This window comes from Hakea prostrata, chromosome 5 (genome assembly GCF_041222555.1).
Source record: "Hakea prostrata isolate BN-2017 chromosome 5, UWA_Hpros_2, whole genome shotgun sequence".
In the NCBI taxonomy this organism is placed as follows: Eukaryota; Viridiplantae; Streptophyta; class Magnoliopsida; order Proteales; family Proteaceae; genus Hakea; species Hakea prostrata.
In genome coordinates this window covers 32,582,561-32,726,136 of record NC_142604.1, presented here as the reverse complement: position 1 = coordinate 32,726,136, position 143,576 = coordinate 32,582,561, and the positions used below count along the sequence as shown (strand labels likewise).

Genomic DNA, 143,576 nt, shown 5'->3' with positions numbered 1-143,576 from the left:
CACTGACAATATGTCAACGGATTATTTTTTGGTAACGTGCGAAACTTTAAAATGAATTAGCCGGACACGTGTTCGCTGAGCAGGCGAAAGATTACATTCAACGGCAAACGGTGAAAGGTAGATGTTATGAATAAACCATCCATCACCGATAATGTCAAACCGATCGACGGTCCAAACATGACTGAGGTTGAACTACAAACCATGTGGGAATCTAATCAAAGGTAGTAGTTACAAATAAACCATCCATCACCGACCGATTCATGTCAAACAGATCGACGGTCCAAACATGACATGAGGCTGAACTAAAAACCATGCGGGAAACTAATTATAGTTATTGATTCCAAAACACTCAACTGACCGTCCTAATAAGACCTAGTTAGTAAGGAAAGTCTATAAAAAGGATTAAACACAGACAAAAGATAAGACACTTTCATTCACTCAAATCCTGCAACTTCTCGCTTTCAAACGTTGGAAATCCTTGAGCTCACCCAAGCCCTGGAACAGACACTCTTCATCCTTACTGACTTGGTCGTCGAAGACGGTACGCCAATCTAACTGATCAACTCAATTTCTAATAGTTTTTTTCCAATGATCTTGCAGGTGAGCAAAGCTTGCATCAAATCGAACCAGATCTGAATCGTTTAGTGTAAATCGTGGTTTGCAACCTCGGCAAATTAAACACCAACATTTGGCACCGTCTATGGGAAAAGAGCAAAAAACCATGGCTCAATTGCCTGAACAACATGAAGAGATACCTGTGATTGAAGCTGCTGAAGCAAGTCAGAGAGAAACTCTGGGGGGAAAAATACGAAAAGGAAGATGAAGGAGGTGACATTGCCACCGCCAACGATGATGATGCTGACTAGCCAAAAGCACAGAGTTCTCAAAGAATGATTACCTCATCTTTTAGAGATTCAAAACCAACAGGAGATACAACCATGTCACAACCACGATTTGATCCACATCATATTATTTTCCAAATGGAGAACATGCAACGTAAGATCCTAGAAACTCAAGATCCGATGAGACCATATATTCGACAAAGTGGATTCCCTTAATCAATTGTAATTCTAGTATGGACATTACCGGTTAAATGTCGAACTCCTCTTTCCTGAGTAGAAGCAATTTTAAACCAGATTCCTCAGAAGCAAGAGTTGAAGCTATGAAATCCCGCAAAACCCTAATCCAAAAATCCATATTGTAAGTCCGAAAACTCGGAGTGCAGGAAGAAGGCAACTGTGAGCCATCTAAAGTGAAACCATTGGATTAGACTCTGAACCAATGAAAGTAGATCGAGATGATACTAAGTTAGGAGTTTGTTAGAATATAGAGAAGATTTAACTCGGACATTGGCGGACTTGGTAGATGGATCAAGAGTACAATGATGGCACAAGTAAAAGCTCCCGAAAAACAAGTAAGACCCTTCTATAACATAGAAAAGGACCCAAGAATGAGCTAGGGCTCTCAGAGCATCAATACCACTCCTGAAGCAAAAGTACCAGGGGTGGGTTGCCTGCCCTAGTCGCCCCAGACGATCCACCCCGCTTCAGGGTAAAAGGGTATTTTATGAAATTGATGTTTTGGAAGCCCTATTTAATGTATTTTTGTTATAAAATGTGTCATTATGTTCTAAAGCCATCAGAGAACGTCAGAACTTCTCAAGAGAACCCTCTCCAAGGTGAAGCAAGGTGTGGAATGTCCATCAAGGTTCCGATCGTTGTTACTCTTTCTAAAAGGTTAGTATTCATCTTTTTCGCTCTAGTACTCCTCTTTTGATTGTTTCTACCTACTGTAAAGACCTAGAATAAAGTTTATACTTGCTGTAATGACCTATCTCTTCTATTCTCCTTGCTCTAGAATGAATTTCCATTCACTCTAGCTCTTCTGTGAATCTCGCGGTAAGATTTTGTAGAAGACCTAATATAGGATCCATTAGGTTTTCATCCTTTTTGGTTTGATTGATCTCCTAACTATGTTAGACCATGATCTATTATGATTTCAGACCTATATCTCCTATCCTCTTTGCTCTAGAGTGAATCTTTCACTCTAGCTCTTCCATGAATCTTGTGTAGTAAGAATTTGGAAAAAACATAATATAGGATTCGATAGGTTTTCATTCTTTTTGCGATATTTAATCTTCAAAGTATGTTAGATAATGTCGTACCATGATTTCAGAATTTTTCTAATTAATTTCAAAGTAGGTTGGAACCCAAAAGAGAAGTTTCAAGTCAATTTGAGCACATGTTGTCCGTACACAGAAGCTTCTCAAACGACCCATACAAGAAACACCGCCAAGGTTTGGCAGATTTGTGGCTGGGTTGATTGCTCTGGTTGCCCCAAGCAACCCACCCACTGTCAAGTTGGTTGTTTGTTCCTCTTTTCAACACCATACCTCTAAGGTTTTTTTAACTTTGAACCACCATGTTTTTAGGACTTTTTGAGAAGCGTGAACTCTCCCTTTAACCTAATTACAAAGGTTATGAATCAATAGCAAGGTGAGGATGTTCACTTACACATAACCATAGTTACACTCTTGATTGTTATGGAACTTGAACATATGATTACATATTGTTGTTTTAGGGTTTAGGAATAATTACTATGACTATAATTTCAGAATATAGATGTTTAATGATGCTATTCATATATAATCAATATGTGACTATTTGGAATTGGAATGACTTCTGGCTTGAGAATGTGATGAGAATCATATTGTGATGCGAATGTAGGTTGTGTTTGTGAATTGGGGGATACCATTCGAGTGTTTTTCTCTTGGGACGTCAATAGAGGTTGTATGGGACACAATCTTATGATGCCCCTTGTCACTTTTCATAATCACTAGATGTCATAACTAGAAAGTCTAGTTGTGTTTGCTTAGAAACCCCATCATATCACACCCTATCGGCACAAGTATTGATGCCAAGTGACTCGCGGCAATAGTGTGGGGTGTGGGTTCTTAAGACCGGTAGACAACCCGTATTGTGGGAGCCATTCATTGGTAGGGTTGCATACTATAGACTTGGATTCATGGGCGCTCAAGACTAGTAGCCAACCCGTGAGAGGACATGAGAGCTTCCCGTCCATTATATGTGGATGACCAATAGGGTTAAGAGTCAGCATAGTCCAAACTTGTTGGTGCCATACGATACGATGACTTTAGTAGGGAAGGATATTGAACCATGATTGTGAGATGCATGAGGGAAAGTATCTGAATCTAGGTTGATATGACTAAGTAGTTGACTTGCACTGGGCTAGGTATAACCCTGACACACGCCAGTACTCATACCAATGGTGGTGAGAGAGTGGTGACCTAAACCCCAACCATGGTGATAGTTCGAGAGGGATGCCTTGACCCCTTACCCGAGATCTCAAGACCGATAACCAACCCATGAGAGATCAAAGTCACGATATACCTTCCCAGAGGAGGCTGGTGTTCCATCTTAATTGCATGTCTGCCATTAGAGACTAGCATCTGTTTGAGTATAGTTGCATTCTTGCATTTTGTCTCATATCATATTGCATCATATAATGTCTTGATTTGGTTTGTAATTTGTTATCTGTTTGTAAACTACTCGCTAAGTTCTTTTGAGCTCACTCTCCGAGGACAATATCGTTTTAGATTTTGCTGTAGATATAGATGTTACCGAGATCCAAGAATATGAGACATTGGTGATCGATCCATACATTGTACAAGGTTTTGGCAACTATGACGTTCACGTTAAAGAATGTTCGTGTCTCGACTGCGAGTACCAAGATTAGCTCAACTCATGAGTTGATCTATTCCGTTCGGGATACATAGATTTTTTTAATTTAAGAACTACTTTTACTTAAAGATACATATATAGTGTAACACTTAGGATAGTTTTTGTGAAATCCCACCTAACCTTACACATGGACACTCTATTTGTTTTGGTGAAGAAGTGACTTGATTGATGTTTGACCTTGAAGTTGGACCTTGAGTACAATGTTGATATCTTTGGAAGGTCCTAGGAAGTCAGGTTAGACCTCTCCCTTAGTGTAGATCCGAAGACCCGAAGTGAAGGAAGAAGACATTGTCGGCCATCTCAGTGGAAGACATGATGTTTGAATCAGAAACCATGGAGATTGATGATGGAGTTCCCTATTTGAAAACCTTGTTTGATTTGGAGAAGAAACCACATCTTGATGTTGAAGAGCTTGGTTGATGGACTTGAGGCCTAATTGGACATGATTTGGAAGGTCCCTCAATGCTAGGCAAGTCACTTGTTGAGTTGGGAGAAGCCCCATTGAAAATTTTGAGGTTTGGAGCTTGAAATCCCTGTTTTTGGGCTTGCTGTCAGCCTGGGTCGATGAGCCTGACAAACCCAGCTAAGAGACCCACAGGGTTAAAGCCAGTTTTGTAAAACTCTATTTTTTAGGGTTTTTGATAATCTATATATTAGAACTTCGTGGATTTCAGCCCCATTATGTTCCTAAACCTCTGGAGAATGTGGGAAGAAGCTCAGAACCACTTCGAAGCCAAGGAAGATCCCCAAGCATCCATTAGAGTTTCTTCGTTGAATCTTCTTTTACAATGTTAGTAATTAATCTATTTCTCTCTAGTTCTACTCTCTCTACTGTTTCTTCTAATTGTTTTGATTGTGAGGAAGGTATTACACTACTGTAATGGCCTAGTCTTTGATCATCATAGGCTTAGAGTGAATGGGGATTCACTCTATGTTTCCTTGAAACCATATGGTGAGTTTTCTATATTTTGATCTGGCATGAGACCATGAGTTACTCTCTCTTTGTTCTCTATCTACCTCTGTGATTGAGAGGAAGGTCTCATGCCATTGTTATGACTTTTCCTTGTATCCCCATATTTTTTGGGTGAATCCCTTTTCCCTCTATTACTTTGAGAAATTGCTATGGGTTGATTTCGAGGGGCAATTCTTGGGTAACCTTCAAGAATGGGTATCCATTTGAAGACCTTGATTTCTTTTTCATGTTAGACCCTTCCCAATGCTAATTCTTGATTTTGAAATACTGTTCTTTCTTTCCTAGAGTGACCCCTTTCTCTCTAGTCTCTCCGTGAAATCCACAGATCAATTTCGGTAAAAAACCCTAGTTTATGATTCGATTAAAATTCTATTCCAATGACCTTGTTTGATGCTTATACCTTCTTAGATAGTCTTAGTATGTTTCTGGGGAATTCCCCTTCGAAGTTTGAAGTAATCAGACTTCAAATGAAGAAGTTATGACCAATTTAGGGTTTTCTGTCCGTACAGAACATTGTGGGTCGATCAGCCTAATAGACCCAGCTGAGCGAACCATAGAGTCAGTGACACCAATTTTGCTCTGTTTTGCTTCCGTTTTGTCTCCAATTGTTAGGGTTTGTTCCTTATGTTCAATACATGTTTGTTTAAGCTTGTTTAGGTGATTTTGGTCTTGTTCTTTGATCTCTCACTTGAAGATTATAGATTCGGAATTCGATGTGAGTACGTTCACTCACAATATGCATATTAACATGTTTGATGTGTCATGATTCGAATGCATGACTTAGCTACTGTTGTTTTACTTTCTTAACATTGTATTACTTCTGTAATTACAGTAGCATGTTCATATTCTGATTCATTTACATATTGAATTGATTATTGAATGATGTGAATGTGATTTGGACTATGATGTGAATGCCTAGGTTGTAGTTGTGGAATGGGGAATGCCCTTTTGGCGTTTCTGTCTTTGGACACTAGTGGAGGTGGTATGGGATGCTTTCCCATGGTGCCCCTTAGCGCTTTCCTTAAATACTGGTTGACCTACCTAGGATTGGTCTAGAAGTGTTTGGCTAGGGAAACCCCTGTCATATCTAACCCTATCAGAAGGGGAATTGAGAACAAGTGACCTGTGGCAGCAATGGGGATTTGTGGGCACTCAAGACCGGTATCCAACCCATGAGAGGACATGAATCACATTATGGGGGCGATTCATTGGTAGGGTTGCAGTAGTAGACTTGGGCTCATGGGCGCTTAAGGCCGGTAACCAACCTGTGAGAGGACATGAGAGCTTCCCATTTACTATTTGTGGATGAACAATAGGGTTAAGAGTCTACGTAGCCGGGAAGGAGAGGGTGACTCTAGGGGGAAGGATACCGAAAATGATTGTGGGAAGCGAGGAATGGACGTATCTAAACCTAAGTAGATGTGACTCAGTAGATGACTTGCATTTGGCTAAGTTTAACCCTGAACACGCACTAATACTCATACCAATGGTGATGTGAGAGAGTGGTGACCTAAACCCCAACCATGGAATGTCCGGGAAGGATGTAGGACCTAATTACCAACGGAGAACCCAAGATACAGGGAAGGTTGAGGGATTGTGAATTGAGACCTATCCAAAGGAGTATGGTGCTATGACTTAAAGCGTGTCTGCCAATAGAGACTAGCTTATATAGAGTTAGAAGCATGCTTATATTCATTGTCTCATATCATTGCATTTATGTTTTCTATGGATTGTGTGAAGATGTTTATTGTGTGTGAACTACTTGCTAAGTTCTTTTGAGCTTACCCTTCGGGGGACATGTTTTTAGATGCTTTTGTAGGGAAGGAGCTAAACCGTGCTTCAGTATGAAGGACCTTTCCCTACATGGTGCATCTTCGGAATTCATTGGAGAAGGTCAGGACCAGTGGTGTGACCAGCACACAGGTTTGGACTACATTGACGGCTCCTATTGATGACAATCGGCATCATCTTATTTGCCGGCTTACTAGGTTTGGAGAAGGGTCTTACTAGGTTTTTTGGGACCTTCCACTTGTGTCATTATTGTACTCTTGATCCATCTACAAAATCCGTCAACATTCAAGTTAGTCCTTCTTCCATAATCTGACAAAGTTCCCAACTTAGCATCATCTTCATCTACTTCCATTAGTTCAAAGTCAAATCCAATGGTTTCAATTCGGATGGCCCACAGTTGCCTTCATCCTGCACTTCGTGTTTTTGGACCTACAATATGGATTTCCAGGTTATGGCTTTGAGGGATTTTATAGGTGTGCCCTAAAAGAAAACCCCATCCTAGATTTACCCAATTGTTTAATGACTTAGCTTTATATAAACACATACAAGGGTTAAGTAATAATAAGAAGGAACCCTAACATGCTCCAATTGGAGAGCTATGGACCCAAGACTTAAGTAAAGAAGGTAATTGAACCATGAGACAACAAAGGAAGGGAAGTGGACCAATACTAGGACCACATAAACCATATGGATAATAGCAAGACTAGCCAGTCTACACACCATTGACCACCTTAACAACCTGATCGATAGTAATGAATGTGAGGAACTTACAACACAATGGTCTTCTGATCTTATGATTTTATTCCGGAGCTTGGTGAGTTCTCCATATCTAGACTCGAGCCACAAAGTTTGGGCCCAACAATCGAACATGGGCAGCATTCAAAGTGCCAAGTTTCTTTCCCTTGATGAGACTGAGAACAGTTCCGATAGGCACAACCCACCTCCAATTTGGTCGTTACTGATTTCTGGGCTTTGGTTTCTCATCTGAATTCATATATATAATATTACATAGCAGCCAACAATAATCAATCATCAGTATGGCTTCAGAACATGACCCAATAATGGCCGTTCTCCAGCTTCAGTCTGAGCTATAGGATGAAGAAGGCGAAATCGACGATCGTAACGATGAGGAAGAAAAACTTCAACATCAGGCCTTCCACTCCTGATACTACTTGTCCAGGTTATCCATGTGCACCACGACCAGCAGCAACAACAATAATACTCGAACGGCTAGACTTGTCTCTGTTTTTCTGGTGGCGCAGGAATCACAGAAAAACCTGCCGCTCTAAACCCATCTCTGTTTTTCTTATGGTTGGATTACTCAAAAATGGAATTTGAAGGCAGTATTACCTCACAAGGGAACTTGTCGATCACCTCATGTTTATCATATTCGAAAGGTTGATTTTGCATTCTTGATCTGATTTACACGATGGCTTTTTTTTTATCAAGATTCTCACAGACAATGCCAAATGATGCATCCAAAAATCTGCTCAACCTTGAGATTCTTATGGAATGACTTGCAAAACAAAGTTAGACGTGGCTCGACCCTGGGGTCGAGAGGCCACCTCCGAAGGCTAAGTCAGTCGTTGGAACACCACAGAGCTCCGGCTAGTTGTAGAGCTTAATTGAGAGATAGAATGGAAGAAGAACTATTCAGTTACCTCTATTAGGCATAAAGGCTTTAGTTTATATAGGATTTACCTCCCTTCCTTGATCGTCGGATTAATCCTTGAGTCTTGTCAGTGACCGTATGATCTTAGGGTTTTATTTCCCTAATCCGTGTTATTCCACATTCCTTCCTCGGCACGATCGCCTATTCCTATTTTGATGGGATCATCTCTTACCATAGCGGTTGGGTCTTCCATAATGGTTAGGTTTCTTCATGCTCAAGTAACCTTTGGGTTAGCTACTCGCTCTGGTCCTGATAGGGACGAACCGATTGACCATGGTTCGACTCAACTGGTCTATTGTTATTATTTTTACTCATCAGTCATATATGATGAATAAAGAATGAGAACTATCTTAAGGAAGGAAAGGAAATGCACATAAATGTTTTATTACATCTTTTAATCAAAATGTAAAAGACTAACTCTATCCCTAAAAGGTATCTCATATCCCAATAAAGAAAAGAAATCCTAAGGCAACTACTAAGTTTCATATAAGCACTCCATGCACATACATGAACTATCATACGACTTGTAGACCTCCACAGCCGATACATCATAGGTTTCCATAGAAGTAGGGATCACTTGCTCAGCAAATTCGTCATAACCTACTTTATATCTAAAAATATTCCCCATAGGGGTGAGTGCCCAAGAACTCATATGCACACATGAGAATAAAGTGAGATGAAGAATGTAGTGCTGTCCTAGGATGCATACTAGTATGCTAACCATGCCAGTCTCTATCTAAGTAAACATCCATTAAGATCATCACCAATCTCCTTTGATAAGTCCATTCTCACATCGACCTCTCATGGCTTGATATTTTGTTTTGAGCGTCGCCAACCCCTTACAGCTCCTAACCATCTTTTAGGCGTCATGACCAAAAGTCCAAGGATAGGTCACTACCCTCTCACCAAAACCAAGGTAAAGGGGTAATAGGTTCATCATATCCATATCATGACCATTGGTCTGAGGCTGGTGGTGTTACAGAAATACCTAGCCATTCAGCAGTAATCTACTTGTCATGCTACTTGTTGTCACACCCCACTCAGCCGAATCTAGTCATGCCCGAATACTCGTGGGGGTGATATACTACATGATCTCAGTTCAATGACAAATCCATACAATCATATGATATAGTAAATCAAAGGACAAGAAAAGAAAAAATTAAATTGTGAAAATTACGAAGTCCATGAATAATCAAGATTACAACTGTCCATTAACTAATGTTGATCAAAATGAATATCAGAGTAAGGGAAATAATAGTTTTGCAGCGGAATTAAACTAATTAGTTCTCTATTGGAATCTAGCTCCATAGGAATAGTCCTGGCATGGACATGAAGCTCCATGAGAGTCCACTTCCTCTCCATTCGCTTCTTCATAATAATATGCTGGTGATAGATCCTCCAATTGAATGGATTTCTGATAACCTGCAATATAATCTAAAAGACACATGCATATAAAAGGAATGAATTCAACAGAACTCAGTGATGTCAACTCAACAGCATATCATGCATTCATCCGCAAATTCCCACACCACACATCTATGACTAACAATGATAATATGTATAATGATGATAATATAATTAATGAGTGAATATGATGTTATGCTCCTAACTCTATCATGAAGTCTCTATGGTAGACACGCATTAAGTTAGACACCAGTCTCCTTTGGACGGTCTCAGTCACCCTCCCTCAACAAGAGACGTCTATTGGGTTTTCTGCGGCTGTTGGGTAAAGTCACACCAATCCATGGCTGGAGATATAAGTCACCACTCTCTCACATCACCGTTTGGCATGAGATCTGGTGCGTGTCAAGGACAACCCTAGGCCCAATGCATAGTCATACGATCTCGTACTACATATGGTCCGGGTATCATTCCTCAACGGGAGGCATCTGTTGGTCCGATATCTTTATCCACCTAAAAATGGGATCCTCAACGGGAGGCATCTGTTGGATTCCATTTCTTAACCAATGATCATCCACATATAATGGACATGATGCTCTCCATGTCCTCTACTGAGTTGGTTATCGGTCTTGAGCGCCCATGAGCCCTTATCTATTATATGCAACCCTACCATTCCATGATGGCAATGGGCCTCTTTGGTGCTCACAAGACCCAGCCACTGACATCACGGGTTAACCAGTTTAAACACCCCTACCAGAAGAGTTGTAGTACTCCTAGGGTCATCTAGCCAAACACTTATAGACACCTAGCATTCATGAGCTTAGGTCTAAGTGCACATATACATAAGGGCACTAGGATAATGGGAGTATCCCACAACCCTAGTTGGTATATAAGTATAAGAGGACATGGTCCTAAAATTAATACCACACATTCACACCATTCTCATATACAACAATTTATGAAATTTGAAATAGAAACAAGTACAACATTCATTACCTTCCATTCATGCAAAGTCACACACAATTTAGAAGAGATTACAAGATATCAAAATATTGAAGATTTAAATAACTCATCATTCATACAAGACATGGTTGAGTATATTCCTCACCTTTCAAGCTTGTAATTCTCTCCAAATTCCAAAAGTAATCCACCAAAAAGAGAGTGCAAATTGACCTAAAATAACCCTAAAACAATTGAAACTTAATGAGCAATAGTCGGGATTTGTTCGGAATCAAATGGGCTAAGACACACACCCAAAACATAGGGCGCTGGCCAAGAACCCTAAATTCATCTCCAATTAGATCTCCGCTTGAAACGGAACTTTGGGATCTTCAATTTGACGGTAATAGGGTCCCCAAACTAACTTTCAAACACCCCAATTGGTTCTCAAACAAAACCCCCAAAATTGGCTCTCACGAATGTCAACGGGCGTCGCAGAAAGGTTCGAATCGGTTTCAAATGCAAAAGATTGCATGAACCAATTCTTATAAAGGTTGAGAAGCATGATGGGATGATAGGAAGCATTCAATGAATCCCAACAATGAAGAAAACCACAATCAATACAAGAGGTCATATCTTAATTGCATCCAAAAGGCAGATTACGAAGGTAATTGCGAATCCTTACCTTATCACACGATTTCCTTTCATTCTCACTCTTCAATACCATCCAATGAGTGAAGGAACTTCTAAATCACGAGCTCCCTTTCTCTCCCCCGTTCTCAGCCTCCTTTTAGCATAAAGAATGTGTTTTTGGGGTTAGAGAATCATAAAATAGGGTTTAAAACTAAAATCTCGAATCTGCCAGAAAATTGGGCAAGGGCGGTTGGTCCTGTAACAACCCCCGTATTTCTAACCCAGGATCCGTATTGCAAGTCAGAGAACCCGAAGGTCTAGCCAGGTGAATTTGTGGAGTGTCCAAATAGAAGTCCATGATCCATACCCTGAACCCATGGATCTGGATTATCTTGTTGAAGAGCCTGCCTTGCTTGGTAGTTGGACTTCAGGAAGGCAAGTGATGTATGAGATGTCCGGAATGAAGGTAAGACCTCCCCCCATGTCTTTATTAGGGTTAGGTTGTCCTTGGGCATCAACCCCCTGAGCAAAGCACCCTTGTATAGCAATATATTTGGGGGCAGTTGCTAGTGGCAGTTGATTAAACCAAGCGACCGCCTGGTCTTGATTTTGGGATTTTGCCCTATTTTGCCCCCTGACTCCTATAAATAGTAACCCTCGCCTATCTTATGAATATTATATTCGGGATTACCGTTTTTGGAAGTTAAACGGCTGTGGAGACGTGCTGGAAGCAATTCTGAAGTGCTGTTAGAGTCCCAAAAGGTTCTACTGTCATTCATAGTTGATCTGGTTGAGGTAAGTGATTCCCTGTTCACTCATGCTTCACCACTTGCTATGATAAAAGTAGATTAGTGTTTCTCTTTGGTTGTTCTTGATCCTTCTATTGCACTGCCTACCCTTTTGTTGATCTTGGTGAGATCAGACCCGAAAACGAACCCCTGCTTTCGTGAAAAGGGCTGATGTCACATCCCCCCAGCCGGTACCCTAACTGGCATACCCGAGAGTGTGATCCACAGCCCCGAAGATCAAGTATCGAGGAAATCATCCTCCCACATATACAATAACATAATCATAAACAAGAAACAATTAAGGTTTAAACATTATAAACAAAATATTTAACTTAAGAAAGAATAAATGATATAATCAGAGTGCGGAAAAGATACCAGATATCGGAAGATATCAAGATAAGTAAAGTGAGGCGGAAACTCACTTCACAAACATAGCGGAACGTAGAATGAAAGTTTAAAATGAAATACAACTGAAACCAATGTACTAATAAATAAACTAAGAATATGAGTCTTCAAGTTTATAGATGACGTCTTCATAAGTGTGGACTTCATCAATCCAACGGATTTGTTCTAACTCTACGATGCCTTCAAAGGTAGTACGCAGCTTGATCCGCCGAGGGATCATCAGAGTAAGCTTGATCGTTGCCAGCACCTTGCGTGAAATACGCTTCATCGGCTTGCGCGTCACTATACTGCTCGTCATTATATTCGGTACTTGCAGGATAATCTAACAAGAAAATGTACAAAAAGGCACGTTAATCCATAACATCATAGATAACATGTGGCAAAACATAACATGATGCAATGCAATATGGAACAGATAAAGTATGAATGCATCTAAACTCTATGTATGCTGGTCTCAATGGTAGACATGCTTTAAGTCATAGCACCGTACTTCTTTGGGAAGATCTCAATCACTCGGCTCCAATGAGGCGGTGGGTCTGGCATCCCTCAGGACAAACCATGGTAAGGGGTTAAGTCAACACACTCTCTCACAAGAATTTGGCATAAGTACCGGCGCATGTCAGGGAAAAGCCTAGCCCAATGCAAGTCATCTAGTCAGTTATATCATGTCAGATCCGGATACTTTCCCTATGGCACTGACCAACTCGGTTCCGTATCCTTCACACTAGAGTCAGTGTATCCTATGGCACCGACCAACTCGGACTACGGACTCATCAACCCTATTGGTTATCCACATATGGTAAACGGGAAGCTCTCATGTCCTCTCACGGGTTGGTTACCGGTCTTGAGCGCCCATGAGCCCAAGTCTAGCCATATGCAACCCTCCAATAAATGGTCCCCACAATATGATTCCCGTCCTCTCACGGGTTGGTTACCGGTCTTGAGCGCCCGTGAATCACATTCGCTACCACGGGTCGTTCGGTCTCAATACCCTTCCGAATCGGGTCTGATATAACAGGGGTCATCCTAGCCAAACACTGCTAGACAATCCTAGGTATGACATCCATTGATTCAGGAAAGCGTCGATGGGCATCTTCGGAGAACATCCCATACTATTCCCTCCGATGTCCAAGGACAGAAGCATCAAAAGGACACTCCCCAATCCCAAACCAAACTTAAGCAAACACATTCTCATATCAGTCATGACATACACAACCAACGAGTTCATCATATACAAGAGACCGTAAAAAGCAAAATCAGATTAAGCAGTAATAAGTAACTCATATAATATGAATAATGAAAAGGATAACATAAACAAGTGCTACTATTCTCACAGTAGGAGATCAGAATTAAAATACAATAACAGTATGTAAAATCATAGTTTCGCAAAGTAGAAACCAGAGAACAAGCAACCTATGTAGTTAAGGAATCAACTGTCCTTACCTGATTATCGAAGAATTTGATCCAAAAATCAAAGAGAGCAACTCCAAACTTAGCAAATAGACTCCTAACAATCATAGATACAACATTAGGAAAGATGCCTAAAAGATCAGAGAGAAAACGAATCAAATCGGGCGAAAAACGAAGCTACTGACTCCTTTGGTCGAGTGCTTGGTCGAGTGCCCCACTCGACCAAGGAGTCGACCAAGCAAGTCAAGACGGAATTGTACAGACTGCTTTGGCCATAACTTCCTCGTTTGAAGTCGGATTGATCCGAAATTCGAAGGGGAACTTCCTAAGGTATATTAGGATCATATAGTAAGATAAAAACATCAAGTCATGGGGAAGATTTGGGTTCTTGATCTAACCCAAGAAATTAGGGTTTCAACCTTATGGTTCCCATAAAAAGGTTGAGATCACAAAATGAAAGAAAAATAAATAATTGGCCAAAAGCAATAAGAAAATCATAGGAAAACTAATTTAGGTTAACAGAAACATTGCCCATGAGGTTTCCCTCGCATGGGAGGTTAACAAGAGATTCCAGAAGATCATACTAGGGTTAGGGTTTCAAGAAATTCTTCGGCTAGGGTTGAGATCATGATGATGATCATAGATCTCATAGAAACGAAGGAGATCACGAAGGGATGGTTGCAAGGATGCATCATCAACTCCCTGATCTCAATCAAGAACAAGATCAAGAAAGAAAATTTAATAATTCAGAAGGGATACTAACCTTGAATTGTAAGAACAGAGAAAAGAGGCTTCAGATCTGCAGAGGAATCTTCGAAATAACCAGAGTGAGTTTCGGAGAGGTGTTCTCACGTTCACAAAGTGTTTAGGAGGCAGCCGTAACAAAGAAATACGAAGTAGGGTTTAAATAAGAGTGAAAAACCCTAAAATTACAATTTCTCGGATTTCACCTTCCTTTGGTCGAGTGGCCCACTCGACCAGTCAGTCGACCAAGGCAGACAGTAAGGAATAATCAGGGATTTGGAGGATCAAATGGGCTTTAAACCTTATGGGCTTTTGCATACACATCAAGTAACATGTCAAGTGTGAAGAAATACCTTCAAACCAAGTCAGATAATACTCCAAGTCCTTCAACTAATCTAATCTTCAGACAACTGCAGCTTCCTTTCCAAATCTACACAGACATCCAAGTATGGAACTCCATCAACAACATCCATGGGTTCAGAGTCAAACACCATGTCTTCTATTGAGATGGCCCATAGTTGGCTTCTTTCTTTACTCCGGGTCTTCGGACCTAAAAACAACCGGGTTACCGGGTCAAGGTCAAGGTTAGGTTAGGGCTGGGTTTCACAGTTAGGGTTATACCTAGACCAATGCAAGTCATCTACTCAAAGTCAGATACCTCCCTTCCATGCACTAGATAGTCCATTCTGATATGATAGCCTCCCTTTTGTGCCTAGGCAATTCGTTCCAGTATCTCCCTCCCTAGAGTCACTGTCTCCCTCTCAGCTACATAGAATGTTAACCCTATTGGTCATCCACATATAATAAACGGGAAGCTCTCATGTCCTCTCACGGGTTAGTTACTGGTCTTGAGCACCCATGAGCCCAGGCTTATTATGTGCGATCCTACCAATGAATGGCCCCCACAATGTGATTGTGTCCTCTCATGGGTTGGTTACTGGTCTTGAGTGCCCACCAATCCCCATTGCTGTCACATCCACTAGCCGGTACCCTATCTGGTATACCTGAGTGTGTGATCCACAACCCCGAAGATCAAGTATCGATGAAATCATCCTCCCACATATGCAATAACATAATCATGAACAAAATATAATCAATGTCTAATAATATAAACAAGATATCCTAATAAGGAAAGAAATGACAATATAATCAGACTGCGGAATAATGATACCAACGGTGTATATAAAAAAAAAGGAGTAGAGTGAGGCGGAATCTCACTCCACAATTACAGCGGAATGTAGCTAATAAATCTAAAAAGAAACACAACTGTTCTCAAAGGAAAGTAAAGAAATGAAAGTCAAACTAAACTAAGAGTCTTCTATTTTATAACGGACGTCTTCATAGATATAGACTTCATCAATCCACTCCACATTAGGGCTAATCATGGTACGTGTCATGATCACACGAGGAATCAGCAATGTAATCTTCATTGTTGCCAACACCTTGCGTGTAGTACGCTTCTTCAGCTTGCGCTTCCTCATATTGCCCTTCATAGTATTCAGTATCTGTAGAATAGTCTAACACAAGAGATTGTACAAAAAGGAGTGCGTTCAAAAGAACTCAGCAAGGCAAGTTAATCCACAACAACATAAATAACATGATTGCAGAACATAGCATGATGCAATGCGATATGAAACGGACAATGAATGTATGAATCTAACTCTATGTATGCTGGTTTCTATAGGCAGACATGCTTTAAGTCATAGCACCATACTTCTTTAGGAAGGTCTCAATCACACAACGCCGTTTGGTAGTGGGTCCGGCATCCCTCAAGACAATCCATGGCTGGGGTATAAGTCACCGCTCTCTCACATCACCATTGGTCTAAGTATTGGCGCATGTCAAGGTAAAACCTAGCCCCATGCAAATCATCTACTTAGTCATATCAACTCAGATCCAGATACGTCCATTCCTCGCCCCTAGCGATCCTTTCCGGTATCCTTCACACTACAATCAGCATAGTCCTTGACTACGGACTCATCAACCCTACTAGTCACCACAAATAACATATGGGAAGCTCTCATGTCCCCTCACGGATTGGTTACCGGTCTTGAGTGCCCATGAGCCCTAGTCTACTATTTGCAACCCTACTAGTAAATGGCCTCGCACGAGTATCCACAATGTGATTCATGTCCTTCACGGATTGGTTACCGGTCTTGAGCGCCCATGAATCCCCATTGCTACCATGGGTCATTCGGTCTCAATACCCTTCCGAATCGGGTCTGATATAACAAGGGTATATCCTAGCCAAACACTGCTAGACATCCCTAGGTTTGACAACCAATGATTCGGGAAAGCGTTGATGGGCATCTACGGAGAACATCCCATACTATTCCCTCCGATGTCCAAGGACAGAAGTGTCAAAAGGACACTCCCCAATCCCAAACCAACTTAAGCAAACACATTCTCAGATCAGTCATGACATATACAACCAACAGTTCATCATATACAAGAGAATGTAAAAGCAAAATCAGATTAGGTAATAATAAGTAATTCATATAACATGAATAATGAAAAAGATAATATAAACAAGTGCTACTGTTCTCACAGTAAGAGATCAAAATTAAATTACAATAACAGTAAGTAATCTCATAGTTTCATAAGGTAGAAACCAGAGAACAAGCAATCTATGTAGTTAAGGAAATAACTGTCCTTACCGTGATTATCGAAAAAGATGATCCAAAGATCAAAGAGAGCAACTCCAAACTTAGCAAATAGACTCCTAACAATCATAGATACAACATTAGGGAAGATACCTAAAAGATCAGAGAGCAAACGAATCAAATCGGGCGAAAAACAAAGCTACTGACTCCTTTGGTCGAGTGCTTGGTAGATGCCTGATCGACCAAGCAAGTCAGACGGAATTGTACTGTTCGCTTTGGCCATAACTTCCTCGTTTGAAGTCGGAATGATCCGAAATTCGAAGGGGAACTTCCTAGGATGTATTAGAATCATATAGGAAGATAAAAACATCAAGTCATGGTTAAAATTTGGGTTCTTGATTTAACCCAAGAAATTAGGGTTTCAACCTTATGGTTCCCATAAAAAGGTTGAGATCACAGAATGAAAGGGAAATAAATGATTGCCAATTATATCAAGAAAATCATAGAAATTATAGTTTAGGTTACTAGAAATATTACCCATGAGGTTTCCCTCGCATGGGAGGTTAACAAGAGTTTCCAGAACTCAAGCAAGGGTTAGGGTTTCAAGAAATTCTTCGGCTAGGGTTGAGATCATGATGATGATCATAGATCTCAAAGAAACGAAGGAGATCACGAAGGGATGGTTGCAAGGATGCATCATCTACTTCCTGATCTCAATCAAGAACAAGATCAAGAAAAAAAAAATTAATAATTCAGAAGAGATACTAACCTTGAATTGTAAGAACAGAGAAGAGAGGCTTCAGATCTGCAGAGGAATCTTCGAAATCACCAGAGAGAGTTTCGGAGAGGTGTTCTCACATTCACAAAGTGTTTAGGAGGCAGCCGTAACAAAGAAATAAGAAGTAGGGTTTAAATAAGAGTGAAAAACCCTAAAATTACAATTTCTCGGATTTCACCTTCCTTTGGTCGAGTGCTTGGTCGAGTGGCCCACTCGACCAGTCAGTCGACCAAGGCATGACAGTAAGGAATAATCAGGGATTTGGAGGATCAAATGGGCTTTAAACCTTATGGGCTTTTGCATACACATCAAGTAACAAGTCAAGTGTGAAGAAATACCTTCAAACCAAGTCAGATAATACTCCAAGTCCTTCAACTAATCTCATCTTCAGACAACTGCAGCTTCCTTTCCAAATCTACACAGACATCCAAGTATGGAACTCCATCAACAACATTCATGGGTTCAGAGTCAAACACCATATCTTCTACTGAGATGGCCCATAGTTGGCTTCTTTCTTTACTCCGGGTCTTCGGACCTAAAAACAACCAGGTTACTGGGTCAAGGTCAGGGTTAGGTTAGGGCTGGGTTTCACAGCTGATCTAATCAAGAGGGAGGTTTCGGGATAACCAATTTGATGTCTTTGGTTGGGTTTAGTATCACCTGTGGTTATAGGAGTGTTAGATTTGAGATTCAGACTATGATCATTCAAAATTTGGATTGAAAACGGATGATCAGAAGCCTGAGTTTCGGATTTGAACTCTTTCTTTTTGGGGCGGTCACTAGTGGCGGTCGCTCAACTTAAGTGACCGGCCCGAGCGACCGGCTGTTTCCAGTGACCAAATGACTTTTGGTTTTGATCCGATTTGATTCATTCGACTTATACCTTATTGTAACCCTGTATATAGGTGTTCTCTGTTTTGAATAAAACTCTTATAATTATTTCTGGATTGCAAGTTAGAGGAATTCTGCATAATTATAGGTAAGGACATACAATCCTATCCTTATGTAATGACTTGAACATGCTAGTCTAGTGTCTATTATCACTATTTTTTCTTTTCATATACTATTGTAACCTTGTTTAGCATGTTGATCTTATGATATGCTTGCTGTTTGTACTGTTTTTAATTATACTTTGTGGATTATAAATGTGATATGTTGATTGTTGGTGCAACCTAGAGGGGGAGGTGATTAGGTTGTACCTAGTGGTTTATAACAATTTTTTTGGTTTGGTTGCAATTTCAAAATGGATTGACAGTTCAAGATGAAATCTAATGAAAATAGCAATCACAAACACATAATTTATAGTGGTTCGACTCTCCAAGTCTACGTCCACTCCTCTCTTAGCCTCAAGAGAGTGTTTCCACTAACGAATCTCTTTCAATACAATGGGTATAGAATCAAACCCTTACAATCTTCGTTGCGGGGCAAGAGTACCCTTTACAATCTTCGTTTATGGACAAGAGTATCCAATACAATGAATTCTAATCAACCTAGACTAGAATTAAAATAACCAATTCAAAATACGAAAAGTATTAGATATTACCTATCAAAGGAGAGTAACACTTTACCCTTTGAGTGCAAGTGATGCAATGAATGAATCAAGAATAACACGCATCAATATACTTCAGCGTTTTTCAATAACTCCAGGCTTTGCTTCAGTAAAAGCTTCAACTTTGGAATATCCCTCAAAGTTAACCGGAGTTTGGAGGACAGCAATAATGATAAAAAAAAACACCAAGAATTTGCTTTTTCACTTGTGAGTGAATATGTGCTTGATGGGGGGAGAAGGATGATTCTCAAATGGGGGTGGTTGGGCTTTTATAGACCTCAAGTTACTGCCCTCCCCATTTCCCCAATGGATATAAAATCTTTGCGAGATTTTGTTCCAGATGGACGTCCGTTTGCCCAGACGGTCATCCGTCTCAAAGGTATCCGTTACAAATAGCTGTAGAGGATATTCTCTTTAAACTAGCCGTTATAGTCAAATATGGGCCGTACGTACGTCCGTCTGACCTGGACTGGCTCAGACGGGCATCCGTCTGGCCTTCTGTTGTTTCTGAGAAACAGAGTTATCAAAACAGACGGACGTCCATCTGCTCAGACAGACATCCGTCTGAGCTCTGTTTTTCTAAACAGTTTTGGGCTGGGACATGGCTTGGATTTTTTGATCTTTTTGACAACCCTAAGCGTTGTACACCTTACTAACATGTCCTAGGTCACTCTAGTAACATGAATTACATATTATGGATGCATTTACATGTGTGTGTATGCAAAGGTGTCTTAAGCCCTGATTTAGCCTAAGTCTTGATCTTTGACTTGGTCTTTGACTTGATCTTAATCAGTGGTCTTGATACTCCTCTTGACTTTGGTTCTTTGTCTAAGATGGTTTGATCTTGAGCTTGACTCTCCGGTAATTTCTTTGAACAGGATATTTACATCGAGATTCTCTGTAGTGATGAGCTGGACAAAACATTTCTACATGGAAACATTAGTAGAGTGTTTGTCATCATCAAAACTGATTGGAGACTGATGTGGCAAATGCTGACATGGCATTTTCCAACAATCTCCCCCTTTTTGATGATGACAAACATGCAAGGGATAAAATGATATAAATCGTAAAGCATTACCATTTATGTACTTGGATGATTATATAATCATGAAGTGTGCTTATTACTCTTAGTAAGCATCATATAACCCATCATATGTATTTCCAATCTTCATTTTATGTAAACCAAAACTTTTAACTAAAAGGTTTTACGGCTATATTTCTCCCCCTTTGTTAGAAACAAAAAGGAGGAAAAAAGCATGGCATGCTCCCCCTACTTAGGAAGCTCCCCCTAAACAGGAGCTTCTCGCTATTATCACAGGCAAGAAAACAGGAGAGAATAAGAGAGAAGAGACATACATATTGTATTGCTGCAGAGAATATTAGAATTAAGGTAAAGGGAACAAACAAAATGAAACATAAGTGTCAGCAACATGTAATAGTTATAACAGCAACAATTGTTCAACCAAAGATTAGAAAACAGAAACATAAAACAAAAACATAAAAATGGCAATGAGTCAGCAGCATCACTGCCTTCCTCATCATCTGCACTCCAATCGTCATTCCCACTACCATTGCCACTGCCACTTTCCACTTCCTTCAATGTCGTTGTCTTCCTCATCGCCTTCCTTGTCACCTTCCTCATCTTCATCGTCGCCTTCGGCTTCGGCGACTCCTGATGACGGTAGAGGTGGAATCCAAAGGTGGGTCATCAGATGGTGTATCATGATTGATGAGCGATCATGCTATCACCAGTATTCAGTCGACGACTTATGGAGTCAAAGCGTGCATCGAAGTGTTGTTGCATGTTAGTGAGGCACGAATCAAGTGCTTGAAACCTTGAAGTAGTGGAGGAAGAGTAGGAAGATGGCTGTTGTGGCCCAGCTGAGGTGCCCTCTACATCCATGGGTTGAGAGGTGCTTTTTCGACGTGCTTGGGCAGCAGTTCGCTTGCGGGAGGGGACAATGCCTTTTGCGTCTATCCTGAAGGCAGGTGGAGTAGGGTCCTCATTTTTAAAGCTAACGTTGAAGTGCTTGAATATTTTGGTGAGGAGACTGCCATAAGATAGACATTTGTTCCCAGTCACAGCTGACTGAATCATGTAGGAGAGAATGGCATATGGGAGGCAGAGAGGAACATGATGAATGATGCAGTAGGTGACATATGTTTGAAAGGAAGTAATGTCAGAACGATGTCCCTTTTTAGGGATGACGTTCCGTTGAGTGATCTTGCTTACAACCTTAGCTTGTTCAGTGAACATCGTTTCTTGAATGTCCACGTGGTAGCGAGGAGGGGTTTCAGGTGGGAGAAGGCTTTGGTAAACTGTATCTATCTGAACATCCTCAGGAGGGGTATCTTTGTAGGTCCAAAAACGAAGAGCACCCTCCGTGGAGAGCTGACAAATTGGGTAAAAAGATGGGATAGTGAGAGTGATGTCTACTCCTTTGACATATGAGGTGACCTGTCAGATTTTCGTTGGTTCCCTCATGCCTAAGATTTGCATAGAAATGATTGACCAAGCGGCCATAGGTGATTTCCTCAGCATGAAGCATGGATTCCCAACCCATGGCTTCAAACATGTCCTTGATGGGAAACTTGGAGAAGGCATCAAGGTCAACAGTAACAGTGGAGCCTTGTTCTATGCTACAGGCAGGAACTCTAGGGTACATCCGTTGAGCCTTTGCATCGCGAAACCATTTGTCTAGCCTAGGTGGGCTCTCAGGAGGTGGGTTTCGGGAAGAGCGAGGAGGATGGGCTCTAGAGGCGGAGGCACCACTGCGGACGGACGGATGCTTGTGACGAGGCATGGGGTATCTGTTTAAACAAGATAGCAACAGGTATAAGCAAACACACTGCACAGAGAATGGGTGAAGTGTGATAAGAAATGCAAGAGGAGAATAAGATAAAATAAAAATCAGTAAGTAAAGGAGAAGGCAGAAAAAACAATGGAGCCCTAAGGGCGTGTAATCTTCATAGGGTTGAAGATTTTAGGTTGTTTGTACTCAAGTTGAGACTTCTTTTAACCAATAAGTATTCCATAGAATATGGTTTCAACAAGGAGCTCAGAGTATCGGAGTTAACACAAAAAAATACCTAGAGTTGGAAGATAAAAACCAAGAAAAAACAAGGGAAATTTGAAGGTTTGAGAATACCAAATCTGGGATTGAAAAAAAAATGTTATAAAGAGGAAGATAAGAGGGAAAAATGCATAAGAAAGGTCAATAAGACAGTGCAAGCATACTATGGAGTTTCAGTATGACAGCATGTGAATGACCCAACAAGAAGCAAAAAAAAATATCAACTCATGTGCCAACCATGATATTCTGATAAAAATCCAAACTTTCAGTGTATGTGATAGAGCAATCGTGAGAAAAAAATAGAAAGATTCATGGATTTGAAAACTTACCAACAGAGATGCACACAAGAGTGAAGTCGTGAGTTGCGCAAGAGAGAGAGAGAGATGGTGCTGCTGAAGGTTGTGTTGTATGCAGGGTGTTGGAGGGTTTAAGAAGGAAGGAGAGGGAGAGATATGGGGAGAAGGAAGGAGAAAAGTTAGGGATTTGAAACCGTTTGAAATCGTGGGGAGTGAATAGAGGAAGGAGAGAATTTAGGGATTTGAAAAATAGCGTCGTGGAGAGGTTTTTGGTATTTTAAAAAAGCAGACGGATGGACCAAACGGGCGTCTGTCTGTTGTACAAGTCTGTGTTTTGGTGAACACAGTGAGTGAGACGGAAATCCGGTTGGACTCTGGTAGTCGACGGACGACCGTCTGAGGTGTTGAACTACCCAGTATGTTGGGAAGTTGGAGTTGGAGTTTGAGATCGAATAGAGTGGATTATGCTATTCTGAGAGATCAATTAACCCAAATTCTCGTCGTAGTTCAACAAAGCGGTCTTCACTTAGGGGTTTTGTGAAAATATATGCTAATTGATGGTTTGTATCAATGAATTCAAGAATGACTTCATTCTTTTGGATACAATCCCTAAGAAAATGATGTCGAATGTCAATGTGCTTGGCTAGGGAGTGAAGCACAGGATTCTTGCTTAGATTGATGGCACTAGTGCTATCACACTTAATGGGACATTTGTGGAGTTGAATCTTGTAATCAAGCAAGGTTTGTTTCATCCAAATGACTTGTGCATAGCATTTTCCAGCTGCAATGTACTCTGCCTCTGTTGTCGATAGAGCAACACAGTTTTGTTTCTTGCTGAACCATGACACTAAGCAGGGTCCAAGTAGATGACATGTACCGCTTGTGCTTTTCCGATCAACATGACAACCAGCAAAGTCAGCATCCGAAAAACTTAACAGGTCAAAGCCTTGATTTTTGGGATACCAGAGTCCTAAGTTTGATGTGCCTTTCAAATATTTGAATATTCTTTTAACGGCACATGCATGGGACTGTTTAGGATTAGCCTGATATCTTGCACAAGCACAAACACTAAACATGATATCTGGTCTACTAGTTGTTAAGTATAAAAGACTCCCAATCATACCTCTATATTTGGTGGCATCAAAAAGTTTCCGATCCTCATCTTTTGATAATTTCAAAGATGTGCTCATGGGTGTTCCATTTTCCTTTTGAGAGGTAGCATCAAATTTCTTGAGGAGTTCTTTAATATACTTGGTTTGGCTGATAAAGATGCCATTGTCATTTTGTTTAATTTGTAGACCAAGAAAGAAAGATAATTCACACATCATGCTCATTTCAAACTCATTTTTCATGCAAGTACTAAACTCATGACACAAGGATTCATTTGTAGCACCAAATATGATATCAACTACAAATATTTGAACGATTATAATATCATTTTTCTTATCTTTTACAAATAGTGTGATGTCTACTTTACCCATTGAGAATTCCTTTTGGACTAGAAATTTACTTAGTCGTTCATACCAAGCACGTGGGGCTTGTTTGAGTCCATAGAGAGCTCTTTTTAATTTGAAGACATGATTTGGAAATACGGAGTCATCAAAACCCGGAGGTTGTGCAACATAGACTTCCTCCATAATGAATCCATTTAAGAATGCACTTTTCACATCCATTTGATACAGCTTGAAGTTCTTATGGCAAGCAAATGCTAATAACATCCGTATGGATTCTAGTCGGGCTACGGGTGCATAAGTCTCATCAAAATCAATGCCTTCTTGTTGATTATATCCTTGGGCAACTAGGCGTGCCTTATTTCTAATTACTTGACCATTTTCATCGAGTTTATTTCTAAATACCCATTTGGTACCTATGATGGTATGGTCTCGAGGTCTTGGGATGAGTTCCCAAACATCATTTCTTTCGAATTGATTTAACTCTTCTTGCATGGCCATAATTCAATAATTGTCAGTTAAGGCCTCTTTTGCATTCTTGGGTTCTATAGTTGACATGAATGCAGCATAGTTGCAGAAATTTTGGGTTCTAGATCTAGTTTGGATTCCTTGACCTAAGTTTCCTATGACTTGGTCAAGAGGATGATCTTTCCAAGGAACTACCTCCTTAGGTAATTCTTGAGAGTGAGTTTTATTTTCTTTTGGAATGGTTCGAGATTCCTCTAATGATTGGTTATCCACTTTTTCCCTAATGACCTGTTCAGTCATTCCATCATCTTCCTCATCAATTAGAGGTTTATATTTATCCTTAGGTGGAGAGACATCACATGTGACATTCATGGATTCTTCCACAACAAGGGTTCTTCGATTTAGTACTCTATATGCTCTACTGTTCTGAGAATATTCTAGGAAAATTCCCTCATCGACTTTTTCTTCAAATTTTCCTTTAGGATCTCTAGTGTTTAATATAGTGCACTTACAACCAAATATTTGAAAGTGATCAACCCTAGGGACTTTATTATGATAGAGTTCATATGGTGTCTTGTTTAGAAATTTTCTAATTATCACATGGTTTAAGACATAACAAGCGGTACTTGTGGCTTTTGCCTAAAGGTATTTGGGCATTGAGAATTCACTAAGCATGGTTCTAGCCATTTCTTGTTATTCTTTCTCTCTACTACTCCATTTGATTGGGTAGTTCTAGGAGCAGAAAAATTATGAGTTATGCCTTCTTTGTCACAGAATTGTCCAAAGTAGTTGTTGTTATCAAATTCTCTTCCATGGTCACTTTGGATGGTAGTTATAAGATATCCTTTATGATTTTGAATTTTCTTAACAAAAATACTGAATTCTTCAAAAGCATCATCTTTATGCTTTAGAAACAAAGTCCAAGTATACTTTGAGTAATCATCAACAATGACAAAGGTATAGTATTTTCCACCAAGGCTAGCTATGGAAATAGGTCCAAATAAGTCCATATGTAATAGTTCTAGTGGTCTACTAGTAAAGACTATATTTTTGGACTTATGAGATACTCTAGTTTGTTTTCCCTTTTGGCATGCATCACAAAAGTAGTTTTTGTCAAATTTCATTTTGGAAGATTTCTAACTAGATTTTTTTGATGCAATGATTTCAATTTGTTTTTTATTTATGTGACCTAGTTTTCTATGCCAAATTAGAGTTTCTTCAAGAGACATGAGACAAGTCATACTAAGAGATGATTCATTGAACACACAAGTGTAGATGTTGTCTCTCCTAATTCCTTTAATGATTGATTTTTCATTCACATCTTTCACATAGCAAGAAGAAACATCAAAGGTGACTTTATAACCTATACTACATAATTGACTTACACTAAACAAATTTTATGATAGTTTATCAACTAAATATACATTTGAGATAGATGTACCTCCAATATTAACTTGACCAATGCCAACAATCTTTCCTTTACTATTGTCTCCATAGGTGACGCATCCTCCATCATATGATCTAAGCTTTGTGAAGAGCTTTGGATTTGACGTCATATGTTTGGAACAACCACTATCAATGTACCATTCACTTCTTTGAGTATTCATTAAGCAAACCTACTGAGGAAAGGATAGATGTGCATTGGTCCCCACGTCTACATGGGTCCAAATTGGTTAGTTCTTATTGGTTCCATGTTGAACCAACTAGGTTGCTATCCTTTTGGTCTTTGAAATCTTGGATCACAAATGTCAAATGGTTCTTGGACTTGAGGTTTTTGTCTTCTTGGTCCATTGAAGTTTTGACTTCTTTGTCCATTTGTCTTGTTTGTATTTTTTAAGATGTTTTCACTTCTTCTAGGCACATGTGACATAAATGAAGGTTGAGGGATATGCTCATAGGGTGCAAAATAGGGATATGGCCAATTATAACCAAACATCATTTGGTTTTGGTTTGGCCAAGATTGATGATGTTGAATTTGGACATTTTGATAGTTTTTGAATTTTTGCTGCCTATGGTCATAGTTGTTTTGATTTCTACCATTTCTTCTTGAATAATTTTGATAATGATGATTTTGTCCATGATTATTCCTTTGTCCATTCTTCTGATTTTCATTTACTCTTTTTCTTTGAATGTAGTGATTTTTCTTTTCAATCTTTCCTCTAATTGTTTGAGGTTGAGTCTTGTTCCCACCTTGAATGTTTCCTTGAACATTTTTGGGTGTTGGTAAAGGATTCTTACTAGATGTTCCTTTTTCAAAACGAACTTCTTTCCCTTTTCTAGGAGTTTCAGTTTCATTATTGAATCCTAGTCCTTCTTTGTCTTTGGGATTCTTTTTGGGGTTACCTAGAAGACTATCTAAGTTCTTTTGACCATTTGTGAATTTCATAAGAGAGTTGTTTAAGTCTGTATTTTCTCGTTCTATTTTCTCAATATTTTCCCGTAATTCAATTACGGTTTATTGAGATAATGTACTTCTCCTAGAGGACCATCTAGATCTTCTTCCTCACTTGTGGATTTCATATTGTCATTATTTTCATTTTCTATTTTCTTGATGTATTCTCGTAAGTCACTTACTGTTACATTTAGAGATATTACTTCTTCTTCTAAGATTTTGTTTCTCTTTTCAATTTTCTTGCTGAACTTGTATAAAGTTTCAAAGCCACTAGCTAAGTCTTCTTCATCAATGTTATCTATATCATTTTCATCATGCGTAGAATCAAGACTATCATATATGGAACTTACCTCATGATCTTGTTCTTCAATTGAATTGGCCATCAAGGCTAAGTTGATCTTTTCTTCATCGGATTCTTCATTTTCTTCTTCATCATCACTTGTAGTGTAGATTACTTCAGCTTTGTACATCTTCTTTTTCCCTTTGGTAGGGCATTCATTTTTGAAATGTCATGGTTTTCTACACTCAAAACAAATGACATCTTGACTGTTAGTAGATGAAATTTTACCTTTTGATGAGCTTTTACCTTTGAATTCTTTTGACCCTTGTCCTTTGAATGGAAGCCTTTCTTTCCTTCCTTTTAGAAATTTTCTGAACTTTCTTGTGATAAGGGCAATATCACTGTTGGAGTCATTGTTTTCTTCATCGCTTTCATCATCTTTGATGGAACTTTTAAGAGCAATGGACTTCTTCTTTTGTTCTTTTGACTGGCTTTCTTCATACTTCTTGTCTTCTTCAAGTTCTGCCTCATGTGCAAGTAGAGATCCCATGAGCTCATCAAGTGTGATATGTTTTAGATTTCCCACTTCTTGAATTGCTGTTTTCTTGGGTCTCCAAGATGGTGGAAGTGCTCGTAGGATTCTTCTTGTCACATCTTCATTTGCAAATTCCTTGCCAAAGCTATGCAACTTATTTACAATGTTAGAAAATCTAGTAAACAAAGAAGTTATATCCTCATTATCTAACATTTTGAAATTTTCATATTGAAGCATATAGACATCCAAATTTATCATTTTTATTTGATTTGTTCTTTCATATGTAACTATTAATTTTTCATAAACTTCCTTTGCATTCTTGCAAGTACCACATCTATTGTATACTTTTTCACTCAAAGCACATTTAGGAACATTTTTGCCTTGTGATTTGCTTGGGATTTGATTTTATCAATTCCATCCCATTCAGTCCTTGGTTTTGGGACTTTGTTACCATTTTTATCAAGCTTGGTAATCTCATTGGGTCCATACACAATTATATCCCAAACATCTATATCAATAGCACATACAAAATCTTCAAAACTATTCTTCCAATAAGCAAACCCTTATCCATCAAAATATGGAGGTCTAGAGGTATTTAAAACCTTCGGGTCTTGAGGAGAATTGGTTAGATAATGATGCCATGATCTTTTACTTTTTTTTAGATTGATTTTCATCTCGATTTGAGCTCCCGCTCTGATACCAATTGTTGGTGCAACCTAGAGGGGGGTGATTAGGTTGTACCTAGTGGTTTATAACAATTTTTCGGTTTGGTTGCAATTTCAAAATGGATTGACAGTTCAAAATGAAATCTAATGAAAATAACAATCACAAACACATAATTTATAGTGGTTCGACTCTCCGAGTCTACGTCCACTCCTCTCTTAGCCTCAAGAGAGTGTTTCCACTAATGAATCTCTTTCAATACAATGGGTAGAGAATCAAACCCTTACAATCTTCATTAAGGGGCAAAAGTACCCTTTACAATCTTCGTTTACGGACAAGAGTATCCAATACAATGAATTCTAATCAACATACACTTGTGAGTGAATATGTGCTTGATGGGGGAGAAGGATGATTCTCAAATGGGGGTGGTTGGGCTTTTATAGACCTCAAGTTATTGCCCTCCCCATTTCCCCAACGGATATAAAATCTTTGCGAGATTTTGTTCCAGACGGACGTCCGTCTGCCCAATCGGTCATCCGTCTCAAAGGTATATGTTACAAACAGCTGTAGAGGATATTCTCTTTAAACTAGCCGTTATAGTCAAATCTGGGCCAGATGGACGTCCGTCTGGCCTGGACTAGCTCAAGAAGTGAACCTATGGACTTGGATGAGGTAGATGATGAACCGACCACTTTATTTGCTTTAAGAGTTGCGACAAAATCAATCTGAAAGGCCTAAAAAGGAGATTTTGGCATGCAGGGGAAAAAATGCAAGAGGACCCCCAATGCCAAGGTAAAGTATACCATTGAGTCAAACATGTTTGATGGATTCTACCTTCCGAAGCCTACCAAAAATTGCATTTGTATGAAGACCTTATAGGGTGGTTGGTCAAATTGACTGCCTACCCCTCCTAGATAAAGGTAATTTTGGGTTTTCAAGATTTATACCCCTATTTTACTGTTCTCTAGCCTCATAAATGAATTGTTTATGTTCTTTGGACGTTGAGAGCCTGGGAGAGGAGAAGAGCTCGGACTTTGGTGAAATTTTTGCACGTGTGATAGTGCTAAAGTGCGAATCACAATAAAAATCGCATGTTGAGGTAAGAAGACTTCTAAAAATCCTATCTACAACTATTATTTCATGGTATTTAAGATGGTTGAATGCAATAATGGTGCTGGTGGTGGTAGTTGGTATGAATTGATTAGTTGTTTAGGTTCCCCATTGTTTCACCCAATCTCTTTGAGTGATGTATTATGCTATCTTTTCTATTTGAGACCCATTCATCTTCTCATAAATGCCAGCGGGTGACACTCTGAGAACCAAATTGGGGCTTTTTTATTTGAGACTTGTTGGGATGTTTGCAAGGTGTTTATGGGACAATACTGTTGTTCCATTGAAGTCCCCAAAAGCCCCCGAAAAGATTGGATTTAAAAATGAGCTTGAAATTGAGCTTTTTGGTCACAGCTAGGGGGTGGTCAACCAGCCCTGGTGAGTTTGACATGCTGCCCCTATACGGGGGAGTGAGTTGAGTCTGATTAACGTGGTTTGGTCTCCAACTTAAACCTAATTTAATTTACATGTTTTTTAAGGTTCTTGTAGCTTGTTAGCATTCTTGAATTGTGGATTTCTTGGACTCTAGGAGATCATTCATGTCATTGACAGGTAAAAAATTCATTATCATTTGTTTGTTTGTTTGAATATAAATTTTAATTATTGTTATTGCAAATATATTATATATTCTTATGAATTGTATGTGAGACTTTGCACAAATAAAAGGTAATATGGTATTTTATGCTTATGTTATTATTCAATTCATTCAAATGATGATTGTGAATTTGATGTGTTAGAAAATTGGGTGGCAAGATATACATATACATATATATGATTTATTCTCTTAGTGCAATTTGATCGGGATCATAGTTAAGTAAATATTTTCCCAATTGAATCCTCTTCCAGCAAAGGTTTTGTAATAATAACTACTGTGACACCCAGCCCAAATCTAACCCGAAGACCCGATCTGTTTTGGGTGAAGTAGGGTTTCTTTAATGTTGACTTTGAAGTTTGACCGTGATTTCAGTTTTACTATCTTTCAAAATCTTAGGAAGCCATGTCAGACCTTTCCCTTAGAGTTGATCCAATGTCCAAAATGAGGAAGATGTCTTTGTGGGCCATCTCAGTAGAAGACATGGTGTTTGACCCAAAACCCATGGATACTGATGATGGTGTTTCCTTATGGAAACCTTATTTGATTTGGAGTTGAACTACTCATTGGAATGAAGAACTTGGTTGATGGACCTAAAGCCTAGTTGGACCTGGTTTAAAGACATTCCCTCCCTACTAGGTAAGTAGTATGATGTGTTGAAAGAAGCCCATCCAAAAATATTGAAGTTTGGCCCATTAAATCCTTTGTTTTGAATAAGCTATCCAGGCAGGGGCATTTTGGTAATTTTATGTTTTGAGGGTTTTTAAAAGCTTTATTTCTTTGAAGTTCGTTTTAAGCTATCCCATTATGTTTCTAAACCTCTTGATAGCGTGGGAAGGACCTTAGAACTTCCTCTTTGGCGACCAATCAACCAACAGGGTCAGTTTGGTCAGTTTGGTGAAATCCTAGTAATTCTTGAACTCTTTGTGCTATTTAAAAGGGGGAACTCCATGTTTTTCACTCTCAATCTGTTCTAAGCCTTGAGAGAACGTGGGAAAAGCCCTAGAACCTCTCCTTCGAAGCCTAGGAAGATCCTCAAGCATCTGTTTTGATTTCTTCATCGGTTTCTCCTCTAAAAGGTTGGTATGCAATTTGTTTCTTCTTTAATTCATTCTTTCTTCTCTACTTCTGATCTTTTGATTATGAGAAGGGTATTACACTATTGTAATGACCTCTTCTCTAATTCTTTTAGCCCTAGAGTGAATTGGGGGATTCACTCTATGTTCTTGAAGCCATATGGCGATGATTCTTGAATTGGACTCCACCAAAGATCTTGATGATACTTTCCCTGAATTTTCTACCTATCTTTATGATTGTGGGAAGGTCTCATACTTTTACCATGACCTTCCCTTGTGTCCTCATGATTGAGGAGTTGATCCCTGATATTCCTTGGACCATTGAAAGCCAGAAGGGAGAGATTTTGAGGGAAATTCTTGGGTAACCCTCATGAGAGGGTAACCAATTGGGACCCCTTTTATTTCTGTTAATTCATTGGACCCTCCCCAAAACCTTTCTTGATTGTAAATTCTTTGCCCTAAGGGTGAATCTTTATTCTCCTTAGTCTTTCCATGGGATACACAGATCCTTATTAGTAAATCCCTAATCGTATGATTATAATTTCTTTCCTTTCACTTTAATTGAGAACCTTATTTTCTCTCATTGGTAGACCTTTCCTAATGCCATTCTTGATTTTGAAATACTAATGAGATTTTCCTTTATCTATCTTGGGTTGTTTTTGTGTGAGTTAATTATGGGTAACTCTCATGAGAAGTAACCAACTCTTATGAGAGGTAACCATATCCGAAACCCTAATGTTCTTTTATCTGTTGGAAACTCCCCAAAACCCTTTTTTAGATTGTGCATTCTTTGTTTCTCTTTCCCTAGGGTGAATCTTGATTCTTCCTAGCCCTTTCATGAGAGCCATGTTTGATGAAACCCTAACCCCTTTATTATTGACCTATTGAGATTCATTTTCGGACTAAGATCTCCCCCATGTCTTCATTTGGGTTAGGTTGTACTTGGTCTTCAACCCCATGAGCAAAGCACCCTTGTATAGCAATATACATGGGGGCGGTTGCTAGTGGCGGTCGATTGAACCAAGCGACCGCCTAGAGCGACCGCCCGGTCTGTTTTCGGGGTTTTGCCCTATTTTGCCCCTGTTCGTTATAAATAGCACCCCTAGCCCTATTCACGAATGTTTATGTTCGGGATTGCTATTTTGGGCGATTAGGCGGCTGTGGAAACGTGCGGGATTCAGGTCTAAAGTGCTGTTAATGTTATGGAACCTTTTATCTTCTATTCTTGGTGATTCTGGTTAAGGTAATGAATCTCCATCTGCAATTCTCTTCTTTTTTACCTCTAATTGATATGAACCCATCCCCTTTTTGTTAGTGGTTACCCAATTGATTTGTTGTACTCCCTTTCCAATGTTCTTGATGAGATCCTGTCCAGAAACAAATCCCTGCATTTGTTAATGGATAGATCCAGTCAAGGGGAGAGTTTCTGGGTAATCCATTTATGATGATTGTTAGTTTTCCCTTCACCTATTGTCTTTAGGAGTGTTAGATTCGAGACTTAGGTCATGATCACTCAAAATCCGGATTGAAAATGGATGATCAGAAGCCTGAGTTTCGGATCTGAAACTCTCTGTTTTTGGGGCGGTCACTAGTGGCAGTCGCTCAACCTAAGCAACCGGCTCAAGCGACCAGCTGGTTTCCAGTGTCTGTGTAAGTTTGATTTTGGATTTGTTTTGACTCTTGACTCTTATATATTCTTGTAACCCTATGCCTAGGTGTTATCAGTTTCAAGTAAAAGTCTTATAATAGTTTCTGGAATTCAAGTTAGAGGAATTTTACATAATTACAGGTAAGGACATGCATTCTTATTTATATGCAATTACATATACATGATGATTCAGCTGTTCTATTTACTATTCTTTGATCATGTATCTTGTTGTAATTGTATAAAGCATGTGAATCTTATTGTATACTCGCTGTTTGTGGTGTTCATTGATGTACTTCATCTTTTATGATATTGCACAATTGTTCATGATATGATAAAGAGTGATGTAGTGTAGTTGTGATGGAAGGGGTATTCCTTTGGGATATCTTAGCTTGGGATATCAGAAGGCTGTGGAATGGGACACATGCCTGCTGATGTCTCCAGCACTATCATGATTACTTGATGACATACTTAGGAGAGTCTAGAATTGCATGGCTAGGTACTCCACATGCTATTACCCTTTCGGCAGGGGAATTGAAGCTGGGTGACCCGTGACAATGGTGACGTGACTATGTTTCATCCTACAGTGGTAACCAGTCCGTGCGGAGACTCAGTGGTCCACTATTGGTCATGTAATGGTAGGGTTGCATATGTTAGGGTTGGGCTCATGGACGTCCAAGGAACGGACCGGGTGTCGTGAGGAGTCATTAGAGCATCCGCCCCAATAATATGTGGATGACCATAGGGTTAAGGAGTGGAGTCCAACAACGATAGCCAGTCCGTGAGGGTTCTCACTCCTAGGTTGCGAAGGATACTGAACCAAGTTGGTTAGTGCCATAAGGGAAGTATCTGGACTCCATATAGTATGTTACCATTATGACTTGCATTGGATTAGAAACCCTGACATGCGCCAGTACTCATTGCCAATGGTTGTGGTGAGAGAGTGTTGACTTAACCCCCAGCCATGGTTTGAGAGTCAGGTGTGGACTTTCCCCTTTGCCCAGGATCCCTACAGAGGTAACCAGTCCTTGCCGGATCAGAGTGATGAGACTTTCCCAGAGGAGGGCTGGTGTATATCTTAAAGCATGTCAGCTGTTAGAGACTTGCATAGTTAGATCTTAGTAGCATTCATATTTCTACATACCATCCATATCATTTCATCTGTGCATTCGTGGATTGTATTGACATATATATGAGAATTGCTTGTTCCTTACTGAGTTCGTTAGAGCTCATTCCTTTCATTGTATGTATTAAATAAACTGTACAGATAGTTGCACAACGTTGGAAGTTGGAGATGATTCGTATGAAAGAGCCTTCTTGTATGAAGCTGATGTGGCACAGACAGTGGTACATGAACTTGCAGAGCATGAAGCCTCTTGAAGATGCTTGTGTGCACTTTTAGCACCATTGATGGCCGACAGAGGCAAATTGCCAGGATTGTTAGTATCGTAGGGAGAAAGATTGGAGGACATCTTTACTTGTTAATTTAGATAACCCGTTTTTAGATTTATAAAAGAAAACCTGAGAGAAGATTATTTAGTTATTTATTTTGCTTCCGCTGAACTCGATATTACATTTGATTCTTGATTCTTTCCTTTGATTATTTCTTGGATATTTATCGGAGTATTTGGACTCCTGTAACCTTTTTATTAATTATTGCACTATTCTTGCTCTTGATATTCTGTATTTGTATTTATTATTGTTGATAGACTAAAACCATGGATCCTGTGACGGTTCGCACCCACGGGTTGGAGGGAGGGAGGGAGGGAGAGAGAGGGAGGGAGAGAGGGAGAGAGAGAGAGAGAGAGAGAGAGAGAGAGAGAGAGAGAGAGAGAGAGAGAGAGAGAGAGAGAGAGAGAGAGAGAGAGAGAGAGAGAGAGAGAGAGAGCAGTTAGTCTACTTACTTCTAAGATCCGAAAGTCAACAAAGTTTTGCAAGATTCACCACAAGAATGGTTTTCTCTTCTCTAACAGTTGCTTTCTAACCTTGCAGCAATCCTTAGCTCCCTATTGCATTGAAATAATGCAACAAAAAAGAAAAAGAGAGAGAGTTTAGAAGGCTAAATAGAGTGCCGAGGGTTAAAGGGGTAATTTTGCCCATACAGCCCAACCATCCACTTGGCCAGTCAACCACTTCCTAGTACTTTTCAATACTTGGTTGCTTTGCTCTATCGATTGGTTCCAAACATTGGTACAAGCCTAGGGATCATTAAAAAGTCTCTTACCTTGCTCATTGGCATCTCCCAACTCTATCTTTCTTGAACTAGATATCCACCTGCCAAAATCCAGATTCTAGTTGGATCTTCTTCCGATTCCAAATAATGTAGGTGGTTCACCATCACCATCTTTACCTAGGTCCATGGGTTTTGGGGCTCAAATGGCCCATTGCTTCTTCCTACCGAATGCTCGGGTTCTCAGACCTGTGATTCAGATTTAGGGTTAGGACAATGGAGGTTATCACAGTTGGGGTTTATTTTGAAGCCCTGATTGATCTCTAACGTTAATCTAACTTAAACCATGTTACATTTAGGGTCTTTTGAGGTGTTCTAAACTATTCTTTGCATTCTTTGGAAAGATTACTGTTGTTGATCAGATGAGGGATTTAACCCCATGTGTACATGTATTTGAATCATATTTTCCCCATGATGACTATTTTACTGTTGTTATCATGTTTCTCCTAAATAATATACATGAATGGGTAGATTATGGATTACATGGAGTCACGATACATATTCATTATTGCCTTTGCTATTGAATCATATTAATACTATGATGTTGGGTATTGGGTTTATTTCGGTTAACATGGATACTGACCTAGGATTGTGGCATAGACCATTGCCCTCAAAACCTTAGAATGGTCATGTAGACTTTGTTGCGTATGTAGGATGTCTAGTTTCATTGGTTAGGAGTATACCCCTAACATGCTACGACCCTATGGGCATCGGAATTGAGGCCAAGTGAGTTGTGGCAATTATACTGGTTGGTGGGCACCCAAGACTGGTGAGACTCTATGAGGGGAACGAGAGCGTCTACCCTATTATATGTGGATAACCAATAGGGTTATGGGTGCGTATCCAATAGTCTGTAGCCATCCTGTGAGGATATGACATTCCCTAGACTTGGAAGGATACTAGACCAACAGTATGAGATGCATGAGGGAAGGTATCTGGACCTTGAGTAATATGTTGAAGTAGATGACATATGCATTGGACTAGGTATTTCCTTGACACGCACCAATTCTCACACTAATGGTCCTAGTGAGAGAGTGTGGCCCTAAACCCAAGCCACGGTCATTGATTAGACTACTATTGTGAAATCTCGTACCAACCCTAATCCGAAAATCTTTGTTGTAGGTTAGAAGACCCGAAGTCAAGGTAGAAGACAGCTGTGGACCCTCTTTGTTGAACCTATTGGTTCTGACCTTGAACTGATGGAGATTGATAGTGAAGATTCCATCTTGGAAACCTTGTGTAATTTTGGAAGAAGATGTAGTCTAAAAGATGATGGGCTTGAAAGATGGACCTTGAGTACAGTGTTGGCATCTCTGAAAGGTCCTATAGAGTTAGGTAGACTCTTTCTTAAGTTGGTTGAGAACCAAGGTAGTGGTTTTGGCATTTGGAAACCAAAATTCAGCAATTTTCAAATAGGGAACCTTTGGTTGATCCCATCGACCAAGACCATTGACCAAAGCGGCCTCCAGACAAAATTGTGTATTTTTGAAGTTTTAGGTTATGAAGTCCTATTTATATGTAACTTCAGACTAAACCTAAACACTTTGCCTCTTAGCTTTTGGAGAACGTGAGAAGAACCCTAGAGCCTCCTCTTCAAGCCCAAGGTTGATTCCAAGCATCCAAACAAAGTTCCTCCATTGATTCTTCTTCTACAAGGTTAGTATTCAATCCTATACTTCATTGATTTATTCTCTCTACTGTTTCCACTATTTGTTTTGATTGTAAGGAAGGTCTTACACTACTATAATGGCCTAGTCTCTGATCATCATAGTCTTAGAGTGAATTGCCATTCACTCTACTCTTTCCTTAGACAATAAGGAGTGTTATCTATGTTTTGATCTAGCATGAGACTATGATTTACTCTTACTGTAGTTATTTGATTCTAATCTATGTTAGAACTACTTTTAGGTTGTTTTCTATGCATGATCTACTATTTTCTAAAATGAATCCCATTCATTCTAGCCTTTCCGTGAGAATCCGCAGTTTAAGCCTATTAGGTGATTTATTGGATTTCTATTCCAATGGCTTTGTTTGATGTTTAGATCATCATAGATAGTCTCTATATGTTATTTTAGAATTTTCCTATCAATTTCAGAGTGTTCCGATGTGATTCGAACAGTTTCTGACCAAAGTTGGAAGTCATTGTCCGTACATAGTAGCTTTGGTCGATCCTCTTGGTCAATGCCATCAACCAAGACCATCGACCAAAGGTGTGCCTGACAACAACTTTTCTCCATTTTCTCTCCGTTTCGTCTCCGATCATTGGAGTTTGTTCCTTATACTCTATACATGTTTGTTTAGGGTTATTTTGGCGATTTTGGACTTACTCTCTGATTTCTTACTCGAAGATTACAAAGTTGAATATAAGGTGAGTACGTTCACTCACAATATGCACAAATACATGCTTTGATATATTAGGACTTATATGCATGTGTTAGCTACTGTAGATTTACTTCTTCTATAATGTTTTACTTCTATAATTACAATAGTCTACTCATGATATGATTTACCTACTGATTATGAATGATGTGATTGTGAGTTGGACTATATTGTGATGTTATGGAATCATGATGTGATGTGATTGCCTAGTTGTGATTGGGAAATGGGGAATGCCCATTTGGCGTTTTTGTCATTGGACATCAGTGGAGGTGGTATGAGACACTTTCCTATGATGCCCCTTGGCGCTTTCCCTAATTACTTGTTGACATCCCTAGGATATGGTCTAGATGAGTTTGGCTAGGGAAACCCTGTCATATCTGACCCTATCAGAAGGGGAATTGAGACCGAGTGACCCGTGGCAGCAATGGGAATTATCAAAAGACATGCATCAGAGTTGTGAGAGGACGTAATTCACATTGTGGGGATCATTCATTGGTAGGGTTGCACCTAATAAACTTGGGCATATGGACGCTCAAGACCGGTAACCAACCTGTGAGAAGACATGAGAGCTTCTCGTTTATTATATGTGGATGACCAATAGGGTAGAGAGTCTATGTAAGAGATGGTGACTCTAGGGAGGAAGATATTGGAATGGATTGCATACGCACGGAAGGGAGGCTATCATACTGGAATAGACTGTCTAGTGCACAGAAGGGAGATATCTGACTTCGAGAAGATGTCACTCAGTAGATGACTTGCATTGGGCTAGGTATTAACCCTGACACACGCTAGTACAAAGACCAATGGTGGTGAGCCATAGTGTTGATCTAAACCCCAGCCATGGAATGTCCAAGATGGATGCAGGACCAAATTACCATCGAAAACCCAAAAGACATGCAACAGAGCCATGAGGGAGAGTGATTTGAGACCTACCCAAAGGAGTATGGTGTTTTATCTTAATGCGTGTATACCAATAGAGGCCAACATACTTAGAAGCATACTTGTATACATTGTCTCAAATCATTGCATCTTGTTTGCTTTGAATTGCTTGTAGTTGTTTATTGTGAATTGAACTGCTTGTTGAGTTCTTTTGAGCTCACCCTTCGGGGGATATGTTTTTAGATGAATTTATAGGTATGGAAGAGATCTCGTGCGCCAGTACGAAGGACCCTTCCCTATATGGTACAGCTATGGATATCATTGGAGAAGATAATGACCTGTGGTACGACCAGTACACCAGTGTGGACCACACTGATGGGTCCTATTGATAGTAGCAAGCATCGTCTCGTTCGCCAGTGGGATTGTGAGTTAGGAGCTGATCCAAAGTTGCAGGAGCATAAACCCCAGGCGAAGAAGATGAAGATTGATGAAGAAGAAGAGCCGATGGAAGAGTAGAACAATTTTCTTTGTGTTCTTTGTTTATTCCAGATGTAAGAGCTTTAGACTTACTTTAGAGTTTTGATCTACCATTCTGCATTTGATCTATGGAGTTATTTCCACTATACTATATAGTTGATCTTTTGATTGGTATCATGTTATTCCGCACTTTGATTATATTCTGATATATTTCCAAGATTATCTCTTTAATCATTTCTCAATAAAGATTAAACATTGATGATGACAAACACTCTACTAATGATTCCATGTAGATGTGTTTTGTCCAGCTCACCACTACAGTGAATCTCGATGTAAAATAACCGAATCAAAGAATTACCGGAGAGTCAAGCTCAAGACTAACTCAAACCATCTTAGACAATGAACCAAAGTCAAGATGAATATCAAGACCGTTGCTTAAGATCAATCTGAAGATTAAGTCGAAGATCAAGTCGACAATCAAGACTTAGGCAGAATTAGGGCTTAGGACACTCTCGCATACACATTCATGTAAATGCATCAATCATATGTAATTCATGTTACTAGAGTGACCTAGGACATGTTAGTGAGGTGTACAATGCTTAGGGTTGACCAAAAAGTCCAAAAACCCAAGCCATGTCCTAGCCCCAAAGTTGTTCAGCAGAACAGAGCTCAGACGGTCGACCGTCTGGTTTGTGTTTCTGATTTTCTTAGAAACAGAAGGCCAGACGGAATTCCGTCTGGGCTAGTCCAAGCCAGACGGACGATCGTCTAGCCCTGACTTATGTAACGGCTAGTTTTAAACGGCTATTTTTTAACAGGTATGTTTCAACGGCTAGTTTTGAGACGGCTGATCGTCTGGAGTAAAATTTCGCTGAAATTTTATATCCATTGGGGAAATGGTGATGGCAGTGAATTGAGGTCTATAAAAGCCCAACCACCCCCATTTGAGAATCATTCCTCTCCCCCTCAAGCATATACTCACTCACAAGTGAAAGAGCCAATATTGGGTGTTTTAGCCCCATTACTATCTCCCCAACTTCATTCAACTTTGAGGGATATTCCAAAGTTGATAAGCAAGCTCATTGAAGCCAAGCTTGAAGTCATTGAAGGTCATTGGAGCTTTTTTATTGATGCATTGCTGTTCTTGAAGCATTCATTCATTAGATCACACACACACAAGGGGAAAAGTGTCACTCTCCTTGTTAGGTAATATCCAACACTTCTTATATTTAAATTGATTGTTGAATTCTAGTCTAGGTTGATTAGAATTTATTGCTTGGGAGCTCTTGCTCGTGAACAAAGATTACTTGGGTGCTCTTGCCCGTAAACAAAGATTGTAAAGGGTACTCTTGTCCCGTAACAAAGATTGTAAGGGTTTGACTCTCTACCCATCGTATTGAAAGAGATTCATTAGTGGAATACTCTCTTGAGGCTAAGAAAGGAGTGGACGTAGACTTGTAAAGTCAAACCACTATAAATTCCTATGTTGTGATTGCTTGTTTTATTGAATTTCATTTAAATTATCAATTTACCTTGAAATTGCAATCAAACTGAAAATTTAGTATAATCCACGAGGTACAACCTAATCACCCCCCTCTAGGTTGCACCAATGGGATCTCTATATATAGGTAACCTCGGTCTAAACCTAAACACTTTGCCTCTTAACTTTTGGAGAACGTGAGAAGAACCCTAGAGCCTCCTCTTCAAGCCCAAGGTTGATTCCAAGCATCCAAGCAAGGTTCCTCCATTGATCTTCTTCTACAAGGTTTTTCAATCTCATACTTCATTGATCTATTCTCTCTACTATTCTTACTATTTGTTTTGATTGTGAGGAGGGTATTACACTACTGTAATGACCCAACCTTTGATCTTCTTAGTCTTAGAGTGAATCCCCATTCATTATATGTTCTCCTTGAAGCCATATGGTGTTATTATATGTTTTCATTTAGCATGAGACCATGATTTACTCTTACAGTAGTTTTTTAATTCTAATCTATGTTAGATCCATTCCTAAGTTGTTTTCTATGCATGGTCTACTATTTCCTTATCTTTAGAATGAATCCCCATTCATTATAGCCTTTCCGTGAGAATCCACGGTTTTATCCTAATAGGTGATTTGCTGGAATTCTATTCCAATGGCCTTATTAGATGTTTAGACCATCATAGATAGTTTTAGTATGTTGTTTTAGAATTTTCCTATTAATTTAAGAGTGTTTTTCGATGTGTTTCATAGAGTTTTCAACCTAAGTTGGGAGTTTATGTTCGTACACAGAATGCTTGGACGATTCTCCTTGGTCAATACCATCAACCAAGGGTGTTTGTGACAGCAACTTACCTCTATCTTGCCTCCGTTTCATCTTTGATCATCATAGTTTGTTCCTTATTTTCTCTACATGTTTGTTTAGGATTGTTTTGGTGATTTTGGACTTGCTCTTTGATCTCTTACTTGAAGGTTATGGAGTTGGACATAAGGTGAGTACGTTCACTCACAATTTATATAATTGTATTTTATACTTGTTAGATTGTGTTTGCATATGTTAGCTACTGTTTAGAACTCTTTTCTATATTGTTTTACTTTTGCAATTACAGTAGGCTACTCATGATTCGATTTACATATTGTTATTGATTATGAATGATATGAATGTGAATTGGATTATATTGTGATATGTATGGAATCATGATGTGATGTGTTTGCCTAGGCTGTGGTTGTGGAATGGAGAATGCCCTTTTGGCATTTCTATCATTGGACACCAATGGAGGTGGTATGGGACGCATTCCTATGGTGCCCCTTGGCTCTTTCCCTGACTACTAGTTGATATACCTAGGTTTTGTCTATAAGTGTTTGGCTAGGGAAAACCCTGTCATATCTGACCATATTGGAAGGGGAGTTGAGACCGAGTGACCCGTGGCAGGAATGGGGATTTGTTGGCACTCAAGACCAGTAACCAACTCGTGAGAGGACATGTATCACATTGTGGGGGCCATTCATTGGTAGGGTTGCATGTAATAGACTTGGGCTTGTGGGCGCTAAAGAGTGCGGGAAGCATGAGAGGACATGAGAGCTTCCTGTTTATTATGTGTGGATGACAAATAGGGTTAAGAGTCTACATAGCTAAGAAGGAGACGGTGACTCTCTGGAATGGTATCGGAAAGGATCGCGGGAAGCGAGGAATGGACGTATCTAACCCTAAAGTAGATTTGACTCAGTGGATGACTTGAATTGGGCTAAGTTTAACCCTAACATGTGCCAAAACTCATACCAATGGTGGTGAGTGATAGTGTTGACCTAAACCTCAGCAATGGAATGTTGCAGCCATTGTCTCATTCGCCGGTGGGATATTGAGTTAGAAGTTGATCCAAAGTTACAATAGCACAAACCTAAGGCAAAGAAGATGAAGACCGAAGAAGAAGAAGATCCCATGGAATAATTTGATAAGTTTTACTCTTTATTCTTTTAGACTTTTATTTTTAATTGCAATAGCTTAGAATTACTTTAGAGATTCGATCTACCTTCCGCTTTGTTTGTAGGGTATATTTCCGCTATACACTACAGTTATCTTTTTGATTGGTATCCTTTATTCCGCACTTTGATATACTTTGTGATTCTTCTGAGATCCTTTTTAGATCTAGATCTAGAATGATCTAAATCTGCAATTGCTAGACCCAGAGAAAAACGAATCTAAAAACTTGAAACTTGAACTTGAATTGCATTACATAAAAAAATTAAACCTAAACATTCAATCTAGAAATTTAAATCTCACAAATGCAAGCAAAAAAAATAGAGAAAGCCTAAATAAACTAAAGAGAGAAGAAAGAATGCTTCTACTAAGCTCTAGAACATGTTCTCCTTTGATGGAGTATGCTCTCCTTTTATAGAGTTTACATGAGATATGAGGCACGACTGAATTTGAATAAAACTCAGGGTTCCTATCTGACTCAGCCAATTAGGGTTTTGACGTACTAATCGTGCCGACTTAGAGAAATCAGATGCATAATTCCACCGTATTTGAGGTTTAAGTAGTCATGAAGCTCTCCTCCAAAAATCAGCACGATCGGACATCGTATGACCGTTCGATGAAGGGCTTGATCGAAACTGGACAGAGACATTCAAAAACAGGATTTTTGCTTCATCCTTATCTGAATATAATTCTTTTTCCTCTTTTTCTTTCTTTAATCAAATCCCAAATAGAAAATAAGATATTGAAGTATGCAAGGACTCTTTTCTCCATGTGGACTCTCTCAATAATATCTCTGTAGATTTGATTGATAATTTATAATCTCAGCTGTAGATCAAATTTGCCTTCTTTATCTCTTCAATAATTCGGAGTTGGCCCATAATCACACATCTCTAGCCCATCATGCTCCAGATCAGGCCCATTTTCACATTTGAGAATTTGAATGGACTTCTTGATGTATAAAATTGCATGATTCAAGCCCAAAACTCCATATATTTGTTTAAATCTTGAAAAGTCCTAAAATCTGCAAAAACAACATAAAACCCAAGGTAACTCCACTTTAAGTGTATAAAATGCATGCTTTATACCCTAAGATTTCACACATAAATGTGCTCATCACCTGCCTTGCTTGGAAAGTGGAGTTCCAGTTAGGGTCAAGAGGTGTTTGAAAATGTCTGGATTGAAGGTAAGACCTTCCCCATGTGTTATTTAGGGTTAGGTTGGAATTGCGAATCAACCCCTTGAGTAAAGCACCCATGTACTACAAAGAACTAGGGGGTGGTTGCTTAAGGCGGTTGATTGGGCCAATCAATCGCCCCAAGCGACCGCCATGGTCTGCTTGCGGGATTTTGCCCTAATTTGCCCCTGTCCTCTATAAATAGCAAACCCCGTCCTTTTAACTCATTATTATATTCGTGATTGCTACTGTGGACGGTTAGGAGGTAGAAAACACGTGCTGGAAGTTGAGAGAAGTGTGGACTGCGATCTGGATCCCTTCCCCCATCTGTTTTGCGAATCTGGTTGAGGTAAGTGAATCTCCTTTCATTCCATTCTCTTCCCTCATCTTTGGAATGGTGTAGATCCATCTCCCTTATGTTGGGTAACCTAATTGTGATTAGTTATATTCCCTAATCAATAATTTTGAGAAGATCCTGTACGGAAACGAATCCCTGCATTCCAATAATGGATGGATCTAATCAAGGGAGATGAATTTGGGTGTGAATCTTTTTAATTTTAGGTTACTGATTTGCACCTTTGTTATAAATTTATTAAGATTGAAATTCAGATTAAGATCATCCCAAAACCGGATTGAAATTGGATGATCAAAAGTCTGAATTTCAGATCTGGAAAACTGCCTATAACTTGGGCGATTACTTGTGGAGGTCTCTTGACCCAACCGACCTGCCCAAGCGACCAACTGGGTCTGTGAGATTTTTGTTTGCTTTGATTTGATTCATGTCTTTAATATATTCTTGTAACCCTATGTTTAGGTGTTCTCTAAGTTTGCTGAAAGTCTTGTAATTGTGGTTTGATTGCATTCTAGTAAACTTTTACATAATTATAGGTAAGGACACACTATCTTGTTTATATGCAATAACATGCTACATGATGAATCAGTTATTTCTTACCTTTTTATTGATCATGTACCTTGCTATAGCTGTATAATTCATTACAATACTGTTGAATACCTGTTGTATGTGATGTTCCAATATACTTTATCACTTTATGATATTGAACAACTATTTATATTATGATGGTGAATCATGTGGTGTAGTTGTGATGGAAAAGGTATCTTTGCTTGAGCTATTAGCGGGCTGTGGTATGGGACACATGCTGACTGATGTCTCCAACATTATCATGACTGCTGGATGACATACCTAGGGAGTCTAGAATTGCATGGATAGGTACCCTACATGCTACTACCCTTTCGGTAGGGGAATTGAAGCCGAATGACTAGTGACAATGGTGATGTGACTCTGTTTCATCCTACAATGGTAACCAGTCCATGCGGAGACTCAGTGGTCCAATGTTGATCATGCAATGGTAGGGTTGCATATATTAGGGTTGGGCTCATGGACGTCCAAGGAGCGGCCCAGGTGTCATGAGGATTCATGAAAGCATTCCGCCCCAACAATATGTGGATGACCATAGGGTTAGGGAGTGGAGTCCAACAGTGGTAGCCAGTCTGTAAGGGTTTTCATTCTTAGGTTGCGAAGGATACGGAACCGAGTTGGCTGGTGCCATAGGGGAAGTATCTAGACTTCATATAGTATGTTACCAGTATGACCTTGCATTGGATTAGAGACTCCGACATGCGCTAATACTCATGCTAATGGTCGTGGTAAAAGAGTGTTGACTCAAACTCCAGCCATTGATGTCTAATGAGGACTTAACCCCTTTATCGAGATCCCAATAACGGTAACCAGTCCGTGAGGGATCAGAGTGACTAGACCTACCCAGAGGAGGGCTGGTGTTATATCTTAAAGCATGTCAACTATGTAGAGACTTACATAGTTAGATCTTAATAACATTCACATTATTGCATATCATTCATTTCATATATGCATTGCTAATTGTGTTGACATATATATGAGAAATGTGTTATCCTTACTGAGTTCGTCAGAACTCATTCCTTTCTTTGTACGTTATATTAAACTGTACAGATGGTTACACGTCGTCAGAAACCAGAGAAGTTCCACATGGGTCGAACCTCTTATTTGAGGAGGATGTGGCACCGCCAGTGGGAGATGGAGATGTGGTCCACGAAGCCTCCTGCAGATGCTTGGAGTGCGCTTATAGCACCCATTCTTTTTAAATTAGAAGAGAATACCTTAGTTTTAGAGAAAGCTACTAGAAAGAAGATAATCTAGTTTATTTGTTTGCTTCTGCTGAACTCGATATTTCTTTTGAACTTGATTACTTTCATTTGATTCTTTATTGGAGTATTTGGACTCCTGTAATTCCTTTGATTAATTATTTGAACATGCTCTTGCTTTTGATTATCTATTTCTTGCATTGATTATTATTGATGGGTAAGATTGTGGATCCTGTGACGAGTTGCACCCATGGGTTGTCGGGCGGGTAATCGAGACCGGCGGGTGGGGTGTGACAAAATCTGGATTGCAAGGGGTCCTGCATAGTGAGCATGGGCTCCCAACCCAAGGCTGTGAAGTGCTCTCGCATCTTGAAGGGTGAAATCTCTTCCAACACCACACTATGGCCATATTCAATAAGGAGGGAGTTGAGGTAGAAGTCAAAGGCTTCCATGTTACGTCCACCAACACTGTGATTGCCATGTCCGCCACATCCACCACCACCTCATGCGGCCATGGATGACCTAGAACATAAAGAAGAGGAAAAGAAGAAGAAGAAGAAATGCTAACAATGTGAGAAGAAGATATTGTCAATAAGGATCAATGTTGGCCGCATGAAACAATGCTTCAACAACCGAGGAACAAACTTTGAGAAGAAAAAAATAAGAGATGAACAATTGACTAAGACGAAAATGCACAAAAGAGGATAAAAGAGAAACATAAAAGTAAATGGGGTGACATGGAGAAGACTTACAACTAGGTTTGAAGAAATGTTGTGTAGATGCTCCAAATGGGAAGGATTTAGCACGGTTTAAAGAGTTTGAGAAGCAAGTGCGTGTGCTAGTGGGTGAATGGAGGCTACCTTGTGTTCTAGTAGTAGGTACATTGGGGAGTCCTAGGGATAAGGCAATCAATATTGTGCCTTGGTATTGATCGCCTTGTGTTCTAGTGGTAGGTAAACCGAGGAGTCCTAGGGAACAAGGCCCGAGTTAAATGGGGAGTCTCTAGAACCCACAAACAGGGAAGATTGATAAGGTAGACCCACCCTTCCCTATATATTGTTAAAGATTGTGGGATGTAAGGACATTAAATGGAGTGTGTATTTATTCATTGAGGCACATAGATACCTACACACATGGTTCATACATGAATGGTGTTGTTGTGAGTGGTTACTTGTACGAGATACATTAAAATTGCAAATGTTGATGGATTAAGTAGGTCAAGAATGGAAGGAGCAAACCCAACCAAGGGGAAGATTTTTTTTTTTGGGGGGGGGGGGGTGTTGGTGGGGGAGACAACCAGGAGATGAGGGTGGAGGCTACAAGGTCTTTAAACATGGAATTATATTTGTTGCAATAACTGCAGCTTGTAACCAATGGTTTGGATTTTGCAATGACAGGATTCAGTTGTAAATACGTTTTTTTCATTTTACATTCAAGGGTTTATATTTTATAAAGTTACAAAATGAATCCTCTGACTTTACCTGATCTAATCCCTCATTTTGCAAGTCCTAGATTTTGTTTTCAATTCTTCAGGAATCGTCATTCTGTCATTTATCTAGTCAGAGTTTAGACCTTGGTGACTCATTTTTTTCAAGAATCGCCAAAGTCAAAGAATTCCTTTTTTTGGTTTGCAGCTCTACATTTGGTTTTTCATTTTTTAGTTAAGGTCTTTTGTGTGTGTTATTTTCCGTCATTCAAGCTGCTAATGGGGAAACTACATGGAAAACTCAGATGCAGATCATTATTGACAGCTGGAAGTGTTTATCTGATCCGCTTAGGGCTTGCATTTTCCAAAATTGCTTGGGTCAGTTGCTAAAGCTGGTCATAAACTAGCAAGATGCATATTTCTTTCTTTGTTTCTCACGTTATCCTGGGATTTTTATTTGCGGCAGCAGCTGCCTGCTGCTGCGGATGGCTAGGATTAAGCCACATAAACAAAAAGAGATCAGACGGTTAAAAACTGTAAAAGCAAAATTTGATTTTTACATTTAAAAGTTTAAAGGTTTTCAAATTTACAAAACACATCCCTTCAACTTCAAGCGTGGCTTTTCTTCACTTCTTCATTTCGTCTCTTCAACTTCAAACGTGGCTTTAAGCTCTCAATTACGCTTCTCTCTCTATATACCGGCAAAAGAAGATATGTCTTGGAAGACTCATCAATTACTCTGTCTCCTTCGCATTCACATTTCAGAGAATAACATTCTCTGTTCGCTTTCAATTTCGTCATTCTCTCTCTCGGTTTTGATTTCAGTTGTAGCTTTTGGCTCTACCGCAGCAGACGAGATAGAGAAGCAAGCTCAATACCTTCTGTCTGTTGTGGCTTGCTTTGTTTTCATCATTTCTTCTTTGTTTGCTCTGGATTTCTTCTTATAAATTTCTCCTGTTAAAACGCAAATGGAGAAGTGGAAGAAGCCGCTTCGTGAAGACAGATATTGACACGCCAAGGCAAACCCATCTTTCTCTTCGACCCTTCTTGACGACTCGGATTCTCCGCTCGTCAGAATCTCATTTTCCGATACCGGTGTCGGGAGCGGCTTGGAAGAGTTTCAAGAATTGAAGTGCGCGAAAAATAGCGTTTTTTACGAAAGTTTTGATGGAGTGCTTTCCGTCACAACGAGCACCATGTGATTGTAAGATTTTTCGCCGATTCCAGGCAACCTTTCTAGATGCAGGGATGTGTTGTGTAAATTTAAAAACCTTTAAACTTTTAAATGTAAAAATCAAATTTTGCTTCTACCGTTTTCAACCATCTGATCTCATTTTGCTTGTGTGGCTTAATCCTAGCCATCGGCCGCAAATAAAAATCCGTTTCTCACGTTATCCTGTCAGAATCTCTATTCCTGCCTATGTTCTTGATTTCGTGTTCCTTACGTACATATGGACAACCATGGTTAACCACCTAATCATTTTGTTTCAAACTGATTAACCATTTTCTTTTGGCTGGGGAAGAAAATATGCTGATACTTGTTATGAGAAAGCCATTAAATAAGATCAGGGCATCATTTCACGAACGCTATTCAAGTGTCTCATTAAATTATCGAGTGTGAAGTGCATAAACGAAAATGTCTTTAAAAATCTAAATACATCGAGCATGAAATCATCAGATAGAAGAAGAATAATAAAATGAGAAACAAAAAACCTTCGATTTTAAAGTTCTCTAGTTTTTTACGATTGAGAATGAAAACACCATTTGTTTAATTGAGAGATGGAGAGAAAGACTGAGTGAAGGGTTTCATTTTGTAAATTCAATATAAGGAAATTGGAGATAGAATATTACATATGGTTGAACTTATTACTCTGCTTTTTTAATACGGAAAATGCCGTTTGCAAGGGTCGAACCCACGACCCTCCACTGAGAAATATGTACCCTTGTATTTTCACTCTCAACCTTTAGATTCATTTTAAACACGTGATAAAATCTAGGCCTTGGACCAGCAAATAAAAATCCTTCAAAATATTGAATTCTTTTTGGAATTGGTGAGTTGATATTATGGGAGACCTATTACTAATATATGTGTCATCGGATGGGTGCGAACCTGAAGACTTTCGCATAGAAAGTTGAATTGTTAACTGCTTGACCTAGCATTGGCAAATGTAGTTTTTAATATCAACCCTTTAAAATGAGTCTTTTGATATTTTGAAGTCTCGAGTTTACCCCTTTAAAATGAGCCTTTTGATCTCAACCCTTTATTTAGCATTTTCCACGTGTTAAGGCGAAGTGAAAAAGCGGCTTCCTAAAGTGGTCCCCAAGGATGGGTCCCACGCCGCTTCATTCTCGTCTCACAGGATGATTAATCGCAATTCTGCTTGAAAGGAGTGTAGTTAAAGGTCTCTGTTTCTCCTCCAATGGTCTCCGGCTGATTGCACACGGTAGAACAGGAACTGGATTTCCATTTAGACACCTCCATAAACATCAAATGTGCTTTCCTCGGTCGATCAGTCAGTTGCTCAGGGCTCCATTTCGCTATACTAAACATCAAATCCTACGTTGCTAGCCACAGTGTCCAGCAGGTGAATCCAAATAAATTTAATGCCTCGCTTCTAGCCTTTTTATCTGGGAGTGGTATTTGATTCCACCTATTCAGGATAGATGCTGTTTTTTCTGCGTTAAGGCGGGGTTTTCTCCGAGAACCATAGGGCGTGAAAAGCAGTTTTCTGGAATCCCACCTATTCTGAGTCTTACCAAATGCGCCTCTGATGTAATTCAGACTTATACAAATGCGTCTCTGGAATACCTGGAGTCACAGTAATCGATTTTACAATTGACCTGAGTGCTTCGTTGGTTGCAGTTGGATCGTACTAGTCTTGCGCTTGCTCTATCTCTGGCTAACTTCGAATGCCATCCATGGAACCAGTTATGGGAGCTCAAGATCAAACGCAGGTGCAGCAACAACAGCCCAGGGTTGAGAAACTGAACTTGGCAGTGCAGCAGCAACTTAACCTTGAATCTGTGAAAACTCGAGCCATCGGACTCTTCAAAGCCATCTCTCGCATACTCGAAGACTTCGATGTCATTGCTCGTACGAATGCCATCCCGAAGTGGTATGTTTCTATTATCCTCTAGGGTTTCCGTTATTCACCATCATCATTTCCTTTTCTTTCTTCTTTTGGAATATTGTACATTCTTTTAGTTTTGTTGTCAGTGCAAATTAGTATCTGTTTGATAACCCACCGGAAAACGGTTTTTGGTGTTTCTTGCTTTGAGAAACAAAAAATCGGTTGAAAACTGTTTGATAAAAACTGCTCAGTTGCAGGTGATTTTTGAAACAGAAATTGAAATTTATGGAAATTGTTGCTTCAGGAAACAGTTTTGACACAACAATTGCGTCTGTTTCTCTAAGCAAAAATGGGGTGCGACTAGGTTTAAGTGATAGAGGGGGTGCGACTAGGTTTAAGTGATAGAGTTTAGAGAGAGAGAGAGAGAGATGAGAGTTTTTGCTTCCAGAAGCAAGTTTTATGAGCCTAAAAAAATATTTCTGCTTCCAGAAACAACCAGAACTGTTTCTAGTGTTTTTTTCGAAGCAAAAACACTTGGTGGGTTTTCAAACGAGCTTAATCTCTGGATGTTGGAACTCCTTTCTTGGTGTTTAGGATATTCTTCTCACTGCTCAGCGAATTGCTCTTAACTTTTCCAACCAGATCCATTATTCGGTTTATTGCTAACTTGTTGCATATATCCATCCTGTGTCATCTATTGATATGGTTTTATGTCATAATTGGTTTAAATAGGAAGATTGAAGTTCCAGGAATAGCGGCCAACATTCCAAGTACAATAATGCTTTTGTTTCTTGGATGAAACTTGTATGGTTGGAATGAAAGTGGCATCAGACAAGAGAGTATTTACTTATTTTATGCAGAGAATGGGGCTTCCCTCCAATTAACTGTATTGGATGCAGTAAAGCTAATTGGTTGCTTTTGTATTTGTATTCTATGATCAAATTGGAGACATTTGTAATCACTCATTGATAGTATGACTATTGCATGGATATGATTGCATGTTATTGCACGGGATCTAGAGGCAATTCCTCCTGACAAAGCATGATTTTTGATACAGATCTTGATAGCTTAGTCATCTATACTGTGTGGCTGTTGCTCATGTTTTACTTCATCTGTTACCATGCACAATTTGAAGCTTGTTTAACACACTTCTTCAAGGCTTTGGATTAGTGAGTATGTGTTTAGGATTTGGTATTACTTAGATGTCCTCCATTTGCTTTTCTCTGTTTTGATATTGCTTCTTGAACTTCATATTAGTAGAAAATTTTAGCTCTCTTTGCTTTAGTTTCTTGCCAAAATTCAAATAGAAAGACAGTGACTTGCTGGTATGAATGAACTTAAAAAGCATGCATCGGAACCTCATGGAGTGAGTCAATAATAGATGTGCAGAACTGCAGATAAAATGCTATTACTCATGGGATGGATATGGTCATGAAAGATGGATTTGATCTATTTTATTGAAGTACTAAATAAGATTGGTTCTTGTCATAGATAATTTGAGATTATGTGAAGATCCAATATTTCATTATTACCAAAGGAGACTCTTGTAACATGTGATTTAATTGGTGTGCATAGGCATGATATTCTGGGGCAGTTTTCTATGGTAAATCTTGAGCTTTTCAACATTGTAGAAGACATAAAGAAGGTGTCCAAGGCATTTGTAGTTCATCCAAGGAACGTAAATGCAGAGAATGCAACAAGTACGTGCTTCATCTCTTTCACATCATTGCTGCACACAAGCACCTGACTGCACATTTTAAGAAAGTCGTGGCAATGAACATGAATATTTTCTTGCTAGTCTTATAGCACCAGACAGGTGGCGTGCCTTTTTTCTTCTTCCCTTTTTTCGGTTGCTTGAAAGTTGACATTCCTTGTGGGTTTTGATCCATGTTTAGATGACCACGTCATCAATTTTCCCCTTCAGAAGAGCCTCTGTATGAGGCTGGGTTGATGCTTTTGGCTCATATGGACAAATTTGGTGCAAGTGTTTTGTGACTGAATTAATTGGAATGTTCCTTTAACTTTTGGTGGTGGGTATTGCTTTTCTTTTTTATTCACTAGTGGGATCTCAAAAAAATTGTGGAGGATGAAAATTGATCTTTCTGATTCTTCCTTTGTTTGTTATGTTCTTTGTATCTAATTTGCCATATATTGCAAAGTGACATTGAACGAGGAGTATGTGTTGTTTGGTTACAATTTAAACTGAAGGAGAGTTGTTTTAAGTTGGTTTGTCAATATCTGTCAGATTCCTTAAGTGGCACTCTTGAATAAAAATCCAGTGAAGACACTTTGTGATATAAACTAAGGAGGGGAATGACTAATTTAATGCAGTAGATGAATTGCAGAACTTTTAGGGTTTTTGAAGCCTGTGGCTTGGGGAAATTTCGGTTCCTAGGAGGTTGCAGCTAGGGTGTAGGATATTAGCTTAAATGAGGATTGATAGGTAAGTGAAAATGGATGCTGTCCGGTGGTTTTCTATTGAGAAAATCTTCTATTCAACTCTGAATTTTTATATATTTTTTGTCTGCAATTCAATTTTCCAGGTTAGGATCAGGGTTGCACAAGGTAGACAATGGGCGTTTAGGGTGGGAAAGGCTGCTGGTTACAACGGGGGGGGGGTGTCTAGAGGTTGATTCTTTTGTAATTTGGGCTTTAGAAGAAAGGGCGGTTTACAGCTTTAGAATGCTCTATAAAATTGCTGCAGGTTTGGGAGAGGAAGGGGAGGGCTAGGAAGGGCTTAAGGCTTGGCTTTGGGGTTGGGGATCAACACTTTGTTGTATCTTGAAGGGAATGACAGAAATTGTTGCTGCTGCTGCTGCTGTGGATGAAGAAACCTTCAACTCTGGACTTCTGCAGGGTTTCCTCTTTGGAAACCCTACTCCAACCACTCGATCCTCCTTGGCTCTCAATCCTCAGCAATTTATTTGATTTCAAAACTGATTTGTTACAACCCATGGCCTTCAATTTATAGCCAAATAATGACTAAAGAGACTCTCAATAGAAATCAATACCAGAGAGTTCTATTCTAGGAAAAGCTAGAACTTCTAATCTAACTCATATTCCTACTTGACTTAACCAATTACAATTTGAATTCAAATAAACAGAAGACTGCTAATGACTACTAGGACTCCTTTAATAATGTAAATCCCACTGAACTTGAAACTCTTAAACAGAATTGGTTGAATGTTAGACAAATGACAAAAGTGCCCCTAGGTGGTGTGCACCTTTACTAGGGTCGTGGGAAGGGGGTTGCTGCCTATTGCTTCTTGTGGCTTCTACTAAGGGACTTGTAATTTACATCAATTTGGTTATTGATCTGCTCTCTTGTTAGTAATAATTGGACATCAAATGAATCAACTATTTCATTGTTGCATTCATAAATGAAATCAGGTGGATATGGTAGAAGCCAAATATATTTTTTTCCTAACTAGAAGGTCATCTAGATTGTTGTGCAAGGATTACAAGGTGATAATAGGAGAAAGTTTAGCTGCATAACATAGACTAGTAGTCTTGGATGTGTGAGGGTAGTATCTTAGGATAAGGTGATGGAACTTAAAAGGGGAGATCGCTTGAAATTTTTTACTATTGAAGTAGTTTAACAAGGAAATGGGAATTTGAGGGGGGACACTAATTTGATGTTGAATGAAATGGCTAGGTGTAGTAGGAAACTTTAGATGTCATAGGTGAATCAAAAGGAAAGTGACATTCTTATAGATAGGCTTGGTGTTAGATGGCTAGGTTCTAGCAGTAATTAAGAATAAGAAAGTTAGCTTTAAGATATGGAGGACTGAAGATGTGGAGGATCTACAAGGTATAAGTTGAAAAAAGAAAGAAAGAAAGAGAGAAAGCTAAGAAATTTATAGGAAAAGCAAGGGAGATGAAGCATGGAGATTTATATAATAAACTAGGCACAAAGGAAGGGGGAAAAAACCTTTTGTAAGTTAGCTAATATAAGTGATAAGAAGAGTAGAGGTCACCATGTTAGACATATTAAAACTCAAAAGTAAAGATGGTAAAGAACTGGTACTTGATGAGGACATAAAGAAGAGATGGGAATTTTATTTCTCTAACCTACTAAATGAACATATTGATGTATCCAGCCAGAGGCAGCCCAGGCAGGGCTGAAAGAGGGTCTAAAACCCCTAGCATTGCTCACAAACCCCCGGGGGGGGGGGTAAATCTGTCTTTTACGTCCCCTGGACGAGTCTTTAAAGGCTGGAATGGGTCCAGCAAGGAGTTGTAGGGTTGTTATTTTTGGTTTGAAGTCCCAGTTAGGGAAGAATTTGAGTTCAGTAAATTGTTTGGCAGTAGTTTCCTAATAAGGGAGTCCTATTTTTAAGTTTGATTCAAAATAGGAAAGAGTTATTTCTTTTTGAAAGAGTTTTGTTTGAGTAGAGTTTGTGTCAAATTGGGAAATAGTTATTAGAGTCTATAAATTAGGGTTGTAAACAAAGACAGCTTTGATGAATAAAATGTTGTTTGATTACTTGACTGAGAGAATCATGGGGAACCCTAGGGGAACTTTGGCCTGGTTTTGTGCTTCAGGAAGCACTCTAATTTTCCAGAAGTTCTCTGCTTTTTTTGAGGCCTGCAAGTGTAAGTGAGGAGCAGTTTCTACTTGCTCAAGCCCTTTTTCCTTTCTGCTCTCAGCTTCCCTTTTACAGCCCAGAATTTTCTGCAAACCCTTTCTCTTTCTCTCTTTTCTGCTCTAAGCTGCCTAGGCAGCAGAGGAAGTGTTTCAAAGGAGATCCTGAAGATTTTGTAGCCCAAACCTGGGGTTACATCACATACTTTAGGTATCTATGACTCAGATGATCACATCATTCACTATGGCACCAATTTCAAACATATATATGGAGAATAATGATGTTCAAAGTAGAAGAAGCTCTAAAAAGGATGAAAGCAGGTAGGGCACAAGGTCTTGATGAAATCCCAACAGAAGTATGGAAGAGTTTAGAAACCTATGGGCTAGTTTGGCTAACCAAGTTGTTTAATAAGATTATGAACATAGGGAATATGCTAGGTGAATGAAGGAGAAGCATCGTGTTCCAAATTTACAATAATAAAGGAGGTATTTTAAAGTTGTAATGACCATAGAGACATAAAGCTAATGAGTTATACCATGAAACTATGGGAGAGAAGAATTGAGACCTGTTTGTGATAAAAAAACCACTATCATGGAGAACCAATTTGGCTTTATATGGAAGATCTACAATAGAAGCTATTTACCTTATTAGGAGACTTATGGAAAGGTATAGAGAGTGTAAGAAAGATCTTTTTATAGTATTTATTGGCCTAGTAAAAGCTAATGATAGTCCTTAGAGCGTTAATTTGGCAAATACTGGATAAATGAAATGTTGCAAATAAATATGTGGACATAATTAAAGATATGTATGATGGTTTAGTGACAATGTAAGATTAGTGGGGGGATTTTGTAATGAATTCCCGATTATAGTTTGGCTACGTCAAGGATAAGCTAAGCCGATATATATTTGCACTTATAATGTACAATTTAATCAAAGACATTCAAGATGAAGTTTCTTTGTGTGTATGCTTCTTGTTGATGATATTGTTTTTTAGATGAGACACATGTTGGGATTAATAATGAGAAACTCTGAAATCAAAAGGTTTTAAATTAAGTAGAACAAAGATGGAATCTCTAGTGTGTAACTTTGTTCATGATCGACGGATAATGATGTGGTGAGATTTGATGAAAATGAGATTCTAGAAAGTGTCTGTTTTAGGTATTTTGGCTCAATCATAAATAAAAAAGGTTCTATACTAGATGATGCTTCCCAAAGAATTAAAATAGTGGGGATGAAATGAAGAGGTGCGTTCAAGGTTTTGTGTGATTGACATATTCCTTTGAAGTTGAAAGGAAAATTATATAGAACCATTGAACAACCAACTATGATGTATGGTTAGAGTGTTGGGCTGTTAAGAAGGATCATATGGATAAACTTGGTGTAGTTGTGAGATGGAGCTCCAATAAAACTAGGAAGGATAAGGTAAGGAATGATCATATAGAGCTAGCCTAGGAGTGGTTCTGATAAATTATAAGCTATGAAAAAATCAATTGAGGCAACACAATATGTTCAATGAATGCCTTTTAGTGCCCCTGTGCGAAGAAGCAATTTGATCCAAATTGAAGGAATTAGAAGAACTAAGGTCAGGCCTAAGATAGCCTTAAGAAAAGTGGTGAGAAAGGACATGCATGGCTTAGGCCTTGTATTTAGTATGGTCTCAAATAAAGTTGATTGTAAGGTAAGGATCCATGTAGCCGACCCCGTTTCGTTAGGAAAAGGCTTCTTGTTGTATTATTATTGGGTTGTTTTTCCTATTTATGTATTACTTTTAAGTGGATTTTTCTTGAACAATTTATAGAAATTGCTTCTACTTCTATGCAGTGGTCGTCAATATTATCTATAAGGGAGTCAATTGGTCTGTATACAAAATTTGGGGTTTCTCCAATGATGACTGTTGGGAATTTTCCCTGATGCTAATTTATTGTAGCAAATAAGCTGGTCAGGAATTAGTGAATAATTGATCTTTGTTGGATTCAGATCTTTCTGATGATTGTGCATTTTATTTGTTTTTCCTTTTGATCTTCTTATCTTCTGAATGTGCACCTTTTTAAAATTCCAATAATTGCTAAAAGAAATTTTCCACTTGTTTGTGCTTTCATTAGATTCCTTGAGTCCCTGATAGACACAATGCTATTCTTTCACATTCTAGATGATCTTTTCTACAACTTAGCCATTGGGATGTTATTTAATAATTTAGTGGTTTCCCTTTGATCAAGCAATTATCGAGATAAGTTATTTGCTTCTTGTGATTGCCAAGGTGAATTTTGGTGGAGTTGCCTATTGAGGGTGGTGATGAAGGGGACTAAGTTGTCACGACGCCTTGGCAATCCAAGGGGTTGGAGAGGGTAGAAAAGCGAGTAGCCACCAACAAGGAGACCTAGGAGCCCAAGTCAACATGTGTGCGTGGATGCTTAGGCAGTGATTGACAAGTATGGTTCCCAATCAACTATTCCAGATGAGGTGAATACTTCACAGTAGAATGTCACTCTATTAGACAAAGGTGTACCTTGCGTAGGAGGCTCCTGCAATGGCAGGGTCTTGGGAGGGTCATGATGGATTTGGCATGAACTCTCTTTTTGCAAAGAGGTTGTTTCCAGACTTAAACCTCTGACCAATTGGTCATAGTGGAGCAATCTTATTGTTGCATCAGGGCCTGCTTTTGGTGTCTATTTTTGCTATTGTACAAATACCATTTTAATGGAAGTCTGGTAGCACGCTTGACAGGGAGCCACCGTAAACATTATGCACTTTTGATGGGAAATGTCAAATAAAGGTCTTCTGCTAAATAAAATGATGGATCTCTCACAGGTCATGCTCTTGCACTGGAGAGAAAGGGACAATAGGGTTTTAAGTCTTTTTGTGTATTTTAGATCTGCTAGATCCATTGGGGGCTCACCTACAAATTTGGATTCCTTCTTAAGTGATTCATGATCTTATGGACATTTGGCAATTTATCATGCTCGAGTAAAATCAAGAAGCTTATATGATATTTTGTCTATGTTGTCACATTTGGACCATTCAGAAGCAAAGAGATAACCATGGTGGGAGATCTTGCTCTCGAGCGAGATCTCGCCACTTAAAAAAATGGAGATCTCGACTAAGATGGCGAGATCTCGGTCGAGATATACCAATTTTCTAGTGTAAACTTAGTGGCCCGTCTCGGTGGGTTTTAGGGCCCTAGTTGGGTTGGAACTTGGTATTTAGCCTATTTAAGGCCTTTTGAACACACTGGTGGCCTTGGATTTATGAGAAAATAACCCTAAGTATGTCTTCTAAGTCGACCCTATGTGTAAAACCAAAATGCTGGGAAATGCAAGGTTAGACAACATGTAATGTAGAGATATCAAGTAATTCAAGTTATCGTAATGTAGAGATATAAGGTATTCAAGTTATCAACTATCTAGTATCAAATACATTATACATCAAACTATCAAAGAAATTAAATGTCTTCAAAATTTTACAACCATAAAAAGTTTTAGACTTTTAATAAGTCATAAATCATAATCCATTAGTTCATAAGAGTATAAGAGTAACAAGACTACAAGACAGTGAGAGTATCACTCAGCATTCTACATCAACTGATTCTGAATGGTGGCCACATATGACTCCCAAGTCAACTCATCACTGTAGTATGTCACATATCAGTCTATGTGGGACCGATATGTCTCCATGTCAGAATAGTGGAGGAATAGCTCAATTGTGGGCGGGTGAAAGAGCCATTGTTGCTCTTGCTATTCATGTTGCTATTGAAATATGGGTAGGGGTTTCTAAACTAGTTAGTCAGCAACCGACCTTCACTCCCTTGTGTATTCTCCAAGTGCAGGGTCTTGAGAAATAGCATGATCTCCATAAGAAGAATAACTAGTGTCATCTGACCTAGTGCTGTGATCCCTGTATAGGTACTCTGATGACTGCCAATTGGCCAAACTCTGCTATTGGGAGCCACTGTGACCATGATTTAGGCTTATGCTTCCCATGTTCAATTCAAGATACTACATGCTTGCATCATCATTGGTTTGCCCCTAGTTTGATTTTCTCTTCCTACTCCTAGTATAAGTCTGGGAGACAGGGGAATTGTGGCTCGCATGTGTCGGATGACTCAGACCTGGTGGAGGTGACTCCTTTTGTTGACCCTTACTTCCACCAACACCACCACCAGCTTGACTACCTCCATGACTCGATGGCTGACTTATAGGGATGGTATCATCGGCATCATCTGAACTCCCACTACTAGACATCACTGCAGTTATTTCAAGTCGACTAGGTGGCTCCACAAATGGTACACTTGGTCCTGTTGATGCTGTTACAACAACTTGACCCTCATAAGAAGACATGTGGTCAGCCACAACATCTGGGCCCATGACAACAACAATGGTAGGATCCGGCTGCCCTCCTGGCCCATCCAGCATTGGGCCACCTCGATCCCTAACCCATTGATATATAGCATCATCTTCCTCATCCTCTGCTGGTGGTTCGTGGAATATATCAGTCAGCTTAATCGGTTCCCGATTTATGTCATCCATATCATCTTGTATATGCCCTACTCTCAATCTTATGTTGTAATGCACATACACTAAGTCCTCAAGCCTCTTACATCCCAATCTGTTCCATACCTTACTATGGATGAGCGAGAAGGTGCTCCAGTTCCTCTCGCAACCAGAGGATGAGCAAGTATGTGAGAGTACTTTAATTGCTATGTCCTTGAGATTTGGCGAACTAGTTCTATATAACACCCACCAGTCAGCTGCATAACCAAATATAAGAATGCATTAGGCAAATAAATCTTAATACTTATATAACTTACAGGTTGTAGTTTTATGGACTTATTAGTTATCACTTATAGAGTTATAGACTTTATAGTAATGTACTATTTGCCAGGATCATTTTTTGCATAGTTGCAACCACAAAAGGCTTTCCAAAACTCCCAGAGGAATCCCTGAACTCCTTGATTTGTACACCAATTATTCAATTATTGTACTTTTACTACTGTATATGCATTAATGCAAGAAGTTGAAGAGACAATTGAATAAGTTCTCACCTCTCCATTAATTGCCCTTTGCATTATGGGATTTGACACAAGCTTGTCCTCCACGTCTTGCATCGCATTCATCAACCTAACATTAAGCACCAGATCATTCTTGTAATGGTACTTTGGGTTGAGGTACTAAGCTTGTATTCTAGAAATAAAAAATTTGGTTAGTGATTTGGTTGTTTAATTGTTTATAAGTTATAAGTTATAACTTGTTACAAATTAACAATGTAAATTAAGGTATACAACAAAAACTTAAAAGACTTAAAAAGTGACTCACCAGCCAAGTGCAAAGGATGCATCGAGTGTGTCTCCCATCTATCATCAATGATCCTCTTGTAGGATTTGAAGTAGCTAGGGGCAACAACTCTAGCCAACTCTGTCATTTGCTGGAGGGCAACATATATGTGGGGCATTGTGGGCTTCTTCTCCAAATCCACCATCCTTAAAACAAACACAATAAGCTCTAAAATGTCCACTGTCCTATTCAGCTGCCTCCAAAAGGAATCATCGGCAATGGTTTGTTGGCTATTACTGCATCCAGATGGCTAGATCCACGGCAATTAAACCACTCCTCACTTGCAAACATGTGCCAGAGACCCATCACTTTCTTCTGGAAGCTTAATAAAGCTACATAGTTGGTGGCGAATCTAGTCAATCCAGGTTTGACTAGATCACCCTTACAGTGGTTTCTCATCATCTTCAGCACATAACCATGGTTATAAATAAAATTACTAACCCGTCTAGCTTTGTCAACCACAACATTGATTGACTTTCTCTTCCCCAAGTCCTTTGACATAAGATTAATCGAGTGTGCTTCACATGGTGTCCAAAAGAGGTGGATCCTATTGCTCTTCTACTTCATCGATATTTCACCAGCTTTCTTGAAGTTAGCACCGTTATTTGTGACAATTTGGACAACATTGCTTGGCCCTACCTTGAGGACCACCTGCCTAAGAAGCTTGTAAAGGTAGTCCGCATCTTTGATTTTATCTAAGGCATCCACTGACTTAAAGAAGGATGTCTTTCCATTGTAGCTCAGCATGAAATTAATGATGGACTGTCTAGTAGGACCGGTCCATCCATCAGCCATTAAAGTAGCACCATATGTTGTCCATCTTTCCTTTAATGAACCAATGTGTTCCTCCACCTCTTGCTTCACCTTTGGTAAATATTTATTCATTACTTCCTAAGCTGTTGGGCCTTTAACCTCTACACCTGCCGTATCAACTGCATTGATCATCCATTGATAGTATGGTGTCTTGGCTACATTGGCTGCAATGTTGCTGTAGAGCATGAATTTGCTGATTGCCAATCTAGCTTCCTCCTCCTTACTGCCTTCTCTACCTTTAACAAACATATATGGAATGCTTCTTTGATAGGTGTCTTGATGTTTGAAGAGGGAGGGGTCTTGTTCAAATGTGGCATCATAATGTGCAGTCTTCCTCCTTTCAGTCCTCTCACTTCCATGAAAACTATGTCTAGGTGGCATGTATGCCCTTGACCCCGAACCACCTGCTCCTCTTGTTTGTTCATATTGCCTCACATTCTCAGAATGTAAGGATTGTTTGCTAGCTTCCATTGCAGCCTTCATCTGTCTTCACTCGGCCTGTGACTTAATACCCATAACCCTCCTCTCCTCGTCGTTGTCTGACTCCTTATCAATTCAACAAAAGGTCTACATCTCAAATTCCCTTTGCTTTTGTGCCATCTCATCCTTTTTTTTGTCTCCCTCCCATTAAAGTTGCTGCAATTGCTTTTTGCATTTCATAAGGAACTTTGGGACACTTGGCAACATCTTTGTAGCCACCTTTGCTTTTGTGCCATCTCATGCTTTTTGCACTGTATTCTCAAATTCCCTTTGCTTTTGTGCTATCTCATCCTTTTTTTTGTCTCCCTCCCATTAAAGTTGCTGCAATTGCTTTTTGCATTTCATAAGGAATCTTGGGACACTTGGCAACATCTTTGTAGCCACCAGCCAAATGTTGCTTTAATTTGGTTGAACCACCAGAATTCAAGGCCTTGAGGCAATACTTGCATCGGGATTTTTTTCTTGTTGGCAGTTAGTGGATCCCCACGTTGCCATGCAATGTCCTTAGTACCATTGATAGTGCTGCCACTCCCACTAGTTTCCATCTAAGCTACAAGTCTACAACACTGAAATACATACATGAATGTTCCTAAATAATCATTAGAATAATTTTTAGATAAATAAAAACAACAAGACACACACTTGGTTCTAAGATAACATATATTCGATGCTCAAACAGACATGTTTGTATTTTTAAAATAAACTACATAATATGAGCATCATTAAAATTTTTTTTTTTAATAAAATATCATTTTTCATAATTATTTAAATAAAAAATAAAAATAAATACAGCAAACATGATATTCAATATATGACTACATGGGGTTGTAGCCCTCTTAATTTAATTTGACATAACTGGTAATCACATTTTATATCATAAATATTTTTATATTTTTTAATTTTAATTTTTTAGATATTTTATTCTTTAAATACGAAAATTCAAAAAATAAATTAATTGCAGAAAATTAAATTTGTTTCCATGAAAGTGTTGATCGAAGCTAGTAGATCAACATATATTTATACTAGACTCACACACCCATTGTAGAATATTCTATTTGAAAAAAATTCAAATTTGGGGGAAAATTTTACCTTTATTGAAGATCTAGTTGAAATAGGCTTGAATGATGATAATCTCATGTTGTAGATGTGTTAAGGATGTTTAGAAGTTGAATCTCCAAAAAATTCCAGCAAAAAATCAATTTTCCGGCGATTTTTGAGAGTTGTAGCGAGAGAGAGGCGTGATCTGCCTCTCTCGCATGAGATAGGGGGTTTTAAAACCCCCGTAAGCATGTGGTTGGACCACATTTAGTGAGACATCTCTCCCATCTCAACTCTCCTCTCATCTCGCCATCCCGTTTTAGCGAGCCGCGAGATCTCCCACCATGGAGATAACAAGGGTTCTAATGCTGACTCCTCACCAAACTGGCTTGTTTTCCTGAGAATAAGTTCAGGTTTTATATAATGTTCAAAGTATTGGTATGTATCGTATCATATCAGCCAATACATATTGACTGGCTTGTTTTCCTAAGAATAAGTCCAGGTTTTATATAATGTTCAAAGTATTGGTATGTATTTTATCGTATCAGCCAATACATATTGGTTTTGGTCAATACCAATACCATACTAATATATAACTTTTTGATTAAAATAATGTATAATCTCGGATTGTATCGAAATGTTTCAGCCAATACAATTTGATATGACTGACACATTGATTGATGCAACCATTAAAGGGTTTGGTGGGTGCTTGAATGTGTATTTGTATGTTTTAATACATATTGATATGTATTAGCTGGTCTCCCTGATCCTTTTCTGGTATTTGCTCCAAATCTCCTTGTTCTGGATTTGGTAGTACCTCCAGTTCAGAGAAGGGAGGTTGTTCCCTCTTTGTCTGTTCTTCTCCGCACCAGATCTGGGCGGTTACTTTGATTCAGTGAGGTGATCAAGATCTTGGAATTTCATCCCCAATGCTTGCCTGTTAGCTAATTGAAAACAGTAATAACTTCCGCTTGTGTTTTACCTCCAGTTTACTGATGAATAATTTGGTGCCTGCTTTGTACTCTTAAATTTATAATTTTAACATGGTTGTTGGTCTTCCTTTTTTCTTATGCTGGATTTACTTCTTCACAAGTTATGGCAGGAATTTCTTGGCTCTACATTAATGCCCTGGTGTTGATAAATGGGCTAGATCAATCTTACTGCATTTAGGATGTAATGCCTCCTATTGGATTGGCCCTGACTGTTATTCTATGAGGCACTTTTGTTCATTTACTGGGAGGGGGATTTCACTTTTCATATTGCATGCCCCTATGTTGTCATTTTTGCTACCTCTTACCATTAATTCCTAATTCACATCTTCTGGATACAGTTCTACCAGTTATGTTGTCATCAAAATTATTGCCTGAAATGGAAGCAGAGGACTCCACCAAGAGAGAACAGCTATTAATTGGGATGCAAAACTTGCCAATATCCTCACAAATTGAAAAATTAAAGGTGTTCTATGGATCAACTAAATACCCAACTTCTCTCTTTCTCTTGATTCTTGCATTCTGAATTAGGCCCCTTTCACTTTGTAGGCTAGAATTGATATGATTGGGGCAGCCTGTGAAAGTGCTGAAAAGGTTATAGCTGATGCCCGTAAAGCCTATGGTTTAGGTACTCGTCAAGCACCCACAAGTGTCCCCACCATAGACAAGGCTCATGCTGCTAAAATTCAAGAACAAGAGAACTTACTTCGTGCTGCTGCAAATATTGGTGAAGGTATTTGTCTTAACATATTGTTCAGTTTGGATATTTTCTTCCATCTCACCACATGCCTGTCTTGCTGATTTTTGCTCATATTGTTTTGAAGTTAATAGATAATACATATTCTTGTCATTAAATGAGGAGCACCTTAACAATGGTGAACTGGTGATGTGACCCAGGTTCTGGGTTAGTCTTCAGGACCCTCTCAAAGTGAACCAGCTATTAATTGAGTTATCCTTGGGGTTTGGGTTTCATCTATCCAAGATGGGATGGTTTTGGATTAGTAAATGGGAAATTTTAGGTTAAAATAAAATTGGGATGGGTTGGAGAAAATTGTGTGTTGGTTATGGGAGGGTTAGGGAAAGTTAGAGTGTTAACAGAACCTGCTTGGGAGAGGGTTCTGGTAAAAATTAGTGGTTTTGCCGTTTTGGGATATCTAGAGAGGGTACCCTGGTGGGATGGGAGAATTTAGGAAAAATGAGGGTGTTACCAAACCCTAGATGGGATGAGATTTGGAAACTAAAGTATGGGAGAGATTCAAGTGGGATGGGATAGGGTTTTAACAATTTAGGGAAGGGTGGGAGAGGATAGGCTTTTATAGCAAACCCAAATGGAGGGTTTGGGAGACTTGCGGTTAAGGGGATAGGATGAGGAATTTTGTGGCTAGGTTCTTTGGTCAACTTTGATAGTTCTTGATAATTTTTTGAATCTTCTTTCTTTTCATCTACTCTGCTGCAAGAATCAGAAAGGAGGGAAAAGGAAGGGGAATGGGGCTGGGGAAGTGTTGTGGGTGGAGGGGAACAGAGGGAGGGATGAAAGGTTGCTGCCGCAAGAGGAAAGAGGTTGGGGGTGGGTTGTGCTAGGTCTAAAAGAGAGAAAGGGGGGGGGTGGGGTGGGAGGGAAGAGGCTGGGCAACCTGAACTTACTTGAGAGGGAAATGTGAGCTGCTGTAGTTGTTTGAGTTAGTTTGCTGCTGAAGCTTGACGCAGGAGAAACTTCAAGCAAATTGCAGAATTAGATTGCCCCCTCCTAGGAACCCACGGCTCACTCTTCCTTCAATTCTCAGATTCTATTCAATAACTATGGATGGGTATGGGGGCCTTTGAATAGCCAATTACAAGAAGGAAAGACATTCAGACTCAAATTACTTAACAAACAGACTTGGACTCTAATTAGGGAATCCTATATGGATTGTAAATCCCTTTACAACACAATTACTAAATAACAATTCAATAATCTCTTGAATACTAGGAAAGTAAACTCCCTAGGACCACAAAAAATAACAAATTAAATTATCTAGAAGGAATCTTCTAAAACATTCCAACTAGGACTCCCACATGGACTGCGATCCTTCAATAACTTGACTACTAGGACTCTAAACAACAAAATTAAAGTAGATAAAGATTCTTCAAAATATCTGGAGTTAAGCAATCACAAATTGGGCTCGAACTTGGGGTTGATAGTTGATGTAACCCAGGGTAATGGGTCTGGTTTAGCCTTTAGGCTGCGTTTGTTTGCTGGAATAAAGGTGGGGTGGGAAAATTCTTGAAAAAAGTGTAGATTTTTTACTTTTCCCTTAAATCCCAAAATGGTAGGTTGTTTGGTTGCTTGGGGTGGGAAAGTGAGAGACAAGTTTCCTTGAATCAAGGAAACTTGTTTGGTGATGTGGCAGCCCAACTTTCTCACCCCAAGCCATTTTAAAACCCCACATATTTGGTGGGACTTTGTGGGAAAGTTGGGAAAAGTAAAAAGTGGGACCCACCACTATCACTTTTCCACAAAACCATTTCCTTTCCTTTCCTTTCCTTCTCCCTCACCCCAGTACACATGGGAGTATGGGACCCACATGTTTTTTTTCCCACCCCTTTTTTCCCACCCATCTTTGCAAACAAACACAGCCTAGCCTTTAGAGTCATCCTTTACTTAGAATCAGCTAATAAATGTGCTATATATATGGGTAGGGTTAACTAGGGGATGATTTGTTATGGTTTTGGAATGATTTTGGAGGAACTAATGGATAATTTGAGAAGAGAAAGACCCTTGGGTGAGATGGACTTGCTTGGGAAATTATACCTGGTATATGGGGAGGGCTAGGGAGGTCTAGGGTTTTAACAAGTCTAGATGGGATGGGTCTGTTGGCAAAATTTGGGAAGGTCAGGGTTTTGGGGAAATATAAGAGGAAAGGTCAGTTAACAAAACTTAGATGCGTTTGGGATAAATTGGATGCATGATGTTAGGGTTTTAACAAATCAATATGTTTGGTTTGTGACACCTAGACTTACCTAGGATGGAGAGGGAAGCCTGCGATTGGAGTTTGGGTTAGTCTTGGATGGTTCTTGGATGAATCCTTGAACCTTGATCTTGCTTCCTTTCTTTCTCTCTTTTCTCTCGTCTTTCTTTTCCCTTCTTCCTCTTCTATCTTCTATCTTCTCTAATGCTGCTGCCAGATCAAGAAAGGGCAAGAAGAAGGGGGAATTGGGAAAGAGGGGCAGGGGGGTTGCTGCAGGTTTTGGAGTGGTGGGGGGAGGTTCGTCGTGGATGCTCAGGGTAGGAGAGGGGCTGTAATGGGTCGCGTTGGAAGAGAAAGGGGTGGGATGGTCTTGAGATGGAAGGGGAGGGGAAGGCGAGTCCTTGTGTGGGCAAGGGTATGGGGAAAAGGGCTGGAATGGGAGGGGAGGGGGCTGGGATGCACTTACTGGTTTAGGAGGTTGCTGTTGCACTTGAGTTGAAGATGCTGATCTAACGATGCTGGAATTTTGGAAAACTCTCTGCCAGGTTGTGTGGTAGCTTCCCACTACTCCAAGCCTTCAATTTATATTAATCTTCAACTGTATTCTTTACAAGGAGGTGGGGGGGGCTATATGCAGCCTTGCAACAAAGAAATTAGTCTTGGACTTAATCTTGAAAACCTAATTGGAGTCAACTACTTGAAGTTGTAAGTTGTAACCACAAAAAAGAATCTTCGAAACAATTGAAACTAATAACTAATTTACAACTAACTAGGACCACAATTATTAACAAAATGAAATACTAATTATCTAGAAGGAATCTTGCAAATAGATTCCAACTAGGACTCCCAAATCCTAGTTATCTTAACTATGACATAAACAATTAAAGAAAATAAAATAACTCTGGACTCCCCATGAGGCAGGAGAAAGTACTTAACTTGAAACTTGCATTCTTGACTTCCAATCGCTTGGAGCTGTCCTACTTGAAAAAACCTTTTTTTAGTGCCTCCAAAAGTACTTGGTTGTGTTTGTTGTTCACGATCATCATGGTCCTGGCAAGCTTTTGATCCACAAAGCATCAGATGCATTTTTGTGAGTTACTCTCCTTCCTAGAAAGGCTACCTTTGCTACCATGCTCCATCCCGCAAGTACTTCGTTTCCATGGATGTCATCTTCCGTGAAGCCTCTTCCTACCATACCTCGACACTTCTTTAGGGGGAGAATGCTGATAGATAAGATGTGTCAAACGACATTGATGTTTGCCTAATAATTGAAGATGACGTGAAGCAACAGCCAAAAGTAGATTAGATGGAACAACAACAAGAATAGCCATCGCTACCATCTCTAGGATCATTAGACATACGTAGTGAGGGGGAGCAACAAACTCTAGTTTTGAAGTCCTATATTTGTGGACGTCCACAGGAGACCTTTCCTAAGGCACCCCTTCCCATTACAAGAATCCTTTCCAACACCCAGGGATTGGATCTCCACATGATTCACCTCCTCTTGGTTAGGATTCTTCACTTGAGGAACTTATAGCCTTGAGAAAAGCGTTCAAAAATGCACTTACCATATATCTCATGTTCTCTCTTTATTCTCTTTCACCTTCCTATCGTAGTTTTGTATCTTCCCTTTCTTCTAGACTTATCCCACAAAAGCGGCAAGTGCATACACATATCTTAAGTGGAAGGAAACAATGGTGGAAGAAATGAAAGCACTTCATAAATTGGGACTTGTGATCTTGTAGTTCTTCCTTCGAGCAAGAGACCTATGGTTATAGGTGGGGGGGGGTGTTTATGGTGAAGCAGAACAGTGATGGACTAGTTGGTTGATTAATGCTAGTTTGGTAGCCAAAGGATTCATCCAGATCTTCGGGATTGATTATCAGGAAGCTTTTGCACTTATTGCAAAACCGAACATAGTCAAGAGTATTCTCTGCATGTGTTATCAACCTGGGATGGAATCTTCAGTAGTTAGATGTACAATTTAAGTTTTGACCAATGACTGAAATTTCGGTTTTTTGGCAAACTAAGACGAAACCCGAAGGGGTGATATTTTATGCTCTTGTTTTGTTCAATCTTGGTTGAAATTTTGACCAAATCTCATTGTCTTGATTGTTTTAACCATTTCGTACCATTTTGGCCCATCTTTCTTTCAATTACCTTGTTTCGACAAGATCTGCATTTCTCCACCTTATCTCATCTTGGTACCACCAATCCATTTTCAAAAATTTAGAGTTAACATCCAAACTTTTGGTATCAAATCCCTATTTCTTCCTGAAGTAAATCCCTTGTAGTCCTTTGTCAACAAACGCCCACTTTGTTTGATTTTTGATTAAACACGCCTTGAAGTTAGTTATGTGTATTCATCCCAAAATTTTGATTTCTTGATAGTCGATGCATCAATAAATATTTGTTCATTTTGAAATCAATATATGTTTAGATTAGGAGCATAATCTATGAATTATATTTAGCTTTTTTTTGGGTAGAGTGCTATTATTTATTTTAAATTTTTTTTAGTTTTAGAAACTAATTTCCATATAATATATTATGAAAAAAATAGTATATATGCATGCTAGATGACATTGAATCTAATATATGTGAAACGCCACCACTCAATCTACATTGTGATTGTGTCAAATTTATTTTTCTGTTGTTAATTATTTATTTAAATTATTTAAAAAAATTATATTCTCTTTGAAAAAAATGGAAATGGATTTCTTTGGCGTAATATGACTATTCCAATTATGATACTTGTAGAGAAGCTCCAACTACAATATCATCATTGCAGTAGAGTCTAACCTCCGAGTTTGGGATGGATTAGTGTGGTTCCTCTATACTTAAAGACACCAGAAAATCGAACCATGAATGAAGAAAGGCATGAGAGAAGCACATTGGCTACTGATTATGAGGCCCCAATTCTTGACTAGAGGGTACACGAAAGGCCTCTCCCCTTCCATCCCTTGGATAGATTGAGGGGGGGCGGGCATGGTGGGAGATCTCGCTAGATATCTCGCTTTTCCAAATAAGCGAGATGAGATGGAGATCGAGAGCAGAGAGTTGGGATGTGGTTTTCTTGATTGACATATGCTTAAATGCATATGGGTAAAACTAAAAGTCCTGAACATGACTTTTAACCAATATAAAAATGGATATGATGCAAGAGAACACTAAGATTTTCATTAAAATGCAACAAAAATAACAACTAAAATTCAATATACAAGTAGTCAAGTCCAGTTTAGTTGCCTGTAGTCAATGGTACATGGTTGAAATAATATGTGTATAACACAACAATATATGAATGAATTACAAATTACAAATTACAAATTTACAATACACATCACACCTATGAATAACCTGATAATAGTTGCTGTGCTGTGGTGGCTCCATCGTCTTAACCTTGTAGGCCTGCCTCTTCAAATAATGGACGTACTCATCCTATGTCATCGAACCTATTGTTAGAAAATAAGATTTAAATAATCAAAACAACAGTTGAACTTGAATAGAGAAAAGAGAGAAGAAGAAGAAGAGAAGAGAGAGGAAGAACCAATAGAAGAGGTCTGTGATTCTAGCAAAAAGTATAGAATCACAAAGCCCTTTTATTTATAGCTTCTAATGAATCTAATACAACTTGAGAGATAAGTAATTGTCCTCTAGAAAAAGGAAACAAAAAATTACAGCTTTAGTAACTTCCTAGTTCCTAAATAGAGAGTTTTGAAAATAGAAACTACCATCAAAATAGAAACTATGCTTTCTAAAAACTCCCAAAACTTATGTAGCAAGACTCCTACATTAGAAATAGAAAGTAGAATAGCATCACTAGCATAATACTGTTCACGTGAACAGTAAAATAGCCCAAACTTGCGTATACTTCAACACCTATATAGTGCTCCATATAGTTCGAATGCTGCCCTTCTTTAGGTAGCTTATCCTCGTAAAACGACAACCATGTTAAAGAAAGTGTCATAAAGGTAAGGATTGCTTTGACGAAATTTCGGTGAGATTTCTGAATTTTTGCCGAAATTTCAAACTTTTTAGTTTTGGCCATCATTTCATTTTGGCCTACATCGGAACACAGAAATCTTGGTGAAATTTCCCTGAGATTTCGCAAAATTTACAACCTTGGTTGTGACCATGGAACAAAATCTCGTGTAATTTCTCTGAATTTTGGATAGTTCAACATTGTCAAGGCAAAACTAGGGGCAAAACGAGTTGATTGAATCTTGATGAAATCTCGCCAAGATCTGGCCGAAATTTTGCTGAAATGTTGCTGAAATCTCGAAAGTTTCATTGAACTTTCAAAAATTTCATGGGGTTGCATAATATGAATTGTAGTTTTTTATTTTTAGATTATAATCAAGATTTGACTACTTGTTCTTGCAATTTAATGGAAGTTTTAATGTTTTCTTGTATATTCATGTTTAGATTTGTGAGAATACATGATCCAGTTTCATCCATTTACAGTCAGGCATGTGTGAATCAAGAAGACCAGTATGTGGTAGCTTTTAGTGAAAAATAGCATTGCCAGTGTATTTATTGGCCTCAAATTAGACTGTATACCAAAAATCAGACCCAAAAGCATTTAAAACCCATTGAAATAGGACCCATAAATTACAAAGATCTCATCGAGGCTTCGGTATCTTGTTGTGACAGTGAGACGAGACGAAATTTAGTGCAATAGTTGTGACAGGTAATTGTGGTGGAGAAATACTCTAATTTAGGAAATTCTTGTGTTAGTAATTTGAAATTAAAGGTAGTAGGAAGACTGACGTAATTTTTAGGGATTGAAGTTGCGCATTCAGCTATAAGGCATATTTCTATCCCAAAGAAAGTATGCCTTAGACTTATGATGTGACAAGCCTACTAGGATGTTATCCGAGTGATACTTGTCTGGAAGTTGCTACTTGAGTCTAGTAAAAAGAGAATGTGTGGATAATCCCAGTATCAGCAATTAGTGGGAAAACTGATGTATATGTCTCATACACGGCCTAAAATTGCTACTGTTGTTAGTATTGTGAGTCAGTTTATTTATGATCTGCATCCTGATCATATATGTCTGCTGTCTTCTGAACCCTTCAATTCATTATAAAAAATCTGCTATTGGTATGGTGTTATCCTATCCCTACATAATCATTTTCGAGTTAAAGCTTACACTGATGCCGATTGGGAGGCTCACATGATCGAAAGTCCACATTAGGGTATTGTACCTATGTAGGTGGGAATTTTGTCACTTGGCAAAACAAGAAGCAGAATGTTGTTGCAACTACTGATAAAACAGAATTTCAAGCCCTGGCTTATGTGGTTGTGAGTTGTTATGGTTGCGTGATCTTCTTGAAGGTGTATCAACAGTTCAACACCTCTTTCCATGATGCTCTAATGTGACAACAAGGTTGCCACAAGCATTGTCAACAATCCAGCACAGCATGATATGGCAAAACATGTGAAGATTGACAACCACTTTATAAAAGAGAAGTTGCAAAAGCAGTCTCATCTGTATGCCATTTGTGAAGTCTGAAGATCAAGTAGCAAATGTCTTCACCAACGGTTTACTTGAACAGGTGTTTCATCCTATTTTGACCAAGTTGGGCATGTGTGATTGCTATTCCCCAACTTGAGGGGAAGTGTCATGGGTGACTTGAACGAGGCCAGCTTTAGTTTGCGCCATTGCAAATAACTGGGAAAGTCCTGTTCAAAATAGGACTCCCTTCCTTATCCTTTTTGGCCTTTTTATGTTTTTGTTTATTTTCTCCCCGTCAAGCGGAAAGGCAACCATTTCTGAGGTTGGATCCTGCTTGCCAGCTTCAGAATATCGACTCGTGTGGTCAGCTTATGATTCTGCTTTTATAGGACTAAGTTACCAATCTCTACCTTTTGTGGGGGCAGTTATATGATTTTTACTCCTATTCCCTCTCTAAGTTAGTTCTATACTATGAACTGCAAATCTATAATTTCCCTCTTAGGGTGAATGAATGAAATCATCTTTTGGAGTGCAATGTTCTCTCAATGTACACAGAATCCAGGAAAATTAGCTCAAAAATAAAATTCCAAATCCCACAAAGATAGAAAGTAAAACCCCCCCAGGTATGGTGTACAAGGGGCATGCACACTTAAATCACTGTACTTGCCTCGATACTGCCTTAGCAGACGTCTTATCGCCTAAATGTTTCAACTGCCCTAGAACTTATTGGATCGTCTTGGGGCCGTGACAACTATGTGCTGGGATGCATTTTTTAGTGGGGAGGGGTAGGGGGTTAGAGGCTGTGCTGTTGTACTCTTGCTATGGATAATTGTGATGCTTATGTATCAATTGTGCATTTTGGCCATTCCATGCTTTATGTAGATATGAAATTGATATTCAGGTTTACGATTACCTGGAGATCAGAGGCATATCCCATCTTCTCTTCCCATTCATCTGGTTGATGTGCTTCCTCCTGCTGATGTTGCTCATGTTACTGACAATTCTGGTAAATGATTTGTCTTTTCTTATTGTTTCTTCAGGAGTAGCATTCCCAGAACCATTTGGTATTTAGTTTTTCAAGATATTATGTTGTTCATATTCATAATTTCTATTTCCAGGTATTTACCCAAAGAATGTTCCTCCTAATAGCATTGGTAGCCAGGGATCTATACCACAGGTTAGGCTGTTTCCTGTGGCATCACTAACATATTTAATCTGTTAATGCAAGTTTCTTTACAAGCTGTGCAATGAATACATTTGCTATTTTAGTGATGCATCAATGGAGTTCTGTGGCAGCTTCTCAATTATTTGCTTCTGATCCCATGTCCAGATATTGGTGCATAAAGTTGGTAGCTGGTCACTGTTAAAAAAAAAAAAAAAAAAAAAAAAAAAAAAGAAAGAAAGAAAGAAAGAAACCTTAGTCAAATCCCTTTACATGCATTTTACAACTTTATGTTATTATACAGATTGTGCTTGGGCATTTCCTGACAGAATAATTGACATGCTTGGTTATGACATGATGATCCAGGTCATGCAAGCTAAATTGAGAGTTATTCAGCCCCAAAATATCCACAAATGGAATTGGCAACGAAGGACAGGAATTAGCAGTTTTAAGGTTTCTAGGCAAGTCAGCCTTTAGGACTTAGCCAAACTTGCATCGAGTGATAATGGGGTGATGATAAGCACTGCTGAAAGTTTGAATCAGTTCCAATGGTTGGATGCAAGATACGCCACCACTGGTTGGATGCAAGATACGCATCCAAGCACCAAAGTAGAAACTAACTTGCTGTGATCCAGAACAGTGACCCGTGAGCAGATGAGTTATTGTTGCAATTTTGATTGAACTCTGATGTTCAAAACCAATTTATGAAGGTGAATAGAAATTAAAAAGTACTTGATTCAAGGGGGTTGAACAGATGAATGAATGGGGTTGACGGATAATTGATGGGGCGGTGATGTAACCCCCGAATTGAAGGCCAATCTTCAGGATAATCCAGGTGAACCAGCAGTAAAATTACTGCGGTTGTATGATTAGGGCTGAGTATAGGGCGCTCGGGTTGGCAATTGAGTAGGACTAGCTTCGGTTATGGCTAGGAACTAGGGTTGGTTGAAATTAGAAAGTACATGTTTCAGGGGTTTCAACAGATGAATGAATGGGGTTGATGCATAATTGAAGGGGTGGTGATGTAATCCTCAAATCGAAGGCCAGTCTTCAGGATCAATCCGAGTGAACCAGCGGCAAAATTAGGGTTTTATTACCCTGCGGAGGGTCATAGGGCAAGGATGGGTGGGGAGGGGTTCAACTGGGTCATTGGGGTGGGGGTTGGGAAGGGGCTGGGGTGTTGTGACTCTCGAGGGGCTGGAGGTGTTGTTGATCTTGTGTGGCAGCAGGGTTAGGGGCGGAGGCAGGTTGCACAGTAACAGGGGAGGGCTGGGATGGGTGTGATGGACCTTGGGGAGGTGGGGGAGGATAGGGTTTGTACTTACTTGGTTGGAAGGCTGTTGATATTGGATTAGCGGCTATGGAAAACGAATCATTGCTGGAATTGGTTGAAGACCGCAGAGAATTGCTTGAACTTTGAGGAAACTTGAAGGAAGATGCTGAGTATTGAAGAACTTTTAAAAAAAATCCACTGAGGCTCCCTCAAAACAGTAACCCCAGTCCTAATTAGCTTTTCATTCAATAACCCAGACTGAAAAGTACAATGAACTAATATGCTATTTATAGCCTTCAAAAAGACTAACTTGGGATGGGATTCCCTAATGGATATGGATCCCACCTCTTGAGCAAAACCCTTGGATTGGAATCTAATTAATTAAAAGACTTGGACTCTAGGGTGGGTTCCTTTATAGATTAGGATCCCTCCTCATTAGTCATTACATGGACTTTTTTGAATTGGACTCTACTAATTAAAGACACATGCTAGAATTAGACTTTCAGTTGACTTAAATAAACACATGCTAATCTAAGATAACCTAGGACTCAACCAAACAACTTTGAATCAAAATAAAACTCCCTAAATCAATTCAAACTCAACTCAACTTCTCAATTTAAATAGAAATAAAATTCTGAAATAATTTTGGAAGTAATTCCAAAATTAAAAAGGGGGAAAAATGCCCCCAAATAGGGGTTTGGCCAACTTAGGGTGGCTTCTTCGAGCCCATCCTGGGGGCCCTATTTGATGCTTCGGCTAGGGGGTCATTGTGTTCAATGTTCACATCATAAAGTTTGGGACAAGTCTAAGGGTTAGGTAGCCGTAGATCTGAACTTGAATTTTAAGTCTTAGAAAAAGTTTGGAAGTTCCAGAAAATTCCAAAAAAAAAAAGAAGGTATGAGCCGAGGGTTTACGGGAACTGGGGAAGAAGGGATTCAGTCTTCCTAGGTTCTTTTCTTCTTCTATTCTTTTTTTTTTTTGGGGGGGGGGGGGGGGGAGGTTGGGCGGCGGTGTAGAACTATCGTTAGGGTTGAAAGCTAGGGAAGGGGAGGGGAAGAGGTCTGCTAAAGGGATTGGGATTGGTAGAGTTAGGGTTTGGGGATGGCGAAGAATATTTCTGCTGCAAGCTAAGGAAGGGGAGAAAGATGGAGAAGTGGTAGGAGATGGGGGTTTGTTACTTGATGCCTGTTGAAGACACTTGAAGAATTGTTGAAGGACCAGTGATTAGAGGTTCCAATGGCTTTTGAATGCTTTTTAGTGGTTGCTTGTAGAAGGGATGAGGGCTGAAGAATTTGAAATAGCAGTAAACAATATACAATATCAGCCTTGGGCTTCCTTCCTTGGGAACCCATGACTCCACTCAAGTCTTCCTTCAACTCTATTCATTATTCATTCTGAAACTGTTTTGTGTACAACATAGTTGTCATGGCGACGAGGCAATGCGAGGCGGTTTAGGCTAGTTGAGGCGATGAGCGACAAGGCGCTCGCCCTTTGAGGCGCTTTTGAGGCGTTTTAAGTGAAAATTTTAGTGTACATCTCATACACTATAATTCATTATAAATCTATCATATCTTATATAATAAAAAAACTAATATTAGCCTACCTCAAGTCATCCAACATACTACAAACCACACATAGTAGGTCCTAAATAAATTCCAAGTATCATACTATCATTAACAATTGAATTTAAGGATCAAGATATGATAAAATGGGACTAAATAGTAAACACATAGATCCGTAAGCAAAACAAGTAGACAACATACCTTCATTAAACGTCACCAACACCAGCACCACCTATAACTCCACCTCCACCAGCACCTACAGCTCCACCTCCTCTACATTGTTGAGCTCTAGCCAAATATCCTCACAAGTAAAAGAAGAAAATGAAACAAAGCATATAGCCAAATATCTAAATAGATTTTTTTTAAATATTTAAGCAAACAATCCCATTTATATCTAAAATGTAAAGTCCAAATCCCAATAATAACAAAACATCCATATCCAAAATTCCCAATAAAAATCCACCATCCATATCCCAAATTTCCAATAGAAAAGTATAAGTCAACTATTATAATCATCATCAAGCAAATTGGTAGCAAGTGGGAGATCTTCTTGAAGTTGTTGTTGCTCCAAAGAGTTACTTGTCCTAGACCTCAAACCATAATCATCTGAAATGTTCTCATCATCATTCAAATCTTCCACTTTTTCTATGTCTCCATCAGACTCAGAGTCATGTTCCTCAACCACCCTCTCCAAAGACTTGTGACGTGAGTAACATATATTAACTCCAATGGATGTTGATTCACTTGGTTGAATCTGTGGAATGAAATCTATGGATTCATTTTGAAAACTATTTGGTTATTTAGAATCTGTGGATTTGAAACCTATAGATTCATGTTGAAAAACTGTTTGGTTATCTGAATCCATGGATTTTAAAATGGATAATTTTCATATGGACCCCTGGGGTTTGGTCTAGGTCACTTTTAGTCCACATTAAGTTTTCTTTTGCATTTGGCTCCCCTGTGGTTTCAAGAAATGATTAAATAAGGACAAGCTTAACAGAAACCGTTAGTTTAATAATTTGTGTCGAAAATACCCTCTCTTTTTTCCAATTTTAAGGGGGTTATATTGCTTTTTGTTGAAGTTGACATCAAAATTGGTTGACTTAGACGGATGCAAGTGCACAAATATACATCCTGGTCAACTGATTGTAATGTAATATTATTCCTTCTTTGGAACTGCAATGCCAAGTCCTAATAGATAAGCATCAGTATCCAGTCATTGTCAATGCCTTAGCTATACATATGTTGCCTCAAGTCTTCTCCACCAAGAAACCTAAAAGTTTCCTACTAACTTGGCTATGCTGGAGGACGTTTGTTTGGGCTAATTTGACGTTTTTTCTTCTTCTTTTTTAACCAGTAATTTGAAGTTGCATAGGTGACAACTTTCCTCATATGAAGTTTGAATACAACAAAGTGCAAGGTGAAATGAACGCAAAAGAGAGCAGGCATAGAAGTGGCACGGAGAGGGTAAAGTTAGAATCATGAAAAACAAAGTACTTCAATAAGCTAGTAATATTGTTCAACCTTGGAACTTCATAACTGTTGGTACATTTCTCATCAATACCAAACAATGAAATTACAGAAATCCTGAATGGGTTATCAAGAGTTCAATAACACACTGGATATATTCTCAAGGCTGCTTGTAAGTTGTGACAGCAGCAAGCAACTGGAACTCGATAGAAAAACTTAAGACACAAGTCGGTTGATCGTTGACATTTGCAGTAAAAGGTTGTTTTTGGTTCAAGAATGTGAGGAAACACAAATATACTGTAAATCCTCCAAGGAGGCAAAAAAGGATTTAATCAGCATCTTGCATTCCTTCAAAGGCCTTTAAACTGTTCAATCAGTCCAGTCAACAGTCCATTTCTCCAGTGCACTGGCAGAAGACACAAAAGCTCTTTTCGAAAATTCAATGTCATTCTGGATTACTGCACCGGGGTAGAGTACAGGAGAAAACATTACAGATGAAGCATGGAAGCATTAGAATAGTCAAATTGCACCAAGAATGGTAACCACCTGATGAAATCAAGAAGCCAATGACAAATTGAATGTATCGATTACAGTGTTTTCTTAAAGATTGGAGCTCATCTGTTACATACGGGTACATAAGCAAAACATAGTTGCATTCTTGTAGAACTTTGAAGATTAAAAGAAACAGCACTGATATTGAGCAATAAATCCATATAATATGGTATGTTGATCAAAATTTCAAGAGCTTTGTTTACAATGTGCCAATGAAAAATATGTTACATTCAAAAGTTCCAAATTTAACCAGAACAGAAAGGCATTATGCCACACCTCACAATGAAAGCAGGGTAGATGCACTTTTTTTCCATCACCAATGGTCTAAGTGATAGAAAATATCCTGCATCAGAACTTTGCAATGGTGGGAGACAAACGTGTATTTTTCTCCACCGAAGTAGTCAGAACCTGCTAAAGAACAGCATCAATGGTTGTCTCACATACAGATTCTGCGCCTTTTTTTCGGTTGTGTTGATTGGGATTGTGATTCTGCCATCTAACAAACAAAAAACCATTATGGTAGATTAATAGATCAGTCATACAAAACAAATCTCAAATTTGCAAGTGCTATATACATAAATAAAGGAAGGGTGTCATTTCAAATGGGGGATAGAGAGAGGGTCTTCACTGTGAATGTGTAGCTTACTGTCCCTCATGGCCTCATAGATGCATGAAAGATTAATTTGTACACAGTACAAATATTTAATTAATCCCACAATCCTTTCACTGTGTCGACATGTGTGACTAAGTCAATAATGTTTTCCTCTATGGAGTTTAAGCTCTGTCCTAAAATTTGAGCATCCACAGTTCCCATTTTCATTACCGGTTGACATAGTGAGTCGGCTTGTTGTCCACAGCCTGTCAATACAACCCTATCTTTTTCAACTAATGAAAATTGACAGTTCCTTCTACTTTCTGTTAAAAAATATGGTGAGATACAGAGGACATAATTTCAGTCACTGTGGTTTTAGGTTCAGGTTTAGTTTCAGACATGGTAATACTACTTTTAGTCCACACAAGGGAAACCCAACCCTTCTTTTGTCCAGGAAAATAATAGCACAAACAAATCTGGAAAAAGAGCACAGCAATAGAAAAACAATGCAGCAATTAAAATGTCTTCTTTTCCGATTAACCAATAACACTTAGCCACAAAAATAATGTCTGATATACTGTGGCAGCAGTAGGAATGTGTTTAAAACAGAATTTCACTAGAAATTAAATCCCAAATACTGTGGAAGCAGTAGAAGTGTGTTCAACACGGACCTCTGAACACCCCAATAAAAAAAGATGCCTAACAGCAGCAATGTCAATCCACCAAAACTAATAATCATGCCTGGTAATCTCAAATAACAGAGGAGCAGCAACAACAGTATCCTTTTCCGGTCAACAGAAACAGATACAAGGGCCAGTTCTAAGACTTAATAACAATGAAGGATTTCAAACTAAAGGTGCCATAGCCTTGTCACAAAACTTCCGTTCTCCTAATCAACACCATGTATCAAAAAAAAAAAAAAAAGAGAAAGAAACACAATGTAGATAGAACTCATTGTATACCTATTGCTCTGAAACATCATATTGTTTCATCTAGCACTCCACAGCAGAAAAAACATGCATCTCTCTCTTGCTCAAACTTCAAATATTCTTTTGTCACAAATTCTTTTATTACCTAGTCAAGTCTACAATAAAAGGTTGAAGTCATAAGTTTGGGTTCCTTCACTGTGCATTCAAAAGGTTCTTTTGTCACAAAAATCTCCATAGCCAACCATGGGATTGAGTATTAGCATAGTATAGGCAATGGTGGTCAATGCATTAAGCATATACTCTTCCAATGTTGGAATGTATTCTTCATTAAACAGATTTGCCTTGCTAAAGTAGCTTCTAATTTCTCTTTTCATCTGAAGTACGAGGCAAAACAAACACAATTTTGTGGCATACTTGCTGGTACAGGGACTGTTCACTGTAGTACATTGAAGTCTAGTTTTTCAAGCTTAAGATGACACACATTCTTTTTCTTTTTGGTAAACAGAGACGTAGTGCCTAGCTTCTATCCCTGGGAAGCCCATGTGGAGGGGTTCTTTACAAGGCATGCATCCATCACTTGTGTTTGCAATAGAATGATGGGGCCATAGGTTATCATCAGCGACAACAACTGGTGTTTTCAGGCAGCTGATCCGTGGTAGATCTGCTATTATTCAACACTAGAGATAGACTCACTGATATTCAAAAGGATACAACTAATAAACAAAGAACACAACATGTAAAACAGATAACAAATTGAATCTGCATTTGACCAGAAAAATGGTTTTTTTTTTTCCTCCTTGCTTACCCAGATATCAATCTTGTGCCTTCTGCTTTATAGTGATAACAAAAAAGAAATTGACAAGGTTGGAAACTAAGTAGCAACTTATGGGACTCAGTCCAATTGCCAAACTTCCACTTAAATCACTCCAGGAATGGTGTTAGATGTTTTTTTTTGAAGAACGAGTTGAGAGCGTAAGTCATTTGTTTTTCCTGCAGTAGGAAACTAGTAATATTTAAAAGATCAATTATGTCCGATGGTCGAAGTACCCTCAAGAGAAACTATAGTTGATTCTATGACCAGAGAAATGCCAGAGACACAACAGCAGCCTCTGAGAGTGGTCTGCATCCACTAGTTTAATAGTGCAAAAAGTTAAATGGCCATGAAGACATCATATTATTACTTTGAAGAGTAACAAATCATGGCATAAGATCAACAATGTCTGGACAAATGAAAATCAACTTGGAAATTCAATTGACCTTTTTCTAACTACAAAAATGCTGCAACAACTGTCCCTCCCAGTTCATTCATAAACTTCCTCCTTGATGGCATTTGACGACTGTGGAAAACTGTATCATATTTTAAGGTTTCTAGTTCTGAATTGTGGATCGCATATTGTTGTACATAAATATGGCAAAGATCAACACATGAAAGTTCATTTATAGCTTCTTTTTTCAAGGGTTCATAATACCATAAAAAACACTTATATAGTCTTAATGTAATTGTATATTTAAGTTCCTGTGCTTGTAAGAGGCCGATTTCCTTTCTCCCCATGAGAGGCTGATTTCTTTTCCCCCAAAATATTCTGAAGGACAGCCCCACCCACCCCCAAAGGTCCAATGAGAAGAAAAAAAAAGTAAATAACAAATAAATAAATCCCAAAAGAAATAAAAACTAGGAGACCCTACATATGAATATTATTATGCATATCATACTTGAGATAGATAACCTGAACATTGACCAGAGCAGAAACTGATTCATTCCTTTTTCACATCAAATATGATATGCATGACAATATTTGTTGCTGGAACCAGGTCTGCCCTGGTTCATTCTTTTTTCCTTTTCTCGTATAGTAGCCGAGTGCCATTGGGTGAATGAAAATGGTGTTCCTATTTTATCACTAGGTGATTCATGTGAAAAATAAAGCAAATTAAGCTCTTGTTGCTGGGGAAAACGAGATCAAATTCAATTCTTCTTTCACTAAAGAACAATAGAGGCATTAACCATTGCATTTGTTCAACCTAGCAAATGGTGAAAGATACAGAATAAACAGAATTATACTCAAGCATTTTGTACCTCTGATTTGCTCAAAATTTATAAACTTGAAAAACAGGAAGGAGAAGAAGACAGAAGACAGAGAAGAAGCACAGTTTGTACCTTCGATATGCTCGAAGAAATAACTCGTTTTGTGCCTTCGGTCCAAGAATAAACTCCTTATTCTCCAAAACCCTATAGGAGAAAATACATCAGATAAATAGAAAACAAAATATGAAAAATAGAAGATGAAGAACAACAACTAAACCCTACCAGAGATAAAACACCAGAGAAATAGAAGAACGAAGCACCTTCGACTCAGTTTTAAACGTCACCTTCAAGCTTCAAAGAATGAAGCACCTTCGACCAACACCTTCTCCTTTGGTCCTCCGAAACTCTACCGTGAGAAAAAAAAAAAAAACTCAGACAAACTGGAAGAAATGTTGAACACCAACATCAAAAGAACACAACTCACCTTCAAGAGTCGAAGACTGTTCGCGTGCTGTCGAGAGAGACGACTGCTCGAGAGAGAAGACAGAGAAACTGCTCGAGAGAGAAGTTGTCGTTCGAGTGTCGTTCGACTCGTTCCGTCAAACGTGAATCCGCTCATTCAAGCCCTTTTATAGGTAGAGTTCATTTCACTCATTTCACCCAAAACCCATAACTCAACACAGTCACGTTTTTACCCTATATTTTGAAATGGCTGGATTCATGAGCCGCCCCATGTTTTCCAACCAAACAGGGTAAAAAAACTGATTCATGAATCCAATGATTTGAAATCCCTGGATTCATACAACCAAACAGGCCCTAAGATCAGTTGAATTCTGATCATGAGGTCCAACACCCTCCTCATCCCCTCCATCATCATCATCATCGTCGTTGTCGGACTAGAGAATCAAATCCTTACTCTAAGTGGATGCATTGGGGTGTGGCATGAGCGGACGGGCGGGCGCTGCATGTGCACTCCCCCCTGGGCTATAAAATCTACCACATCAACCCGCATCTCCTCTGGCAATTTGTCTCTGGGACAACCTCCCTCCTCATCCAGCAAGGGCTCTCCATAGTCCCTAATCCAGTTAACTGCTGGGTTATCATCATCATCCATCTCAAATATGTCGGCCAACTTGATGTTGTTACTCTCTTTGTCCATCCCCTGTCTAATATGATCCTCCCTTAGTCTCATATTATAGTGTAAGTAAACAAGGTCCTCTAGACGCTTATCACCCAATTGGTTGTGCTTCTTTGAGTGGATGAGGTTAAAGGTGCTCCAAATTTGCTCACAAGCAATGGTAGAACATGTCTGGGAGAACACTTTGCTTACAATCTTACTTAAGTGTGGTGAGTCACGTTTAAATTGCAACCACCATTCAACTGCAACAAAGATAGACTCAAAGTTATTTCAATACTTAAATAAGTAAGTTAAAGATAGAATATAATTAATTAAACATATAAAGAATTAAATTACCCCCAGGGGCAGATTCTCGTCCAGTTGTCCCGATACAACCACAAAATGACCGAAGCTCCCAGTGGCATCCCTAAATGCCCTTATTTAATATATAAAGAAAAAAAACCAATAACTAGGTTAATACTTAATAACTTAGTATAAAACTATGAACTATGAATATTAAATCACGATCTCACCTCTATAAGGATGATTGCTTGTTTAGATGAATCTGGTTCCAACCTCTCCACTACAGTTTGGATGGCATCCATCAAATCTTGCCTCATCCCAAGATTGTCTTTGTAATGGTACTTGTGATTTAAATAGTATATTGTGTAAGAAAAAACAAAAATGAGAGGGAATAGTCAATACTTAATTGTGTGATAACATAATAAAAATTAAATTGATTCCTAGACATAACAACTCACCAGCCTCATGTAGTGTTTGCTGCAACATAAACTCCCTTCTAACTTAGATGATGTCGCGGATTTTCTTATTGACCTATGGGTAGACTTGAGCAACTTGTTTCTTTATCCTATCTACTGTAACCCATATGTGTGGATCTACCATCCTCAATACATGCACCACAGGCTCAAGCATCTTCACCATTGACCTCACATTATTCCAGAAACTGTCATCGAGTATGGTCAATTGTGCTCTCCTTCTTCCTATAGATGAAGAACCCTCCCAGTTAAACCACTGCTCTAATGCAAACATGCTCCTAAAGCCAATCTTCATATTGTCAAAGCTCTGCAGTGCTATCCAATTGATAGCAAATCTAGTTATGCTTGTCCTCACTAAGTCATCCTGACACTTGTCACTCATCATCTTTAATGCATAGGTGTGGTTATAGATGAAGGTGCTAACTTGTCGGACTTGCTCCACGATCTTCTTGACAAGCTTGACCTTTCCCTTGTCCTTTAGCTTTAAGTCAATGTAGTGAGCAGCATATGGAGTCCAAAAGAGCTTATATTTGTCCATCAAGAATCAATACAAAGTCATAAAATGTACATGTAATGTAAATTTGTAATATATGTATTTAAAAATGAAAATTAGTACTAAAAGTAGAAGCATGTTTTGATAGTTGGGGTTCCCCTGCTCCTTCAACCCATCTTTCTTGTAGTTGGAGCCATTTAGTAGTCACAATTTGGATCTCATTTTCGACTCCAACCTCCTTTGCCACTTGCTTTAATAATTTATAAATGTATTTTGCATCCTTCTTCTTATTGGATACGTCTACTGACTTAAGTAACACTGTCCTCCATCACAATTCAACTTGAAATTGATGATGGACTGTCTAGTGAGACCAATCCAACCATCTGACATCACAGTCACTCCATAATAAGCCGACATGAGCTTTAATTCATCAATGTACTCATTCAAGTCCTCTTTATGCTTAGGCAAATAGACATTATATATCTCATATAAAGTGGGCCCTGTACACGACTCCCAGCCTTGCCTATCTCCTTAATCATATCCCTATAATAGGGCCCTTGGGTTGTATGTGTTGGAATACTATGGTACATAGCCCTTTTGGAGAAAGCCATCCCCCACTTTCTCCTTTACACTCCACCACAAGTGCTTCAACTTTCTCTACTTGTGCTCAGGCCTCCTAAATAGGACTGGGTCATTATGAAGAATCTCAAGATCCGGATTTGTAGGATGTGCTGACGAAGCTCGACCCCTTGTTGGGGCTCGTGGGATAGAAATCTCCTCCCTCATACTCTGACTCCTCATAGGGACTTGGGAGCTGCGTGTGCCTCCCATACTGACTTGCTCTCTAGAGGACTCACAACCCATAGCCCTTTGTTGCCTCGTAATGTCATCAACCCTCGCCTGCTCTCTACTCATCATCATTGCCCTCCTGATCTGTTCGGACTCTGGGTCAGGGTCACATCCATACTCTCTTGGCTCCTCTAGATCAAAATTCTGCTCTCCTAGCTCTGGAAGGTCATCTAGGCATGCATCCTCGAACTCCTTCCTCTGTGTTCTCTTTTCTTTCCTCTTTTGCTTTCCCCTAGCCAAGTATGAGGCCATTGCCTTCTTGACCTCTCAGGGTACGTTTAGACATCCTGCTACATCCTTGTTTCCCCCAAGCTAGATGCACCTTCAGTCTAGTGGTCCCACCTCTTCCTATTTGTTTCTTAATTACACTTGCTCTTCTTCCTATTAGCTATCAGTGGCCTCCCGTGTTGCGAAGCTATGTCTGATATCTTTAAAAGAGAGTGTCTGATACAAAAAATACACACTAACACTAAGTATTTTAAAAAGCTCCACAATATGCTCCAAAAATTACATACATGCTTCTAATAACAATCTCCTATTTTTAAATATGAAAAGAAACTAAATAAGTATTTTTTTAATGTCTAAATAATTTAAAAATCATATAAAATACACACTAATTATCTTGAAAAGCTCTACAGCATGCTCCAAAAATTACATACATGCTTCCACTAATACTCTCCTATTTTTAAATTTAAAACAAAATTAATTAGTATTTTTTAATATTTAAATATTTTTAAAATTATATATATATATATATATATATATATATATATATATATATATAAAATATATATTAAATATAGTAAAAATAGATAATTAACAGAAAAAAATTGAATCGACACCATCATAGCAATATGGTGTCTCACATACATTAATTTGAAGCTCATACATCTACTATCCAAGTATACGTATGCATTTTTAGCAATATATATAATTTATAAAATAATTTTTAATAACAGAAAAATAAAAAAATACTAGGAAGAACCAAAAATTATTTTTGACACAAAAAATTCATAGATCAACACTCTAGACTAGACATATTTTAATTTGAAAACAATCTACGTTTATTTGAGCCATAAACAAAACAAAAATAAATGATGGAGAACTTTGTTAACTCACCTTGTTTGATTCTCAAAAACCCAACAATGGAGGAGCAAGATTAGAGAAGGAATGCAAAAGGAGTTGCTAAAATGGGGGTAGAATGCAAGAAAAATGAGAAAAAAGGTTGAAACTAGTGCTGGTGGAAAGGCTCGAAATTGGTGGAACATGCATTATTACTCAGGTTCCGCTCGAAATAGAGAGGATTTATAACATAAAAAGTGTTGTTTCATAAGAGTACGAATTTTCATGTCGTTTTGACCGAAATTTCGTGTCTTTTCGGTCAAAACCTACAACTTTTCCCAAAGTTTTGGTTTTTCGTTTCATTTTCCAAAAATGCAGGCAGGCATTTCAGTTGAAATTTTGACCGAATTTCTTCCATGATCTGCTGAACCAAGCCTTTGGTGAGTGCTTGAAACCATAGATAGATTTCCATAATTTGCAAACCTACCTAGCTGTGGCTGAGGAGGAATGACCATAAACTTCTTCCTTGGGCTTACCATTTACGAAAACATGTCTTCACATCATGTTGTTGGAAACTCCATCGGTTTGCATGTCTCAGCTTAAGATAGCAGTGGTCCAATATGGTTCATTTTTGCAACAGTGGCAATTCTGTCCCTTATAATTGATCTTCTTAAGTCTGGTGAATCCCTCACAGCCAGTCTTTGCTTATAAATCTTAATTGTGTCATCTTCCTCTGCTTTAGTGAATACCTTTTCAAAGCCAACAACCTTTTTCCCTTTAGGATGATGGTCCAGTGTATGCAGATCACAGGAGGATCTGTTGTGGTGGGTTTAATGGGGAGTATTGAAGAGCAAAGTAAGAACTGATAAGGTGCTGTCTGGAAAAATAGTATCCCCTACCCGTGATTGATAGTTTAAAAGAAATAAGAGAAGAGAGGGAAAAAGAAGGGGAAAGCATTGGGGAAGAAGGGAGAAGGAAGGTCTCCGAGAACCATTGTTATTGTACCATGCTTGGCACGAATCTATTCAAGATCCAAGTTTCAGATCTTTAGCTCTGATTGTGTCACTTAGTTCTTCACAATTTTGTTCTAGAATCTGGGTTTGAATTTTGACCATAAATTCTATTCGAACTCTTTAAGACTGCAAAGCATTAATCAGTTGGGTATATTGTTCACTAAAGCTGAACATGGAATTTTAGTTTCTGGTTGTTCTTGGCTTTTCCCATAATCAGAGGAAGCCCCTGGGGGTGGTGCGGGGAGTTAGATTAACTGCATAGGGGGATGGGATCTGCAGGGGCATCCCATAGAGGAGGAAGAAGGAAGAAATTTCTAGAAAATAATGACAATCCGTGAGGAGATTTTGTTAATGGGTCATGTAGGGTAGTTTAGTCATTAAAAAAAACCAAGGGAGGAGACTTTCACCAATGTTCCAATGCTGTCTTGTTCTCCACCTCCTCCTTTCCTGTGTCTCCTTTGATTTCTTTATTGCCTTTTTCTAACTAGGGCATTGGCTTCCTCTTCTCTGATTTCCTTGTTGTGGCCTATACTCCCTTGCTTCTTGACACTGTACGTTTGCTTCTGCTTATCCCTCTTCCGGAGTAGTAGAGTAGATCCAATCACCTGCATTAGAACATTCACCTTGGCGGTAAGATCACCTAATTGAGCCTGCAGGGCCTCCACCATCCCCATGTGTTCTCATCAAGGGCTTCAACAGTAGTAGCCATCCTTCGGTAATCATTTGAACAGGAATCCCTTCTGTCCCCAAGCTGTGCCACTTCTGCTCGTGCTGTTGTGTTGTTTGGTTGTAGAGGCACTTGTTCCCTTTGTTATCCTACAAGATTTTACAAGATTTTTTCAGAGGTAGAAGTTTTCTTTTTTGGGGGCATTAGAGGCAAAAAAATTTGTATTGAAGTTTAAGTAAATTCACTGTAAGTTAGGGGAGTGGAAATTTTCCTGTGAAACAATAATCTCCTCTCTCTCCCTCTTCCCCAGTCCTCAGTAGGATTCTGCAAATATCTTGTTGCTAGACCAAAAATTGTGCTATAGCCTTTATATTATGTTTGATGGTCTTTGCTTCAAATAGAGCTAATTGGAAGGCAGGGTCCAGTTGCTGAACACATTTAGTTGGGATGAGGCTTGTTCTTCTTGTTGTAGTCTTTGCTTCATGACTTCATCATGATAAAATGTTCTTATGATATATATATATATATATATATATATATATATATATATAGGTTTTTGGTAGTTTACATCTTTTGCCCTGTGTTTTGGAGACACTATTTTAAATTTGCATTTGTTTTCTTCAGCCACTTGGGAGGTCCGTTCCTTCTCCTTCAGCAACTGGAACTACTTCCTTTGATAATACCACTACGTCTCCATTGCCATATGCCAACTCACCTAGATCTGGCACAAGCATGATGAACACACCTTCTCCTCAGCAACAGGTACAACAGCAACAGCAGCAACAGAGGCAGAAAATGATGCAATTACTTCCAAATCAACAACAGCAGCAGCTCCTCGCTCAACAACAGTTCAGACAATCTTCATCACCCGGACTGTCGCAGGTGCGTTTTTATTTTTTCGTTAATTATGAGACTGATGGAAAGAAAATCTCAAAATCTGTTTTGTAATCCTCAGAAAATGAGATACAAGAATCAAATGGAAGTTTTACAAAGAATCATTTTTTGAGAGATCAATCATGTGGGATCATGGTAATTAAAAGAAAAGGCGCATTGGTTTTTTTTATGTGCTGATATTAGCTCTCACCTTTTAAACTCCACTGAATTCAAGTATATTTTTTTGTCTCTAAAGTGTCCTTTTCTGCCAATTGGATTTCCTTGCTTGAATACTGATATTTTTTTTTCTCCAATTATTTTTTTTGGTTGGGGGGGGGGTGGTTGGAAGTTTTTCTGTTACAGCGGATGTTATCTGTTATGTGTTTCTGTGTACTTTGGTGATAATTTGGCCGTGTGTTTGTTTTGTCATATATGAAATTGGCAAAATTGTTCAAACGTGGGTGAACAGTTTTTGTCTTTCTCACCCCATTAAGTTTGGATAAAGGCTGGGTTGTTGATTTATTCAAACGTGGGGGATGTATGTAGACATAAACCATACATAAATCATGGTTTTGTCGGATGTTCCTATGCAGTCTAATGTAGGAGTCAGTTCAAATAAGAACCATTCCACATCAAGATCAATGTCAGTGCTCCACTTAAGGATCAATGTACTGATTTTCTCCAGCTTTCATGTAACAATGGAACATCAATTCCAGTGGCTTATTCAGTATTTTGAAAAGTCTTTAGTGTTTCATCAAATTTCATGGCAGAACTCTCACCATTTGATTTTCATTTTACAGAGCAATTTCTATCATCCAACTGGCATGCTCTAATCTTAATGGAAGGGAATAGAGACACTGTCATATGATTACCACAGCAGTAGGATAATAGAAAAAATAGAAGAAGATTGAAGCTGTATAATCTAGATTATGCCTTTCGCTTCCCTTGGGGTTCTCACTCATGCCCGGTCACCATTACTGCATCTCAGAGCTATATGGTTGTAAACATGGTGGGGGTTAAAAAAACCGAGATCTTGATTGAGATGGCGAGATCTCGGTCGAGATATACCAATTTTCTGGCGTAAACTTGGTGGCCCATCTTGGTAGGTTTTAGGGCCCTGGTTGGGCTGAAATTAGTATTTGGCCTATTTAAGGCCTTTCAAATACACTGGTGGCCTTGGATTTGTGAGAAAGTAACCTTGAGTATGTCTTCTAATTGACCCTATGTGTAAAACCGAAATGCTGTGAAATGCAAGGTTAGACAAAACTGTAATGTAGAAATATCAAGTAATTCAAGTTATCAACCATCAAGTATCAAATACATTACACATCAAACTATCAAAGAACTGAAATGTCTTCAAATTTTACAACCATAAGAAGTTTTAGTAAGTCATAAATCATAATCCATAAGTTCACAATAGTACAATAGTAACAAGATTACAAGACAACGAGAGTATCACTCAACATTTTGCATCAACTGATTCTTAACAGTAGCCACATATGACTCCCAAGTCAATTCATCACTGTAGTATGTCACATATCGGTTTATGTGGGACTGATATGTCTTTATTTAAGAACAAAGAAGAAATTTCGGTCCTTGCAAAAGTTCGAATTTTGAGGTTTTCGACCAAAACTGGACATTTTTTATGACTCTTGGAACCTCAATTTTGGGCCTCATATGCACTCAAATTGATTTGAATTCTTGCATATTACCTATTTCAAGCATAATAAACACTATAGAACTACTAGTTTACTAAAAAACCACTGAAAATGTAACATCCAATTTTCCAAGTATATGGTACATCAGAGAAGAAGCGAGAATGTTATTAATTACCTGTTTATTCTATTCATCTCCCTTTTCCGTCTGCACCCCATACAAATGACAATACAAGTCCTATGATGTTCGACCCATATGGTTTTGGACGTAGTCAACAACTGCATCTCTGTACATGGCCTCATCCACATGCATAAGATTTCCTGATGGTGGGAAGTTGTGAATCTCCAAACAAGAAACTAGTGGTGGTGGGCCTTATGGCTGTGTAATAGAGTGGAAGATCTGCTCAACAAATGAAAGAGCACCCTGGCTCTCAGGAGAAGGATAAGGTCCATAATGATAAGGTCCCAGTGGCCTGACTCGATAGGTGACAGTAGGAGGGACATCATAAGCTCCATAGGCTGCTCCATTGGGGCCCGTGGGATAGGAATCTCCTCCCTGAATCTGATAGCCAGGAGGGACAGTGACACCGTCCATAACCATAAGTCGACTCGGTAGAACCAATACTCTCCACAACAGTATCATATGAGGACTCTGCAGGCCTATGCCATCTGGATCCTTTGGAGGTGAAGGAGTCTCTAGCATCATCAATGCTCATCGATCTCATTGATCCCACCAAGCTCTTGGCATCGGGTGGACGGTAGAACCCATATGATGGCATGTCCTCTGTGCTACAGCCGTGCTGTCTTCCCTTCCCCTTCCCTGAATATGTAGAGGAAACATTTTGGCCTCGAGATGCAGTTCCAGTATGGTCTGAATCCTGTGTCACATGGGTGAACTGACTCTCGCCCGTGAATCTCGGTGGTCGTCCTCCCCACCCTTAACTCTCACTTGGTGGTGGTGGTCTATCCCGAGGATTAGTTTAATCCTGATCACGAGGTCCAACACTCTCCTCATCCCCTCCATCATCACCGCCATAGTCATCATCACCACCATTGTTGTCATCGCCGGAGGCCTGAGTCACCTCATCCTCAGTGTCAAACCAGACAATCAAATCCTCACTCTGGATGGATGCACTAGGGTGTGGCACGAAGGGATGGGCGGGCTCTGCATGTGCACTCCCCTCCCTCGCCATGAAGTCCTCCACATCAACCCCCATCTCCTCTGCAATCTATCTACTGGGACGACCTCCCTCCTCATCCAACAATGGCTCTCCACTGTCCCTGATCCAGTCAACTACTGGGGTATCATCATCATCCATCTCAAATATATCGGCCAACTCGATATTGGTACTCTCTTTATCCATCCCCTGTCTAATATGATCCTCTCTGTCTCATATTATAGTGTATATAGACAAGGTCCTCTAGATGCTTGACACCTAATCAGTTGCGCCTCTTCGAGTGAATGAGGCTGAAGGTGCGCCAGTTTCGCTCACAACCAGTGGCAGAACATGTTTGGGAGAGCACTTTGCTTGCAATCAAACTCAAGTCGTGTGAATCACGTCCAAATTGCAACCACCACTAGCTGCAACAAACATAGACTCCAAGTCATTTTAATACTTAAATAACATTAAAGATAGAATATAATAATTAAATGTATAATGAAATAAATGAATGAACTTACCCGCAGGGGCTGATTCCCGTCTCGATACGGCCACTGAATGATCGAAGCTCCCAGTGGCATCCCTAAATGCCTTTATCTAATATATAAAGAGAAAAAACAATAACTACTTACTACTTACTACTTACTATATTAATGACTTAGTATAAAACTATGAATTGTGAATATCAAATTATTCAAATCACTATCTCACCTCCATAAGGATGATTGCTTGTTTAGTTGGATCCGGTTCCAACTTCTCCACTACAGTTTGGACGGCATCCATCAAATCTTGCCTCATCCCAAGATTGTCCTTGTAATGGTACTTGGGATTTAAATAGTATGTTGTGTAAGACAAAGTATGTCATAAAAGGGAATAGTTAATGCTTAAAAGTGTGATCACATAACATAATGAAAATTAAATTAAATACTATACTTAACAACTCACCAGCCTTATGTAGTGGATGCTGCAACATAGACTGCCATCTAAGTTCGATGATTTGGAGGACTCTCTTGTTGCCATGTGGGTGGACCTGAGCAACTTGCTGCTTCATCCTCTCTGCTACAGCAAATATGTGTGGTAGAGTAGGTTTTCTCTGCTGATCTACCATCCTCAACATGCACTACAGGGTCAAGCATCTTCACCACTATCCTCACATTGTGCCAGAAAGTCTCATTGAGTATGGTCAACTGTGCTCTCCTTCCTCCCACTAATGAAGAATCCTCCCAGTTAAGCCACTCCTCTGATGCAAACATGCTCCTAAGGGCCGTCTTCCTACTCTCAAAGCTCTGCTGTGCTATCCAATAGTAGCAAATCTGGTTATGCCTGGCCTCACTAACTCATCCTGACACTTGTCCCTCATCATCCTTAATGCATAAGTGTGGTTATAGATGAAGGTGCTAACTTGTCGGGCTTGCTCCACGGTCTTCTTCACAAGCTTGACCTTTCCGATGTCGTTCAACATTAAGTCAGTGCAATGAGCAGCACATGGAGTCCAAAAGAGCTTATATCTGTCCATCAATCAAGGCATCAATACAAAGTTATAAAGTGTACATGTAATGTAAATATATGTATTTACAAATGAAAATTAATACTATATGTTTAGACTTTAGATACCTGGAGTTCTCCTGCATCTTCAACCCAGTTTTCTTGTAGTTGGAACCATTATCAGTCACAATTTGAATCACATTTTCCACTCCAATAATTTGGAAATGTATTTTGGATCCTTCTTCTCACCGGATGCATCTACTGACTTGAGGAACACTGTCCTCCCATCACAATTCAACATGAAATTGATGATGGACTGTCTAATGGGACCAGTCCAACCATCAGCCATCACAGTCACTCCATAATAATTCCGCATGGGCCTTAATCCCTTAATTTACTTATTTAAGTCCTCTTTATGCTTAGGCAAATAGACATTATATATCGCATAGGGAGTGGGGCCCTGTACACCACTCCTAGCCCTGCCTATCTCCTTAATCATATCTCTATAGTAGGGCCCCTGGGCTGTATGTGTTGGAATACTATGGTAATAAGTCCATTTGGAGAAAGCCATCCCCACTTTTTCCTTCACACTCCCCAATAAGTGCTTCAACTTTCTCTGTTTATGCTCAAGCTTCACAAATAGGGCCGGATCATTGTGAAGAATCTCAAGATCCGGATCTGTAGGATGTGCTGACGTAGCTCGAACCCTTATAGGGGCCCGTGGGATAGGAGCCTCTTGCCTCACACTCTGAGTCCTCCTCAGGGACTTAGGAGCCACCTGTGCCTCCCATACCTACTGGCTCTCTAGAGGAGCCACAACCTAGACCCCTCTGTTGCCTCCTCATGTCATCAACCCTCTGTTGCTCCCTACTTATCATCATCACCCTCCTCAGCTGATCTGGCTTTGGATCAGGGTTACACTCTCCTGGTTCATCCATACCATAATCCTCAGGGTCTAGAAGGTCATCTAAGCATGCATCCTCGAACTCATCCCTCTGTGTTCTCTTCTCTTAAGTCTTTTGCTTTCCACCACTAATATATGAGGCCATTGCCTTCTTGGCCTCTACGGGCACCTTTGGGCACCCTGTTACATCCCTTTTGCCACCAGCTAGATGCATTTTCAATCTTGTGGCCCCACCTTCTCTTATTTGTTTCTTACAATAATTACACTCGCTCTTCCTTCTATCAGCTGTCAGTGGCCTCTCGTGTTGCCAAGCTATGTCTGACATCTTTGAAAGAGAGTGCCTGATACAAGAAATACAAACTAAGTATCTTGAAAAACTCCATAATATGCTCCAAAAATGACATACATGCTTCTAATAATAACCTCCTATTTTTAAATAAATATCTAATATATATATATATATATATATACTTAAAATAGAAATTCATTAGTTTTTTTTTAATATTAAAATTTTTAATTATTTAAATACATATTAAATACAGTAAAATTACATAATTAACAGAAAAAAAAAATTTAATTCAACACCATCACAGCAATATGGTGTCTCAACTCTCACATACATTAATATTAAGCTTATAGATGTACTATACATATACATTTTTAGCAATATACATAATTTAGTAAATAATTTTTAATAACAAAAAAATAAAAAAATAGTAGGAAGAATAAAAAAATAATTTTGACACTACAAATTCATAGATCAACACTCTAAAGTAAACATACATAAATTTGGAAGCAATCTAAGATAATTTAAGGCACAAATGAAACAAAAATAAAAAAATGAGGAAGTTGGTTACTCACCTTGCAAAGATTTGAGAAAATGCACAAATGGAAGAGCAAATCTAGTGTTTGAAGGAAATGGAGTTGTAGAAATTAGGTGTAAAGAGGGACGAAAGCAAGAGAAATAAAAAAAAGTGGAAATGGAGGTCGAAATGTCACTGGCGATATGGGTTGAAATAGGCAAATTTAGCGATAGGTCGAAAAATGGCTCGGATTTGGACATTTTATAACCTGCGCATGTATCATTTTGGCCCGATATGGTATCGGGCCGAAATTTAGACTTATATCGACTGAAATATCGGTCAATACGAAACGATATAGGACACATTTCGTGCCTGTACCTGTATTTGGTTTCGATTTGGAATTTTGTAGACATTTCGGTTGAAATTTCGACCATTTTGATCGAATTTTTTTCCATGTTTCAGAATATTTGAGGAATAACACTCAGGGGTAACCGTCAATTGTGGGTGGGTGAAAGAGCCATTGCTGCTCTTGTTGTTCGTGTTGCTGTTGAATATATGGTAGGGGCATAGTAAAAAATTCGAGGGAAACTCAAGTTTTGACCAAGTGAAAATGTAAAATTTAGGTGGAAACTTGGGAAATTGAGGAAACCGAGGACCTTTTTGTACGAGTTTCGATAGGTTTTGGAGAGTATTTTGGGGTGGGATTTTGCATTTAAGCTAATTAGAGTATAAAGAATACACTGGCACATGCATTTTGCTAAAAAAAAATCAATGTAGATATGTCATTTAAAGTACATAACATTAATGTTGAGTTGACCAAGAAATACACAATAGACATAGCTATACTTAAGTGCATAACATTCAACATATGACTTCTAACTTCTAAGTTCAATTCAAAACATCAAATAAACTTGAAGCATCAAAATTCAAATACATTGTAACTAGCAATAAAAATAAAATGGGAAGTACAACTCATTGAGTCGGTGCCAAGAGGAGTGCCTCGGTGGATCCATCCTGTAACTTAAGTAGTACTGTGCCTGTGATATCCTCTCCTCTGACCAATGGACATAGACATCCCATAATGTGTGATGCCTATGGTTGTCAAGGTAATCGACCACTGCAATTCTATAGGTCTGGTCGTCAACATGCATAAAATATCAATATGAGGGAATACACAATACGGATAAGGAAGTCTTGATTGAACCTCAAGGGGTAGGGGTTGCACGCCAAAGATCTGCTCCACAAACATCTGTGCCCCTAAGTTAGCATCCATATAAGTTGCACCCCTGTGCACATATACTGTCCTCATCAAACATTGGATAAATCATCCTAATCTATTCCACTAGTCTATGTCTCCCATAATCTTGAGGAAACCCTTGACCATAAGATGCATTACTATAAGCGCCAAAAGAAGATGCAACACTCTCCATACCACTCTCGTACGAGTGGGGATCTGCTATTGCCGGTATCCAGTATCCAACCGTGGAGCTTCTTAACTCATCTAGACTCATAGATTCCATGGAGCCTGCCAAGGTATTCACATCAGTGGGATGGTAAGACCTGTACGATGAAGTGCCATCCTCATACCCATGTCTATTCTGCTTCCCTTTCCCTTTCCCCTTTGGGTTGTAAGCGGAAGTACGACCTGCACTGTGGTCGACATCTTGGGTAGCATGGGTGAACTGTGTCTCCCCTGTAAACCTCAATGGCCCTCCTTGTCCCTGACTCTCAACTAGGGTCACTGCTAGCTCCGGTGGTGGTGGTGGTGGTCTCTCCCGTGGTTCAGTGGAATCCTGATCAACTGGCCGATCATCATCATCATCATCACTCCCACTGTCGTCCCCAATACCAAGTCCAACATCATCATCATCATCATCATCCTGTGCTTGACTAGCGGGTGGCTAAATAACATCATCATTGGACCACATAATATTATCCTCATTGACACTGGATGCACCAGGGTGTGGTACAAAGGGACGGTTAGGCTTAATGTGCACTCTCCCATCTGTGGGCAAGAAATCATCCACATTAGCTCCCATCTCTCGTGCAATTTGATTGTTAGGTCGACTTCCCGCCTCATCCAACAATGGCTCTCTGACCCACTCAAATAGAGGGTTCTCCTCCTCATCATCCATGGCAAAGATGTCAGCCAACTCAATGTTGTACCCATTACCTCACTCTTGACCCAACTTAATGTGCTCTCTCAACCTCATATTATAGTGAACATATACAAGATCCTCTACCACTTCACCCCCAAATGGTTTTGCCTCTTAGAATGTATGAGATTGAATGTGCTCTAGTTGCACTCATAGCCGGTGGCAGAAGATGTCTGGGAGAGCACTCTAATTGCAATGTTAATCAAGTACTCCGAGTCTAACCCGTATTGCAGCCACCACTCAGCTGCAAAAAACATAACCTACCAAATTAATAACAGTAACAATAAATTGTGTCAAAAACTCAAATTGAGTATCTAAGACTTAGACTAAGTGACTAACCGGGAATGGTGTTCTCCTTAGCCTGAATAGCCACTGAGCGACCGTAGCTACCAGTAGCATCTCTAAAAGCCTTTAACTGCAATAAATAATTACAAAGTTAGTATTAAAATAGTATTTATCTTTATTCGTAAGTACTAGACTACTAGTCATCTCACAAGTCACAAGTCACAAGTCACAATCTTACCTTATTAATAATTAATGCTTGTTTTGTCGGATCTGGTTCCAACCTTTCCACTACTTTATGGATTGCTCGGATCAAATCTACCCTCATCCCAAGTTCTCTACTGTAGTGGTACATGGGATCCAAATAATAGGCTACCAAACAAGCCAATAAATGAGATGGTAAGAAACTACAAAACTACATAATAAGTATTAAGTTATTAACAATTAAGTATTTAAGTAATAACTTGAAAATTTTAATAACTTTCAACTCACCAGCCAAATGTAATGGATGTTTCAATTGCCTTTCCCACCTCTCCTGGATGATATCAAGGAATTTTTGGTTGCCCTTATGATATACTTTCCTAACCATCTCCTTCATCATCTCCATTGCAGCCCATATATGTGGTAAAGTTGGTTTCCTTTGTTGATCTACCAACTTCAAAACTGTCACCATAGGGTCTAGAAGCTTCACAACAACTTTTAGATTTCCTCAGAAGGTATCACTGGATATGGTAGTCTGTACTGCTCTCCCTGCTGATGATTCTGATTGGGGCCAGGCAAACCACTCTTCAGCTGCAAACATCACATGTAGTTGGGCTTTCTTCTTCTCAAAACTCTTCAAGGCAATCCAATTTGTAGCAAATCTTATGACCCCAGGCCTCACCAAGTCCCACCACATGTCCTCCTCAACATATCCAAAGCATATCCATGGTTATATATGAATGTGGTCACATTTAAGCCCGCTGAACAACGTTCTTCACAAATTTGATTTGCCTTATGACTTTCAGCATCAAATCAATACAATGTGCCGAACAAGGAGTCCAGAAGAGCCTATACATGGGATTTTACATTAACTTCATCCCAGCCTTCTTGAAATTGGAGCCATTATCAGTCACAATCTGCACCACGTGCTCGAATCCAACCTCTTTCACCACACTCTTCATCAACCCATATAAGTATTTTGCATCCTTCTAACCAGATGCATCAATAGACTTAAGGAACACCGTCCTCCCATCACAATTCAGTATAAAATTGATGATAGATTGTCTAGTGGGACTAGTCCAACCATCACACATCACTATCACCCCATAGTGCCTCTACATCAGCTTAAGACCATCAATGTAGGCTTTCAAGTCTTCCTTATGCCGTGGGAGATATACATTATATATCTTATATGAGGTTGGCCCAACCACCCCATGTCTAGCACCACTAATCTCATCCACTATCGCCTTATATTAAGGCCCTTTTGCAACATTTGTAGGAACACTGATATAATGCCCACTTAGAAAAGGCCATCCCCACGTTCTCCTTCACATTACCCCACATATGCTTTAATTTTTTCTGTTTTGTCTGTGGCCTCACAAACAAGTCAGGATTAGTGAGTAGTATCACATCAGGATCTATCACAATGGGTTTAGAAGCAACATATGTGGCATTGGGTCTAGGTGCAGCAGATGTGGCACTAGGTTATGATCGTGGGGCCCATGGTAATGGAACTGACTCTCTGACACTCTGGCTCCTCCTCATACTGAAGCTGCCTCCGTTTGCCCTCTCAACATCTGGATCTTTAGATGACCCTACACCCACGACCTTGTGTCCTCCTGATCTCATTGAGTCTACGAGACTCCCTACTCATCCTGAGTACCCTCTCCATCTCTGCCTCTGGGGATGATGCATCACCTGGATCTGGATCCACATTTTTCTCTCCCACCTCCTTTAGGCATGCCGCTTAGAACTGATCCCTCTTTGCTTTCTTTTGTGCCCTCTTCTCTTGCCCTCCTGTCACATATTTTGCCATTGCTAGTTTAACTTCATAAAGGACATTGGGGCGTCCAACTACATTGCGGTCCCCTCCTGCTAGATGGATCTTTAGTCGAGTGGCCCTACCTGATCCAATCTGTTAAACAATATTTACACTCTGACTTCTTCCTATCATCCGTCAGAGGCCTACCATACTACCAAACTATGTCTGACATCATGTTTCTGAGTCTCTAACTCAAAAGTTTGTGCCTGAATCCTGAATTCTTGATACAAACATACATAATAATCACCGTTAAAATAGAAACCCAACACTTTAATTTTAGCCTAAGGCCCTAAAGACACTAAAGTCTAACAACACAGTCACACATTACTTGTAAAGTATAAACTAACGTATTCATAAACATTTTTAAGTTTTTATTCCTAATTAAAAATAATTTTTTTTATAATTATAGTATGTTTCATAATAATTATTAAATACAAAAATTTTCAGAAAACATAGTAAAACACTTCAAAAATCAGATTCAATCAATTACATATGTAAAATAAGGCATTCATAAACATTTTGAAAATTTTGTTCCTAATTAAAAATATTTTTATAATAATTATTAAGTATAAGAAAAAATCAGAAAACATAGTAAAACACTTCAAAAAACAGATTCAATCAACTACATATGTTAAGTAAGGTATTCATAAACATTTTGAAATTTTTGTTCCTAATTAAAAATATTTTTTATAATGAAAATATTTTAATAATAGTTATTAAATACAAGATAAATCAGAAAACATAGTAAAACCACTTCAAAAATCAGATTCAATGAATAACATATGTAAATCTACTTAATAGAGACGACACATAACAATTAACAATATCGACTCAATCCATTATGCTTTGAGCATGAAGCAAATAAAAAAATATAATTTTTTAGGTATTTTTAAAATCAGAAAAATAAAAAAATAGTATAACTCTAGAACGATCAAATCCAACAACACCACTTGTTAATCTACCTACTAGAGACCATTATAGTAAATTTTAGAACATTCCAACACCATTTGATCATGAAGGAAAGGGAAAAATCAAAAAAATAGGGGAAACTTAAGTTACCTTGCAACAAAGCTTGAAAACTGTGAAATAATCCACCAATAAGGGCCGAAATCAACAAAGGAGTGTTCAAAAGTGGTCGAAATGATCCAAAATCATGAAAAACAGCTAAAAAATGGTGGGAAACTGGTGTCAAAACTCCTTGCTGCTACCGTGGTTTCGCAATCAAAACTCTGATTTCCCAGAGTTTCGATCGAAAAAGACGACTTTTTTTAAAAGTGAACCGGCTAAACTATTTAACCCAGTTTCAAGTTTTGATCGAAATTTCGACAGTTTCGATCGAAACAGTTGAAGCTTCCCATGTTTCCCAGCTGGTCAAGTCTGGTTCAACCAGGTTTCGACCCAAGGTCGAAATTTCGTCAGTTTCTTTCGATCAAATCGAGGGACTTTTTTTAGGTCCTTTCAGTTTCATTTCGACATTCAAAAAAAAGTTTCGTATGCTTCGACCAAAATTTGTACTATAGGTAGGGGTTTCTAAACCAATCAGTCAACAACCCACCTTCACTCCTGTATGTGTACTCTCCAAGTGCGGGCTCTTGAGGGATAGCATGATCTCCATAAGAAGAATACCCAGTGTCATTTGACTAGGTTGTGTGACCCCCATATAGGTATTCCGATGACTGCCAGCTGGCCAAACTCTGCTATTGTGAACCACTGTGACCATAATTTAGGCTCATGCTTCCCATGTTCAATTCAAGATCTTGTATGCTTGCATCATCATTAGGTTGCCTTTGGTTTGATCTGCTCTTCCTACTCCTAGTATAAGTTCGAGAGACCGGGGAACTACGGCTTGCACGTGTTGGATGACTCAGATCTGGTGGAGGTGACTCCCTTTGTTAACCCTTACTTTTACCAGCCTGACTGCCTCCATGACTCGATGGCTGACTTGGAGCGATGGTATCATCGGCATCATCTGAACTCCCACTACTAGAAATCATCACAGCTGTTTTATGTCAACTAGGTGGCTCCACAAATGGTACACTTTGTCTTGCTAATGCTGTTACAGCAGCCTGACCCTCGTCAGAAGACATATGGTTAGCCACAACATCTGGGCCCATGGCAGCAGCAGTGGTAGGATTCGGCTACCCTCTTGGCCCATCCAGCACTGGGCCACCTCGATCCCTAACCCACTGATATATAACATCTTATTCCTCATCCTCTGCGGGGGGCTTGTGGAATATATCAGTCAACTCAATCAGTTCCCGATTTTCGTCATCCATATCATCTTGTATGTGCCCTACTCTCAATCTTATGTTGTAATGCACATACACTAAGTCCTTGAGCCTCTTACTCCTCAATCTGTTCGTACCTTACTATGGATGAGTGAGAAGGTGCTCTAGTTCCTTTCGCAAGCAGAGGATGAGCAAGTCTGTGAGAGTACTTAAATTGCTTTGTCCCTAAGATTTGGCGAACTAGTTCCATTTAACACCCACTGGTAAGCTACATAACCAAATATATGAATGCATTAGGCAAATAAATCTTAATACTTATATAACTTTTAGGTTATAGTCTTATGGATTTATCAGTTATCACTTATAGAGTTATAGACTTATAATAATGTTTACCAAAAAAAAAAAGACTTATAGTAATGGACTATTTACCAGGATCATTTTTTTGGCCTAGTTGCAACCTCAGAAGGCTTTCCAAAACTCCCAGAGGCATCCCTGAACTCCCTAATCTGTACACCAATTGTTCAATTATTGTCCTTTTACTACTGTATATGCACTAATGCAAGAAGTTGAAGAAACAATTGAATAAATTCTCACCTCTTCATTAATTGTCCTCTGCATGAAGGGAGTTGGTAGGCTTCTGCACCACGTCTTGCACCGCATTCATCAACCTTACATTAAGTCCCAAATCATTCTTGTAATGGTACTTTGGTTAAAAGTCTATCATTGATGATCCTCTCGTAGGATTTGAAGTAGTCAGGGCAGCAGCTCTAGCCAACTCTGTCGTATTCAACTGTCTCCAAAAGGAATAATCAACAATGGTTTGTTGTCTACCATTGCTTCAGGATGGCTAAATTCACGCGAATTAAACCACTCCTCACTTGCAAACATGTGTTATAGACCCACCACTTTCTTCTGGAAGCTTTTTAGAGCTACATAGTTGGTGGCGAATCTAGTCAATTCTGGTCTAACTAGATCACCCTTACAGTGGTTCCTCATCGTCTTCAGCACATAACCATGGTTATAAACAAAATTATTGACCCTTCTAACCTTGTTAATCACAGCATTGATTGACTTTATCTTCCCTAAGTCCTTCAACATAAGATCAATCGAGTGTGCTTCACGTGGTGTTCTAAAGAGGTGGATCCTGCTGCTCCTCTTCTTCATCAACATTTCACCCGCTTTCTTGAAGTTGGCATTGTTATCTGTGACAATTTGGACAACATTGCTTGGCCCTACATTAAGGACCACCTGCATAAGAAGCTTGTAAAGGTAGTCAGCTTCTTTGATTTTATTTAAGGCATCCACTGACTTAGGAGAGGATTTCTTTCCATTGCAGCTCAACATGAAATTAATGATGGATTATCTAGTAGGACCAGTCCATCCATCAACCATCATAGTAACACCTTGTGTTGTTTGTCTTTCCGTTAGTGCACCAATGTATTCCTCCACCTCTTGCTTCAGCTTTGGTAAATATTTATTCATTACTTCCCAAACTATTAGGCCTTTAACCCCTACACTTGCCCTAGAAAATTCCATTGATCATCCCCTGATAGTATGATGTTTTGGCTACATTGGCTACAATGTTGTTGTAGAGCATGAATTTACTGATTGCCAACCTAGCTTCTTCCTCCCTACTGCCTTCTCTACCTTCAGCAAACATATATGAAATGCGTCTTTGATAGGTGTCTTGATGCCTGAAGAGGGAGGAGTCTTGGTCAAATGTGGCATCATAATGTGCAGTCTTCCTTCTTTCAGTCCTCTCACTTCCACGAAAACTATGTCTAGGTGGTATGGATGCCCCTAACCCTAAACCTGCTGCTCCTCTTGTCTATTCATATTGTCTCACATTCTAAAAATGTAAGGACTGTTTGCTAGCTTCCATTGCAACATTCATTTGCCTCCACTCGGCCTGTGACTGAATACCCATGACCCTCCTCCTCTCGTCATCGTCGTTTGACTCCTCGTCAACATCAACGAAAGGTCTACATAGCACTGTATCCTCAAATTTCCTTTGTTTTTGTGTCATCTCATCCTTTTTTTCTCTCCCTCTCTTTAAAGTTGTTGTAATTGCTTTTTGCACTTCATAAGGAACCTTGGTACACTTGGCAACATCTTTGTAGCCACTAGCCAAATGTTGCTTTAATCTGATTGAACCACCAGAATTCAAGGTCTTGAAGCCAATACTTGCATCAGGATGTTTTTTTGTCGGCAGCATGTGGATCCCCATGTTGCCAAGCAATGTCCTAAGTCCCATTACTAGTGCTACCACTCCCACTAGTTGTCATTTAAGATATAAGTCTACAACACTAAAATAAATACATGAATGTTCCCAAATAAACATTAGAATAATTTTTTGATAAATAAAAAAATGTAAAAACAATTTATAAAGCAACAAAACACACACTTTGTTTTAAGTTAACATATATACAAAGCTCAAACATACATGTTTGTATTTTTAAAATAAATTACATAATATGAGCATCATTAATAAAATAAAAAAAATAAAAAAGAAGAAGAAGAAGATAATTGTTTAATAAAATATTAATTTTCATAATTATTTTATTTAATTATTTAAATAAAAAATAAAAATAAATACAGCAATCATTATAATCAAAATATAACTACATGGGGTTGTAGCCCTCTCAATGTTGTTTAACATAAGTGATAATCACATTCATATCATAAATAAATTTTTATATTTTTTAATTTTAATTTTTTAGATATTATTTTTTAAATACTAAAGTTCAAGAAATAATTTAATAGCAGAAAATTAAATTTGTTTCCATGAAAGTGTAGACCGAAGCTAGTAGATTAACATATATTTATACTAGAGTCAAATACCGATTGTAGAATATTCTATTTGAAAAAAATCAAATTTGGGAGGGGGGATCTTACTTTTGTTGAAGATCTAGTTGAAATAGGCTTGAATGTTGATAATTGATGTTGTGGATGTGTTAGTATGTTTAAAAGTTTAATCGCCAAAAAATTCTGGCTGAAAATTAATTTTCCGGCGACATTTGAGAGTTGTAGCGAGAAAGAGGCTATAGAGAGGCGAATCTCGACTCTGTCGCATGAGATATGGGGTTTTTAAACCCCCTAAAGCATGTGGTTGGACCACATTTGGCAAGATTTCGCTGAGAGATGGGGAGATCTCGTGGCGAAATCTCTCGCATCTCGACTCTCCTCTTATGTCGTCCTTTCAATTTAGCGAGATATCTCGCGAGATCTCGGATCTCCCACTGTGGTGGTTAAAACAATACTTTGGGACCTTTAAGGGGTTATATAATATCGGCTGCTAGGTTTGCCTCAAAATTTTGAGGAAGCAAGAAATCGATATTCGCAAGACTGGTAATTAGAAGCGAAAATTATTGTTGCCCCTATACTATGAAATTGCTTCCTTGCCTCGTGCACTTTTCAAGGTCACTTACAGAAACCTGTACTTTGCCTACTTATACTGTTATCCCCTACCACTTTGATTTGTTCTATTGCTGACATGGCTGCTTTCCGTCTTTTCAAAATGCCCAAAATAACCTTGAGCATATCTTTCACTAAGCATCATAAAGCAAACTACTATTTTACCCTTTCCATTGTCTTCAACCTAAAACTACTTTTTTTCCTCCTCCACTGCCAACACCACACTGATATTGCCACCTTCTCCCTTGCCAGCAGCAGCAGCAGCAGCAGCACTGCCTCCACTGGAAATTCCCATGCAGCACGGCCCCCTACGCATTGCCTTCAAAGTTACTTCCAGTCACAGAATTTCAACAAAAATAATAAAGATCCCAGGTACAAAAGAGTTGCAGCAATCTGAAGTCATAATTCAAGCTGAGTAGTGGAGGTTAATGGAAGTCGAAATGGAGAGATGAAATGATCATTTATTTCTTCTCTTGGGACTAAAAACCCAGAATAGGGAGACTTAAAGATAAAAAATGACAGAAGAGAAATCAAAGAGGAATCGAGGTTGTAGTTGAGGCAATTAAGATTCTACAAACCTCAGTTTCTGCTGTAAAATGGACTCCTTCAATTCTCTCTCTTGAATCACTTGCACAGATAATTAGTTTTTGAATTTCTGCAACACATTCATAGAAAGCTCATGAGGCAGAACCAGAAATCCCATCATTTTATTTATGGCCGTCGAGTCTTAAGCCATCGGATCATCCTTGTGAACTTTGATGAACCTCTCTGCCAAATGAAAGACATCGAAAAGTTGAACTCTCACGAATAAGAATATTGTTCATTTTGATTGCTGGTTTAATCTGATATGCTGCCTCATTCCTATAAAAAATTAAGACATGGAAAATACTCTGTAGTTCAAAAATGGCAATAAACCAAATATTCAAAGTTAATCCCAGTTGAGAATCAGAATCTAAATCACCAGAATTTCGAAGCAAAGTCAATGTGACCAAAGGAGTCCAAAATTAATTGGATGAGCATCGAATGCTGTTTGAGGCAATCACCAAAGACGGTTAAAGAGGAAGAGAAACACAAACCCAAGTATTTTGGGTTTCTACTGTTAAAGAGGGTATAATTTGTATGTTTCTTATAAAAGAGCTTGGCATAAATAAATCTGTAGGAACTCAAGATAGGACCATGGAATCTTGATTTGTTCTTCCCACAGAATATACTGGTAGATTGTGAAATTGAATTTTCTGAAATCCATAGCTATTCCACATATGATAACCTGCCTGCTTGAATAGGTACCTACTTCTCTTGGACTCGAATTTTGTTTGGCTGTTTCATAAATGAACTAAATTAAGCGGCTTCAGAGTTTTTGCAAGAACATCAAACCAAGATTGTAAAACCAGAAAACTACCTTTCATGTTGAAATGTTGGATAATTGATTTTTAAGGTTTTGTGATTGAAATCCTTGATTATAGAGCAGCTGTATGTAACCTAGGGTCTGGGTTAGTCTTTAGGATCCTCTGTTAACTAGAACCAGCTGATAAATGGGCTATCAAAGGGTTAGCATTTTATGATGGGTTTGTTTTGGGTAAAGAAAAGGAAACTTTTGGGTTATGGGATGTTTAGAAAGTTATGGGTTTCCTGTGGGATGTTTGTAGGCATGGTTTTGGGATGATTTGGAGAAATTAATTGATAATTCGAGAAGAGAAAGACCTCTGGTGAGATGGTTTGTTTCCGGAAATTATACTATGGGGAGGGTTAGGGAGGTTCAAACTTTGAGATGGGCTGGTGGATGGAGATGAATTAGGGTTTTGACAAATGTTAAAATGGGCTGGTGCTTTTGGGACTGTTAGGGTTTTAACAAAATTAAGATGGAACGAGTTTTGGGTAGCCAAACATACCCTAGATTTGATTCGAGGAAGGGAAATTAGAACTAGGATGTTGTGAAAGCAAAGGGTTAGGGTTTTAACAAACCTAACTGGGATGGTTTTTGAGAATGTTTTATTGAAATTTCACCCTACAGTTTAAGGGGGGGAGGGGTATTTGGGGTTGGTGTCTAGCCTAATATGAGGCCAATAAACACATTGGGAGTGTTATTTTTGCCTAAAACCTAACCTAAACGGGTGTTCTTGATTGGTGCATGCGCGCTTGTATATGGGTGAAACTGATAGTCTGAAACATGAATTTAAAAACAAATGTAAGTTGCAATTGATGCAGGAGAACATAAAGATTTTTGTTAAATTGCAAGAAAAAAAAAGACAAGTGATCCAATCATCTCAATACCATGCAAGTAGTCATTTATATATGATGTACAAGTAAAACTATACAAGTGTAGGCAAGCATGTAGTGATCCCATCATCTCAATACCAAATATTGATTCCATCACATCTCCTTGTTGGTGGTTGTTGAGAAGTCAAAAACTACAGCTCTGCTTGCCACGTCATTCAAGCTCTGGAGAACTCCTGGTTGAGGGCAATGAGAATAGGGATGCAGAATAGGCTCTTCTGGGTGTGCTGCTGTTGGTGGTGGTGGTTTGAAGACGGACTCCACAATTGACTCTACCCCCAAGGTCGACCCATAATCACTGTGACCACCATCGGAAGGGATACTTTTATCATAATGTCTATGACTAGGACCGACACCATTAGGGGATTCACATCCTCTGTAATTCCCTTCCCTACAATTCCCTGTAATTCCCTCATAAGATTGTGCCATGTGGCATTCAAGTAATCCAACGGTTATCCAATTTAAACTAAATTTGAATTTTATTTAAATCCACCCATAAATTTGAATTTTATTTAAACTCTAGTTTGTTGGGTAACATTTGGATTACTTAAATGCCACATGGCACAATCCTATGAGGGAATTGCAGGGAATTGTAGGAAAGGGAATTACAGAGGATGTGAATCCCACCATTAGGAGTATAACTGTAAGCCCCATAAGTAGATGCGGAGCAGTATGATTTGTACTTTGAAGTGTCCTCTTCATAGGAGCTACCGAGCTATGTCTATAACCATGTCTGTGCTGCTTCCTCTTTCCCTTACCCTTCGAGTTGTAAGTCGTAGCATGACAACGATTTGCCTCAACACCATGATCTACATCCTATGTGGCATGTGTGAAGTGACTCTCCCTAGTATCTTTTTTTTTTTTTTTTTTTTTTTTTTGGGGGGGCGGGGAAGTTATATCTCTGATAATGGAACTGGTCAAGGAAGAAAATTCGACCTTGCAAAAGGCCGAAATTTCGACGTTTCGGTCGAAATTTCGATTGAAACTGGACACTTTTTCTGAAAATTGGAACTTCAATTTCGGGCCTCATATGGACTCAAAATGATTTGGATTATTGTATACTACTTATTTCAAGCATAATAAACACAATGGAACTAGCATTTTGTAAAAAACAAAACTATTGAAAATTTATCATTCAAGTATACTAACAAATGATTGGTTCTGACAAGTGCAAACTGTATTGCACACATGCATAGAATCAACAACATACATGAATTGTTTGGTAGAATGGTTACATATACAACAAGTCAACAAAATAAAATGACCAATTAGATCAAGTGATGGTGTCTCAAATATATTAAGCTAAAGCCTATATATCATATATACATAAAATAAAAATACATAATTTTAGAAAATAATTATTAAAATAAAAAAAATGAAAAAATGGTAGCAAATAATAAAAAGATAAGTTTAACAAAACACAATTATAGATCATAGTCCTAGGCTAAACATATATTAATTTCAAGGCAATACAAGATCATTTAAGGCATGAACAAAACAAAAATAAAAAAAGGGGAAGTTTGGAACTGTTGGGTGTGGCTCATGCTTCATATTCTATTGCTGCTAGAGTTTCCTTTGTAGCTGTTGTGGCTTAAGAGGTGTTTGGAGGCAAAAAAATGAGCAAAAGTGGTGTTTGAAGGCAAAGGAGTAGTGAAAATTAGGTGAAAATCGGATAGAAACCAACAAAAGCTAAGGAAAAACAAGTTGGAATGCTGATATGTCGAAATTTTGGTCGAAATTTCGGTCGATATGAAACGATATGGATACATTTCGTGCCTACTACTACATTTCGTTTCGATTTGGATTTTTGCAGGCATTTCGGTCGAAATTTCGACCATTTCGATCGAATTTTCTTCCATGGAACTGGTAAATGCTTTCAAAGTTCTCCTCCAGCTCCACAACTATTTTCGTCATCATCACCACCATCATTCCCATTACCTCCAGTTTCGTCATCATCACCACCACCATCATCATGTATCTGAGTCTAACTAGGAGCAAGGGTGTCTTCTAGATCCTGTAGACTTGAGTGTCGTCAGCACAAACTCATCGCCATCGTGCATGCCAAGGGCCATCTTCAATCCTCATCCACAATACTAGCTGCCTCCTACGCATGTGTCCGCCCATCTTGAGATGCCATGAATGCGTCGACATCAACCCCTGCAGCTTGAACAATCTTTGGGATAGGCCTCCCGCCAAGCAGGTCCAACATCAACTCAACCCTGTCCATCAACCAATTAGCGAGGGGATTCTCAACATCTGACTCCACCTCGAAGATATAGGCAAGGTCGATGTCCTGCCCCCTACCCTCATACTATTCCCTTGCGTGTCGTAAATTCAACCTCATTTTGTAGTGGCAAAAGACTAGATCATTTAGGCACTAGCTCACCAATATGTTCCTCCTTTTGGGTTGGATCAAGCTGAATGTACTCTAGTTCCTTTTGCACCCAAAGGCAGAGCAAGTCTAGGAGAAGATCCTGATCGCCAGTCTCCTAAGGTTTGATACACTCGAGCCATACAAAACCCACCACTCTGTTATATTATGACAAAAACATTAAGTGAATACTTAATATATAATCTACTTATTTGTAAAATGTAATAATAATAATGCATCTAAGTTGAATCAACACCATCTTGTCCACTCAGAGTAGCATTAGAACTAAAGGACCTAAAGGCGCGCGTAAACAGATTTATCTACAAACATTTGTAATGATGGTTAGCTAAATTTTTTCAAAAATCAAATGCAAATCCTAAGTTTGAAATTCCTACTATTTCACCTCGTTGCAAAATGATTGGACCATTGGGTCCGGCTCTAACTTTGCAATCACCTCCATCACTGCATCAAGCAAGTCCATGTCCAACCCCCAACGTTTGTTGTATTGATATTTGGGGTTGAGATAATAGGCTACACAATTCACACTAATTACCAACAAGGCTGCAAGGCAAAAACCCATGATATCTACTTACCATCCTTGTGCAGCTGATGCATAAGATGTTAGATGTTGGGTCCATCGTTTATCGATGACATTTAGGAAACCTTGGCAGCCTTTGGGGTTCTTTGTATGGCAATTTTCATATTTTGAATGGCTACAAACTAGTGGGGCATAGTGGGCCACCTTAAGGAGTCCACCATATGCACGACCTTTTTGATGGGCATGGTTTTTCAAGACAATCCCCACACTTCTCTAGAAATCATTGGATCAGATAGTGCACTATGCATTGCGTCTGTGTTGGGTCTTGAATTATAACAAACATGTTAAGTTAGTACTTAGTAGATAATATTATAATTTGTAAAATGAAATAATTGTATAAAATTTACTTATTTAACCTGGATCTAGCCTAATCAAACCACTCCTAGGATGCAAACATTGATCTCAACCTATCTTATTCTCTTGTATATTGTTGAGGGTGACGAAGTTTGTCGCATATCCATAAAACAAAATTCGGTAGAAACTAGCGAAATTTCCCATTTTGGGAACCTCAAAACGAAAAACTAGGGGACTGAAAAAATCCCAAGTTTCGATCAAAACCTGTTGAAACCTTGAAACCTATCGAAACTAGTCGAAACCTAGTTTAACCTAGCTGGACCAGTTGGTTCATGAGAGAAAAGAATTCCCAAATTTCGTGGGAAACATGGGAAATTTCGTGGAAACCTGAGACTTTTTCTTGAGTTTCATAACTTTCACAAATTTTCATTTTTTTTTGTTTCTTTCATGTTTCCCCAAATACCCACTTCATTAGGACTTCCTTATCCAAATTGCATATTCCTTCAGACTAGTTATCTTAGGCATGTTGATGACCAAACTTATAAAGTTGCAGTTGTTGAATACCTTGATAACCCTATGTATAAAATGTCATGGGATATCTATGTTCGTTGGTTGGAGGAGAGGATGTTACTGATATAGTACTACTCAGCTCATAGGGTGGATCCATCGAGACACTCCTCTTTGCACTGAATTGTACTTTCCTTTTACTGTTAGTTACTTTGTATTTGATGCTTTGAAGTTAGAAATTATATATTGAATGTTATGTACTTAAGTAGTTAAGTTTGTAGTGTACTTCTTGGACAACTGTACATTGATGTTATGTACATTGAATGACATATCTACATTGATGTTTTAGCAAAATGCAGGTGCCAATGTGTTCTTTATATGCTAATTAGCTGAAATGCAGAGTTTCACCCTAAAATACTCCCTAAAATCTGTCGAAACTTGATGTTGAAATTTGTATGAAAAAATCCTAAGTTTCCTCGAAATTTCTCAATTTCCCACCTAGGTTTCCCATTTTCACCTGATCAAAACTTGAGTTTCCCTCGAATTTTTTTTCTATGCACATATCTCATCGAATCAGATTGCACTAAGTCACCATTATAAATGAAATTTGTCACTTGTCGAGCCTTTCTCCATTATGCCCTCAACAATTTTGATCTTCCTAGTGTCCTTCAGCATGAGGCCAATATAATGGGTTGCACAGGGTGTCCAAAAAAGATGATACTCACTTGACTTCATCATCTCACTGGCCTTCTTAAAAGTGTAGCTATTATCGGTGATGATCTATAGTACATTCTTTGGCCCCACCACCTCCTCCACAATATCTGTGGTCCTTCACATTATTGGTAGCATCGACAAATCTCACGAATACAATCCTCTTATCACAAAATTCTATGAAGTTGGTGATGGACTTTTTGTCGAACTGATCCATCCATTGGACATAATGGTGCATCCATAAGTATCCCAGAAAGGTCTCATATCCTCAATTTATTTCTCCAACTCTTCCTTTGGTGTAAGGAAGGTGGTTATTACCACTTAGGGGTGGAGCCAGCTTATCCTAGACTTGCCTCTGCATAGTATCTATCATATTCTTTTTGTATGGTTCTTGTGTTGTGTTTGCTGGAATGTTATGGAAGAGCATCCACTTTGCACTGCCCTTGTAACCTTGCCCTTCATGTTCTTCGATGCACTTGAGAACTTGGGTTGCTTGGCCCCCTCTCCTTGAAAACATCAGAATCCTACTCTCAGATTTGGTCCTGCCGGCATGGATAATCAATTGCTAATGGAGGAGTGACCCTCCGACTCTGTGATCAGCTGAACGTGCCCCTAACTCAAATGGTTCTGTAGCTCTAGCTTTGGCCCTCTCATGATCCTGTTGGTGCGATGCCCTACTCTCTACTATCACATGCCTCATCTCCCTCTCCTCTTGCTTTTTGCCCACATCAACGGGGTTAACATCCTCGGAATCATAATCAACTTTGAATGCCAAAGGTCCTTGCATTGTGTCATCGAGTGCTCTATCCACTCTCTTCTTCTCCTTCCCTTTCTTTAATTCCCTGACTCCTTCAGTATTTCTACACTAGCCTTCGTCCATGTGGCTACATCTTTCGGACTTCCAGTGATGTGTGTCTTAAACCTGTTGATGCCACCTGAACCTAACAACTTACCACAAAAATTATAGTGTCTTGTTTTTGTTTCCATCAATCGCCACACAATATTGCCATGTAGGGTCAACCCTCCCTCCTACTACTCTCTGTGCCTTTCCTTGTGAACCACCCCGCCTCTGACTCCCACTAGCAAACATGGTCACTATTGCATACAAAATGATTGCACAGGTCACTGAACAACACCAAAATAATTTTACCTAGACAAAGAAACAATCATGCATGTAGCTAGTAATTTTTCCCCTGCCCCTTTTGTCTATTATTATTTTTTATATATAAAATATAAAATGAAATTCTAAAAAAATTTCACCAAGAAAATAGGCTTCAAATACCAAAACCGGCAATGAAACTGCATAGACAACACTTCAAGACCACATATAGAGCTATTCATAATTTAATATAATTTCCAAAACCTTTTTCCCTATTTTCCATAATTATTTATATTTGTACAAATATTTTAATAATTTACAAAAATGAAATAATTATTTGTTAGGTGGAAAAATATTTCAACTCTACGAGACCATAGATTGCCTCGTGGAGTTCAACATATATTAAATCCATACCCATACAAGGCATATATCATATATATCTGTTGCACTTTCAATGTAGGAAACTTGAATTTTTTATGCTTGAAAATTAACAAATAAATTACTTTGCAAATTTATTTTGACATCGTTAGCTCATAGGTTGGCCCATGATGTTTAACTTGTATTTCGGCAATACCTATCCAACACCTTTCTATTATACATTTTGTAAAAATGAAGTTTGGAGTAGTGTGGTTCCTCTGAGATGAAAATTTCTAGATGTCGAAGATCGACACAAAAAGTGCAAGAATCAACCTGTGGAGGAGAGATAAGCTCTGGAATAAGGAGTCGAAATTTCGCCCAAATAAGGTGAAATTCCGACTCGAAATGGCTTTTATAGCCGACATCTTGGCAAGAAATTGCCGAGAAATTGACAAAAACACGAACGTTCGAAATATCGCCCGTTGGGCGAAATATCAACCTTGTACCGGCAATATTCAGCCGACGTTGTGGGTTTTTTTCATTTTGGTCAAGATTTTGTACTGCTACTTACCGAGACACCGAAATATCTTTCGACAATATTTTAGCGACATTTCCTACTATGTTGCCAACTGGGACCACAAGAAAATAACGAAGTAAAAATAAGAATTATCTAGAATGAATCTTGCAACTAAGATTCCAACTAGCACTTCCGCCAAGACTAGGACTCTTAATTATCTTGACTTTGACTCAACCAATTAAAGTAAATAAAATAGTTCTATACTCGTAACATGAAAGAGTGTCCTAGTACTCATGGATCCCCAAGAAGAGGTGTGCAAAAATGATCAAAATACCCTCAATGGCATTCGGCCAGCCCTAGCTGCTGCGTGGTCAGGGGGCTGTTTAGCTCAATTCTTGGGCTTCCATGGGCCTTTCAGTGGTTCTTGGGGGAGTTTACTAGGCCTGGTTATATCAATAGATCTGACGTGAACAAAGTTGATCCCCCTTGTAATTGGGCCCAATACCCAGACCTAGAAGCCCAATTGGATGCTGTTTGAATTTCCTAGGGGTATTTTGGTCAATTTCCTGCCCTTTTAGGGCTTAAGAAGGGTCTAGTTGGAACCCCTTGATCGAAGGGTCATGGATCTATCTTTGTTTATTTATTTATTTATTTTATTGGGGGTTAGTATGTAATGAGTTATAAACTTACGACAAAGTCCCAGTCGATATAAAAGTTTGATCTAGAGTCCAACTTGCAAGAAGGACTTTTTCTCAGAGTTGGTAATTCTATGTAATTTTATTTCTTCAAGATGTCTTATGTAAGAGTCCAATTAGGGTTTGTTTAAGAGTCTTTTGTTATCAATTAGTTGAGTCCTTTTGTTATTAAGTAGTTGAGTCCTTTGTAAAGGGAATCCTTTATGGATAAGTTCCTAGTTTGAATCTTGGTCAATTTGCTTCAGCTGCAAGGCTGTAAAAGCCCATCCTTCTTCTTGGGAGGGCCATGGCGAAATTTGAGAGTTTTCTGCAATTATTTTTCATCCTCTGCAAGCTTGCGGCAGTCCAGGAACTTTCAAGACTTCCAGCAGCCTTCAAGTGTTGTTCTTCCCCATCAATTAAGTACAACCCCAGCCCGTTCCCTATGCTTGGCCACCCTCCCAACCCCAAAACCATAACCCTAATGCCTTTGTCACCTCTTTTGTATTTTATTGGACTTTTCTGCAATTTTCGAATTTTTTCCCATCCCTAAAATTCAAGGTCAGAAATTTGGAAATCTAACCGTTAGATCTGTCCCAAACTTTTGGAACATCATCCCACTAACCATGGTGACCTTTTCTTCCAGTTTCAGCCTGATTGGACCAACCCAAACCATAGTCTGACTCTAGCCCTAGTTCCAATGAAACTATCACAACTCCCAAACCCCTCAACCAAAGCATCCCCACCCCTTCTCCTACACGTGATTCCAGTCCCAATCAAATCCAAGATTCCCAAACCCTTTGGGACTCTTGAAACAGATTCTAATCCATCTAGGACTGACCTAAACTTATTAGACTTGACCTGAAATTGTAAAACATGCAACAACAGCCCCTTCACAAGCCCAATTGAGATGCTGCAACAGCATTCTTTTAAGCCCTGACTTACATATTCAGCTGTGGAATTCCAAAACAACAAAAGCCTAACCTTGGTATCACCCCTCCCAAGACCTAAACCCCCTTATACGTAAACCTAAATCCATTCCCAGATCAGAAACTGAAGTACAGCAAGGAGCTAGCCTCATCCGCGCGGTATTTTGAGTAAAACAGCTGTTTTCCACTGAGGTTTCAACCCAAACAGCAAGTGTTTAACCCTAATTTGCTGATGGTTCTAATAGAGAGGATCCTGGATAATCCAGACCCTAGGTTACATCAAGGTGTTTTGGATCTGAACTGTATTATGTTTAACACACATACACACACACACACACTTTCCACTGAGGTGACAGCAAGTGTTTAACCCTAATTTGCTGATGGTTCTAATAGAGAGGATCCTGGATAACCCAGACCCTAGGTTACATCAAGGTGTTTTGGATCTGAACTGTATTATGTTTAACACACACACACACACTAAAAAAAATGTTTTGCTTAATCCCTTCAATCCTTGTTTTCTTTAATCTAGATCACTTGGATCTGTGGAACATAAGACATTCTCACTCTCTGTCATATAATTCTTTTGATGGTTGCGATGAAATGTATAAAAAGAACTCATTAGCCATAACCGACAGTTTGAAAAATATGATGTAATGTGTCAATGTTTGGACAGAAATGACCTTGTTTGGAATTTTCTGAAAAGTTTCATTTAATTTGAGTTCAGAATGTGTAATGATACTTTAACAATAGGATCTCAATATTACAGAGGAAGCTTTTGAATATTCATGTTGCCATGTAATGCAAAATAAATTTTAAATAAAATATTGGAACAGTTATTGAAAGTTGCAGTTGCATACAGGCTCTGCTTACACATTTTATGTGATCAATCCAGGGTGCCAATGCTGTCACTTAATTGGTGTGATGCTACTCAATTGTCACTTGGAAAATTTTATTAGATGCATGCTCTACTGGCTTTGTGTTTGTTATTATGTGGTTCCTACTTAGACTTTTTTCATGCCTGCTAATTGCAAACATCAAAATTTACCAGTATTCTCTTCTGAATAGTGTTAGTCAGCTTTGTTTTTTGTAATTTTTCTCCTACGTCCACTTGGAAATGGCTTCCTGACATAATTCCCTTAGGATGTGCTTCTGCTTAAAATTTCAGAAACAAGTTTCTGAATGTTTTTTGATATTTTCTATTGTATATTTGTGACAGACCCAGCTCCCACAGCTGCATGATTTGCAGGGGCAAGCTCAGCAAAAATTCCAAACGGTAATATGAGATTACCCCTTTCATTTTATTTGCTTTAGTTTGCAGTTTGGTTTCAAATATTTTAATTTTGTCGGTTCAATAATTTCCAATAACTTTGTTAGGGTTATCCTTTTCTTCTCTAGATCCTCCAACCTGTAACGGTGAACTGTTTCTCAGATGTTATTCATCACCTTATGGATTTATTTGTGGTTTCTATTCAGTGCGCTTATTTCTTATTTTGTAATGGTTATCTCCATATATACGCTTTTAACTTGCTTATGTCCATTCTTTTTTGTAATGGGTTGCTCATCTGAATGCTATGCCGTGGAATTATGCTTAACTCTGGCTTGCATAATGTCTGAAATTGAGGTTAGGCATTAGGTAAGTCAGGGTTTGAAGGACTCTATGGTTATTTAGAAGGATTCTGTTTTTCGGCTAGATTAGAAATAATTCTGTTCTTACTTTGTAATTTCAGAATTAATTCCAACTTAGGATTTTAAAAGTTGGATTGGGACTATTGAGGTGCCAGCTAGGGTTAGGGTTTGGTGGGAAAGAAGAAAAGTTATAGGAGAAGATAATCCGAGAAGCGTTTAAAGTTTTCCTTTTTTGGGTCAAGTAAAAGGGTTTGGAGTTTGTTTAAAGGATTATGGAGCAATAGGTGTTTTGGTGAAACTAGGGTTTAGGGTTTCTAGAGGTAGAATATGAATTGCTGAAAATTCTCAGACCTAATGGATGAAGGCTTAATGATGTAACTAAAAGTAGGAATGAGGTGTAACGGTGTAAGAGAAGGTGTGATCCTATAGGGGAAAGGAAGGATTGAATGGGTAGGGGATCTAGGGTTTCAGAGGGGAAGGTGCTGCTGCTACCATAGGACAGAAGGGGAAAAGGGGAAGGCTGTGTGGGGCTTAGGGAGGTGGGAAGTGGGTGGGGGAAGGGGGAGGGGGTTGATTTGCTTGAATGGGAACTTGTAGTTGCTGGATTACTTGAAGGTTGGTGCTGCTGCAAGCTTGGAGGAGAGTATGTTAATGAAGAAACTGCAGAAGCTTATCACACTCAGCTGTGGGATTCCCCTTGGGTTCCCACAACTCTACTCTTCCTTCAATTTCAGAATTTTATTCATTAATCAAGTCTGCTTTGTTACAACCCAGAGAGGCTTATTTATAGCCTACATGAAGGAAAACATAAGAGGACTTATTCAAAAAGGAAAACAAGCTAGGATTCTAACTTGCAAACCAATTCTAATCAAGACTCTTGCTACTTTTAACTCACACAAGGAACCTTCATAACTTACTTCTTGAGAGTTCCAATTTTAATTGTAAGAGTAGATGATGGTTCTTTGCAGGGAAGAACAACCCTAATAGACTCTTTCACAAACTAGGAATCCGACCCCTAATAAGGGCTCTTCAATAACAGTAAATCTATGGTCCCACTAACATGCTGGACCCAATGACCCCCTAACTTGGACTCCACGAAAATTAGCTAAAATTACCAAAATACTGTTGGTGTGACCAGGGCCATAGGGCTTGGGGAAGTAATCTTAGGCCCTGTGCTGCCCATGTAGATTGTTTACAACGCATACCTTCCCATGAGTTTTTGTAGTAGTGGATCCTGGTGGGACATCCATGTACACCTCTTGAATTTATCTATTAAGGAAGCATTCTTAACATCAAGTTGTTGAAGATCCCATCCCTAATTTGCTACACATGAGTGCATAGCTCATACTACATTCATCTTAGCTAATGGTGTGAAGGTTTCTTGATAGTCCATGCCATAGGTCTAAGCGAACTGCTTGGCCATCAATCTAGTTTTATACATATCCACCCTTCACGGTACCGTCAGCCTTGTGCTTTACTGCAACCACCCACTTGCAATTGACAGTCCTCTTGTAGGTTAAGTATCCAGGTCCCACATTTTTTTTGGGGGCCTTCATCTCTTTGTTCATTGCTTCTTTCCAAAAAGATAGAGCTAGTTCTTCCTGCTAGGTCTTAGGAATACAAACAGAGGACAAGGAGGAAATAAAGGAATGGAGAGTAGGTGACAATGAATGTTATGTAACAACATTAGAGATAGGGTGCTTAGTGCATGCTCTTTGTTGCTTTCACAATGCAACTGGTAAGTCTAATGAGGGGTTGTAAACAGGAACAAGAGTAGACTCACCTTGATTAATATTTATAGGACCTGGAGTTGGTGCTTGCGGTTGGCTAGGGATGTTTGTTGGAGGCACTTCCACCCGTGCTGTCTTTTTCCTGGTACAGTAAACCTTTAAGGGAGATTGCCTAGTAGGCTGCTCCCCTTGCATACCAATTTCCTGAACCGTTGACCATTGTTCCTGTCCAATCACCCCATCTTTCATATGGGCATCATCAGCAATAATTTTCATTTTTTTAGTTGAAATGAGAGACTCCCCCTGAGGTAAAAAATAGGGAACATTTTCTTGGAAGGCCACATTCATGGTGGCAAACATTCTTCGTGAAGGTGGTGAAAGTCAACTTGGAGGGGGGGGGGATGAATAAGTTGAAACTAGTGACTTGCGCTTGTCCTTGCAAATAATTAACAATTAGAAATTGAAGTGCTGAAATAACACAAGACAAGACTTAAGGATTTATAGTGGTTCAATTCAAATTTTGAACCTACATCCACTCTCTTCTAGGCTCTAGCAACTCTAAAAAGAATTCACTAGTGTGTTCACTTTCAGTATGGTGGTTGGGAACACGTCACCTTCTATACGATGAAAGTGGTGAAAGCAACCTGGAGGGGGAATGAATAAGTTGAAACTAGTGAATCGCACTTGTCCTTGCAAATAATTAACAATTAGAAATTGAAGTGCGGAAATATAACAAGTAGACTAGACTTAAGGATTTATAGTGGTTCAATTCATTTGAATCTACATCCACTCTCTTCTAGGCTCTAGCAACTCTAAAAGGAATTCACTAGTGTGTTCACTTTTAGTATGGTGACTGGGAACACGTCACCTTCTGTACAATCCTTGATTCTGGGTAAGAGCACCCTATAGAATCCTAGGTTCCAAGTAAGAGTACCCTAAAGAATCCTTGCTTCAAGGTAAGAGTACCCAATTACAATTGAATGTATATAAAACAAAAATTCATGCACGTACTAAACTTTAAGAGATGGTGCTTCCCTTTAAATGGATGAATGCAAGTGAATTAGAAGACTTTAACAGGCCAAACTCGACCTTAAGCTCCAGAATTCAACCTTCTTTCACAGGAAGGATTGGATCACCAAAGGGATTTGGGTATAGGGGAGGCTAAATGGCTATATTCAATGCAGGGCAATGATGGCCTTTTTGTACCTAGGGATTTGTGTCAAAAAGCTATTTATAGCCAAAAGCTTGGTCAAAATTGAGTTCCAACGGATATAAAATGGTTGTATTTTTGAGTAGTGGGTTTGTCTTGGGCATCTCTAGTTTGACCTATTCCTTCTAGCCGTTTGGAACTAGCCATTATAGTATAGTTGGCTTATCAGGTCAGTTTCAAATTGATTTGTTCCATCGACCTTTTCAGGTTGGTGCTCAATCAGTAGATCTGGAGCTCAGATGGTATGTACTGTTAGCTCACTGGAATGCAACCAGTCGGTATGGTTTAATAGCCAATTGATCAGCCATCACGAAGTCCTTTGCATTTTTATGGTTTTTTAGGGACATTTGGGTAATTCCTTTTATACCCCTAGGGACTGACTTAATATGCCCATTTGCCCATGTGGTTGGTTTTCTAATATGCCTAACTTCAATTTTCCATTAATTTACATGTGCCACTCTCTATAATTGAATACATGGACTTTAAAGGTCTTCACTTAAGTCTTGGACATATGCTTGCATGTGGGAAAGTCCAACCCTTGGCCTTCCACTCCTTGAGTCCATGAGATCTTCACTTTTTAGTCTTTGGATTACTCTCTCTATTTGGTTGCTTGTCTTTGAGCATATCTTTAATCACACAAGTTATGGTTAGCTCATATGTATATGTGATTTTTATGATCAAAACATGGTAGATGGGTCTATTCCCTAACAGGTGGATGATAACACTTATACCCTTTTTGGGTGGCACAATATCTAAGAAAAATACACCACAGCATCCAAAGGATGATTTCTGGCAAAGGCAACACACCCAAAAACTTTAGGAGGAATGATGAAGGATGTAGAATGCAAAAGACGATGAAGGGTGTAGTATTGCTGCATACACAGGACGATATCCTAGTAATAAGGTAAGCTGCCACAGGTATTGCATCCCCCCCCCCCCCCCCCCCAAAAAAAAAAAAAAAAAAAAAGTAGTGGGACATGATAGAGAACATTACAGACTGTGAAACCTCAAGGAGATGCCAATTCTTGTGTTCAGCCACCCCATTTTGAGCAGGTTCGCGAGAGGGAGGTGAAGCGGAGATCTAGGACTGCCAGCGGTGGTTTGGCAGTGATGAGAAGGGTGGCAAAAGCTTGGAGGGCCGGCAGCGGTGCATCGTGGTGTTACCACGGGAAAAAGGGACGAAAAACTACGTTTTTTTCTTCTTCTTTTCCCCTCCAAGATTATCCTCAGAAGTGTGATATTGGCTCTGATAACATGTTGAAAGGTCTGAGAACGTTTGACTTGCGTCGAGGAGACACAATTAATCCTTATTTATATTAGTAAAAGAATACTATAAGAATAGAAACTCCTGATGTGGGATATTACTCAATAATATCCTACAGACAATTCTACCTTTTATACTTGGAATTTACAACATCGATTGAATAGCTCTTTCATCCTGCTTGATGCTGATCTGCATTAAAATGGCTGTTTGTGCCAATGGTGTCATCATTTTGTTGTCATACACTCATTTCCTCTTTCATTAGCAATGCAAAAGGAAACTTCTGTTAACATTAGCAGTTCATCTGTGATGAAGATGTTTGTAGTTGAATCCTAAATGGAATAATGGATAGGAGTAGACATGGTTGAAAATCCTTAAGAAATCTTGGTCAGGTTGAAATCAGATGCTATGTCAGTGAAAGAACTAATATAGTTCACCTTGTTTTGAAATTGTGGTTCTAACAAATCCACTTTTTGTCTAAAATTTGGCACTTTATACCCCCAAACGGCCAAGAAAAACTAATAACAAAATATGATGTTTCTGCTAAATTTTGTTATCTCAAAAATGTTGGTCTGTCTTAAAATGGCCTATCTGGAACAAGATTTAAAATACTGTGGGAGTAGATACTTGTTCGCACAGTACTTTGCCTCCATTATTTTTGTAAATCAAAGTAATATTATTCTTTTCACAGGTTCATGGACAGCATCAGATGCAATTTTCCCAGCCGTTAGCGCACCAGCAGTTCCAGAATAGGCAACTGCAGTCTGGGCATGTTCAGCATGGAATTGGACAAAGCCAACTCAATCAAGGAAATCTGAGGACTCATTTGAGCCAATTTACAGGCACTGGAAACAGTACTTTGTTCAATACTGCACAGACGTCACCCAATTCTCAAATGGTAAGATATTTGTCGACTTTTCCTCTTCCATCTTGACATTTACTTTTTTCGTATTGTTATTGACTAATTAAAATCCGAGTGTCAAGGAGTCAAAAGAATAAAGTAATGTAGTTTTCGCCTTAGGCAGGAGAGCTACTTCTTTTTAGTTATTTATTTTTTCTTGACATATACATTGGTGGTGTCCATGAGGGTTTTTTCTTGTATTTGTTGGGTTAACGTACTTAATTGGTTTGTAAGGGGTTGGAAAAGTAGACTGCAAAATATTCATTAGTCTGTTACATATTTATCATGTTGGCAAGGTGGCCACAGCACTGGAGGGGGCCCAAAAAACAAAGTTCAAGGAGCCTAACGCCACCAAGGAGCTTGGATGCCTAGGCATCGCCTTGAGAACAATTGTCTTTTATTTGATTGCTATTTAATTTTCAATATTTGGATTAGAATTTTAATTAATTACAAATGGTTGAGAATGAAATTTGTTCTATTTTAGTTGGATAGCAGTCATCATGGGCCTTGGTTTTTTAATAACTGGAAATGGGTGAGAGTGAATTTGTTCTAGCCTTGAGGTTACATTTTGGCTTTTAATGGAGTAATTTTATCTGGATTATCGATGTTACTTGTCTTCGTTTGAGTTGCGATTAGAATTAAATAATTTCAATTTTCGCCATGATGTGGGAAGGAGTTGATTCTAGTCAATGCTAACTGGCTGTGTTTTAATGTTTAAAGTAAGAAATGGAGCTTGAAGCCCAGATTTATGATTTGTTTTTGTGAACATGGATTCTTTGGTGGTTGTTATTCCCTATATGTTAAGTTGTCTTTTTATTTCCTCACATGTTGCTCAAAGCATGCACATCCAGCCATTCCAGGAAACCAAGTGCCCATTGAATCTTTCATGCTGAAGATAAACACTCATGCACTTGTCATTACTTTTAAATTAGATAGATGACTGCCCATCCACCTGTTAAACCTGTGTTCCTTGTTCCTTCTCCTAAAAGAACCCCATTTTCTTTGTCTTAAGAAACTGCCATCCATATACACTTTATGGTTTTAGAAAGAAATTAGTTCTCTCATAGCTGCAATTCGTTTCTTAATCCTTACCCACCCTTGAACCCTTATTTCTTGAACTTCCCTTTCTAGCCTCATTTAAAATGTGAGTGCCCCAATACATGAGACTCCCACCGCTGCAGGGTCTGATATGGCCAAATTTCCACAGCCTTCCCTTCTAGTCTCACTAAAAATGAGAGTGCCCCAACAACATGAGGCCCCACTACTGAAGGGTCTGATATCGGGTAATTTCCACAGCCTTCCTGATGTAGGTAACAAAACCCACCCTAAGAAGAGTCCCAAGGCCCAAAAGAAGTCCTAGGCCTACTGTCCAGCAGCATAAGTATATCCGTCAATACCTGGGGTAGTTTGGTCATTTTCACAGTCCTACTTGAGCCCAGCTGGGCATAATCATCATTAGGAGCTCAATTATGTTCTTAAATTATTATTTGAGTCTGTCTATTTTGAGATAAGTAGAAGTCCTATTTGATTTCTATTTTAATGTTACGTACTGTCAAGAGTCATTCTTATAGGCTATAAATTGACAGCCTATGCTTGTGAGAAAAGCCAGATTTGATAATACAATGATTGTGAGTTTTGTTGCGCAGCTAAGATCAAAGTGTCAACCATCCAGGGTTTTAGACTGAAGGAATTCTGATGTATCCAGGATTGGCAACTATAGGGCAATGCATAGTTTGGGCCCAAATCAGAGTGCTGGCCCTATAGGATGGCCGAACACATAGGGGGCAAAACGGTCATTTCTCCACCCCCTTTAAAGACCAAAATGGTTCTGAAAAATCCAGAATAATTTTAGGAGTTGGGATCTACATTTTGTTTATGAATTGAATTATTGGGTAGAGCCAGGATCTACTTTTTGTTTTTAATTTAGTTATTGATTAGAGTCGGTGTGTTTAAGAATCCTAGTTGGAATTCTATTCTCAATTGGATTCCTTGCTAGAATAGGAAGGTTACTTTTGCAAGTTTTATTTGTTTAGGAACTCTTCAAAGCAGGATTCCTTTGTCTAGTTTTGTTTTGAACTTGATTCCAATTATAAAGGGGAATTCTAGTCCAAATAGGATCCCTTAGTTGAGTCCAAGTAGGAAATATTAGTAAGGCTATAAATAAACTCACTTAGTTGCAACAAATCAGATTGGATAAAATTAATGGAAGAATGAGTTTCGAGACAGTGTCGTGGGGTCCAAGAAGGATCCGCACGATTTGAAGTTTGATTAAATTCTGCAATTTTCCGGCTTAGTTCCTCCCTGCAGCAGCCTTAGAGATCATCAAGTCCAAAGTCCAAACAATTGTCCACCTCAAGCTTCCTTAATCAAGCACAATCCCAGCCCCCTTCCCATCCCTTCCCACTATCCTAACCCTTGCACAACCCTCCCCCTTTCTCCCTCCAGCTTGTGGCAGCATCGCCTATTTCCAAACCCTAATTTCGCTCCATTACCAGCCTGCATCCCTTTGCAAGCCCTTTCCTGTCCCTCTAGAACCCCATGGTAGTCACCCTCCCTTCCCTAGACCTTTCCCTCACTTCTCCTCCATTCCTCAACCCATTCTCTCTTCTTCTTTTTTACTTGCGGCAGACTAGGAACCTAGAAATTCCTAAATCCTTTAAACCTTAGTTTTGGTTATCATTCATAATCCTTCATCCCTACCCCATCCTATCCTAGAATCACCCTTCTTCTAGCTCTGCCCTGCACTCAACCCTAACCTTAAACCTTAACCCTAACCCTTACCCTAGAAAATACAAAACCCTAATTTTAAGAACCCTAACTTTGAGGGACAATTCTGCACTTAAATATTCTGCTTTTCTGCTAAAGCAAAGTTGTTTCATCAAAATTTGGGACCCAAACCTAGCCTTGCCAAACCTTAAACCTCTTTTCTTAAACCCTAGGCTTTCCTATTCATTGCGCCAAGGTTTGGAACCCAAATCCCCTTTAGCTGCAGGTCATAATTAGCTTAAACTAGTTGCTGTCCGCTATGTTTTGACCTAGAACAGCAGGGTTTTAAACCCTAAATTGCCTGCTGATTCTTAGAAAAGTTCCTATCACTGGCCATCTATTCCTGGGTTACATCAAATTCTCCTTTGGCAGAATTGTTAGTCTGCCTTCACCTGAAGTGAACCACCAGGAGTCCCCTAGTAGAGGCTAAGTCTAGTTTGAGTAGGAGTCCAAGTTAGAGTAGGAGTCTTTTAAAGAGTAGGTTTATTTCAAGGTGGATTCACTACATATTGAGTTTAGTCTGAGTTCCGTTTTTGTTTGGCTATAAATTCAAAGCCAGGGAATGAAACAAACCAGATTTTATTATTGAATAAAATTATGAGAAATATAGCGAAGGAGGGTTCAAATGTGTTGAAGACCTTGAGGTAGGGTTTCCGAAAGGAGGAATTTCGGAAACCCTGCGGCAGCCCCGTTGTGACTTATTATTATCAAATTTCAAGCATTCTAGTAGTAGCAGCCTCTGTTCTTCACTCCTTCAAGTTCCAGAAAGTAAGCATAAATCCCCACCCAAATTACCAACCCAGGCCTCCCCCAGCCCTCCCCTTCTCTCATCCCTGCTGCATTCTTCTGGATTCTTCTCAACCTAAAAACTTAAAAACCCTGCTGTCCCCTATCTCTAACCCCTAGTTCACACTAGGAATAACCTCAACCCTAGCCCTGTAGCCTTCAGTTATGGCAATTTGCATCCCCCCACTGTAAGAAAAACCCCAGAATTCAACTACACTTCATGTGCAACCCAAACCCTAGACCTAAAATAGAAGTTGCAGAAAAATTAAGAAAGACAGATTTAGTTTGAAACCCCAGACTTGTTAGACCTTATTGACTGAATCTACAAGTCAATTACCCTTAACCCTAGCTGAACCTAAACCCCAGAAACCCTAGCCCCAAGCTGTAAACCCTATTTTCCGTTAGCCATAGGCTCTTAAAACCCTAATTGGGTCTACTATTTATCAATGAACCTGTAAAAGTGATCCTTCCCTCCTTGGTTGACATCACCACCTGTCCATATTTGGTAACCATTCAGATCATCTCATTCATCTTCTCTCGTCTTATACTGTTGTTTTCCTATTTCCCCTCCCATTGGGCTCTACCTTTTCTTTCCGCAAAACCCTAATTTCCATATCTCTCAAACAGTCCGCCAGAATTCCCCTTCATAGATCCACAAGCTCTCCACTCTCATCAACACTCGACCTCTGTCTCAGCCCTATCACCTTCTAAAAACGCTATAACCTTGAAACCCTAAATCCCCAAAACCTTAAAAACCTTAATCTGGAGTTGAGAACAGTAAGATTCAGACTTTTGTTTCAAGCCCTAGACCTATAACCCTAATCTCAGGCCCTGTACACCCATCCAAGAGACCCAAAAGCCGTAAACAGCCTTGAATTCATTAGGAGCAGGGTTTTGTAACCCTAATTAGATTGCTGATTATGAAGGGATCGTAGTTTATTGGTCCTCATCTCATTGAGGTTACGTCACTTTTGGTTTCATTCTGTAACTTACATATGCAATTCAAGACCCCAGACAACCTACCATGGAACAAAATTCGAGCTATATGGTCGAAATATCACTCGAAATGCCTGCAAAATTTGAAAACGAAACGAAATTAGTGGACAGGCATGAAAAGTGTCCTGTATCATGTTGTATAGACCGATATACGACACAATATTTCGGCATACCATATTGAGCCGAAACGATACACTCGTAGCCTTTAAAATGTCCAATTTCGAGCCATTTCGACCCCTATCGCTAAATTTACCTGTTTCGACCCCTATCACCAGAGACATTTCGACCCTCTTTTGAATTTTTTTTTTATTTCTCTTGCTTTCATCCCTTTTTTCACCTAATTTCTATAACTCAATTTCATTCAAATACTAGATTTGCTCCTCCATTTGTGCATTTTCTCAAATCTTGCAAGGTGAGTAACCAACTTCCTTATTTTTTTATTTTTGTTTTGTTTGTGCCTTAAATCATCTTAGATTGCTTCCAAATTTAAGTATGTTTACTTTAGAGTGTTGATCTATAAATTTGTAGTGTCAAAATTATATTTTGATTCTTCCTACTATTTTTTTATTTTTCTGTTATTAAAAATTTATATATATAGTACATGTATGAGCTTCAAATTAATGTATGTGAGAGTTGAGACACCATATTGCTGTTATGGTGTTAAATTAATTTTTTTTCTGTTAATTATGTAATTTTACTGTATTTAATATATAATTAAATAATTAAAAAAAATATTTAAATATTAAAAAATAATTAATTTCTGTTTTAAACTTAAAAATAGGAGAGTATTAGTGGAAGCATGTATGCAATTTTTGGAGCCTATTGTGGATATTTTTAAGATAGTGTGTATTTTATATATTTTTAAATTATTTATTTATATATTAAAAAATGCTTATATAGTTATATATATATATATATATATATATATATATATATATATATATATATATATATATATTTTAATTTTTTTTAATTTTTTAATATTTAAAAATAGGAGGCCACGTACAGAGATGCAATTACTGACTACGTCCAAAACTATATGGGGCGAACATCATGGGACTTATATTGTCATTTGTATGGGATGCAGACGGAAGAGGGAGACATTGAATAGAATAGACTTGTAAAAACCAAACATTGTCGCTTCTTCTCATATGTAGTATATACTTGGAAAGTTGGATGTTACATTTTCAATGGTTTTTTAGTAAACTTGTAGTTCTATAGTGTTTATTATGCTTGAAATAGGTAGTATGCAAGAATCCAAATCAATTTGAGTGCATTTGAGGCTCGAAATTGAGTTTTCAAGAGTCAGATAAAAAGTATCCAGTTTCGGTCGAAATTTCGACCTTTTTGAAGGTCAAAATTTCCATTTCGATCGATACTTTTTCCTTAGACCCTACACAGTTATTTTCTTAGGTAATATTTTGTTCATCCAAAGGTTTAGTCTACATCCTCTAATAAGGATGGAAATTGAGCATGCCGGTGTACATATTTTACTGTTTGGTGGTAGGCATCCTATATCATAAGTCTTCAAATGACTACTTTTGCTGGATCTAGCATTCTTTCAGTAGGTATGATTTTGTAGAGTTTCCCTTCCTACATCACAAGTCTTTGAATTACTACATTTTCAGGGACTAGCATTCCTTCTTATATTTTTTCTGTTGTTAGCAGTAACACTACAAATAGTATACTGAATTAAAATCCTACCCAAAAAAAAAAGTATACTGAATTAAAATTTTGCTGGATTAAGAAACATGAAACAAGTGAATTCTATTTTAGATAAGCAATTTGGTTTTATGCTAGAAAGATTGATGTACAACCTGGGCAGAATCAAACTGGCTTCATTGGACCAACCGAGGCAAGTCAAACCAGTCCAGCAAGTCTTAGACAAGAGGCCAAAATACTGTTCAAGTAAACAGTAACATGAACAGTGTTATGACCCCTTGTTTGGGTCTTAGTGAGAATATTATTGGAAGATTTGATTGGACCCACTTGAATCTACAGCTTTGGAAAACTTAAGACTTCATTTGATTCTATTAAGTTCCATTTTAGCTCTTTCCTAAGTTTCTAAAAGTCGGTTTTTATTTTAGTATTCATAAATGTGGGTGGATTATAAAAAGCCTAATAATTTTAAGATTTGTCTTAGCTTCTAATTGCAGATTTTTTTTTTCCTTCTTTTACGTCCAAATCTAATTGCAGATTAAAAAGCTTTTATTTTTGTTATTTCTGGCAATACTGGCTAAGTAACTAAACAAGATATAGTTTCTATTTTACGATTGGTGATTCTATATTCCATGGAACTCAGAGAGCAAGTATTATCACCCTTTAAATATATAGTAGGTTGTTCTCGGACGAGTAATGAATTATAATTAGTGAAGCTTTGCTTTGAGTTTATTCTCGTCTCTTGCATGAGTGATAAGAAGGACCAACCAGCCAAGGCCTTGCTGTGAGATCTAAACACATAGGGCTGAAGGAGCCTTGCTGTAGAGAGCTGAATCCACCTATCCTTGCCTCCTTTTTTTCTTGTTCTGTCTGACATTACTGTTGTTGAAGCGCTGCTGCTGCTGTTGAGATCATCAACTGGGAATTTTTCTAATCAAACTGTTGCTTTACAGTTGCTGCTGGACCTCTCATTCAAATCAGATGACTGTGAAGTTTGATTGCTGAATCCTCCCTTCTTGTGCTCCACTTTAAATATCTAGATAAACAACTAACTTTCTAATTTTACTCCCACCTCAATATCTCTCAATACAACTATTTGTGTGGAATGAAACTTGCAGCAGTTTTTAGCCACTATTATGAGCTTAATTCTAAACCAGGCTGATCGTACTTCTGAGTAGTATTTGGTTCAGACCCTAGTATATTAAATCCTGGTCCTACATCTCATGCTCTCATATTGCAGGTTAAATGGGGCTAAGTCATCCTTGATTACGTTAAAGATCCTACGTGGAGGCATCTGTTTGGAAAGATGTAGAGGGGGAAATAAGGATTTAGACACGCTCTGCAAACCAATCTGGAGACTCTTGAAGAGAAGGATGTCTTGTAAATACATGGACATAATGAAAAATTTTGAATATTGAGGGGGTGACTAGCATTAGAACAGCAGGGAGACTGGACAGTGGATTCCCAATCTTAGTTGTGTTGCACCAAAAGTCAGCCTTAAGCCCTTGGTATGTTTTTGTGCTTATCATGGATGACTTAACTAGAGGCATAAGGCCCCATGATATGTGATTGTTGCATATGAATTGTCTTGATTGATGAGACTTTGCTAGGATAGATCCAAATTGGAACTATGCAGATCAATCTTAGAGGCAAAAAGTTCGAAGACTAGTAGACCTAAGACTGAAGATCAGACATACAGTGTTGCTTTAGCAACTCTGAGATTGTTTGTGAATTAAATATTGGTGAGAGGGAGATCTCTCAAAATGTTCACTTTAGATGTCTGGAATCAACTGTAACACAAGGAGGGTGACATTGATAACGATATTGCCTAAAGGATTATAATAGGATAGGTGAAGTGGAGGGGTGCATCCAGAGTTTTGGTTAATCAGCATATCCCTTGAAAACTGACCAAGAATCTGGGCTGTGATATAGAATACTGTATTTCAAATTTCTGTAGATGATGTATGATATAGAATACTGGGCTGTGAAAAAGTATTATATAAGTAAAACTTTGTGTCGTTCAGATGGATGTGTCAGAAAACTGGGAAGGATAAAGTAAGGAGTGACCATATTGAACATGAGTTTGGAGTAGGTCTAATCCATGATAAACATAGAGAAAGCCATTTGAGGTGTCTTGGTTATGTGCATAGAGGCCTTCAGATGCGCAGTCTGGAAGACCAACCTTATTCAGATTGTGACAGCCAAAAAACTAGGGACAGGCCTAAGATAACCTTAGGAGAAGTGATGAACAAAACATGCTTACATTGGCCTTGTTTCTTGGCATGCCGTCAAATAGAGCTGAGTGGTGAACGAAGAGCCATGTGGCCTTCCCACCTAGTTAAACTCTCTTGTTGCGATGCTGTTGTTGTCATTTAACACCATTTTCATGGCCTAGAACAGTATATTGGGCAGTTATACAGCGTATGTAGCTTCAAAGGGTTGATACCCAGAGTTTGTGTTGGTTTCTTAAGGAGGCTGCAAATGATAAACATAGTGTCGCATGATCTAATGAACTACACCATGCTAGGGAAATTCATTAGAGATTTTTGTTTTTGAGAACTTAGTCTGTGTAACTTGGTCTGTGTTTAAGCATTTGTCAGAACCAGACAGAATTGTTGTGCCTTAATCTTTTCTTTTCTTCTTTTTGTATTCTATTTCAGATTTCAAACATGTCTGCTACAATGTCATCACAATCACATTTACCTCGAGTGCAGGTCAGTGTTCCATATGCTTATTCAGGCTCATAACGTAAATGGTAGCTTTGTTAGTTCATATCCTCTGTGATTTTATTAGGAAACAGTTACTTGGGATTTTAATATATTATTATTAAGATGCCATAGTAAGAGGAGATTCTTTGGTTTATTTATGGTCTTAAATCTTGAGCTGCAAAGTAGGGTATATAATACTCTTCTATTTGTACTCTTTTACACTATAAATACAATTGGGATCTCATGGTATTCTAACCAGAACCGTTAACCTGGTCTTCTCTTGGACTGTGGTTAGCTTTCTGTTCTTATATTTCTACTGGTGTTCCCTATTTGATGTACCTTATGGTATTAGAGGGTTTTGTTCAGTGTTTGGCAGCCTCAGTTCTTTGCTTTGAGAGACCATGCTTCTTTTTTCTTTTTTTTTTTTTTTTTTTTGGGGGGGGGTGTTCTTGGGATGTGCAGTCACCATAATACAAAATTCCCTCGAAACATGTGAAATTTTGAGCGAAATTTTCCATTTTGAAAAGCTCAAAATGAAACTTGTATATACTGAAACGAAATCACATGTTTCGATCGAAACCTATGAAGTTTCGTCGAAACTACCCAAAACATCGCAAATTTCCACAGCCGGGTTGAAACCCGGTTTGACCAGTTCGACCAAGTGGTTGTTTGACTTAAAATCATCTCTTTCGCACAAAACTTTGCATTTTGTAGAGTTTCATTCGAAGCAAAGGCGGAACCCCCAGTCGAAACTTGCTTCCCCCCTCCCCCCTCTATTTCGAGTCTTTTGAGGTGATTTTAGCTAATTTTAAGCATTTTAATTCACTCCTTTGGTGATTTCGACACTTCTTGGTGGCTATTTCAAGGTTTTCAAGCATTTTGCAAGGTAACCAGAATTTTCCCCCTTTTTAAAATTTTTTTCTTTGTTTCATGGTCAAATGATGTTGGAATCTTTTGAATTTAATATATCTTGTCTCTAGTAGCTAGATCTACACGTAAGTTGTTGGATTTGATTTTGGAAGTGTGAGATTTTTTTTTTCTGATTTTTCATGTCTTTAATAATTACTAATAATTATAAGTAATTATCTTAGATATTTTTAGTATTTGAAATTTTCCTTCATCCAAGAGGTCTTGGATGGCATGTCGGAGTAAAAGACAATTATCGGTGGCATTCTGCTGATGATAAATACAATAATGCTCAGGCTTATACCACTTTGGTTAATATAATTACTTCGTGTTTGAAGTTTTGAACTTAGAAGTTATATATTAAATGTTATGTACTTAAATTTGTAGTGTATATGTTGGAAAACTCTACATTGATGTAATGTACTTTGAATGTGTCATTGCTTTTTTATTTGCAAAATGCATGTGCCAATGTGTACTTTATTTTCTAATTAGCTTATTTATATGCAGAGTCTCACTCCAAAATACTCCCTAAAACCTTTTGAAACTTGAAGGAAAAAATCCCAAGTTTCCACAAGGTTTTCCATGTTTCGACCTAAAATTCCCATTTTCATAGGGTCAAAACTTGAGTTACCCTTGAGACTTGGACCATGGCAGTCACTTATTGCTGCAAATGTCTATGATGGATTCCTAGTTTATACAATGTAGCATGATAGGGGGATACCATGGACGTAACATGATAGGGGGAGTGCTCTTATCGGGGTTAGCTTATTGGTTTAGGTTGTTAAGTTATTAGTGTTCTAGTCAAAGTGAGAGTCTCCTATTAAGCTTGAGGCTTAATTAGGTAAGAGTTATGAGTTGTATTCTTCTAATATTTTCCCTTGATTTGTTATAAAATGATATATTGGCTGGTACAGTTAAACATAGATTTTATCACCTTTACCTTTTCTCCCATTGTTCTCTCAAGTCTCAACCTCTCTTTCTTCTTCTTTCTTCTCTTTACTGGTACTGGTTATAGATTTTGGGATTATTTACATGTTATCAGAGTAGTAACGGTGCCTGGTTCTCTCCGTAAAAACTGTTTCAGATGCCGCTTTGTTCGCCTAACCGCCTTGACAACCATGAATATATGTTCTTGTTATTCTCCAAGATGGAGTCTTTGATTTGTATGCTCCAGTTTGAGGGGAGTGTTGAGATTTGTGCAAGTTCTGAAGCAACAACCTTAGTGCACAAGTTTCTATTTTGGAGAGCCAACTTGGTGCACAAGTTTTGGAGAACCAAAGTTTCCTTTCTACTTAGTTTCTATTTTCAGATTGTTACTAATTTTCGTACTTTCTATTTTAGTTGCTTTCTATGTTGGTTATTTTAAATTTTCCTAATTTCTAAATAACCGAAAGTGATAAATCCAGACAGAAAATACCAGTGTAGGATTTCAAGAACAGTCTCCAACTGCAGGTTTTATTTTAGGTCACATACTGCAAAATAACACCCGAAAAGGCTAGGTCCGATTCTCATCAAATCAGTCTTCTTAAAACCAAGATTTGAAAGAGTCTCCAATGAAAAATTCAGAAACATCACATACCCGATAGAAGAGTTCTGCTCACTTCCAAAATTGCAGAGACTTGACTCTGTGCTGCATCAGATCAAGAATCAGTCTCCAATCCTATCGGCTGAAACAACACCAGAAAAGAACAGCAAAATTGCTGCTCCAGAAAGAAAGCCAGTTTCAGTAGACTTTCTAAACAACGATTGCAGTAGACTCTCAAACCAGTCACTAAAGCTCCATCAAATTATTGCAAAGGAGGAAGCAAACACAGAGTTCAGCACAGGATATTTGCAGAATCCATAGTCCTGATGCTCTGATTCCATCTAATTAGTAGAAGAAAAAAAACAGAGGCGATAGATCTGAAGAGTAGAAGAAAAGAGAATACAGAGAAATCAAGAGAGAAGAGATGATTGGAGCCTCATTTTTGTTATGAGGTTTTCCAAGATGAAGTCAGTTAATTAATAGACTAACCATCAAGAATTACGATAGGAATAAAAGAAGAAAAAGGAATTCTATGCGAACTCAAATAACAGCTACCCCAGCACTAACTCGACCCCTCTTTTTATTGTTTTCCAAATATAACCTTTAACAATGAATTGAAATTTGAATTTTTTTTATTGCTGTCGTGAGATACAATGATATAGCATATCCCTTCCCCAATTTGTTCCCTTTCTTATGTGATTTTTTATTCTCTCAATAATATATTTTTTCATTCAAGCTATTTGTGGTCCACTAACCATTGAGCCAAGGACTGCCCCTTCTAAACTTCAGAATCCCTATCCCTAAATTTTTTTCTGTTCTCTCTATTTTTGTTTTCCTGAAACCCTAGCCAATAAAACCTATGTCCAGCCCAAACTATCCATTAGAAATTCACCCCGTAGCCTATGCCTATCATCCCCTTCTTCTAATCAAAGATTATACATCAAAATGCCATCAACAACCCGTGGTTCTTATGCCTTTCTTGATTTCTGGTGATCCCGGCAAAAACCAAAATTCCTATTTAGACTACACCAGTTTAACCATTAGAACTGTCCTAAACTTTAAGGATCATCTATATATACCATTACCAAGTTTTCTCTAGGTTTCACCCTATTCCAATAACTTTCATCTCATATCTGGAGAAACTACTCCATCCATCCATATACCCCATTTTTAAGTCTCTCCAAAACCATCCAACCACTATAATCTATTCTTTTATGTATCCCATTTAAATTTCCTAGAATCTTATAACCCTGGACCCTTACCTTTTGAGTTAAGATCTTGGGAAGGTGGTCCTAGTTGAACCTCGTCAATTTTAGGTGCTTCACTCTCCCATTTAGTTAAGTTTAGTTAATTTAAAATTTATTTATTTCTGAATTGGGATTATGTTGGAGATAAAAATGCTTTCTTACATGAGGTGTATATGGAGCAATCTCTAGGGTATCTAAGGGTGAGCTCAACACATTTGTAATAATAAGATTTCATTACTTTACCTTCTGTTTTTCTTGGAGACAATGTGAGCAATGATTTGAGGAGCCTAGCTCCATGAGCTCTTCTCCCTCTTATCCCTCTCCTTTGCCTCTCTACCACCCAATTCCTCTTCTAGAATCCAAACAATTGTCCTCTCTCTCTCTCTCTCTCTCTCTCTCTCTCTCTCTCTCTCTGTGTGTGTGTGTGTGTGTGTGTGTGTATATATTTCACTCCTATAAACTACTTTTTGACTTACCCAAACTTTTTGCCTTGAGGGCGACTCCAAAGTTGCCCTCTACCCCCAACAACTACTACGTGGGTTGAAAACTAGAAATCATGTTTGGTCGGTCACCCCCTTTGCTCCAATCATGGTGGGAGATCTCGCCCTCGAGTGAGATCTCACCACTTAAAAAAACCGAGATCTCGACTGAAATGCTGAGACCTCAGTTAAGATATACCAATTTTTTGGCGTAAACTCGGTGACCCATCTCGGTGAAGGGCCCCGGTTGGGCTGAAACTTGGTATTTAGCCTATTTAAGGCCTTTTGAACACACTGGTGACCTTGGATTTGTGAGAAATATGTCTCCTAAATGACCCTATGTGTAAAACCGAAATGCTGTGAAAAATGCAAGGTTAGACAACATGTAATGTGGAGATATCAAGTAATTCAAGTTATCAACTATCAAGTATCAAATACATTAAACATCAACCTATCAAAGAACTTAAATGTTTTCAAAATTTTACAACCATAAGAAGTTTTAGCTGATCTTGCTGATGCTGCTACAACAGCCTGACCCTCCTCAGAAGACATGTGGTCAGCCACAACATTTAGGCCCATAGCAGCAGCAATGGTAGGATATGGCTGCCCTTCTGGCCCATCCAACATTGGGCCACCTCGATCCCTAACCTATTGATATATAATATCATCTTCCTCATCCTTTACGGGGGCTCGTGAAATATATCAGTCAACTGAACCAGTTCCCGATTTTCATCATCCATATCATCTTGTATGTGCCTTCACTCAATCTCATGTTGTAATGCACATACACTAAGTCCTCAAGCCTTTTACTCCCCAATCTGTTCCGTACCTTACTATAGATGAGCGAGAAGGTGCTCCAATTCCTCTCACAACTAAAGGATGAGCAAGTATGTGAGAGTATTTTAATTGCTATGTCCTGAGATTTGCCGAACTAGTTCCATATAAAACCCACCAGTTAGCTGCATAACCAAATATAAGAATGCATTGGGCAAGTAAATCTTAATACTTATATAACTTATAGGTTGGTGGATTTATCAGTTATCACTTATAGAGTTATAGACTTTATAGTAATGTACTATTTGCCAGGATCATTTTTTTGCCTAGTTGCAACCGCAGAAGGCTTTCCAAAACTCCCAGAGGAATCCCTAAACTCCCTGATGTGTACACCAATTGTTCAATTATTGTACTTTTACTATTGTATATGCACTAATGCAAGAAGTTGAAGAAACAATTGAATAAGTTCTCACCTCTCCATTAATTGTCCCCTGCATGACGGGATTTGGCACAAGCTTCTACACCACGTCTTGCACCACATTCATCAACCTTACATTAAGCCCCAGATCATTATTGTAATGGTACTTTGGGTTGAGGTAGTAAGCTTGTATTGTGGAAATAAAACATTTGGTTAGTGATTTGGTTGTTTACTTGTTTATAAATTATAAGTTATAAGTTATAACTTAACAAATTAACAATGTAAATTGAAGTATACAACAAAATCTGAATTACTTCAAAGTGACTCACCAGCCAAGTGCAAAGGATGCATCAAGTGCGTCTCTCATCTATCATCGATGATCCTCTTGTAGGATTTGAAGGAGACAGATGCAACAGCTCTAACCCACTCTTTGATTTGCTGGAGGGCAGCATATATGTGGGGCATTGTGGGCTTCTTCTCCGAATCCACCATCCTTAGAACAAACACAATAGGCTTTAAAATGCCCAATGTCCTATTCAATTGCCTCCAAAAGGAATCATCAGCAATGGTTTGTTGAACTACTACTGCATCAGGATGGCTAGATCCACGCCAATTAAACCACTTCTCACTTGCAAACATGTCATAGACCCATCACTTTCTTTTAGAAGCTTTTTAGAGCTACATAGTTTGTGGCAAATCTAGTCAATCCAAGTCTTGACTAGATCACCCTTACAGTGGTTCCTCATCATCTTCAGCACATAACCATGGTTATAAATAAAATTATCCTTTTAGCCCTATCAACCACAGCATTGATTGACTTCATCTTCCCCAAGTCCTTTAAGATAAGATCAATCGACTGTGCTGCACATGGTGTTCAAAAGAGGTGGATCTTGCTGCTCTTCTTCTTCATCAACATTTCACCAGCTTTCATGAATTTAGCGCTGTTATCTGTGACAATTTGGACAACATTGTTTGGCCCTACCTTAAGGACCAACTACCTAAGAAGCTTGTACAGTAGTCAAGCATCTTTGATTTTATTTGAGGCATCCACTGACTTAAGGAAGGATGTCTTTCCATTACAGCTCAACATGAAATTAATGATGGACTGTCCAGTAGGACTAGTCCATCCATCAACCATCACAATAACACCATATGTTGTCCATCTTTTCGTCAATGAACCAATGTATTCCTCCACCTCCTGCTTCACCTTTGGTAAATATTTATTCATTACTTCCCAAGCTGTTGGGCCTTTAACCCCTACCCTTGCCCTAGCAATTGTATTGATCATCCCCTGATAGTATGGTGTTTTGGCTACATTGGCTGCAATGTTGGTTTAGAGCATGAATTTATTGATCATCAACCTAGCTTCCTCCTCCCGACTACCTTCTCTACATCCAGCAAACATACATGGAATGCTTCTTTGATAGGTGTCTTAATGCCTGAAGAGGGAGGGGTCTTGGTCAAATGCGGCATCATAATGTGCAGTCTTCCTCCTCCTTTTAGTCCTCTCACTTCTATGAAAACTATGTCTAGGTGGCATGGATGCCCCGAACCACCTACTCCTCTTGTTTGTTCATATTGCCTCACACTCTCAGCATGTAAGGACTGTCTGCTAGCTTCCATTGCAGCCTTCATCTATCTCCATTTGGCTCGTGACTCAACACCCATAACCCTCCTCCTCTCTTCATCGTTGCTTGACTCCTCATCAACATCAAGAATAGGTCTAGATAGCACTGTATCCTCAAATTCCCTTTGCTTTTGTGCCATCTTGTCTTTTTTCTATTTCCCTCCCCTTAAAGTTGCTGCAATTGCTTTTTGCACTTCATAAGGAACCTTAGGACACTTGGAAACATCTTTATAACCACCAGCCAAATGTTGCTTTAATCTACCAGTGCCGCCACTCCCACTAGTTATCATTTAAGATTCAAATGTACAGCATTGAAAGTCTGAAATACATAAATGAATGTTCCCAAATAATCATTAAAATAACTTTTAGATACATAAAAACATGTAAAAACAATTTATAAAACAACAAAACACACACTTTATTCTAAGATAACATATATACAGTGCTCAAACAAACATGTTTTGTATTTTTAAAATAAACTACATAATATGAGCATCATTTAAAAAAAAAACCAGATAAATTTTTAATAACATATTATTTTTTATAATTATTTTATGTAAAAATAATTTATAAAACAACAAAACACACACTTTATTCTAAGATAACATATATACAATGCTCAATAAGACATGTTTGTATTTTTAAAATAAACTACATAATATAAGCATCATTTAAAAAAAAAAAAAAAAAGATAATTTTTTAATAAAATATTATTTTTCATAATTATTTTATTTAATTATTTAAATAAAAAAATAAAAATAAATACAGCAATCATGATAATCAAAATATCAATACATGAGATTGTAGCCCTTTAAATGTAGTTGAACATAAATAATAATCACATTCATATCATAAGTATTTATTTATAATCTTTAATTTTAATTTTTTAGATAATATAATTTTTAAATACGGAAATTCAAAATAAAAATTAATAACAGAAAATTAAATTTTTTTTCCATGAAAGTATAGATCAAAGCTTGATCATCAACATATATTTATACCACACTCATACAATTATTGTAGAACCTTGTATTTGAAAAAATTCAAATTTGGGAGAAAATCTTACATTTCTTGAAGATCACTTGAAATAGGCTTGAATCACTTGAAATATGCTTGAATTTGTTGTTGTAGATGAGTTGATGATGTTGCTATGTTGAATCCCCAACAAATTCCGGCCAAAAATCGAGTTGATGATGTTGCTATGTTGAAAGGCAAGAGAGAGGCGAGATATGCCTCTCTCGAGCAAGACAGGGGCTTTTTAAAGCCTCTAAAAAGAAGCCAAAAAGTGGCCGTTGGCGAGATCTCGCGAGATCTCCCACCATGAATCACATTGTAGATTTATATTGCATGGATGTTGAGCCATTCATTATTTTGGGACATGAATTGGTCAGTGCTTTGGTCCAAATCTCTAAGAAGGGTTATTTTTCTGGAAATGATCGAGACAGGACAAAATTTAATTTCATTTGCATAATCTGACTAGTGCGTCTTTTATATTTTCTAGAGAAATTTTCTGCACACCCCCAGTTACCCCCTAATATTAGTGCCACCCCCTGAGCTATTCAATTTGTCAGACAGACCCCCTATTTCTAACACTGCTGGTCTCAGTTGGTTTTTACATATCTATTTCCAATATTACCCCCACATCCTAATTTAAAAAACCTATTCATGATTAATATTTTCCAAACTATGAGGATTTATGATTGTGAGAGTTAAGTTGTCACATACGGCCAAGAGAGGAAAAAAGAGTCGACTGGGTTTTTTGTTAAAGGTTATTCTTGTCATTTTGAAATATTTCACTTGCTTATATCAGCAATTAACTAAGATTTCTTAACAGCAGGGGGTGTCTTTGATATATTTTACATTATAGGGGGTCTGATTGATAAATTGGATAAACCAGGGGGTGGCATTAATTTAAGAGGGTAGCTCAGGGGGTCGCTGAAAATTTCCCTATTCTCTATGGGAGTAATGACTGGTTAGTCCTGTCAAACCTTGAAATGACCTTTGTGATATGGTGTTTGATTTTAAACATTGTATGGTGTTTTGTTTCTGAGATTTACTACTGGGTCTTTTCTATTATAACTCAATTTATGTACTAACAATCTTATTACTGGCAGCAGTTTGGGCTTTCTGGCAGTCATGCTCAGCGAAGTCATGCATCCCAGATCCTAAGTGACCCAAGTATGTGTTACTGATCCATATATTTTTCTCAAATTTTTTTCCTATTTTCTATATGAATTCAGTTCTGCAGTTCTGCATGATACTTGGAAAGAAGCCTAAAGAGGAAAAAAAGCAGAAAGATCGGTCATCTGCTTTACCTGCCCTAACAACAGCAGGATATGTTTGCTTGGCTCATAATTTTGATGGTTATCTAGCTCTGATTAATCAAAACGAGTGAATTCATTCGAATCCAGAGTAGAGATATGGATGTAAAACTTCCCTGGTTAAATGCAGTTGTTACTTTACATTGCAGTGTTTAACATGGGGGTGGGGAGTCCAAGTAACATGATGCAGATGCAGCAGCAACAGCAGCAGCAACAGCAGCAGCAGCAGCAGCAGCATGGTGTTCAAAGTGGGTTTGGAAATATGCCTGGCAATTCTCAGAATCTGCAGCCTGGTGTTGTAGCCCTGCAGAATGCATCCCAAAATCCCAATTTCCCACAGAGACAGCAAAGCCAACAGTAACACAAACACCTGAAGGTTATTTATGCTCAAACCCTTCAGAGGAGGATTACAATTTGAGGCAGCGGCTGTCTCCTTATCCTTATCAGGGAATATCAGGATGAGAAACTGTAATTTGGAAATGAAATGTTTGATTCATTTTGTAATCTATTAATTATGAGGAACATCTCCATCTCAAGAGATCATTGGTATCTTGTAAGTAGGCATTATGCCTTTCTATTACTGTCTTTTCCTTTTGGTGACTATAAATTAATTATGTATCAATGGCAATATCAGTGAAATTGCTGTTAAGTTTGTGGAATGGAATCACATCCTTCGATTTGTACTTTTCTTTGTCTACCTCAACGAGGAATCCCCACGCAATGGAGGAGAAAGATGCAAGGCTATCAAGACGGAAAGGCCCCACTACAGCTAATGAGTGCTTTTAGCAGGTTTGTCACAGATGTGGATTGAATCCCTTTAAGCTTACCTGATTTATTAAATCGGTTGTTGGTCAGGGTAACTTCCTGGAGCAAAACCGCTCTGAAACAGAAAATTACTTTGTGGGCATATACAATCATCGTTGTTAAAGAAAAGCCATTCCTTTCAGCACAGCCGAACCCTGAGGCAACTGTGTTAGGAATGTGAGCTTTTGACTCAAGTTTAGGTATAACAACTAAGTTGTTGAATTCGCGTATGAAGAAGTAGGTTAGCGCCAAAGCAGAGCTGTTATAGTGGTTGAAATGAACACCTCTTAGTGAAGAGGTCGTGCATTTGACTCTCGCTGAGGCATATTAATATTCCCATTCCTCGGCTTAATAAAGTCCTTTGTACCAAAGAAAAGAAGAAGTAGATTAGCACGATTAAGCAGTAATTCTACTTTACTGATATCAACTGATGTTGATCTTTAGTTTACTTGCGCAGATTTTAAACTTGGCGTGTGGCAAGACTAATCATGAAACATACCATGCTAAGTTTAAAGCATGACTAGCATACTACATTGGCACACCGCATAGTCCATCCTTGATTTCATGGAATACAATAGAGTAGCAACCATCAACTAAATTTTATTGTATCTTTTTGGAGGATAAAAACAAATGCATTAAATATAACAAAGAAACACAAGATAGTTGGATTTCAATAGAACCTCTAGGCCCTAACTGCCTTGATACTGAGCCAAGAACACCATAGTTCGAAGAATCTAAAGCAGCAAGGGGTACGGGATGTTACAGAAAACCACAGCCGATAAGTTCTGTGCTAATGGTAATAAGAGCTTCTTTTGGTAAGATGCTAGTGTTAATAAGATGGATACCCACAGGCAACAAGCCCGGCAGACTATCAAACTTGGGCAAGAAGTCCTGAATTTGTACACCCCTTGTTCCTGCCACACCCAATCTATCAAATCACGAATCATGCTTACATGGTGGGGCTTGTGGTGCTTTCAGTTGGATGTATGTCACGTGAATTCCATTAAATCTGAGTCACTCAAGGCATGAAACAAAACTGGTTTTTCATTAAAATAAACTGAACCATGTATTGAGCGGTTGAATTTAATAGAAGTCATGTGGCATGCATCCAACAGTGGGCACCGCACCACCATGTCAGATGCAGCACACAAGTAACATTCATCAATCACACCTCCTTGTCAATAACCCAAGCTACCTCGGAATGATTACTAATCAAATAAGTCATCGATTCCATCCTCTTAATGAAGGAATCCAAAAGCCTGCAATTACCAAAACAATGTTGTTACTATTTTCGTAACTTGGACATTGGTACAACGGTGTGAGAAACATGGTCACGACTCACTAGAAAGAGAGATCACGCCCCATCCCCTGCCTTTTTTTTTTTTTTTTTTTTTTTTTTTTTTTTGCTTTCCAATTTTTTGAAAATTTGCCTGTAGTCCTCTTCCCATGTGTTGAAATATCAGCACTTGCACCGCTCCCCCACCCCAAAAAATAAATAAATTTTTTGAAGATTCCCCTATTCCCTTCCCAAAATTTTAAAATTTCCCCTCTGACCCTCTTTCCATGTGTGAAATGTCAGTATTTGGGCTCCGATTGGAGAAAATTTTGAAGTAAATACAATGGGTGCAAAATTCATTGGGTTGTGTGTGAAATATCAATACTTGGACCCTCCCAATATTAAATCTTGGCTCAGCCCACTGTATCATACACTTGATACTGAGAAAAACCAATTGAGCCACTCTTTGTGCCAGTTAAACTTGATACAAAAGGCAATACAAAGATCCAATACAAAGTCAGACAAAATTCGGTCGGCCTAAGGGCCCCATAGCCAGCACATGCTAGCCCTTTCTTTTTTTTGGTCAAAAGTTCAACACGTCATTCATAAACTTGAAAGAAAATATAGACACAAACACCAAACAAAAGCTAAGGGATGGGTCAAGCCCAATAAACCCTTAGAATATTGGTTGTGACAAACACAGAATCAGAAAAACATAGTGGGTATGATATACATATCGACCACCACCGCCTGCGGAGACACACCACAAAGGCGGACACCGACACAGACATAAACACTCTACAAGGGCTTACATACCACACGCCTCAAGGGCGAAAACAGAGCACGCCACAAGGGTTGGATACAGAACACGCCTCATGGGTGAAGATAGAACACGCTAGAAGGGCTTACGTTCCACACGCCTCATATGCTAGCCGTTTAACTGCTAAAGAACATATGCCAAATTGTCTCATGGGGAGAACCACACACATGACAAGAGGAGTTATTGCCTAACCTATTACATGATCCCATTTGGCAAGCCTAATCTCCTTCCATGATTGTGTTCTACTCAATCACACTTTCCCTTTAGTATTGATTCCTTCCCTATTGTATAGTTCTACCAGCCATATTGTCGCACAACGAGAACGTGTCTATCAGTTCTTAATGGGGCTCTCTCATAAGGGTGTCAATTTGGTTAAAAAAACCGTTAAACCGTACCATACCGAACCGTTTCCAAATTCGGTACAGTTTTTACCGAAACCGAATTTGGTAATTCAGTATGGTACGGTTATGGTATAGGGTATCATACCGTCGGTAAATACCATTTACCGTACCGTTAAACCGATTGCCGATTACCGTTTACAATACCGTATTTTATACCGTATACCGTAAAGTTATTAACCCTTTAAAGTTTAAACCCTAAACTCATCTCACACTTCACTTCATAGTTCATACCCACCTTACAGCCTCAATATGCTTAATGAAAAGAAATTCAAGCACGGTGCAGATATAAACATAATACAAGGAGACCCAGTGGATTATCAAGTTAATAATGGCTTTGATCTAGCTAGATAAGCTTATGACCCCAATCAGGGAGGCTGGGCTTCCACATCTGGTTCTTGTCTTGATGGCTTGTTTGATGGCCATTCTTATCTGCAGGTAGGCATTTGATAACATGCTTCATTTTTATAAATAGGTTTTCAGATTCTTTATTCCTGGTAGTGATCCTTGTTCCTATCAGTACCACTAAACTCTTTAAGTCTATCTAAAGTTGTTGAAGCTTCCCAGGTAAAGATTGGCATCCCAA

The 143,576-nt window shown here is 38.7% G+C and overlaps 1 protein-coding gene across 5 annotated transcripts; it reads left to right on the top strand.

Moving 5' to 3' along the window:
- Positions 1-49,567: 49,567 nt before the first annotated feature.
- Positions 49,568-141,251, top strand: MED8 (mediator subunit 8). 5 transcript variants are annotated; one of them, XM_089155947.1, is made up of 13 exons: positions 49,568-49,776; positions 50,055-50,307; positions 51,838-51,962; positions 63,837-63,961; positions 64,045-64,228; positions 72,800-72,904; positions 73,017-73,075; positions 88,063-88,320; positions 115,969-116,025; positions 121,271-121,477; positions 130,348-130,401; positions 139,489-139,549; positions 139,842-141,250. In XM_089155947.1, the coding sequence occupies exons 2-13, from the start codon at positions 50,102-50,104 to the stop codon at positions 140,051-140,053; spliced, it is 1,653 nt and encodes a 550-aa protein (XP_089012073.1). In that variant the 5' UTR covers positions 49,568-49,776; positions 50,055-50,101; the 3' UTR covers positions 140,054-141,250. The 5 variants fall into 5 exon arrangements, with proteins under 5 accessions (XP_089012073.1, XP_089012071.1, XP_089012074.1 ...); XM_089155945.1 differs by having other exon boundaries at positions 139,486-139,549; XM_089155946.1 differs by lacking the exon at positions 49,568-49,776 and adding an exon at positions 49,784-49,964 and having other exon boundaries at positions 139,486-139,549; positions 139,842-141,251.
- The last annotated feature ends 2,325 nt before the right edge of the window (positions 141,252-143,576 follow it).

What these genes read in the sequence shown, in the direction of transcription:
- MED8 (XM_089155946.1), top strand. Translation starts at nt 50,102, where the DNA reads ATGCCATCCATGGAACCAGTTATGGGAGCTCAAGATCAAACGCAGGTG. An exon ending in CACAAATTGAAAAATTAAAG is followed by an intron (nt 63,962 to 64,044) that starts GTGTTCTATGGA and finishes TTCACTTTGTAG; the next exon opens with GCTAGAATTGATATGATTGG. An exon ending in CATCACCCGGACTGTCGCAG is followed by an intron (nt 88,321 to 115,968) that starts GTGCGTTTTTAT and finishes TATTTGTGACAG; the next exon opens with ACCCAGCTCCCACAGCTGCA.